The 123,166-nt window shown below is 37.6% G+C and overlaps 3 protein-coding genes and 9 long non-coding RNA genes across 14 annotated transcripts; 11 read left to right on the forward strand and 1 right to left on the reverse strand.

The window, feature by feature from the left end:
- Positions 1–38,719: 38,719 nt before the first annotated feature.
- Positions 38,720–42,005, forward strand: LOC118563626. The gene is made up of 5 exons (XR_004931308.1): positions 38,720–38,742; positions 39,314–39,361; positions 41,155–41,202; positions 41,401–41,448; positions 41,961–42,005. It is a non-coding gene; the product is annotated as an uncharacterized LOC118563626 (long non-coding RNA).
- Positions 42,006–45,400: 3,395 nt separating this feature from the next.
- On the forward strand, positions 45,401–45,998 carry LOC118563628. The gene is made up of 3 exons (XR_004931310.1): positions 45,401–45,447; positions 45,579–45,626; positions 45,951–45,998. It is a non-coding gene; the product is annotated as an uncharacterized LOC118563628 (long non-coding RNA).
- Positions 45,999–46,755: 757 nt separating this feature from the next.
- On the forward strand, positions 46,756–47,338 carry LOC110368243. The gene is made up of 3 exons (XR_004931451.1): positions 46,756–46,802; positions 46,934–46,981; positions 47,304–47,338. It is a non-coding gene; the product is annotated as an uncharacterized LOC110368243 (long non-coding RNA).
- A 217-nt stretch (positions 47,339–47,555) lies between these two features.
- On the forward strand, positions 47,556–51,412 carry LOC118563565 (transcription activator MSS11-like). Its single transcript, XM_036138659.1, has 8 exons — positions 47,556–47,597; positions 49,462–49,506; positions 49,638–49,685; positions 50,008–50,055; positions 50,254–50,301; positions 50,815–50,859; positions 50,991–51,038; positions 51,361–51,412. The coding sequence occupies exons 2-8, from the start codon at positions 49,472–49,474 to the stop codon at positions 51,410–51,412; spliced, it is 324 nt and encodes a 107-aa protein (XP_035994552.1). The 5' UTR covers positions 47,556–47,597; positions 49,462–49,471.
- Positions 51,413–55,606: 4,194 nt separating this feature from the next.
- LOC118563627 lies at positions 55,607–56,202 on the forward strand. Its single transcript, XR_004931309.1, has 3 exons — positions 55,607–55,653; positions 55,785–55,832; positions 56,155–56,202. It is a non-coding gene; the product is annotated as an uncharacterized LOC118563627 (long non-coding RNA).
- Positions 56,203–61,643: 5,441 nt separating this feature from the next.
- LOC105923633 lies at positions 61,644–63,799 on the forward strand. Its single transcript, XR_004931426.1, has 4 exons — positions 61,644–61,680; positions 63,236–63,283; positions 63,426–63,603; positions 63,716–63,799. It is a non-coding gene; the product is annotated as an uncharacterized LOC105923633 (long non-coding RNA).
- A 9,420-nt stretch (positions 63,800–73,219) lies between these two features.
- LOC118563566 (heat shock 70 kDa protein 12A-like) lies at positions 73,220–87,232 on the reverse strand. Its single transcript, XM_036138660.1, has 5 exons — positions 86,954–87,232; positions 86,124–86,348; positions 85,877–86,048; positions 81,424–82,167; positions 73,220–73,341 (listed from the first exon to the last, which is right to left on the reverse strand). Exons 1-5 carry the CDS (start codon positions 87,230–87,232, stop codon positions 73,220–73,222), a joined length of 1,542 nt encoding a protein of 513 aa, XP_035994553.1.
- A 162-nt stretch (positions 87,233–87,394) lies between these two features.
- On the forward strand, positions 87,395–88,857 carry LOC118563777. The gene is made up of 3 exons (XR_004931428.1): positions 87,395–87,444; positions 88,451–88,498; positions 88,827–88,857. It is a non-coding gene; the product is annotated as an uncharacterized LOC118563777 (long non-coding RNA).
- Positions 88,858–94,320: 5,463 nt separating this feature from the next.
- LOC118563778 lies at positions 94,321–99,201 on the forward strand. 3 transcript variants are annotated; one of them, XR_004931429.1, is made up of 5 exons: positions 94,321–94,363; positions 97,106–97,150; positions 98,220–98,273; positions 98,937–98,981; positions 99,172–99,201. It is a non-coding gene; the product is annotated as an uncharacterized LOC118563778 (long non-coding RNA). The 3 variants fall into 3 exon arrangements; XR_004931430.1 differs by lacking the exon at positions 94,321–94,363 and adding an exon at positions 96,882–96,905; XR_004931431.1 differs by lacking the exons at positions 98,937–98,981; positions 99,172–99,201 and adding an exon at positions 98,471–98,481.
- A 229-nt stretch (positions 99,202–99,430) lies between these two features.
- On the forward strand, positions 99,431–115,383 carry LOC118563567 (SUN domain-containing protein 2-like). The gene is made up of 18 exons (XM_036138661.1): positions 99,431–99,457; positions 105,918–105,962; positions 106,153–106,194; positions 106,394–106,438; positions 107,748–107,792; positions 107,983–108,024; positions 108,224–108,268; positions 109,332–109,385; positions 109,583–109,627; positions 109,818–109,859; positions 110,059–110,103; positions 111,171–111,224; positions 113,261–113,305; positions 113,496–113,537; positions 113,738–113,782; positions 114,852–114,905; positions 115,103–115,147; positions 115,338–115,383. Exons 2-18 carry the CDS (start codon positions 105,928–105,930, stop codon positions 115,381–115,383), a joined length of 771 nt encoding a protein of 256 aa, XP_035994554.1. The 5' UTR covers positions 99,431–99,457; positions 105,918–105,927.
- Positions 115,384–116,922: 1,539 nt separating this feature from the next.
- On the forward strand, positions 116,923–117,447 carry LOC118563776. The gene is made up of 3 exons (XR_004931427.1): positions 116,923–116,970; positions 117,161–117,202; positions 117,403–117,447. It is a non-coding gene; the product is annotated as an uncharacterized LOC118563776 (long non-coding RNA).
- A 1,314-nt stretch (positions 117,448–118,761) lies between these two features.
- LOC118563779 lies at positions 118,762–120,390 on the forward strand. Its single transcript, XR_004931432.1, has 4 exons — positions 118,762–118,806; positions 118,997–119,038; positions 119,239–119,283; positions 120,344–120,390. It is a non-coding gene; the product is annotated as an uncharacterized LOC118563779 (long non-coding RNA).
- The last annotated feature ends 2,776 nt before the right edge of the window (positions 120,391–123,166 follow it).

A 123,166-nucleotide genomic window follows, 5' to 3' on the forward strand; every position in this document is an offset into this window, starting at 1 on the left:
AACCGGGACATCATTTCACATTCCGACCCTTCTTCGTCTTCTTCAAAAAAGTGCGTCATGCTAAATTAGCTGAGCTAGAGCGTTACTCTTTCAGTTTTAAATAAAACATAACAGTGAATCATGAGGAGATCCCTGGTTAGTCGCTGCGTTTATCACCTAAGTTACTTGAAGCGAGGGAATAAACACTGACAGATGACATCATAGACATTATATATGTATACGCCCCGTCGACGGGTGAGAGGCGTGCCGACCAAGTGGCCATCTTAGGTCAGACCAAGCTGCGCTCAGAGAGAATAAACGTCAAGTCAGGAAAGTGGTACTTTATGTTTTTAGATACTCTGAATCCAGTGAATTCTCAATCGATTTCCAGATAAATTAGCTGATTGAAAATGTCACCCTTTTAGGGGCTACATGGGACCAATTGATTGAATTAAATGATTGATAGTCCAACTTAATACATAATTTCGTTTCTGTATTGACAGTTAGCAACTTCCAGTGTTACTTCCCAGGATGCCCGACTTTTACTCCGCTTATGGGTGCGCAAATAAAAGAACACTACGAACCATATATATATATATATATATATATAAATAAACAAAACAAACAAAATGGTCCTAAATTACTGGACAGAGTATTTTTCTTTTTGCTATGACTTTGTAATCTCTTTGATTCTAAGATGCATTATTTCGTTTTTTGTTGATTTTTTTCTTTTCTTCCACATTGCGGTTTGTATTATATCATTTTTAAATAATGCTATTGGCACATCTGCTCTCACTTGTCTGTATATAGTTTTGCTCCTATGTAGATCAGTGATGCTGTCAACACATACTCTTAAAAAGTGGCAGATGGTCACTGATGAGTATCTCTTTTTTGTACAGTTTAAAGTGCCATTTGTAAATGTACATGAAGTAGGAAGCTACCCTGTTGGAGCCAATTTATGATAAAAGGCATTGCGATGAATAGTCTATGAAAATATATATATATAAAAAAATAAAATAAAAATCTCTCTCTCTCTCTCTCTCTCTCTCTCTCTCTCTCTATTAGGGCTGTCAATCGATTAAAACAATTAATCTAATTAATTACATACTCTGTAATTAATAATATAAATTAATCGCATATAATTTTTGCTGTGAAAGTATTTCAAAAATATTTAAATTCAAATGATTCAATGAATAATCAGCATTAGATACATTAAAGTATCAGTTGTATCTAATGCATTATCTGTTGAATACGGATAATGCATTTGGCCACCGGGACGGACTAAATCGTTTGGCCAGCATTCACAGACTCGCTATCTGGACGCTATCTGGATGGTATCTGGCAATCTGATACCATCAACTTACTCTTAAAAGGATCTCGTGATACATTATCTAAAGAAGAAAAATACGTCGAGAACTCATCGTTTGCTCTGTTTGCGTCTGCCACTGTGCTCGCCTTCTGCCTTCCAGTCCGGCGCACAGGCGCGAAAAACCCGGATGACAACAATAGCAGTGAACTACCCTATACCAGGGCTTTTCAAATTCATTGAATGTGAGCCTCCCCTTGGAATAGGTAAAGATAACCACGCCCCCCCCCCCCCCCCCAACCACAAACCTACCCCACACAGGTCCCTGCAGTAAATGCATCTTTCTTTTGTGTCCCTAGAATGCTGTGTTTCAAAAACAACTGATAGCCCAACGCATGTTTTTTATTGTATTTCTTTTAACAAAGTACATTCATAAAAAAGGCCTATTCATAAAATATCCATCCAAATATTCCCATCTTACAGGTTACTTTTACTGAAACATCACGGACAGAGGGCTTAGCTTTAAAATTGAGCTGTCTTTAGAGCAAATTCATAAACAATTGTTTTCAACAGCAGACAAACTGAACTAAATAGATGCCAATGTCAAACTGAACTCACGTCAACAGGAGACATTAACTGAAATAATAATAAAAAAAGATAACCTGAATTTAACAGACGTCAACATATTCCATATTTCAATCTACTTTTTAGGCTAATTATACACAATTTAGACCTATTGCTATTTTATTAGTTGTTATCTCTTATCTGATGTATTTCTGATGTTTGGCACTTTGTTTTACCTCGTGTTAAAGTGCTCTTTAAATAATGATGACATTCATGATGATTATGATCAGAATAAACTTTTCCATCACCTCCCAGAAGCTGGAAAGAAAAGAGACAAAAACATTTTGTCTCCTTTTCACACCTCACTTAATAACTCTAATATTTTAGTGTAAATACTTTAGCCTAAATATTTTAGGCTAACATATTACACATTTTATTTGTTTTTCTTCAATCCCTCGGTGATGTTTAGTAATTTCTGCCCAAGGCTGCAGCATTTTGATTTAATTCATCTGAATGCAGTATTTGCAAGCCATACTCTGTATGGATGGAAAAAAAAACAGTCTGTGATTGGCTTTAACAGCCGAGTGAGCGCACAGCTGGTGTTGAGCTTGGAACGAGCAGGTGCACGCGAGCAAAGTAGCGCGCGAGCAGAGATGGAACTTACCGCGAGGACAGTGGGTTGAGAAGAGTTTTTCAGACCGTGCCAGACCGGTTTTAAGCATTGAGAGTTGTTTCACCGTGCGCTTGGATTGGTTCCTGCGCGCTCAAACAGAAGGCACGAATATCGCTACACTGTTTCACAGAGTTGAGCGGCAGCGCTGTCTTCTTCTCTGTCTTCTCGCGCCTCCCCTGTGACTCTTTGGCGCCCCCCAGGGGAGGCGCGCCTCACCGATTAATCTGGGTTATTTTTTTTAATCCGTCATTTTTTTTTAAATTAATTAATCGAAATTAACGCGTTATTTTAACAGCCCATATATATATATATATATATATATATATATATATATATATATATATATATATATATATATATATATATATATATATATATGTGAGATATAACTATATATATATGTATAACTGCGTGTATATATCTCATCCAGTTTGACTTCAGTTTAAATTGTTTTGATTCTGAATAAATATGAGTAATCTAACTGAAAGGTCACGAGCATTGTGAACATACGATAAAAATTAGATCTGAGCTGCCTCCTATTCATTCTGACAGCAGCTGTCTGATCTGTGGTCTGACCCAAGATGGCCGCCCTATAGGCACGTCGGCCTAGCGGCCGGCAGCATCCAATGAGGCGTCTACGTATAAATTGTATTTTGTCTCATAATGGATGATAACGGAATTAAACAGCAGACATTTTGAAGTCAATTTTTTGCAATTTAATTTTATTTATATAACACCAACTCATGATACATGTCATCTCATGGCACTTTCCAAAGTAAAATTCAGATTATACAGATTGGATCAAATTATACAGACTGGTCAAAAGAAAAATAGTCGATCATTGGAAAACAAGCAGATTGCATTAAGTCTTGAAAAGCAGCATTCACTCCTTCTGAAAGGGCCTAGGACAACAGGAACAGCCGTCTGCATTGTCCATGGCTTTGCAGCAATCTCTCCTACAGAGCAACCATGAAGCGTCAGAGGAGAGGAAAAATCCCCCCAGCAGACATTGTGATTGGGTGATCTGTCTTCCCTGGATGATGTCACAGCTAACAGAACGACATACCAGGTGTACTTACTGTGAAAAAAAACAAATGACAGAGAACAAAGAGGTAAAAGATGAAATAACAATCAAGCAATGTAATTTTGAGAGCAAATGACGAACTCAGCAGAGTGAGAGAACCTGATGTCCTCCAGCAGTCTATGTCTATAGCACCATAACTATAGAGGTAGCTCAGGGTAACCTAAGCCACTCTACCTATAAGCTTAGTCAAAAATGAACGTTTTAAGCCTAGTCTTAAAAGTACACTCTCCTGTGGAGTTGGTTATACAGGAGAGGAGCCTGATAGCTAAAGGATCTGCCTCCCATCCTACTTTTAGAGACTCTAGGAACCACCAGCAGACCTGCAGTCTGAGTGCTCTGTTAGGAACTCTGTTAGGAACATATGGGGTAATCAGAGAAGGAGAATTTTAAATTATATTCTTAATTTAACAGGAAGCCAATAATGGGAAGCTAAAATTGGAGAAATATGATCCCTTTTGTTTATTTTCATCAGAACTCTTGCTGCAGCATTTTGAATCAGCTGAAGACTTTGAACTGCATTTTGTGGACTTCCTGATAGTAAAGAATTACAATAGTCCAGCCTTGAAGTAACAAATGCATGGAATAGTTTTTCAGCATCAACCCTGGACAGAATATTTATAATTTTGGCAATATTCCTGAGGTTAAAAAAGGAAACTCTGGAAAACTGTTAAATATGGGAGTTAAATGGCATGTATTGGGCAAAAATAACACCAAGATTTTTTATGTTATTACCAGACGCCAAATTAATGCCATCTAGATTAAATAACTCAGAGGTTTATTTGAGGACTCTGGTCCTCAAATAAACTTTAAAGTCTTCCATCTTTTGATTACATCAAGACATGCCTGTAGTCAAAGTAAGTAACAGTTGGTGCTGGCGAACCCAAAATTCTGCCGGACAAAGAGTTACGTTAAAGGCATACTATGCAACATTTTTCAGTTAATTAATGTGTTCCATACCGTTTTGGATGATTAAATGGGTCATTTCAGGTCGAAAAAAGGTTTTCTCTGCCGCCCTGGGGGTCTGTGGGGGAAATACCGTACTTGCAATTGCAAGAGCTCACGGCCCGCACACACAGAAGTCTCGCTTTACGGCGAGAACTCCATGTGTTTTTGCCCCGCGAGACGCTACCGCGGTGGCCGCGGCGAGGCGGCGCGGCGGCTGCGGCTTGGCGAAGCGGTGGCGGTAGCGTCTCGCCAACATAAAAAAAAAAAAAAAAAAAAAAAAAAAAATAATAATAATAATAATAATAATAATAATAATAAAACTGGCGAGGCGGCGGCGGCCGTGGCCGCAGCTTGGCGAGGCGGCCGCCGCCTCGCCAAGATAGCGCTGCGGGAAGCTTGATGTTCATACCTTCACTGTGTTAGTCATTGTTTGTACTGCCGTTTTTTTCCACTTTTCGTTGCGTTCGCCTGTCTGCTAAACTCAAAACAACCGCGCCTGGCTTTACGGAGAAACCAGAACAGCTGAGCATCTTTACGACAGTGCACTTTTACAGCGCCTCGCTGGAAAATCAACCCCGGTTGCATAGTATACCTTTAAAGGTGTTTAATGAAAGAAGGCAAAAACAAAGCAGGAAATGCAGGTGTCACTGGTTGCAGGTGGCACCCCATCCCCGAAGGGCTCCGAAGAGCAGACTGGAAGCGGGTCCACCTGGACCGCCACCTCACAGACACTGGCGAGAAGATGGGAAGCAGATCCCCATGGACCGCCACCTCACAGGAAACTGGAGAGCACACTGGGAGCGGGTGCACTGGAGCATCAATCCCGACGAGGGCGGGCACTGAAGCAATCCCAACAACATGGACCGGTTCAGTGACTTGAAGACTGAGTTAGACTGAGCCTTGATCGTTGACTCCAGAACCGCTGGATAAGCTGGATGGTGGTAATAATTTTTTGTTGCAGGTCTATACTCCTCCTCCAGCTTCCCCTTCCTCTAAAGCAGGAGAATAGTTGAGTTGTCGGTCGAGGCAGCTTAGTAGGAATGTCGCTGCTGGGGAGATGTCTGGGACTGATGGCAGAAGGGCAGATCACCAGCCTGTATCCCTTAAACGACGCGCCTAACACAACCTCGGGTGAGCGCCTGACATCCTTCTCTGTCCCTGAACACACGCCAAGTGTCCATCAAAATAGCCAGTCCGGAGTGTAATCTCTGTGTCAGCATCGGGTTCATGTTAGCCATATCGTACTGTAACAGTTGGTGCTGGCAAACCCAAAATTCAGCTGGACACAAAGTTATGTTAAAGGTGTTCAATGAAAAAAGGCAAAAACAAACCAGCAGATGCAGATGTCACAGATTTTGAGTCCAAGCTGGTGGAGCACTGAGACAGACAGAAAAACCACGGCGGCAGTTCACGAGTGACGACAAGTGAGATGAGCTGTATCAAATGCAGCACTGAGATCTAATAGGATAAGTACATACACAAGCCCATTATCTGAGGCCATGAGAATATCGTTAGTGACCTTCACCAGAGCTGTTTCGGTGCTATGATGAGCTTTGAGCCCGACTGAAACGCTTCAAATAGATCATTACTTTGTACATGTTCACATAGTTAATTAGCAAGCTACTTTTTGAAGAATTTTAGATAGAAGAAAGAAGATTAGATATGGGTCTGTATTTTATCTTGATTAAGAGAGGGTTCTTTAAGTAAAGGTTTAATAACAGCTACTTTAAAAGCCTGTGGTACATATCCATTTACTAAGGATAGATCAATCATGTCTGAAAGAGGGGCACTGATCAAAGGGAATACCTCCTTAAATAACTTGGTTGGAATTGGGTCTTACATACAAGTAGATCGTTCACGATCACTCACGAGGAACGACTGACTTTTAAACATGTTTGATTTTCAACTGACCGTCAGATTCCTGATCGGAAGGTGGTCGTGAGAGGCGAATCGCCCCTCGTTTCCCCCTGTATACTACACGACGCAGGACGCACGATCAAGCTGAAACTCGGCCCAATCCAAAAAATTCGTACAGTGTATTCCCAGGGAATGGATGGAATCGTGCAGCTATGACTCTGGTCAAGTTTAGCAACTGTACTAAAGAGAAATCTATAATTATTTTATTCTCCTCTCTTAATGATGTAAAATATGCTGCTCTAACTGTGTTATTATACAACCAAAGGCTGTTTTTTCCAGATTAGGTAGGCTACGTCATTGTGTATAGAGCGTATTTTCTTTCCAGTTCCCTAACATTGTGCTTCAAAGAATGCAGCTGAATAATCACCTTCATTTTCAAGGGAACTACATTGTCTAATGCAAAATGCAACAAGGAAGTGACATTGTCAACAAAAGCACCTATAGACCCCTTGCATCTGACGTCACAGTCACGTGATCGGGGGTGCGCGCCTCCATCTTGGTGGGCAGGCTAGCCTGACAGCCCGTCTACTACATGACAAAACGGGTGATTTAGAGCGTACTTTTAGTTCGTTTATTTTTGGAATCTAAGCAATGCCTACGACTTGTTGTGCTCCCGGTTGCACACAGAGGCATTCCAAATCGTTGGATGTACGTTTCTGTCGTTTACCGAAGGAGAAAGGACGAAGAAAGAAATGGATATTTTCAATGAAAAGAGCGCAGGCAGACACTCCCAATGGACTGGGGGAGCCATCATATTACGAGAGAATTTGCAGTCTACACTTCATCTCCGGTAAATACAACTTAATTCTGCTCTAGTCATTGTTCTACTTAAATAGCGGCGGAGGGGAGGTAGCGATCGCTACACAGGCCGGAGAAGCGGCCCGTGTAGCGATAGCTACCTCCCCTCCGCCGCTGTCTGAAGCAGCAACAGCGGCTTCTCCGGCCCGTGTAGCTGTTGCTGTCTGAAGCAGCAGACAGCGGCGGCTCTCCGGAGGCGGAGGCAGCGGCGGCTCTCCGGCGGCGGAGACAGCGGCGGCGGAGGCAGCGGCCGCGGCGGCTCTCCGGCGGCGGAGGCAGCGGCCGCAGCCGCGGCGGCTCTCCGGCGGCGGAGGCAGCAGCCGCGGCGGCGGAGGCAGCAGCCGCGGCGGCTCTCCGGCGGCGGAGGCAGCAGCCGCGGCGGCGGAGGCGGCTCTCCGGCCCGTGTAGAGCCGCCGCTGTCTGCTGTCTGGAGCAGCAGACAGCGGCGGCTCTCCGGCCCGTGTAGCGGGCCGGAGCGCTGTTGCTGCACCCGCTTCCTGCTGCTCCAGACAGCGGCGGTTCTCCGGCCAGTGTAACGATCGCCACCTCCCCTCCGCCCGTTCACGGGCGCTAGTACGTCTGTGTTTACGCTGCAATGTCGCCGACACCTCCACCCATTTTAACAAGACAAAAACACCAAAATAATCCGTAGTGAGTGATGTTTTTTTAACCTACCGGGCGGGTCTTCCTCTCTGCTTTGTGCTGTTACACAAACATGTCTGAACATCCATCCATCCATTTTCTGACCGCTTAATCCCACATGGCGTCGCGGGCGTTGCTGGAGCCTTTTTCCTGATATAAAATAATTGCAGCCGTCCAGTGGTCTCAGGGGCTTTCGTGCTCTCTTGTCCATACTGGCCTGCGTGTTTATAAAGCAGCTGTGTCGCGGTACGAAACCCTTGGCCAGCATTTCACAGACTCGCTCCGTCCCTTCAGGCTTTTGCTGTGTGGATCTGGCAATCTGATACCATCAACCATCAACTTACTCTTAAAACGATCTTGTGATACGTTATCTAAAGAAGAAAAATACGTGGAGAACTCGTCATTTCGTCAAATGGCCTGCCAACCAATATGGCCGCCACGCAAGGGGTTCTGGGTAACGGAGTCACGTGGTTGCAAGGGGTCTATTGGTGAATGGGAAGAAACAACATTGCTGCCATCTGGTGGGCATTTCTGTGATACTGAAGATATTAACAGAGGGACAGAGTCTTTAAAGTTTTATACAGCATTATCTGCTAAAGACCTACTATAATGAAACCTTTTTTTGAGGTTGGAGAACTCTTAAATTGAACTAAAAAATTATTAAAAAATGGGCAGATACGACAGGGTTGTCACTATCAATGCCATATGTCAGCACAAGGTCTAAAGTATGAAGGCAAGAGTGCATCAGTTTATCCACATTTTGAGCAAAACCAATTGAATTCAAGATAGTATTAAAGGCTACACTAAGGTCATCACATTCAGTGTCAACATGGATGTTTGGTTTAAGATAAGTCATGGATTTTTATGAAATCTTTGTTATTTGCTGCTTTGAGATCAGTTTTTAATCTATTTAAATTAGCTGTTGAGTGACATAGATGACTACATGCCTTGTATTTGTTTTCTGATGTATTTATATCAAGGTTTAGTTTCGGTAGCCAAGGGTAACCAACCCATTGATAGATTAGCTGTGTTTGACAAAACCAAATCCCATAAACTGCACAAATAATATGAACATCTCAACTATCCAACACAAATGCAAATGTTCTATAATAAATTTAGGAGAATTATAAAGGTGATGCATCATTTGAATAGACTAAGACTGGTGTATGTTCAGCCTTGCATTAATTCAGTATGACCTGTTTAACATGTTGTGTATTTTACTTTACAGAGCTGTTCTAGAAGACAACAAAAAGGAAACTGAATCCCTCAAGCAAAGGTACTTCACATTCAATAATGACAAAATTAAAAAAATCTTAGTTAAATTTAGTAAAATGTTGGAGATTGAAGAGCCACGAAACAGTCTCTTTCAAAATAGAGACTGTTTCAAAATAGTTTTTGAAATTATGTTTAAACCTCTTTGACAACCAACCCATTTCTATATTGCCATGCCCTGTTTCAAAATAGTTTTTGAAATTATGTTTAAACCTCTTTGACAACCAACCCATTTCTATATTGCCATGCCCTGACAAAACCTGAGTGAAGCTGCCCCACCACCTTCTTCAAATTAAACAAACCGGTGTTAAATTTGTATTTGTGCTGCCATTATTTTGAAGATATTGCCAAAAGTTACCAAAAGTCAACCTGATATCAAAGAAAATCGATTTGGCTGCATTTGTACTTTTGTTTGAAAGTTATTCATAAATGTGTAAAGGTCTACAAGCCCTACCCTCCACACACATGATCACCAAAGATCACCAAAGATGCCTGTATGTGTTTAAGAGAAAGCAACGTTCAGCTGTTTGCCTAGGTGCAGGCCCTTCTTTTGTTTATCAGCAGGACAGAAATCAAAGGCAAACAAAGAAGTATTACTCTGAGATAATAGTTAAGTAAAACTGTCCCAAACGACCTTTAGCCAATCCCATCTTCGCTGACTTGACGGTAATAGTCCAAAGTGACTTTAGACTGAAATCACAAGTGACTTTTCAGTCAAGATTTGTTATTCTCCTGATGAGGAAAGTATTAAAATATGAATGAGAACAGCTATTTTGGAAATTCAGCAATTGTAACAAACAGCATAAAAGACAACATGATTGCATGCTAAATAATGGCATAATTGCTAATTTAAGAAATATTCAATGACCATCTAATTTCAAGCTTAATTTCAGACAAACTTTGATAAATTAACAAAAAATGGTTTATGTTTGAACAAAAAATTTAGAACTGATTCTGAATGTTTAAACTTTGCCCTGCATTGACACCCTTTGTCTCCAATATTTTGACTGCAGTCTGCAATTTATATATGAACACTAGATGGCACTCGCCGTCTTACTTTCCTAGACCTAAATAAGGAAGTCGCATGGAAGCAGGCCAGGACTGGTGCAGCTTGCATTTTGTCGGCCTTGTTTTTGAACGTAAAGTTGCTTTTTTGGCCACACTAGTGATGGTGAGATGAAGCCTCATGAGGCATTGAACCACTTGAGCCAACTGGTTCAAGAAAGGGTTCATTTCTTGAAGCTTCATGTGCACACGACACCACCTACTGGCCAGGTGTATAATCACAGCCAGCTGTATCTTAACACGTGTGATGCATTGATTTTTTGTCTATTATGGCTCTTGGGAATGACTTCACAAAAGGTGTAGGACGAAATCATTTGTCTACATAAATTATGTATACACATATGTGTATAATAAAACATTGTTTGAATGTATTCTCTGTGTAATTATTCCCAAAATAGTAGTGTCATGTGATATGGCATGGTGTGTAATGATCAGACCTCTCAACTTTGATCAAAAGTTAAGAGTGATATGCTAATTATGGGGGCGGGGGCGGGGGGGGGGGGGGGGGGATTATGGTCAACAATTTCCCCCTCAGGAGCAACACTGAAGCACACAGAGGTTCACGCTGCGTCTTTATGCACGATCCACCTGGTGATGTCTCCCTCTTTTCAGCTCAATGCACTTCTAGACTGTTACAGTTCATAACCATTATCATCACCTTTCACAGCAACAGGTTTCTCAGTCAGTCGCCGCGCTGACCAGACAAATTTCTATTGCTTTCGTCAGTGAGGTGGGCGGATTTTACCCTCGTCGGTGCGCTGCGTGCGACGGATAAACAGTGGGGAAAATGCATAACTAAATACTGTAAAGGGCTCCTATAAACGGAACAAGGGTACTGACAGATCTCAGATGAAGCCCCTGATGTTACAAGTTCTTTAAAAAGATCCTTAAAAGTGCGCACCTGAATTAAAGCGCCACTGATTCTGCGTTGTTAAAAACGAAAGAGCATTAAACACAGCTAGTAACGCTCCTATTGACTTTAACTGGCACACGTTGCTATCGATGTGAGGACATTAAACGTAGTGATGTACATTTTGATTGGTGAACGGTGATAAAAGCGCCTGCTCCGAGGGAAAGGGGGGGGGGGAGCAAGCGCTGAGGCACAGAAATATAGTGCATGTAGTTAAAAATGCAGAATTAATAAAAACGAAACTTATAAACAGACTAAGTGGCATTTTAAACTGCATCTGGTTAGCAGAACTGTTTTGCGTGCAGCCATGGCTGGTTCTGAATGAACCGGTCATCTGGCAAAATCTGACCCACTTCCCGAAGCAGTCACGTGGTACAGCCGGGCAGCGAGGCTTCGGGCGTCATCGTTTTCGGCTCCTCCCCTAAATGAAGCAAGCTTCGATACGCGCTTTACGGAAACGAACCCTCTATTACTCGACACACGCCTCGAAGCCTCGGCACATCACGTAACATCACTACCATACACCCCCTTTTTGGGGGGTGTATGGTAGTGTCTTTATAATTCTTTAAACAGCAGTTAAACATTGTAGTGTGTAAATGGACGGTACAAAAATAACCCAACCCTGTTTTCACGGTGTAATCAGAGACGGTACAACAGCACCGCAGCCTGAGCTCAGGGCAGCAAATCCAGATATTACACATACAAACCCTATTAAACGCTTTTGCGAATGTGTCACAGCAGAAGTGTAGCAAAAATCACAAGTGTTAAGAGAACCAACCGAGAAACCGCTTGGCTTGTAACCAATGATTTTTCTGTATTTCTGGGTCTTGAAGTGAAAATATTTTTCAGATTGCAGTGTCTCTGTGTTTGTTTACAGATTTATCTACACATTTGCAAATCTTAGTACACATTTGCAGATCTTAGCACACATTTGTAGATCTAAATACAGATGCATTTTCCACAGCTTCTACGGAACCCATCAGTTACTGGAAATGTAACGAAATAGACAAACTGTGTTATTTTTTTCTAACACCCGAGAAAGAATTTGACATGGGACACCTGAGCTTTAGATACGCAAAAATATATATTTTTTTTATCTTGTCTATGGACTTGTCTTTATCTTGTGTTATTTTGTGTTTTCCCTGTGGTAGATTGCAGAAATCTTTTCCTGTGCTACTGTCACCAAATGAAAACAAAAGAAGAGCAAAAAATACAAGGAAAGACTAAATAATTTTAGCTTTTCTGCCTTAGATTGTGATTATAATTGGTTACAGGTGTACAGAGTAAAATGAAAAACAACCTTTCCAAATGAAATTACAGATTTGACAAATTCTGTTTTTTTTATCTGATGGTTATATATGATGATAAATATTTCTTTGGTGCTTTAAAACAGAATAAACGAGATGTATGGACTACTCCAGAAGACAAGGTAACTTTTTTTATATGACTTTCTTTAATTAATTCATTCAAAAGTTTTAGAGAAAACTCCCTCCCCATTGCAACAAATTAAATCAGTGATCTGAAACTCCAGTCCTCAAAGGTGGATGTCCTGCTACTTTTAGATGTGTCTCTACTTCAACACACCTAACTGCAATATGAGCTCATTAGCTAAACTCTGCAGAGCTTGGGTCCGTCCAAATACCCTTGTTGGGTAAGGACTCATTCATGTTTAATCGTTTTCAATTCCTTGCCACATTCATTATGCAATCAGCCTTATTTGGTCTTATTCACCTTCTCAAGCCCATAAATCGCCACGTTTTCACCTGTGTTTAGCAATACTTTGTAGATCTCTGCACTTTGCTAAAGAAAGCTGTTTTCTCATGGCATGCCTGTTTCTGATTACCTTTATACCTGAATGTAAATTTTCTTTTCATTAAATGTATTAACTCACCATGCTGCTTAAGTCTGCCTGTCTGCCTTTGGGTCAACACCAAGAACCACTTCCTGACAACAACGTAGGAATTTGTTTCTCCTAAAAGGAAATAAGTAGCATTTATTTGGTCAGTACTGTCTTCAGTATTACATTATAGAAAGTGCTTTCTCATTTTAGAAATTAAGGAAGCAATCATTTTTGATCCTTCACTATTTGAATTAATAAAACACTGATCACACCAGACAGTAAGATGAATTTAGAAAAACTACCCAAAATATGAATCAATAATCTAGAAAGGGGGCATTATAGCAGTCTGAGCTGTAAAGTACCCGTTTAATTATGTGATGTTATAGAATCTTATAGCTATTGGGGGGAAAGGGTGGGTTAGCATCTTAACCTTTAGTCCATAAAATATCTAACTTTAAATGTACCTTTCCAATGTTAGCTCTCTAAACTGAGAAATGTCCATTGATATCAAAAGTATTGTCTCCCTATATATATGGATATGGTTCAGTTTTACACCTAATCCTAAAGTCTTAATCCTGAGTTTACATGTAGCAATATGTTTTACCACATTTATGCAGATTCCATTCAATTTTGCATCCTAATATGAATACGTATAACTTGAAACATAAGATTAAATAGTTGAATATTTCCTGTAGCAATAGTTTCCAAATATCTGAACAAAATCATCTATCATATATAGATTAACATGCCCAACAAAGTCTTAGAAATCTGATGTTTCTTTATAATCGTTAGACAAGACATGGAAATGTCAGAGAATTGTTCTAAACCTAAAACATATTTCTAGTTTAATAACTCTATTGTGAGTTGAAAAACCTTACATGGTTATGGAGGCTTTTATCAATCATCACTTAAAGTGTTTTTCTAAAACGTTTCCCTATTTGGATTGTCTCTAGATCATGTTTTTGTACTTTTAATGTTTTATGTTCTGATTGTGAAAATTCAATGCAGCAGAAGACTAATGTAGAAAAAAAAATATTTTTTAAAACTGTAACGCTAAAATTACTCTAAAATTATTAATTTGCATTAGTTATTCTATGAGTACTTATGTTCTCTTAAACTATTACATCTTTCCCCTCACAGGACTACTTCTGTTTATAAGGAGACTCTGAGAAAGCTTAATAAAAGGTAATGCTCATAAAGTGAATTTGATGAAAATGCTTCAGATCACTATGTAAAATATGTTTATAATTTAAATTTCATCCTTTCTAAAATCACAATTGAAAACTAAAACACTCAAACACATTAACACAGGTTTTTATGAATATAACTGTCTTTTTGGTGGGAATGAATTTGTATTGTGTTTATTCTGCTACATTTTTTATGTTTTTTATTTTTATTTTTTTTTACTTTGTTTTAGACTGTTCTCAATGTGTTGAATTACGGGGGGGGGGGGGGGGGGGGGGGAGGGGGGAGACAAAATCATTGCTTGTAGTGGCTCAATATTTAATCTTTGCTAGAATTAAAATTACCTGTTGTGTACATTTCACTTGTTATAATATTGATTATTTGATTATTTGATATGAAAATAACCATTGAAAATAATTTTTCTATGTTTTAATTAAGACTCAGCGGTATTGAGGAATATCAACAACAGCTAAGGTACTTGTTTATTTTATTCCAAATTTAATACATTTTGAAAAAAGTATGTTAAACTAATGTGTGCTGATGTTATTTATTCAATAAACAATATATATTCTGTAGTAAACTCAGCAGGAATAATCCAACTGGTCTGTTGCTTTATCCGACTGAGGCCAGTAAATGTTCAGTCATGTCATGTAAAAATTCAGTATGAAAACTTTTTTTTGTCTAACTTCACAGATCTGATTTGGATCAAGAAAAGAAAAATCTAACATCAGTAAAGAGAAAGTACTGGAGATTTATTCCTCTTAAATACTAAGCTATACTTTTTAATGCTTGAAGCTTAAACATAAGAGATGTTATCAGTATACAGTTAAGCAAAAGTATTGGTTCACATTTCACTAAAACCTTTGTTATCCTTGTCAAAAGTTTTAAACAGATTGAAGACATTCAACAGGAAGAACATTCTTCCATAAGGTAAACTTTTCACTGTCTTTTTTTTTTAAACTTACTTTGACAGATTTCAAAACACTGTGAATCGTAATAAAAATGGCTGAAATATTGCATACTAAATTAGATCAAATTTAGCCAGGCCTCTCCTTTTTCTGATTGTTAGTTCAGCATCATGAGTATCTTTGTCAACACTGTGTATTTTACTCCTAAGATCTAATCTGCAAGAAGAGGAAGAGCAACTATCATCAAGGTATGAGCTAATGTCCAAAAATGTAGCATTTTTATGAGTAAAATAAAAGTACATTTAGAAAAACGAATTGATTTAATCCAAAACTGTAAGACCAGCAATTGATTGGGAAACTGGTATTTGAAGAAAATCCTACTTTCTACAATATAACAACTTTTAATAATAAATGCTTAATCAGAAAGCATAAGTTAATGCTAAATCGTCTTAGGTCATTTTTGGGAGTCTACCTAAACTTCTAAGAGTAATAAGAAAATATTTGGGCTTTCTAGTTGTTGTCATCTCTCTATCACCATCCCGATGCCATTGAGGAGGCTGTTTAACTTCATCACTAATAACTGGACTGAATATCCGAATAACAGGTGATGTATTGTTCCCTTTGTTGCATTTTATAATAATTATATTTCATTTGAACTTATTTATTTCTCATTATTGATATTATAAATAAATCAACTGGCAGTATTTGACTGAAAAAGGAGCTAGAATAACAATTTGTTCAATGTTATCACTAAAAACTGCTGAACAAATTAAAAGCGCCAATATCTGCTTTTAATTAATTGATTAAAGTACATTTTTGTGATGTCTTTCAACCAGTATAATTGAATGTCAAGATCAACATCATCAGATAAGGTAAATGTGTTTATTCTTTTTTTTTACCCAGAATAAATATGCAAAGCATGACTATATTACCCAACACAGGATTGTCCAAAGTTTGGCCTAGGGCCATTTTTGGGTGCTGGACTAATATTGTCCGGCCCCCAACTGCAATTTAAGATAGGTTTGGTAAGTAGCACATGTGGTTAATGCAGATGGAGGCTTTTAATCGGTAATTGGGGTGAAATTGCTACAGACAAGGAAAAATCTTCATTTAAAAAAAACAAAACACAAAATGTTAGGTAGAATTTAATAACCTCAGTCATTATATTCTCCTTAATTTCATAATAAATAGGGCCACATTTATCTAATGATTTCCATAAATGCAGAGTTTGATGCGCCAAAATCTGTTTTTAATTAATTGACTCAATAATCTTGGCTCAAGTGACAAAGTTTGGACACCCATGACCTAATCCATATAATGTAAAGCTATACACTAAATTTAACTAAAAGATCTACTGACTACTTAGGCTGTTGTATGTCTTTGTTTGTTACACTAATGTGTAAAGGTTATTTTTTTTGTCTAGTTTTTTTGTCTATTTTTTTGTCTATTTTTGTAATTTATCTATTTTAACAGATCTTCTTTGGACCAGGAAAAGGCGACTCTTAATTCACTTGAACAATGGTATAAGTTTTACAATTCATATCCCTGTATCAAGTCATACATTTCCTTTCTTGAAGCCGGATGGACAGATTGGGGAATAGAGAAGAAGAGTTCTGGTGTGCAGAGCTTTAGTAAAGACCGATGGATGCAGTTGGGAAACCTTACATTATAAACTAGAAAGGGTTGTTGAAACTAGATTAAACAGAAGAAGACAGGAGACAGGATCAAAAATTGGTAGAAAATAAATGTTAGGGAGTCATGACTGCAGTAGTTTGGACATGTGCAGAGGAGAGACACTAGATAAATTTGTCAAATGATTGTGAATATGGAACTGCTGAAAGGAGACAGATGATAAAGATGGTTGATGAAGATAGAGAAGGAAGACATGTAGAAGCTCAGTATGATAGATGTGGGTTGCGGGGAGCAGTGGAGACAGATGATCTAATGTGGTGAACTCTGATTTAAGCAGGTGAAAATTAAGGATTTTAAATTCAAGTATAGTTTATTCAAGGCACATTTAAAACCCAACGTTAACCAAAGCACTGCACAAAGAAACACCTGTAAACATGATTGAAAAGGGTTAAAAGATTCCCTCCATTTCTCAACAACACAAGCATTATTTTTTTTTTTATTTGAGACAACTAACCCTTGGTTTTTATTAAAAGTTTTACACAGATCGAAGAAATTCAGCATCAGGAACATCTTCACTTAAGGTATGCATCTGTCTTATTGTAACATTGAAACCATAAATAAGAGTTTTGACCTAATTTTAGACAAACAAATGACTCATTAATAATAAAATATATTCAGATGTAATTCATTTTCACTGTTTTTGTGAATGTGAGGTTTATTGGTAGTACCTGTTAAATAGTTCAAAGTATTTTTTATGCTCTGTTTCATCCCACAGATCTTTTCTTGAGTCAGATGGAAAACAACCAAAGTTATTCTACCGAAGGTAAAGTTGGTAAATGTGCATATGAACAAAACTATACAGCTCACTTTTCATGTTATCAAAGTGTTTAGAGATTTCCAGATTTAACTTCATAAAATAAATAAATATTTCCCTTCATATTCCCAGAGAGGGGAAATTTGTTTCTGCGTTAAACCCATCCCTTAGGCAGCAGTGTGCCTACACTGAGTGGCACCCAGGGAGCAATCTGGGCTAAGGGTGTTGCTCATGGACACATGGTTGCATTCTGAGATGTTCAAACCAGGTTATTGTAGCCTTCTCAGCACACATGCGCACTGCTCTAACCACTGGGCTCTAATCCACTACCTTAGAATTTTGTAAATCTTAAATCCTTCTAATTGTCCATCTATATTGGTGATTGTACTTTAAGATTGTGTCCTATCAGATGTTAAGTAGATTAGGAGCTTTTAAAGCTTCACTAGTTCGTCTTTGCTGTGTTAGTGTCTATATTTGCTGAATTATGATGTTTGCAGAACATCATGTCAGGTGGTCCTGCTTAATATCCACGAAGAAGGATCTGACTTGAAAGCCCCAGTTGATATTGACGTGTCTTGACACAGCAACATATTCAATTCAATTCAATTCAATTTTATTTATATAGCGCCAAATCATGAAACATGTCATCTCAAGGCACTTTACAAAGTCAAGTTCAATCATATTATACAGATTGGGTCAGATTATACAGATTGGTCAAAAATTTCCTATATAAGGAAACCAGTTGATTGCATCAAAGTCCCGACAAGCAGCATTCACTCCTGAGGAACCGTAGAGCCACAGGAAGAGTCATCTGCATTGTACATGGCTTTGCTGCAATCCCTCATACTGAGCAAGCATGAAGCGACAGTGGGAAGAAAAACCACCCATTAACGGGAAAAAAAAAACTCCGGCAGAACCGGGCTCAGTATGAACGGTCATCTGCCTCGACCGACTGGGGTTACAGAAGACAGAACAGAGACACAACAAGAGAAACAAAAAAGCACAGAAGCACACATTGATCTAGTAATCTGTTCTACATTAGATGGTAGTAGCAGGTGAGCCGTCTTCTCTGGATGATGTCACAGTTAACAGAACGCCAGACCAGGTGTACCTACTATGAAGAGAAAAGAGAGAGAACAGAAAGTTAAAGCAGAAATGACAACACATAATGCATAATTGAAGAACAGTAGAACTCAATATAGTGAGAAAATTAGATCCTGATATACTCCAGTAACCTAAGCCTATAGCAGTAAAACTATAAAGGTAGCTCAGAGTAACATGAGTCACTAGTTATAATTTTTGTCAAAAAGAAAAGTTTTAAGCCTAGTCTTAAAAGTAGACAGGGTGTCTGCCTCACGGACCAAAACTGGGAGTTGGTTCCACAGGAGAGGAGCCTGATAGCTAAAGGATCTGCCTCCCATTCTACTTTTAGAGACTCTAGGAACCACCAGCAGACCTGCAGTCTGAGAGCGAAGTGCTCTGTTAGGAACATACGGGGTAATCAGAGCTCTGATATATGATGGAGCTTGATTATTAAGGGCTTTATACGTTAGAAGAAGAATTTTAAATTCTATTCTTGATTTAACAGGAAGCCAATGAAGGGTAGCTAAAATTGGAGAAATATGATCCCTCTTGTTGATTTTCATCAGAACTCTTGCTGCAGCATTTTGGATCAGCTGAAGGCTTTGAACTGCATTTTGTGGACTTCCTGATAGTAAAGAATTACAATAGTCCAGCCTTGAAGTAACAAATGCATGGACCAGTTTTTCAGCATCACTCCTGGACAGAATGTTTCTAATTTTGGCGATATTCCGGAGGTGAAAAAAGGAAACTCTGGAAACCTGTTTAATATGGGATTTAAATGACATGTCTTGGTCAAAAATAACACCAAGATTTTTTACTTTATTACCAGAAGCCAGGTTAATGCCACCCAGATTAAGTGATTGGTTAAGAAGTTTATTTTTTGAGGACTCTGGCCCAAAGATTAAAACTTCGGTCTTGTCAGAATTTAGATGCAGGAAATTTAAAGTCATCCAGCTTTTGATGTCATCAAGACATGACTGCAGTCGAAGTAATTGATTGGATTCATCAGGATTTAATTGGATTCATCAGGATTTATTTATATGTTTGATACATAAACAATACATAAGAGCAAAAACTGGTAAGACAGGATACATGAATCAGGATATATGATTAAGTCTTGCAGTTACACTGTTATGTATGCAATCAGTTTTACCAAAGGTACCATTAGTTAAAATCCAAAAGGATACCTGCCCAGCTGAACAACCAGAACTTAAAAAGAAAACAGTGTCTTTAAAGTTATAGTAAACTATTTTTCTGGAAATGTAGCTCAGATAAAGTCCCTTTTTGAAAAACTGTGCATGCGCAAAACCTTCTTACCAGTGTGGGAGATAATTTCACTTATTGAACCTTAAAAAAAAAAACCTCAGGAGACGAAAAATTGCAGTACTTCTGCTTGCCAACAGGAGGATTTTCTCTTTAATGCACATTCCACAAAATACATCCACAGAAGTCCCAACTGCGCTCATCTTACTCCGTCAGCTGAATGTGTGTGTGTGAAACAGTAGATGTTTGTGTATAAACCATTGGTGTGTGTGTGTGTACGACTTTTTGCAAAAGTATTCCTCCATTTCTGGGAACTCTTATCTCAACACTCTTATAAACAGACTGATTACACCAGTAAATAAGGTGATAACCCTGGAACTGGAAACCAGAAATAAATCGTCCAGTTACCCTTAGGTCTCCAACAAAAAATCTTGTTTCTTTTGGGAAGATTTGTAGAGGAGAGAGTCTAACCATGTAATGTGCGGGAACAGGACTCTGATTTCAACCGACACAGGTCAGTGGCGTTTTCAATGTTTTTATTTACAAGCAGGAAGTGGACTCGCCCTCTCCACGCGCAGCAGCTTGCGCTTAGTGTGGTTAACCCCTGAGGCAGAGACAACAGGTTAGTGAACAGTGGTCAGTTCACGGTAGCAATGTGTAGGACTAGTCCACTAACCTAAAGTCGGGGTAGCTGAGTCTGGAGAACCGGCAGAAAACCAAGCGGACTGATCCGGGAGCGGAGGTCCGTTAGCGGGCAAACTGGCAGGGGATCCAGTGGGGGCTTTTCCAGGGGCGTAGCCCAGGGGAGTCCGGGTCCAAAACACAGGAGGGCAATTATCCGGCGGTGGTACAGAAAGGGAGGTCCGACAGAGAAAGTCCAGGTCCAGTCCATGTTCGTTCACGGGAAGGCTCAGAAGCATTGCAGGGGTCAGAAAACAGGCAGGCAGGGGAGAGAACGCTGGAATGCTCATTCGATTTGCTTGAGACAATCTGGCACTGGCATCTGATCTGCACAGGGATTATAAGGAGATGAAAACAGATGGAACCAATGAGGGCTAATTGCAGACACAGTGGAGATGAGCAGGTGTACTGATAGGACAGATCAGTGCCAGTGCCGAGATCATCACAAACCTATGGGGCAGTTAGCAATCTTATGAAAATGTATTTTAAAACACATGTGAAACTGTATACAGTGAGAACAAAACAATATTAAGTCATTCTGGTTAAGTAAAGAAAAAAAGACAAATGTTTTGTTCACATCCCTTGGGGCTCGTCAACACCCTGTTGCAAGAACTATAAAAAAGAGTGTAGCAAAACAGATGTATTTCTCTCCAATAGAGTCCAGCTTCTCAAATTTAGAATCAGAATTTAATTTCTAAGTTTTTGGTACAAACAAGGAATAGGACTTCATATTCTGGTGCTTGCATTGTATAAAAAAAAACACAGGCAGAGCAGAACAGCAACTACAGTCTATAACAAAAAAGATAATATTCAGGGAAAAAGGGTAAAAACAGGGGCATTAGTTACAGAAGAGTAAGGTGTAAAGTGTCTTTCAGTCACTGCCTGGGGATAAAAACTGCTCTGTGTAAGTTTGTTTTAGTCATCTGCGTTCCATAGAGCCGATCTGAAGGTAAGAGTGTGAATATCTGGTGGCCGTGTGTGAACATATGTTGAGTTGACTAAGGGCCAAGAAATGGGCAGCTATGTCAGCTGCCCATTTCTTGGCCCTGGATCTGTACTGGTCATGAATTGATGGGAGGTCAGTCCTGATGATTCTCTATGCAGCTCAAATTGTTCATTGCAGTTTGGACCTGTCAAGTTTTGTGGATGACCTGATCCACACAGAGATGAATTAGCACAAGATGGACTAAATGATGGCAGTATAGAAGATGATCAACAGCACCCTAATGAAGATTGTAGTTCTTCAGTTGCTGAAGGGAGTACAGTCACTGCTGGACCTTCTTGCAGATTGTGTCAGTGTGGGCGGATCATCTTGGGTCCTGAGGCTGGTTCCTAAGAACCAGAAGTTATCCGCAGTTGACAGGGTTGTGCATGTGTGTGTGTGTGTGTGTGTGTGTGTGTGTGTACTGAGAAAAGGGGAGAGGGTACACACTGCTGTGGAAACCCGTTGTTGAGTGTTGTAGAGCGGTAGAAGTTGCTCCACAGCATCATCTGTTATTGGAAGTCAGTCAGGAAGCTGCTTATCCACTGACAGGTGGAGGGTTGATTGCATTAAAGGCTGAGCTGAGTTCTATAAAAAGGATCCTGCCGTATGTCCCTGGATGGTCGGTTTCGCGAAGGATGAAATGTAGACGTAGGTTGGGAGTGTTGTGCCAGTTCAGACGTGACAAAAACTGCATTAATTCGGGACTTGACGGACTGCGTTAACCATGATGCAATGTGGTCAAAATGGCCGCCAACTCCCATCATGCAACGCAGCCCAAAAATGGCCGCCGCCCTAACAACGGAGCAGAGAGATAACGTTACTAGGGAAAATTTATTTATTGCGGCCACACACGAAAATCTGCCTTCTTCCCTGGCGTGCTGCCAACCCGAGAAGACAAACAGCTGTTTCACTCCCACGCCACGTGCTCGAGTTTCTCGCTGGACCGAGATTTCTCGGAGCAACGTTATTCCCTGCTTGCTTAGCAGGAGGTCGACTCAAAAAGGTACCCTTTTTAATTCCCTCTGATCAAAATACTGGAAGCCGCCTTATCTCCCAGTGATCGAAGAGGACTACGCTTCTGCTTGGCCGAGCAAAGCGCCGTGAGCCCGTTCCTGCTGCCTGCTGCCCGCTCTGGTGCGTTCAGGACGCCGCGTGATCCAGAGCTCTTCTTTTATTTCCACCTATATTTTGCATGCTTAGTTTTTAGTAATGAGTAAGAATTCCAAAGTTGTTGAATCAGAGAATTACTGTAACAGGGAATTTCTTTTGGTTTAATAAACAACCACTGCGGAATAGACATTGTTTTGTGTTCAATCCAATTCACAGTTGCCTGGGTATTCAGAATTCAGAGCTAACCTCCTTTGGAGTTAACATCTGATATTAATACAGAGACAATATCATTGGATGGTGATAAGGAATAAGGATTTAAACTCTAATTGCAGTTACATTGGAGTTCTCACAGCCTGCCGGATAAACCTCGTCGGTTAACAGTCCGACCTGATCATTTATTCCAGCATAAATGAGTTCATAACAGCAAATTAACTAATGCATTAGTGGTATAAATACTTACAAGCTTATAGCTAACATCACCACCATTTGAACTATATTTGTTATAGCGGAATTTTGAGTTGAATGACTTATTACTTAAATTATAAAACCAAATTATAATTAATAATGATAATAAGCATATTCAACCAGCTTCTGGCATAACAGGAGTCTCTACTGCCTCTCTGTTTGCATGGTAAGAAAACTGCAGGGGGTCTGTGATGTATTTGAATGCTTCCCGACAGTCTGTAAGTGATCAAAAGCAATAACTACACATTTCCTCATTCTATGCATATACAACCCTGCAATGTTCTTGATTAATCTACAAAACTGTTTCTAGCGGTCCAATTTTTCCTTTTTTAGAAGTGCAGTTAAACATATTTCAAAGCTTGATTTCAGTTTTTATGTTCTTTGAGTTAATCTATTTGTCTCTGTGTTATTGGGGTGTTCTGTTTTTATAATCAGTCATACTTCCCAGAACTTCCTCCCAACTCCAAGATGTTTTCTCTAGCAGAGCAGATAGGATAATATGTTTACAGACCCTTTCAATATATTGAAAAATTATTGATAAGTTCATTAATTTTAGTAACTCCATCGCTAAGCACATTAACACATTAAACAGGTTAATTACGCACAAAGTTTTTAAGCTTTTTCCTGATGATTATGATTATTTTCCATTTACAGTTATTGAAAAAACCCCTTTAGCACAGATTATGGACTTATTTTAAAGTATGTTTAATACCTGCTTAAAGGTTATTTTCAAAAATTACCTTTAATTTGATTAAAGAGCCACATTGGAATATGTATTATAATTTACTGAATGTGACCATATTAGCATACATTCAGTGTGGTGTGTTGGCAACAGATGCATAAACCCCTGAGTGACGACCCCCTCATCTACATGTTATCAAGACTGTAGAAATTCTCACACAAAATTAGAAAGTCCCCTTAGGTTGTTTTACTCATCAAAACACTTAAAAAAGTAAAAAAATAACAGCTCTGATTGTAATTATATAGCATTTTTAAATATTTTCAAGAATGAAATGCATTAGTATATGGATATTCTGTTAGTGAGAAAACATCTAGTCAACTGTTTTATGAACAGCTCATGTATAGAAACCATTTGGCAACATATTATGGATTTTATTTTACAGACAAGATCTAAATACAGAAGATTTGGGATTGCTCCAACAAAGGTACTGTCTGATTAATGGACTGATATGTTAAAACATTCTTTAAAATTTCCATTGAAGAAAATAATAGATTAGATAAACGTGGAAATATCTAAGTGTTTCATTCATAAATATTTTGATTAGCAATAAAGCATATAACAATGTCTGTTATTTTCAGAACTTGTTTGCTATATTGGTTCAATGGTAAAATTTGATTTGTGAAAACTAATATTTTGTGATATTTTCATTAGAATCCAAAAGATTGAAGACTTTCTAAAACAACTTAAGCTCAGGTAAATATCTTGTTTCAAATTTTAAGCCACTTAAATTTTAAATCACCAAGACTTAAGCAGTACATAAGGGTTATTTGACAAATTCAGCGGGATTGGGCCTGCTGATCCATTATGAGTTACAGAGGCTAGTGAATGTTGGGTCTGTTGCATTACTTAAGTGTAAAACAGTTTTTATGCTGTGTTTATGACTTCACAGATCTTATCTGAAAGACAAAGAAGAAAAACTTAAACTTTTTGTTGCAAGGTAGGTACAGTATGTTACACAATTAATTTTACATCTCACATGAAAAAAGCAAATAAATATGAACACAACATACCTCCATATTTACCTGGAAGCATGGAAACTCCATACAGCGTCTAACATAAAAGGGGACAGGATCAGTGCTGCTGTGGAAAATTCCTGATTTTTTGTTTCTGTGACGTCCCCACTATTCCTCATATGATAATCAAACTTTACTTGTTATTGCCAATCGTCCTGTGAACATTAGAAACCACATAGATAAACAAACAAACCTAAATGTTTACAAACTTTGACGTTCATATCACTCATTTTGAAACTACACAGAAAGGCAGATATGAGCCAAAAGCTCAAAGAAACAAACACTGTTCTCACCCACCCTTAAATGAGGGCATATGCATGTTTTTTGGGGAAGTCTGCACAGCATAAATAAGTGGTATGTTTTCAGACTACAGCTATTTGTGCCAATAACAATATAATAGAAAACACCCTACAGATGGCTGTTGCTATATTGGATATAGTAAATAAAATGTCAAAGTAATGCATAAAATCATGTAGCTGTTTTGAAATTCAGATTAAAAACCTATTGGGGCGCGCTCATAGCGTGGTGGGTAGCGCAACCCATGTTTGGAAGCCATTAGTCCTCGGCGCGGACGACCCGGGTTCTACTCCAACCCACGGCCATTTGCTGAATGTCTCTCCCCTTCTTCCGCCCCTTTCCTGTCAGTCTACTGTCAATAAAAATGAGCCACTAGATGCCTCAAAAAAAAAAAAGAAAAAAAACGTATTATTACAGACTTTCCAAAAGATTATTAACATGTTGGAGGTTAATTAACAGAACTCAAACTCTGCTCCTCTCGGCTCTTGTACTAAATCTAAGACAACGGGTGAAGGTCAAGCCAAACGAGGAGGAAGGGGTGGTCAGGAAGTCCCCAGGCAGCACACTGCAACAGAAAACAGAGCCTTAACTTTTTTATTTAGTGAAACAAAAATGTAGGTGGTTCTTTTTTATTCTGATATAATTAAAAGTTAATAAAGTATGTTTGTATTGGCAGGTTATAATAATTTTGTCTTGACAAAATTTTTACTTATGTTAATATTGTGAGAGGCACCGAGCTGGGGTGGGCATACTTGTCGCCCCTCATCTCGGTGCCTGTACGTTGGGGTTCACCCCGGTGAACGAGAGGGTGGCCTCCCTCCGCATACGTGTGGGGTAACAGACTCTGACCTTTGTTTGTGCTTACGCACCAAATGGCAGCTCAGACTACCCACCCCTTTTGGAGTCTTTGGAAGGTGTACTGGAGAGTGCCCCTCCTGGGGACTCCTTCTTTCTTCTGGGGGACTTCAACACTCATGTGGGCATTGACAGTAAGACCTGGAGAGGCGTGGTTGGAGGAATGGCCCACCTGATCTGAACTCGAGTGGTGTTCTGTTGTTGGACTTCTGTGCCCGTCATGAATTGTCCATCACAAACACCATGTTAAAGCAAAAGGGTGTCCATATGTGCTCTTGGCACCAAGACACCCTAGGCCGCGGTTCAATGATCTAATTTGTTGTCATTTCATCTGACCTGCGGCCGCATGTCTTGGACACTCGGGTAAAGAGAGGGGCGGAGCTCTCCACTGACCACTACCTGGTGGTCAGCTGGCTCCGATGGTGGGGGAGGAAGCTGGTCAGACCTGACAGGCCCAAACGTATTGTAAGGGGTTTGCTGGGAACGTCTGGCAGAGAGTCTCCCGTAAGACGGAGCTTTAACTCCCACCTCCGGGAGAGCTTTGAACACGTCCCGAGGGAGGCGGGGGGACATTGATTCTGAGTGGACTATGTTCCGCGCCTCTATTGTTGAGGCGGCTAGCTGGAGCTGTGGCCGCAAGGCTGTCGGTACATGTTGCGGCGGCAACCTTCGAACACGCTGGTGGACACCAGTGGTGAGGGAAGCTGTCAAGTTGAAGAAGGAGTCCCATCGAGCCTTACTGGCCTGTGGGACTCTGGAAGCAGCTGATATGTACCGGCAGTCAAAGCGGCAGGCGGCTCGGCTGGTCGTCGAGGCAAAAACACGGGCAAGGGAAGAGTTCGGAGAGGCCATGGAGAAAGCCTTCTGTATGGCTTCGAAGTGATTCTAGTCCACTATCCGGCGTCTCAGGAGGAGGAAGCAGTGCAGTACCAACACTGTTTATAGTGGGGGTGGTGTGCTGCTGACCTCGACTCGGGACGTTGTGAGTCGGTGGGCGGAATACTTCGAAGACCTCCTTAATCCCACCAACACGTCTTCCATTGCGGAAGCAGAGTCTGTGGACTCTGGGTCGGGTTCTCCCATCTCTGGTGCTGAGATCGCCGAGGTTGTTAAACAGCTCCTCGGTGACAAGGCCCGGGGGTGGATGAGATACGCCCTGAGTACCTTAAGACTCTGGATGTTGTGGGGCTGTGTTGGTTAATGCGGCTCTGCAGCATTGCCTGGACATTGGGGGCAGTTCCCCTGGATTGGCAGACTGGGGTGGTGGTCCACCTATTTAAAAAGGGGGACCGGAGGGTGTGTTCCAACTACAGAGAATTCACACTCTTAAGCCTCCCTGGTAAGGTCTATTCTGGGGTTCTGGAAAGGAGGGTCCATCGGATAGTCAAATCTCAGATTCAGGAAGAGCAATGTGGTTTTCGTCCTGGCTGTGTAACACTTTATCAGCTCTACACCCTCAGCAGGATCTTGGAGGGGGCATGGGAGTTTGCCCAACCAGTCTACATGTGCTTTGTGGATCCGGAGAAGGCATTCAAACGTGTCCCTGGACGGGTCCTGTGGGGGGTACTCTGGGAATATGGAGTACCGGGCCCTTTAATAAGGGCTGTCAGGTCTCTGTACGACCGGTGTCAGAGTCTGGTCCGCATTGCCGGCAGTAAGTCAGACTCGTTTCCAGTGAGAATTGGACTCCGCCAAGGTTGCCCTTTTATGGACAGAATTTCTAGGCGCAGCCAAGGTGTTGAGGGGATCCATTTTGGTGGCCTTAGGATTGCTTCTCTGCTATTTGCGGATGATGTGGTCCCATTGGCTTCATCAGTGCGTGATCTACAGCTCTCACTAGAGCGGTTTGCAGCCTGTGTGAAGCGGCCAGAATGAGAATTAGTGCCTCCAAATCTGAGACCATGGTCTTGTGTCGGAAAAGGGTAGCGTGCCTCCTTCGGGTTGGGGAGGATGTGCTGCCCCCTAGTGGAGGAGTTCAAGTATCTTGGGGTCTTGTTCATGAATGAGGGGAAGATGGAGCGGGAGATTGACAAGCGGATTGGTGCGGCGTCTTCTGTGAAGCGGGCGCTGTACCGGTCCGTTGTGGTGAAGAGAGAGCTGAGCCAAAAGGTGAAGCTCTCGGTTTACCGGTCGATCTACGTTTCTACCCTCATCTATGGTCACGAGCTTTGGGTTGTAACCGAAAGAACGAGATCCCGGATACAAGCGGCCGAAATGAGTTTTCTCCATAGTGTGTCTGGTCTCTCCCTTAGAGATAGGGTGAGGAGCGCAGTCATCCGGGGAGGACTCAGAGTAGAGCCGCTGCTCCTCCACGTCGAGAGGAGCCAGTTGAGGTGCTATTGGGCATCTGGTTAGGATGCCTCCTGCACGCCTGCCTGCTGAGGTGTTCCAGGCACGTCCTACCGGGGGAGACCCAGGGGAAGACCCAGGACATGCTGGAGGGACTATGTTTCTCGGCTGGCCTGGGAATGCCTTGGGATTCCCCCGGAGGAGCTAGCCCAAGTGGCTGGGGAGAGGGACGTCTGGGCCTCCCTACTGAAGCTGCTACCCGCGACCCGACCCCGGATAAGCGGAAGACGATGGATGGATGGATGGATGGATGGATGGATGGATGGATGGATGGATGGATGGATGGATGGATGGATGGATGGATGTTAATATTTTCTTCACAGGAATTAGTTGGAGGAAAGCATAATGCTGTTTTGTACAACAGCAGCAGTAAATTAAAAGTATTATCTAGAATTACAATAAATAAGTGATATAATATTCTTTTTTCCATTTAATTTTCCTTCTAAAGGCTCGAAGAGATTAAAGCCTCATACCAACTGCAGAATGAAGATGCTAGGTAAGCATTTCTCTGATTTAACATTTTCTCACTGACCTTTAACCCATTATTTATTAGTTAGATCTTTTTTGAAGGTCACAATATAGCTATGTTGGTATTTTTATTCCTTTTGAAATAAAGTGAAGTTGAAAAATGCATTGCCCGTTTATGCATCATATTTAGCACTGTGTAATAAAACATAAACCATTTCCTTTAGCAGGGTACTAGTTTGAATTCAGTCTGGAAATTATTGTCTTACAGTGGCCCTGAAGTGCAAACCACACCAACAAATTTCTAAACACAACTACAAATTTAAAATCACAACATGTTGAGATACACAATAACATAATGAAAACACAAGAATATATTTAAAAAACAGGACAACAAATTAAAAGCACAAGAACATATACAAATTAAATTTTCAAACCCACAACATCCTATAAATTGAAATGAAATTAACTATTGTAAGAGGTACATACCAGTAAGAAACATGAGACATTGATGATTGGACGATCGTATCATTTGTCTTTTGAACCGGAAGTTACGATAAATGTGCGTTTACACAGAACGCAAATGTGGCAGCCCAAGCAACAGATTTACACGATGCCCCTATGTACAGTGATGTGATGTAAAGTGAGGCAACAGGCATGTTTCTAGTGAAGCAAAAGGCACAATTTTGGTAAAGCCAGAGCGACACGTCACCTGCGATGGATGCAAGGCAACAGTGGCTGGAGTTGAAAAACTGAACTTTTGTGTCATAACAATCAATCAGGAACTGGATGTGGCTGTGACATGGGGTGAAGGACTGCAGCACAGACAAAGCAGTTTTCATTTAACATGGAAGAAAAGCTGATTTGAACTACTGTATTTCTGGCCTGCCGCCCGCTGAGTGAATTGCTGGTCACAAGTGGCGACATTATGGTGGAATTTGCCTTCGGTGTGAACGCACCTTTACAGTCATGTTTTGAAAAGCCCGCTACAGGCAGAATAACTTCCGGTTCAGAAGCCAAACAGCGCTGTTGTCCACTCACCACTGTTTCCCACTGGTAAAATAATAACTTTTTTCCAACACAAGGAGCTGTAAAAGTGGACTACAATTCACTTTACAGACTTTTCAAAGGTTTAGTTCTGATATTTTCAAGACAGAAAAAGCTTTCAATGGACAATTCAAAATGAAGACATGTAACACATTATTTTGACCTTCTTAGTTTTATAACAGAGTATTTTTTATAAAAAATATTTTATTTCAACAATAATCAGATTTTATCCCCTTGAAACAACAACACAAATGATTTTTTCCTGTGATTGGCTACTAGTATGAAATAAGTAATGTAAATGAATAATCTTTTAGAGTAAAAGCAAAAGCTTAATCTTCACATTTGTCTAAAAGAATTCTTGATTGAAATCTTAAGTTATTTGAAGGATCCAAGAAATTAAAACTAACAAACAAAAGCAACATCACTTAGGGTACATATTTCCTTGTAGTAAGCTGACCAGGAATAGTCAATAAGATCCATTGTTTTATCTAAGACCAGTGTTTATTTAGTAAGTTTAGCTTTAATTGAAAGAGAATTAAAGAGAAAGATTGTCAGCTTCAAGTGACGAAGTGAACACTTCTATAGCACTGATTAATTATATTCATTTAATCACTATTTCATGGTTTTATGTGTTTGGCCCACATGCAGATCACAGTCGGGAGGCAGAGAGCAGTTTAAAGCATTTATTGTGATACACAGTAGTACAGGGGTGGATGTGTGGAAGAACCACAACGGGGAAACGGCAGACAGAGTCACGAGACCAGGGCAGGTTCATTCCCCGAGTACGGGAACCTAGTCGGGGGGAGTGGAGCAGAAAGGCGGACTCAGCTGTAGACACCCTGTGATGGCAGCAGGTGACTGAGTGGCTGGTGGACAGGCAGGAGGAGTTGAAGCGGGGTCCGACCAGAACCGATGCTGGGAGCAGTGGTCCGTGGACAGCTGGAGGAACCAGTTGAGATCTGGTGAGGTCCTCAGCCTGGCTTGGTAACACCAAGGAAGCCTCGGAGTGGTATCCAAGCAGAGAGAGAAAGGTGACTTGACTTGAGCACGGTGGAGCGACCGGAACGGGATTCAGAGCGATGAGAGCCAGGAAGCTTGACTTGGGTTGTCTAGAGCACGAGGGAGCGCTTGGAGCGAAATCCAAAGTGTGAGGCGACCTGAGAGACAGGAGACAAAGAATTAATACAGAGAATGAGAGAGCTGTCAAGAGACAGTGGCTAAGGTGTACCACACTAGGTTAACACTCTGGCTTCTCCTGCTGTCAGACCGTCACCTAAATGCTCCCAAAGCACGGTGCACCACGCCCACCTGCCAACTACAATCACTTGTGGAGAAGGGAGAGAGAAAAAAAGGCAGGGCAGAATTCTGCTCGGTGATGCCTGCTGAGTTCTGACACACTATAAATTGGTTTTCATTCTGTTTATTTCACTTCATAGATGTTGCCTAAAAGAAGAGGACAGGGAAATTTAAGCACTTCAGCAAATATACATTCATTCATTGCTTATATATTTTATATATTTAAACAGTCTGAAAATTTTAGTAGATGTACTGAGACAACTATATAATGCTATCTTGAAGGCTCTCCTAATTAAATCCCATCCCAGTGTGTCTAAAACTAAACTCATGCTGTGTAAGTATGTAAGTATAAGTACATGTTTTAAAACTTAAACTACTTAAAGTCCTCCCCTGCAGTTATTGATATTTCTAACAACTTTGTAAAAGTACCTTCTTCTTCCTGCTCTCGGCAAAGGCAGACGCTTTTTTGCACCTCTCCCTATGGGACCTCCCCTGCTTGCGTCTCTTTCTGCATGCTGTGAAAGTCTCACAGAGCCCATTTCTACATATCCAAATCGAAAACTATGGATCTGATCAGCTGGTCGCTCAACACAATTGATCACATTTTCTCAACGGAAGGACCAGGCTATCCAGTGGCGACCCATGCTGCCCAATACATCAGGGATTCCTGGGGAACGTGGAAGATGGTGCTTCTTTCTATTTTGTCCATCAAGGAGGTGGAAGATGCATACATAAGTGTTATGTATGTTAATTTATTATAACCGGATTTCTGTTTATTGGAGCTGGAGGTTACATGTATATCAGCAAATTCTGAAGAATTTGACTATAGTTTTGGCCTTGCAAAGCCTCCCGGGACTTTTGTAAGGAGTTGAATCCAGTCCGTGATCACCCAGACTAAGACGCATAGTGAACAACAACGCAAGCTGGATGCCATACTGGCACAGTATTGCATGCTGGCTGTAGTTTGAACTGTATGGTGGGATGGAAAGGCCTCGGAAGTTCCAGCTCGATTTGAGGCAGAAAGTCCAACAAATCCGACTGTTTAGGACTTCCCATTAAGACGCACCTGCAGAGACTTGAAGACTGACTCAAATTCCACACTCAGCCTGGCACAAAAACAATCTCCTTGTTATTGAATCCGGCAGCCTGATGGCTAACCTTGGAGCTGGCTATCTCAAATTCTCCGGGATGTTTTTCAAAAGAGACGCTTTAACCCCACCCTGACCGGCTCATGACACCTGTAGACTTGAAAAGCCCTCATTTTGAACTGCACACACACATACATGAACATAGTGATAAATACACCCCCCAGTGACTCAAAAGCAAAAGCTTAATCTTCACTCGCTGTATGTGCACGCATACATGCTGCTCACTTGGAGCACTGGAGTTGGATATTCTCACCAATACTCACTGTTAATTACATCTCATGAGGGCCCTCTGAAGAGAAACCCTAGAAAATTTCAGAATTCTTTTGCCTTAAATCATTAGAAAACTTATGATTATTAACTGTTGCCAGCATTTTAAACTAAACAACTAATGTCTTTAAAACTGTGTATAACAGACTGTGCAAGAACTGTTAAAATAAGAGTTTTACACGTTTCCAATACTCCCTGATTTGGTTAAAGGTTCGGTTTTCTCCTTAAAACACATTCAGATAAATATTTATATGTTTCTTTTACACAGGATAAATGAGATGGAGGTACAACTTCAAAGAACAAGGTAATAGTGATACACTGTGATGTCATTTGTCTGTTGGTTAATAAAATGGTCAGCCTATAAAACTGATCAGTGACCACTGAACAAACGTAAGCAAATAGCAAGTACAGTAAATTTGTGATATACTTCTTGCAACATGGTCTATATAACTGACATGAGTCCAGAAGTCTTTTTAAAGTTTTAAAGTTCATTAAACAATTTTAATGAACTTCAGGTAAATTATCGCCTGAATTTAGTTTAAACCCGTATAATAAGTAAATGTTCAGCAAGTAAAATCCATGAGACCCAATGGTTGCATTAATTCAGAGTGAGTTGCTCTGTTTACTCCACAGATCTGCTTTAAAAGACAAGGAAAAGGAAACTGAAATACTCCAGCAAAGGTATGTGTCATATAATAATTTAAAACTGAAATTAAAATGTTTTTTTAACTTGGTGAGTCAGAAGAATTTCATTTATGGCACTGTAAAAAAATCTGATCACCAACTTATTGATATACTGTCATATCCAACAATATATAAATGTATATAATAAATAATTTTAATGAAGTCATCGTTCAAGAAAACGACGTGGGCTACATTGATAACTGGAGAACTTTCTGGGGAAAACCTGGTCTGATCCGGAGAGACGGCATCCATCCTACTTTGGATGGTGCTGCTCTTCTTTCTAGGAATCTGGCCGGATTTATTAGTTCTCCTAAATGCTGACAACCCAGGGTCCAGACCAGGAAGCAGAGCCGTAGTTTAACACACCTCTCTGCAGCTTCTGTACTGTTACCCACCCATTATCCTATTGAGACGGTGTCTTTCCCACGGCCAAAACTTAACAGATCAAAAACTTATCTAAAAGGAACAAATCATAAAAACCTAATAAAAATCAATACGGTTCACCTTGAACCTAAAAATAAAACAATTAAATGTGGTCTATTAAATATAAGGTCTCTCCCTCCAAAGACTTTGTTAGTTAATGAATTGATTTCTGATAAACAGATTGATTTGTTTTGTCTCACAGAAACCTGGCTACAAGCGGACTACGTTAGTATAAATGAGTCAACTCCCTCCAATTATTCAAATTTCCACATTCCCAGATCTGTGGGAAGAGGAGGAGGAGTGGCAACCATCTTTCAGTCTGATTTATTAAGTCTGATTTATTAATTAGTCCCAGGCCAATTAATAACTACAGTTCTTTTGAACATTTAACCCTCAGTTTCCCTCATCCAAACTGCAAAGCAATAAAACCTCTTCTGTTTGTAGTTTTATACCGTCCACCAGGCCCTTATACTCAGTTTTTGGATGAGTTGTCAGATTTCTTATCTGATTTGGTGTTAAATACTGATAAGGTTATTATAGTGGGTGATTTTAACATCCATGTTGACACAGAATGTGATAACCTTAGTGTAGCCTTTAAAACTATCCTAGATTCAATTGGTTTTGCTCAAAATGTGCATAAACCGACGCACTCTTGGCTCCATACTTTAGACCTTGTGCTGACATATGGCATTGATTGTGAAGAATTAACAGTATTTCCTCACAACCCTGTCCTATCTGATCATTTTTTGATAACATTTGAGTTTAATCTAACGGAGTTCTCCACCCCCAAAAGAGGGTTCCATTATAGTAGATCTTTATCGGATAATGCTGTATCAAAACTTAAAGAGTCTGTCCCCTTTTTAATATCCTCCGTATTGCAGAAATGCCCTGTAGATGGCAGCAATGTTGTTTCTTCCAATTCACAAATAGATGTCTTTGTAAACGGTATGACTTCGTCATTGCGTTCTGCATTAGACAATGTAGCTCCCTTGAAAAAGAAGGTGATTATTCACAGGAAGCTGGCTCCTTGGTTTAATTCAGAGCTGCATTCCTTGAAGCACAATATTAGGAAATTGGAGAGAAAATGGCGCTCTACACACCAAGAGGAATCCTACCTAATCTGGAGGGACAGTCTATTGTTGTATAACAAGACCCTTCGCAGAGTTAGAGCAGCATATTTTTCATCATTAATTGAGGAGAATAAGAATAATCCTAGATTTCTCTTCAATACAGTTGCCAAACTTACCCAGAGCCACAGCTCTGTTGATCCAGCCATCCCCTTAGCTCTTAGCAGTAATGATTTTATGGGATTCTTCATAAATAAAATTGATTCCATTGAAAATAAAATAATTGGCATCCTCCCAAACATGATTACCTCGTCCTCAGTAAGTGAGGCAGCATTGGAGGAATCCTTAGAACCTGCGCAGTGTCTGAACTGTTTAAAAGCAGTAGAGCTTTCTGAGCTATCTAAAATTTTAGCTTCATCTAAACCTTCTACCTGTATGTTAGACCCAATCCCAACCAAGTTGTTTAAGGAGGTATTCCCTCTGATCAGTGGTCCTATTTTAGACATGATTAATCTATCCTTGGTAAATGGATATGTACCACAGGCTTTTAAAGTAGCTGTTATTAAACCTTTACTTAAGAAACCATCTCTTGATCAAGATGAGTTAGTAAATTACAGACCTATATCCAAGCTTCTTTTCTTATCTAAAATTCTTGAGAAAGTAGTTGCTAATCAACTATCTGAACATTTACAAAGTAATGACCTACTTGAGGAGTTTCAGTCAGGCTTTAGAGCTCATCATAGCACTGAAACAGCTCTGGTGAAGGTCACCAATGATATTCTCATGGCCTCAGATAATGGACTTGTGTCTATACTTGTCCTGTTAGATCTCAGTGCTGCATTTGATACAGTTGATCACAATATTCTCCTACAAAGACTTGAGCATACTGTAGGGATTAAGGGAAAAGCATTAGGCTGGTTTAAAGCTTATCTGTCAGACAGATTCCAGTTTGTTCATGTTAATAATAAATCTTCTTCAAACTCTAGGGTCACCTGTGGAGTACCACAGGGTTCAGTCCTTGGACCAATTCTATTTACTATATATATGCTTCCGATTGGCAAAATTATCAGACAGCATGGGATTAATTTCCACTGTTATGCTGATGACACTCAGCTATATTTATCCATAAATCCTGATGAATCCAATCAGTTACTTCGACTGCAGTCATGTCTTGATGACATCAAAAGCTGGATGACTTTAAATTTCCTGCATTTAAATTCTGACAAGACAGAAGTTGTAATCTTTGGGCCAGAGTCTTCAAAAAATAAAGTTCTTAATCAATCACTTAATCTGGATGGCATTAACTTGGCCTCTGGTAATAAAGTAAAAAATCTTGGTGTTGTTTTTGACCAAGACATGTCATTTAAATCCCATATTAAACAGGTTTCCAGAGTTTCCTTTTTTCACCTCAGGAATATCGCCAAAATTAGAAACATTCTGTCCAGGGGTGATGCTGAAAAACTAGTCCATGCATTTGTTACTTCAAGGCTGGACTATTGTAATTCTTTACTATCAGGAAGTCCACAAAATGCAGTTCGAAGTCTTCAGCTGATCCAAAATGCTGCAGCATTTTTCTGATGAAAATCAACCAGAGGGATCATATTTCTCCAATTTTAGCTTCCCTTCATTGGCTTCCTGTTAAATCAAGAATAGAATATAAAATTCTCCTTCTAACGTATAAAGCCCTTAATAATCAAGCTCCATCATATATCAGAGCTCTGATTACCCCGAATGTTCCTAACAGAGCACTTCGCTCTCAGACTGAAGGTCTGCTGGTGGTTCCTAGAGTCTCTAAAAGTAGAATGGGAGGCAGATGCTTTAGCTATCAGGCTCCTCTCCTGTGGAACCAACTCCCAGTTTTGGTCTGTGAGGCAGACACCCTATCTATTTTTAAGACTAATCTTAAAACTTTCCTTTTTGACAAAGCTTATAGTTAGAGTGGCTCATGTTACCCTGAGCTATCTCTATAGTTGTGCTGTGATAGGCCTAGGCTGCTGGAGGACATCAGGGTCTAATTTTCTCACTCTACTGATTTCTACTGTTCTTCATTCTACGGTTCTCCAGTTTTGCATTGTATTACATTGACATGACTGTCGTCATTTCAGCTTTTAACTTTTTGCTCTCTCTCTCTTTCTTCATAGTAGGTACACCTGGTCTGGCGTTCTGTTAACTGTGACATCATCCAGAGAAGACGGCTCACCCGCTATTAGCATCTAATGTAGAACAGATTACTAGATCAATGTGTGCTTCTGTGCTTTTTTTGTCTCTCTTGTTGTGTCTCTGCTCTGTCTTCTGTAACCCCAGTCGGTCGAGGCAGATGACCGTTCATACTGAGCCCGGTTCTGCCGGAGGTTTTTCTTTCCCGTTAATGGGTGGTTTTTCTTCCCATTGTCGCTTCATGCTTGCTCAGTATGAGGGATTGCAGCAAAGCCATGTACAATGCAGACGACTCTCCCTGTGGCTCTACGGTTCCCCAGGAGTGAATGCTGCTTGTCGGGACATTGATGCAATCAACTGGTTTCCTTATATAGGACATTTTGACCAATCTGTATAATCTGACCCAATCTGTATAATATGATTGAACTTGATTTTGTAAAGTGCCTTGAGATGACATGTTTCATGATTTGGCACTATATAAATAAAATTGAATTGAATTGAATTGAATTGAGTTAAACAAAAAAAGCTTAAAGCAACACATAGACACTAACTCCAGACACATGTAACTTCATATTCTTGCCAATAGCATGTTTTCTACACATTTCCAAGAGGTAAACCTAATGACCATGACTAGATTAATCTGATATTCCTGTTGGGTTTGTGTTTGTTCTCTGGTTTAATTTGCTTGTCAGTCTTTATAACTTTTAGGCTGCAGTTACCTGGGTCTCACTCACAGTTAACTTAATGACGAAGATAACGGAAATGCTTTCACAGAACCACTAGTGATGCAAAACATAGTTAATCTGATTTAATTTGTCAAAACTGTTTAATTAGAAGCTAATTCTTTTCAGGATCCAAGAGACGCAAACCAATGAACAGCAGCAACAACACTTAAGGTAAATTATTAGCTGACTTTATTTTAAAACCATATTAAATACGTAAATGTTAAGCAAGAATAATTCATGGGACCTTTTTAGTCTCAAATGGTTGCATTAATTCAGAGTGAGCTGCTCTTTTTACTCCACAGATCTGCTTTAAAAGACAAGCAAAAGGAAACTGAAAAACTCCAGCAAAGGTATGTGTCATATAATAATTTAAAACTGAAATTAAAATGTTTTTAACTTGGTGAGTCAGAAGAATTTCATTTGTGGCACTGTAAAAAAAATCTGATCACCAATTTATTGATATACTGTCATATCCAACAATATATGAATGTATATAATTAGTAAGTTTAATCAAGTTATTGTTAAACAACAAAAGCTTAAAGCAACACATAGACACTAACTCCAGACACATATAACTTCTTATTCTTGCCAGTAGCATGTTTTCTACACATTTCCAAGAGGTAAACCTAATGACCATGACTAGATTAATCTGATATTCCTGTTGGGTTTGTGTTTGTTCTCTGGTTTAATTTGCTTGTCAGTCTTTATAACTTTTAGGCTGCAGTTACCTGGGTCTCACTCACAGTTAACTTAATGACGAAGATAACGGAAATGCTTTTACAGAACCACTAGTGAAAGCATAACATAGTTAATCTGATTTAATTTGTCAAAACTGTTTAATTAGAAGCAAATTATTTACAGGATCCAAGAGATGGAAACCAATGAACAGCAGCAACAACACTTAAGGTAAATTATTGGCTGACTTTAGTTTTAAAACTATGTTAAATATATAAATGTTAAGCAAGAATAATTCATGGGACCTATTTAATTTCAAATAGTTCCATTAATTCAGAGTGAGCTGCTCTTTTTACTCCACAGATCTGCTTTAAAAGACAAGGAAAAGGAAACTGAAAAACTCCAGCAAAGGTATGTTACATTTTATGAAACATGAAATGGAAATATTTATAATAAGGGGAGTCAGAAAACTTTACTTGCTGTAGCGTTGTGTGAAAAATTATTTGAAAACAAAGCTATTCAGATATTGTAATTTACAAAAAATATATGAATAAATGAACAAAGTTTATGAACTCAAAACACTGTTTTTCTCCTGGTGTTTCCATGTCATTGTCAACAAGTAGAAGTTGAATGTTGCAGCTTTAACAAACAGCAACAAACAAATATACTTAATGTAATCAAATAAATGATTTAAAGCAAAGTTCCAAACTAATGCAGTTATTTCTTTTCTTAAAGAATTCAACAGATTGAAGCCTCTTACCAACAGCTGCAATATAATGCAGAGTAAGCATTCATATTTGTACATTTTAGAACAATTTATAACTGATTCTTTACATCCAAATGCGGGGGGAATATATGCAGTTTGAATGACCAGTAATTATATATTCATTCATTGACCTTTCTAACTAAAGGTGGTGTTGGTTCTAAGTCTTGTGTTGATTTAATGTGCGCTGCTTTTCATGCTGTGTATTTTACTCTACAGACATTCTGTAACACAAAAGGAAAAGGAAACTGAGGCACTCAAGCAAAGGTATGTTACATATAATAATTTAAAAACTCAAATTAAAATGTTCTTAATTTGGTGAGTCAGAAGTTTAGTTGTTGTGGCATTGTAAAAAACTATTTGATGACCAACTTATTCATATACTGTCACGTTCAACAATGTATGAAACACAGAATAAACAATTTTAATGAAGTTGTTGTTAAACAAAAGAAGCTTAAAGCAACACATAGACACTAACTCCAGACACATATAACTTCATATTCTTGCCAGTAGCATGTTTTCTACACATTTCCAAGAGGTAAACCTAATGACCATGACTAGATTAATCTGATATTCCTGTTGGGTTTGTGTTTGTTCTCTGGTTTAATTTGCTTGTCAGTCTTTATAACTTTTAGGCTGCAGTTACCTGGGTCTCACTCACAGTTAACTTAATGACGAAGATAACGGAAATGCTTTCACAGAACCACTAGTGATGCAAAACATAGTTAATCTGATTTAATTTGTCAAAACTGTTTAATTAGAAGCTAATTCTTTTCAGGATCCAAGAGACGCAAACCAATGAACAGCAGCAACAACACTTAAGGTAAATTATTAGCTGACTTTATTTTAAAACCATATTAAATACGTAAATGTTAAGCAAGAATAATTCATGGGACCTTTTTAGTCTCAAATGGTTGCATTAATTCAGAGTGAGCTGCTCTTTTTACTCCACAGATCTGCTTTAAAAGACAAGCAAAAGGAAACTGAAAAACTCCAGCAAAGGTATGTGTCATATAATAATTTAAAACTGAAATTAAATGTTTTTAACTTGGTGAGTCAGAAGAATTTCATTTGTGGCACTGTAAAAAAAATCTGATCACCAATTTATTGATATACTGTCATATCCAACAATATATGAATGTATATAATTAGTAAGTTTAATCAAGTTATTGTTAAACAACAAAAGCTTAAAGCAACACATAGACACTAACTCCAGACACATATAACTTCTTATTCTTGCCAGTAGCATGTTTTCTACACATTTCCAAGAGGTAAACCTAATGACCATGACTAGATTAATCTGATATTCCTGTTGGGTTTGTGTTTGTTCTCTGGTTTAATTTGCTTGTCAGTCTTTATAACTTTTAGGCTGCAGTTACCTGGGTCTCACTCACAGTTAACTTAATGACGAAGATAACGGAAATGCTTTTACAGAACCACTAGTGAAAGCATAACATAGTTAATCTGATTTAATTTGTCAAAACTGTTTAATTAGAAGCAAATTATTTACAGGATCCAAGAGATGGAAACCAATGAACAGCAGCAACAACACTTAAGGTAAATTATTGGCTGACTTTAGTTTAAAACTATGTTAAATATATAAATGTTAAGCAAGAATAATTCATGGGACCTATTTAATTTCAAATAGTTCCATTAATTCAGAGTGAGCTGCTCTTTTTACTCCACAGATCTGCTTTAAAAGACAAGGAAAAGGAAACTGAAAAACTCCAGCAAAGGTATGTTACATTTTATGAAACATGAAATGGAAATATTTATAATAAGGGGAGTCAGAAAACTTTACTTGCTGTAGCGTTGTGTGAAAAATTATTTGAAAACAAAGCTATTCAGATATTGTAATTTACAAAAAATATATGAATAAATGAACAAAGTTTATGAACTCAAAACACTGTTTTTCTCCTGGTGTTTCCATGTCATTGTCAACAAGTAGAAGTTGAATGTTGCAGCTTTAACAAACAGCAACAAACAAATATACTTAATGTAATCAAATAAATGATTTAAAGCAAAGTTCCAAACTAATGCAGTTATTTCTTTTCTTAAAGAATTCAACAGATTGAAGCCTCTTACCAACAGCTGCAATATAATGCAGAGTAAGCATTCATATTTGTACATTTTAGAACAATTTATAACTGATTCTTTACATCCAAATGCGGGGGAATATATGCAGTTTGAATGACCAGTAATTATATATTCATTCATTGACCTTTCTAACTAAAGGTGGTGTTGGTTCTAAGTCTTGTGTTGATTTAATGTGCGCTGCTTTTCATGCTGTGTATTTTACTCTACAGACATTCTGTAACACAAAAGGAAAAGGAAACTGAGGCACTCAAGCAAAGGTATGTTACATATAATAATTTAAAAACTCAAATTAAAATGTTCTTAATTTGGTGAGTCAGAAGTTTAGTTGTTGTGGCATTGTAAAAAACTATTTGATGACCAACTTATTCATATACTGTCACGTTCAACAATGTATGAAACACAGAATAAACAATTTTAATGAAGTTGTTGTTAAACAAAAGAAGCTTAAAGCAACACATAGACACTAACTCCAGACACATATAACTTCATATTCTTGCCAGTAGCATGTTTTCTACACATTTCCAAGAGGTAAACCTAATGACCATGACTAGATTAATCTGATGTTGTTGTTGGGTTTGTGTTTGTTCTCTGGTTTAATTTGCTTGCCAGTCTTTATAACTTTTAGGCTGCAGTTACCTGGGTCTCACTCACAGTTAACTTAATGACGAAGATAACTGAAATGCTTTTACAGAACCACTAGTGAAAGCAAAACATAGTTAATCTGATTTCATTTGTCAAAACTGTTTAATTAGAAGCAAATTATTTTCAGGATCCAAGAGATGGAAACCAATGAACAGCAGCAACAACACTTAAGGTAAATTATTGGCTGACTTTAGTTTAAAACCATGTTAAATACGTAAATGTTAAGCAAGAATAATTCATGGGACCTATTTAGTTTCAAATGGTTGCATTAATTCAGAATGAGCTGCTCTTTTTACTCCACAGATCTGCTTTAAAAGACAAGGACAAGGAAACTGAAAAACTCCAGCAAAAGTATGTGTCATATTATAATTTTAAAACTGAAATTAAAATGTTTTTAACTTGGTGAGTAAGAAGAATTTCATTTGTGGCATTGTAAAAAAAATCTGATCACCAATTTAGTGATATACTGTCGTATCCAACAATATATGAATGTATATAATAAATAAGTTTAATGAAGATATTGTTAAACAAAAGAAGCTTAAAGCAACACATAGACACTAACTCCAGACACATGTAACTTCTTATTCTTGCCAGTAGCATGTTTTCTACACATTTCCAAGAGGTAAACCTAATGACCATGACTAGATTAATCTGATGTTGTTGTTGGGTTTGTGTTTGTTCTCTGGTTTAATTTGCTTGTCAGTCTTTATAACTTTTAGGCTGCAGTTACCTGGGTCTCACTCACAGTTAACTTAATGACGAAGATAACGGAAATGCTTTTACAGAACGACTAGTGAAAGCATAACATAGTTAATCTGATTTAATTTGTCAAAACTGTTTAATTAGAAGCTAATTATTTTCAGGATCCAAGAGATGGAAACCAATGAACAGCAGCAACAACACTTAAGGTAAATTATTGGCTGACTTTAGTTTAAAACCATGTTAAATACGTAAATATTAAGCAAGAATAATTCATGGGACCTATTTAGTTTCAATTATTTCCATTAATTCAGAGTGAGCTGCTCTTTTTACTCCACAGATCTGCTTTAAAAGACAAGGAAAAGGAAACTGAAAAACTCCAGCAAAGGTATGTTACATTTTATGAAACAATAAATGGAAATATTTATAATAAGGGGAGTCAGAAAACTTTACTTGCTGTAGCGTTGTGTGAAAAATTATTTGAAAACAAAGCTATTTAGATATTGTAATTTACAAAAATATATAAATAAATAAACAAAGTTTATGAACTCAAAACACTGTTTTTCGCCTGGTGTTTCCATGTCATTGTCAACAAGTACAGTCGAATGTTGCAGCTTTAACAAAGAGCAACAAACAAATATACTTAATGTAATCAAATAAATGATTTAAAGCAAAGTTCCAAACTAATGCAGTTATTTCTTTTCTTAAAGAATTCAACAGATTGAAGCCTCTTACCAACAGCTGCAGTATAATGCAAAGTAAGTAATCATATTTGTAAATTTTAGAACAATTTATAACTGATTCTTTACATCCAAATGCGGGGGAATATATGCAGTTTGAATGACCAGTAATTATATATTCATTCATTGACCTTTCTAACTAAAGGTGGTGTTGGTTCTAAGTCTTGTGTTGATTTAATGTGCGCTGCTTTTCATGCTGTGTATTTTACTCTACAGACATTCTGTAACACAAAAGGAAAAGGAAACTGAGGCACTCAAGCAAAGGTATGTTACATATAATAATTTAAAAACTCAAATTAAAATGTTCTTAATTTGGTGAGTCAGAAGTTTAGTTTTTGTGGCATTGTAAAAAAACTATTTGATGACCAACTTATTCATATACTGTCACGTTCAACAATGTATGATACACAGAATAAACAATTTTAATGAAGTTGTTGTTAAACAAAAGAAGCTTAAAGCAACACATAGACACTAACTCCAGACACATATAACTTCTTATTCTTGCCAGTAGCATGTTTTCTACACATTTCCAAGAGGTAAACCTAATGACCATGACTAGATTAATCTGATGTTGTTGTTGGGTTTGTGTTTGTTCTCTGGTTTAATTTGCTTGCCAGTGTTTATAACTTTTAGGCTGCAGTTACCTGGGTCTCCCTCACAGTTAACTTAATGACGAAGATAACGGAAATGCTTTTACAGAACCACTAGTGAAAGCAAAAAATAGTTAATCTGATTTCATTTGTCAAAACTGTTTAATTAGAAGCTAATTATTTTCAGGATCCAAGAGATGGAAACCAATGAACAGCAGCAACAACACTTAAGGTAAATTATTGGCTGACTTTAGTTTAAAACCATGTTAAATACGTAAATGTTAAGCAAGAATAATTCATGGGACCTATTTAATTTCAAATAGTTCCATTAATTCAGAGTGAGCTGCTCTTTTCACTCCACAGATCTGCTTTAAAAGACAAGGAAAAGGAAACTGAAAAACTCCAGCAAAGGTATGTTACATTTTATGAAACATGAAATGGAAATATTGATAATAAGGGGAGTCAGAAAACTTTACTTGCTGTAGCGTTGTGAACAATTATTTGAAAACAAAGCTATTTAGATATTGTAATTTACAAAAAATATATGAATAAATGAACAAAGTTTATGAACTCAAAACACTGTTTTTCTCCTGGTGTTTCCATGTCATTGTCAACAAGTAGAAGTTGAATGTTGCAGTTTTAACAAACAGCAACAAACAAATATACTTAATGTAATCAAATAAATGATTTAAAGCAAAGTTCCAAACTAATGCAGTTATTTCTTTTCTTAAAGAATTCAACAGATTGAAGCCTCTTACCAACAGCTGCAATATAATGCAGAGTAAGCATTCATATTTGTACATTTTAGAACAATTTATAACTGATTCTTTACATCCAAATGCGGGGGAATATATGCAGTTTGAATGACCAGTAATTATATATTCATTCATTGACCTTTCTAACTAAAGGTGGTGTTGGTTCTAAGTCTTGTGTTGATTTAATGTGCGCTGGTTTTCTTGCTGTGTATTTTACTCTACAGACATTCTGTAACACAAAAGGAAAAGGAAACTAAGGCACTCAAGCAAAGGTATGTTACATATAATAATTTAAAAACTCAAATTAAAATGTTCTTAATTTGGTGAGTCAGAAGTTTAGTTGTTGTGGCATTGTAAAAAAACTATTTGATGACCAACTTATTCATATACTGTCACGTTCAACAATGTATGATACACAGAATAAACAATTTTAATGAAGTTGTTGTTAAACAAAAGAAGCTTAAAGCAACACATAGACACTAACTCCAGACACATGTAACTTCTTATTCTTGCCAGTAGCATGTTTTCTACACATTTCCAAGAGGTAAACCTAATGACCATGACTAGATTAATCTGATATTCCTGTTGGGTTTGTGTTTGTTCTCTGGTTTAATTTGCTTGCCAGTGTTTATAACTTTTAGGCTGCAGTTACCTGGGTCTCCCTCACAGTTAACTTAATGACGAAGATAACGGAAATGCTTTTACAGAACCACTAGTGAAAGCATAACATAGTTAATCTGATTTAATTTGTCAAAACTGTTTAATTAGAAGCGAATTATTTTCAGGATCCAAGAGATGCAAACCAATGAACAGCAGCAACAACACTTAAGGTAAATTATTGGCTGACTTTAGTTTAAAACCATGTTAAATACGTAAATGTTAAGCAAGAATAATTCATGGGACCTATTTAATTTCAAATAGTTCCATTAATTCAGAGTGAGCTGCTCTTTTCACTCCACAGATCTGCTTTAAAAGACAAGGAAAAGGAAACTGAAAAACTCCAGCAAAGGTATGTTACATTTTATGAAACATGAAATGGAAATATTGATAATAAGGGGAGTCAGAAAACTTTACTTGCTGTAGCGTTGTGTGAACAATTATTTGAAAACAAAGCTATTTAGATATTGTAATTTACAAAAAATATATGAATAAATGAACAAAGTTTATGAACTCAAAACACTGTTTTTCTCCTGGTGTTTCCATGTCATTGTCAACAAGTAGAAGTTGAATGTTGCAGCTTTAACAAACAGCAACAAACAAATATACTTAATGTAATCAAATAAATGATTTAAAGCAAAGTTCCAAACTAATGCAGTTATTTCTTTTCTTAAAGAATTCAACAGATTGAAGCCTCTTACCAACAGCTGCACTATAATGCAGAGTAAGTAATTATATTTGTACATTTTAGAACAATTTATAACTGATTCTTTACATCCAACTGTGGGGGAATATATGCAGTTTGAATGACCAGTAATTATATATTCATTCATTGACCTTTCTAACTAAAGGTGGTGTTGGTTCTAAGTCTTGTGTTGATTTAATGTGCGCTGCTTTTCATGCTGTGTATTTTACGCTACAGACATTCTGTAACACAAAAGGAAAAGGAAACTAAGGCACTCAAGCAAAGGTATGTTACATATAATAATTTAAAAACTCAAATTAAAATGTTCTTAATTTGGTGAGTCAGAAGTTTAGTTTTTGTGGCATTGTAAAAAACTATTTGATGACCAACTTATTCATATACTGTCACGTTCAACATTATATGAATGTATATAATAAATAAGTTTAATGAAGATATTGTTAAACAAAAGAAGCTTAAAGCAACACATAGACACTAACTCCAGACACATGTAACTTCATATTCTTGCCAGTAGCATGTTTTCTACACATTTCCAAGAGGTAAACCTAATGACCATGACTAGATTAATCTGATATTCCTGTTGGGTTTGTGTTTGTTCTCTGGTTTAATTTGCTTGCCAGTGTTTATAACTTTTGGGCTGCAGTTACCTGGGTCTCACTCACAATTAACTTAATGACGAAGATAACGGAAATGCTTTTACAGAACCACTAGTGAAAGCATAACATAGTTAATCTGATTTAATTTGTCAAAACTGTTTAATTAGAAGCGAATTATTTTCAGGATCCAAGAGATGCAAACCAATGAACAGCAGCAACAACACTTAAGGTAAATTATTGGCTGACTTTAGTTTAAAACCATGTTAAATACGTAAATATTAAGCAAGAATAATTCATGGGACCTGTTTAATTTCAAATGGTTGCATTAATTCAGAGTGAGCTGCTCATTTTACTCCACAGATCTGCTTTAAAAGACAAGGAAAAGGAAACTGAAAAACTCCAGCAAAGGTATGTTAATTTTATGAAACATGAAATGGAAATATTTATAATAAGGGGAGTCAGAAAACTTTACTTGCTGTAGCGTTGTGTGAAGAATTATTTGAAAACAAAGTTATTTAGATATTGTAATTTACAAAAATATATAAATAAATAAACAAAGTTTATGAACTTAAAACACTGTTTTTCTCCTGGTGTTTCCATGTCATTGTCAACAAGTAGAAGTTGAATGTTGCAGCTTTAACAAACAGCAACAAACAAATATACTTAATGTAATCAAATAAATGATTTAAAGCAAAGTTCCAAACTAATGCAGTTATTTCTTTTCTTAAAGAATTCAACAGATTGAAGCCTCTTACCAACAGCTGCAATATAATGCAAAGTAAGTAATTATATTTGTACATTTTAGAACAATTTATAACTGATTCTTTACATCCAAATGCGGGGGAATATATGCAGTTTGAATGACCAGTAATTATATATTCATTCATTGACCTTTCTAACTAAAGGTGGTGTTGGTTCTAAGTCTTGTGTTGATTTAATGTGCGCTGCTTTTCATGCTGTGTATTTTACTCTACAGACATTCTGTAACACAAAAGGAAAAGGAAACTGAGGCACTCAAGCAAAGGTATGTTACATATAATAATATAAAAACTCAAATTAAAATGTTCTTAATTTGGTGAGTCAGAAGTTTAGTTGTTGTGGCATTGTAAAAAACTATTTGATGACCAACTTATTCATATACTGTCACGTTCAACAATGTATGATACACAGAATAAACAATTTTAATGAAGTTGTTGTTAAACAAAAGAAGCTTAAAGCAACACATAGACACTAACTCCAGACACATGTAACTTCATATTCTTGCCAGTAGCATGTTTTCTACACATTTCCAAGAGGTAAACCTAATGACCATGACTAGATTAATCTGATATTCCTGTTGGGTTTGTGTTTGTTCTCTGGTTTAATTTGCTTGCCAGTGTTTATAACTTTTAGGCTGCAGTTACCTGGGTCTCACTCACAGTTAACTTAATGACGAAGATAACTGAAATGCTTTTACAGAACCACTAGTGATGCAAAACATAGTTAATCTGATTTCATTTGCCAAAACTGTTTAATTAAAAGCTAATTATTTTCAGGATCCAAGAGATGCAAACCAGTCAACAGCAGCAACAACACTTAAGGTAAATTATTGGCTGACTTTAGTTTAAAACCATGTTAAATACGTAAATGTTAAGCAAGAATAATTCATGGGACCTATTTAATTTCAAATAGTTCCATTAATTCAGAGTGAGCTGCTCTTTTCACTCCACAGATCTGCTTTAAAAGACAAGGAAAAGGAAACTGAAAAACTCCAGCAAAGGTATGTTACATTTTATGAAACATGAAATGGAAATATTGATAATAAGGGGAGTCAGAAAACTTTACTTGCTGTAGCGTTGTGAACAATTATTTGAAAACAAAGCTATTTAGATATTGTAATTTACAAAAAATATATGAATAAATGAACAAAGTTTATGAACTCAAAACACTGTTTTTCTCCTGGTGTTTCCATGTCATTGTCAACAAGTAGAAGTTGAATGTTGCAGTTTTAACAAACAGCAACAAACAAATATACTTAATGTAATCAAATAAATGATTTAAAGCAAAGTTCCAAACTAATGCAGTTATTTCTTTTCTTAAAGAATTCAACAGATTGAAGCCTCTTACCAACAGCTGCAATATAATGCAGAGTAAGCATTCATATTTGTACATTTTAGAACAATTTATAACTGATTCTTTACATCCAAATGCGGGGGAATATATGCAGTTTGAATGACCAGTAATTATATATTCATTCATTGACCTTTCTAACTAAAGGTGGTGTTGGTTCTAAGTCTTGTGTTGATTTAATGTGCGCTGCTTTTCATGCTGTGTATTTTACTCTACAGACATTCTGTAACACAAAAGGAAAAGGAAACTAAGGCACTCAAGCAAAGGTATGTTACATATAATAATTTAAAAACTCAAATTAAAATGTTCTTAATTTGGTGAGTCAGAAGTTTAGTTGTTGTGGCATTGTAAAAAAACTATTTGATGACCAACTTATTCATATACTGTCACGTTCAACAATGTATGATACACAGAATAAACAATTTTAATGAAGTTGTTGTTAAACAAAAGAAGCTTAAAGCAACACATAGACACTAACTCCAGACACATGTAACTTCTTATTCTTGCCAGTAGCATGTTTTCTACACATTTCCAAGAGGTAAACCTAATGACCATGACTAGATTAATCTGATATTCCTGTTGGGTTTGTGTTTGTTCTCTGGTTTAATTTGCTTGCCAGTGTTTATAACTTTTAGGCTGCAGTTACCTGGGTCTCACTCACAATTAACTTAATGACGAAGATAACGGAAATGCTTTTACAGAACCACTAGTGAAAGCATAACATAGTTAATCTGATTTAATTTGTCAAAACTGTTTAATTAGAAGCGAATTATTTTCAGGATCCAAGAGATGCAAACCAATGAACAGCAGCAACAACACTTAAGGTAAATTATTGGCTGACTTTAGTTTAAAACCATGTTAAATACGTGAATGTTAAGCAAGAATAATTCATGGGACCTATTTAATTTCAAATAGTTCCATTAATTCAGAGTGAGCTGCTCTTTTCACTCCACAGATCTGCTTTAAAAGACAAGGAAAAGGAAACTGAAAAACTCCAGCAAAGGTATGTTACATTTTATGAAACATGAAATGGAAATATTGATAATAAGGGGAGTCAGAAAACTTTACTTGCTGTAGCGTTGTGAACAATTATTTGAAAACAAAGCTATTTAGATATTGTAATTTACAAAAAATATATGAATAAATGAACAAAGTTTATGAACTCAAAACACTGTTTTTCTCCTGGTGTTTCCATGTCATTGTCAACAAGTAGAAGTTGAATGTTGCAGCTTTAACAAACAGCAACAAACAAATATACTTAATGTAATCAAATAAATGATTTAAAGCAAAGTTCCAAACTAATGCAGTTATTTCTTTTCTTAAAGAATTCAACAGATTGAAGCCTCTTACCAACAGCTGCACTATAATGCAGAGTAAGTAATTATATTTGTACATTTTAGAACAATTTATAACTGATTCTTTACATCCAACTGTGGGGGAATATATGCAGTTTGAATGACCAGTAATTATATATTCATTCATTGACCTTTCTAACTAAAGGTGGTGTTGGTTCTAAGTCTTGTGTTGATTTAATGTGCGCTGCTTTTCATGCTGTGTATTTTACGCTACAGACATTCTGTAACACAAAAGGAAAAGGAAACTGAGGCACTCAAGCAAAGGTATGTTACATATAATAATTTAAAAACTCAAATTAAAATGTTCTTAATTTGGTGAGTCAGAAGTTTAGTTTTTGTGGCATTGTAAAAAACTATTTGATGACCAACTTATTCATATACTGTCACGTTCAACATTATATGAATGTATATAATAAATAAGTTTAATGAAGATATTGTTAAACAAAAGAAGCTTAAAGCAACACATAGACACTAACTCCAGACACATGTAACTTCATATTCTTGCCAGTAGCATGTTTTCTACACATTTCCAAGAGGTAAACCTAATGACCATGACTAGATTAATCTGATATTCCTGTTGGGTTTGTGTTTGTTCTCTGGTTTAATTTGCTTGCCAGTGTTTATAACTTTTGGGCTGCAGTTACCTGGGTCTCACTCACAATTAACTTAATGACGAAGATAACGGAAATGCTTTTACAGAACCACTAGTGAAAGCATAACATAGTTAATCTGATTTAATTTGTCAAAACTGTTTAATTAGAAGCGAATTATTTTCAGGATCCAAGAGATGCAAACCAATGAACAGCAGCAACAACACTTAAGGTAAATTATTGGCTGACTTTAGTTTAAAACCATGTTAAATACGTAAATATTAAGCAAGAATAATTCATGGGACCTGTTTAATTTCAAATGGTTGCATTAATTCAGAGTGAGCTGCTCATTTTACTCCACAGATCTGCTTTAAAAGACAAGGAAAAGGAAACTGAAAAACTCCAGCAAAGGTATGTTAATTTTATGAAACATGAAATGGAAATATTTATAATAAGGGGAGTCAGAAAACTTTACTTGCTGTAGCGTTGTGTGAAGAATTATTTGAAAACAAAGTTATTTAGATATTGTAATTTACAAAAATATATAAATAAATAAACAAAGTTTATGAACTTAAAACACTGTTTTTCTCCTGGTGTTTCCATGTCATTGTCAACAAGTAGAAGTTGAATGTTGCAGCTTTAACAAACAGCAACAAACAAATATACTTAATGTAATCAAATAAATGATTTAAAGCAAAGTTCCAAACTAATGCAGTTATTTCTTTTCTTAAAGAATTCAACAGATTGAAGCCTCTTACCAACAGCTGCAATATAATGCAAAGTAAGTAATTATATTTGTACATTTTAGAACAATTTATAACTGATTCTTTACATCCAAATGCGGGGGAATATATGCAGTTTGAATGACCAGTAATTATATATTCATTCATTGACCTTTCTAACTAAAGGTGGTGTTGGTTCTAAGTCTTGTGTTGATTTAATGTGCGCTGCTTTTCATGCTGTGTATTTTACTCTACAGACATTCTGTAACACAAAAGGAAAAGGAAACTGAGGCACTCAAGCAAAGGTATGTTACATATAATAATATAAAAACTCAAATTAAAATGTTCTTAATTTGGTGAGTCAGAAGTTTAGTTGTTGTGGCATTGTAAAAAACTATTTGATGACCAACTTATTCATATACTGTCACGTTCAACAATGTATGATACACAGAATAAACAATTTTAATGAAGTTGTTGTTAAACAAAAGAAGCTTAAAGCAACACATAGACACTAACTCCAGACACATGTAACTTCATATTCTTGCCAGTAGCATGTTTTCTACACATTTCCAAGAGGTAAACCTAATGACCATGACTAGATTAATCTGATATTCCTGTTGGGTTTGTGTTTGTTCTCTGGTTTAATTTGCTTGCCAGTGTTTATAACTTTTAGGCTGCAGTTACCTGGGTCTCACTCACAGTTAACTTAATGACGAAGATAACTGAAATGCTTTTACAGAACCACTAGTGATGCAAAACATAGTTAATCTGATTTCATTTGCCAAAACTGTTTAATTAAAAGCTAATTATTTTCAGGATCCAAGAGATGCAAACCAGTCAACAGCAGCAACAACACTTAAGGTAAATTATTGGCTGACTTTAGTTTAAAACCATGTTAAATACGTAAATATTAAGCAAGAATAATTCATGGGACCTATTTAGTCTCAAATGGTTGCATTAATTCAGAATGAGCTGCTCATTTTACTCCACAGATCTGCTTTAAAAGACAAGCAAAAGGAAACTGAAATACTCCAGCAAAGGTATGTGTCATATAATAATTTAAAACTGAAATTAAAATGTTTTTAACTTGGTGAGTCAGAAGAATTTCATTTGTGGCACTGTTTAAAAAATCTGATCACCAATTTATTGATATACTGTCATATCCAACAATATATGAATGTATATAATTAGTAATTTTAATGAAGTTATTGTTAAACAACAAAAGCTTAAAGCAACACATAGACACTAACGCCAGACACATATAACTTCTTATTCTTGCCAGTAGCATGTTTTCTACACATTTTCAAGAGGTAAACCTAATGACCATGACTAGATTAATCTGATGTTGTTGTTGGGTTTGTGTTTGTTCTCTGGTTTAATTTGCTTGTCAGTCTTTATAACTTTTAGGCTGCAGTTACCTGGGTCTCACTCACAGTTAACTTAATGACGAAGATAACGGAAATGCTTTTACAGAACCACTAGTGAAAGCAAAACATAGTTAATCTGATTTAATTTGTCAAAACTGTTTAATTAGAAGCTAATCATTTTCAGGATCCAAGAGATGGAAACCAATGAACAGCAGCAACAACACTTAAGGTAAATTATTGGCTGACTTTAGTTTAAAACTATGTTAAATACGTAAATATTCAGCAAGAATTATTCATGGGACCTATTTAATTTCAAATTGTTGCATTAATTCAGAGTGAGCTGCTCATTTTACTCGATAGATCTGCTTTAAAAGACAAGGAAAAGGAAACTGAAAAACTCCAGCAAAGGTATGTTACATTTTATGAAACATGAAATGGAAATCTTGATAATAAGGGGAGTCAGAAAACTTTACTTGCTGTAGCGTTGTGTGAAAAATTATTTGAAAACAAAGCTATTTAGATATTGTAATTTACAAAAATATATAAATAAATAAACAAAGTTTATGAACTCAAAACTCTGTTTTTCTCCTGGTGTTTCCATGTCATTGTCAACAAGTAGAAGTTGAATGTTGCAGCTTTAACAAACAGCAACAAACAAATATACTTAATGTAATCAAATAAATGATTTAAAGCAAAGTTCCAAACTAATGCAGTTATTTTTTTTCTTAAAGAATTCAACAGATTGAAGCCTCTTACCAACAGCTGCAATATAATGCAAAGTAAGTAATTATATTTGTACATTTTAGAACAATTTATAACTGATTCTTTACATCCAAATGCGGGGGAATATATGCAGTTTGAATGACCAGTAATTATATATTCATTCATTGACCTTTCTAACTAAAGGTGGTGTTGGTTCTAAGTCTTGTGTTGATTTAATGAGCGCTGGTTTTCATGCTGTGTATTTTACTCTACAGACATTCTGTGACACAAAAGGAAAAGGAAACTGAGGCACTCAAGCAAAGGTATGTTACATATAATAATTTAAAAACTCAAATTAAAATGTTCTTAATTTGGTGAGTCAGAAGTTTAGTTGTTGTGGCATTGTAAAAAACTATTTGACGACCAACTTATTCATATACTGTCACGTTCAACATTATATGAATGTATATAATAAATAAGTTTAATGAAGATATTGTTAAACAAAAGAAGCTTAAAGCAACACATAGACACTAACTCCAGACACATGTAACTTCATATTCTTGCCAGTAGCATGTTTTCTACACATTTCCAAGAGGTAAACCTAATGACCATGACTAGATTAATCTGATATTCCTGTTGGGTTTGTGTTTGTTCTCTGGTTTAATTTGCTTGCCAGTGTTTATAACTTTTAGGCTGCAGTTACCTGGGTCTCACTCACAATTAACTTAATGACGAAGATAACGGAAATGCTTTTACAGAACCACTAGTGAAAGCATAACATAGTTAATCTGATTTAATTTGTCAAAACTGTTTAATTAGAAGTAAATTATTTTCAGGATCCAAGAGATGGAAACCAATGAACAGCAGCAACAACACTTAAGGTAAATTATTGGCTGACTTTAGTTTAAAACCATGTTAAATACGTAAATGTTAAGCAAGAATAATTCATGGGACCTATTTAATTTCAAATAGTTCCATTAATTCAGAGTGAGCTGCTCTTTTCACTCCACAGATCTGCTTTAAAAGACAAGGAAAAGGAAACTGAAAAACTCCAGCAAAGGTATGTTACATTTTATGAAACATGAAATGGAAATATTGATAATAAGGGGAGTCAGAAAACTTTACTTGCTGTAGCGTTGTGAAAAATTATTTGAAAACAAAGCTATTCAGATATTGTAAATTACAAAAAATATATGAATAAATGAACAAAGTTTATGAACTCAAAACACTGTTTTTCTCCTGGTGTTTCCATGTCATTGTCAACAAGTAGAAGTTGAATGTTGCAGCTTTAACAAACATCAACAAACAAATATACTTAATGTAATCAAATAAATGATTTAAAGCAAAGTTCCAAACTAATGCAGTTATTTCTTTTCTTAAAGAATTCAACAGATTGAAGCCTCTTACCAACAGCTGCAATATAATGCAGAGTAAGCATTCATATTTGTACATTTTAGAACAATTTATAACTGATTCTTTACATCCAAATGCGGGGGAATATATGCAGTTTGAATGACCAGTAATTATATATTCATTCATTGACCTTTCTAACTAAAGGTGGTGTTGGTTCTAAGTCTTGTGTTGATTTAATGTGCGCTGCTTTTCATGCTGTGTATTTTACTCTACAGACATTCTGTAACACAAAAGGAAAAGGAAACTAAGGCACTCAAGCAAAGGTATGTTACATATAATAATTTAAAAACTCAAATTAAAATGTTCTTAATTTGGTGAGTCAGAAGTTTAGTTGTTGTGGCATTGTAAAAAAACTATTTGATGACCAACTTATTCATATACTGTCACGTTCAACATTATATGAATGTATATAATAAATAAGTTTAATGAAGATATTGTTAAACAAAAGAAGCTTAAAGCAACACATAGACACTAACTCCAGACACATGTAACTTCATATTCTTGCCAGTAGCATGTTTTCTACACATTTCCAAGAGGTAAACCTAATGACCATGACTAGATTAATCTGATATTCCTGTTGGGTTTGTGTTTGTTCTCTGGTTTAATTTGCTTTCCAGTGTTTATAACTTTTAGGCTGCAGTTACCTGGGTCTCACTCACAGTTAACTTAATGACGAAGATAACGGAAATGCTTTTACAGAACCACTAGTGAAAGCATAACATAGTTAATCTGATTTAATTTGTCAAAACTGTTTAATTAGAAGTAAATTATTTTCAGGATCCAAGAGATGCAAACCAATGAACAGCAGCAACAACACTTAAGGTAAATTATTGGCTGACTTTAGTTTAAAACCATGTTAAATACGTAAATGTTAAGCAAGAATAATTCATGGGACCTATTTAATTTCAAATAGTTCCATTAATTCAGAGTGAGCTGCTCTTTTCACTCCACAGATCTGCTTTAAAAGACAAGGAAAAGGAAACTGAAAAACTCCAGCAAAGGTATGTTACATTTTATGAAACATGAAATGGAAATATTGATAATAAGGGGAGTCAGAAAACTTTACTTGCTGTAGCGTTGTGAAAAATTATTTGAAAACAAAGCTATTCAGATATTGTAAATTACAAAAAATATATGAATAAATGAACAAAGTTTATGAACTCAAAACACTGTTTTTCTCCTGGTGTTTCCATGTCATTGTCAACAAGTAGAAGTTGAATGTTGCAGCTTTAACAAACATCAATATACAAATATAATTAATGTGATCAAATAAATGATTTAAAGCAAAGTTCCAAACTAATGCAGTTATTTCTTTTCTTAAAGAATTCAACAGATTGAAGCCTCTTACCAACAGCTGCACTATAATGCAGAGTAAGTAATTATATTTGTACATTTTAGAACAATTTATAACTGATTCTTTACATCCAACTGTGGGGGAATATATGCAGTTTGAATGACCAGTAATTATATATTCATTCATTGACCTTTCTAACTAAAGGTGGTGTTGGTTCTAAGTCTTGTGTTGATTTAATGTGCGCTGCTTTTCATGCTGTGTATTTTACTCTACAGACATTCTGTAACACAAAAGGAAAAGGAAACTGAGGCACTCAAGCAAAGGTATGTTACATATAATAATTTAAAAACTCAAATTAAAATGTTCTTAATTTGGTGAGTCAGAAGTTTAGTTTTTGTGGCATTGTAAAAAACTATTTGATGACCAACTTATTCATATACTGTCACGTTCAACATTATATGAATGTATATAATAAATAAGTTTAATGAAGATATTGTTAAACAAAAGAAGCTTAAAGCAACACATAGACACTAACTCCAGACACATGTAACTTCATATTCTTGCTAGTAGCATGTTTTCTACACATTTCCAAGAGGTAAACCTAATGACCATGAATAGATTAATCTGATATTCCTGTTGGGTTTGTGTTTGTTCTCTGGTTTAATTTGCTTTCCAGTGTTTATAACTTTTAGGCTGCAGTTACCTGGGTCTCACTCACAGTTAACTTAATGACGAAGATAACGGAAATGCTTTTACAGAACCACTAGTGAAAGTAAAACCTAGTTAATCTGATTTAATTTGCCAAAACTGTATAATTAAAAGCTAATTATTTTCAGGATCCAAGAGATGCAAACCAATGAACAGCAGCAACAACACTTAAGGTAAATTATTGGCTGACTTTAGTTTAAAACCATGTTAAATACGTAAATGTTAAGCAAGAATAATTCATGGGACCTATTTAGTTTCAAATGGTTGCATTAATTCAGAGTGAGCTGCTCATTTTACTCCACAGATCTGCTTTAAAAGACAAGCAAAAGGAAACTGAAAAACTCCAGCAAAGGTATGTTAAAAAACTATTTGACGACCAACTTATTCATATACTGTCACTTCCAACAATGTATGAATGTATAGAATGTACAATTTTAATGAATGTGTTAAACAAAAGCTTAAAGCAACACAGACACTAACTCCATGCTGTGTATTTTACAGAATGTGTGTAAAATACACAGCATGAAAACCAGCGCACATTAAATCAACACAAGATTTAGAACCAACATCACCTTTAGTTAGAAAGGTCAATGAATGAATTTCTTTTTTTTTAATCTCATTGTTTTGTGAATGCATTTCTAATTTTTTTATACATCCATCAAAACCATTTCTCAAATAGTCTAAACACAGTTAGCCAAATTAAGTTTACTACAGTCCATACATGAGCTAAATGACAACTATACTCTTGGTAATCCTAACATTTTATCCTAACCCACATAACCTCGTAAGAAAAAAAAGAAATCCCTATCAATTACTTTCTTCAGTTCTTCCTTATTCATAGATATATCTACATATGTCCACTCCCATACAAACTTTGTGTTTCTCTTTTAACAAAAAGAGAGAAAAGGAACACCCAAAGGGGGGGGGGGGGGGGGGAATAAAAATAAAAGAAAGCTTTAAATATGTAGCACTAAGAGGTTCTCGAATGAAATTTTTTCACATGACAAAATCTGATCTCACTGGTCATATAAATTGCACCCAGTTTTCCAATATTTCTTAAACTTACCCAATTCTTATCTGAAGGAAAAAGTTAGCTATTCCATCATATAAATATTATGCATTACTTCAACCCAGTTGATGTTCGTTTGGGCCTCTGTGTTCAGCCAATTCCTAGTTATAGCTTTCTTACCAGCCACCAACATGATCCTTAAAATATATTTATCCTCTGAGGTTGTCAACCTTTCAATCCCTCTTCCCATGTATAAGGGTCAAATAATAGTTCAATCTGAAAAACTCACACAGAAAGAAAAGACAATTAGAAGAATTTTATTGATACAATATTTTAAGACTTCGGTGCTCAGACCTCGGCAGGAAACCTTAATGCTGAATTATACTTAATATGCATAAGCAGGTGTATGAGAACAGGGATGTTTTCCCCAGGCCTGAAACTGGTGGTGGAGTGGAGATAGACAAAGTTTGTTCAGTCCATAGAGGCTGGTTTGCGAGATGATCTGCTTGAGCTGAATTGGTGGGATCCAGTAAACTGCGTAAGCTGGTACCAGTACTTCACTAGATGTCCAGCTTGGATAAACACAGGTTTGAATGAACTGTCCATGATGAGCAAGCATGATGCGAGTGTGGAGTCAGTGTGCGTGGTCAGTGAGCAGCTGGAGGAACCAGGTGAATCTGGTGGAGTTCTCAGCCCGGCTTGGTAACACCAAGAGAGCACAAGGAAGGTTCCGGAACGGGATCCAGAACAGTGAGAGCACAGTGGCTTGACTTGAGATGTCAGAACACGAAGGGACGCTTGGAGAGGGATCCAGAGCGTGAGGCAACCTGAGAGAGACAGGAAACAGGAATTAGCGCTGGGAAAAGCGGTAAGCTGTCACGAGACAGTGGCCACTGAGGCGTACCACACAAGGTTAACACTCTGGCGTCCTCCAGCTGTCTGAGCGCTGCTTTTATGCACCACCACAGAGCCACTGAACGAGTCGCAGGTGTGCGCTCCGCCCACCTGTCAACTACAATCACCTGTGGGTAGAGGGAGAGAAAGGGAGCAGGCAGCGCTGGCAGAAATCTGCACAGCACTTCACTAATGTGGGGGCAATCATGTGGGGTTCTCGTTTTGACCCTTTTTAAGCTGCGATGGTAAGTCTGCTCAAAGGGATGCTCTTTTCCTTCCAAGGAAGAGGGCCCTCAAAGTTGTAGCAAATTTTGTTCATGCGCTTTGAACAGCTCAAAGTCAATACAAAATAACGTTGAACGGTCAGGAAAAAGAAAAGCAACCCAAATTGTGTTTGTCCTGGTTCATCCTTTTGACCTGAGGATCAATATTCCAACTCCCCGAAACCAAGAAACACATATTTTACCTTTCAGACGCTCATTCCCTATCCTGACCTCTCCTAAAATACTGTAACCGTTGTTTGTATTCAAAGTTTCTTTAGGCAAGGCAAGGCAAAGGCAAGGCAAATTTATTTATATAGCACAATTCAGTACAAAGACAATGCAAAGTGCTTTACATGATTAAAATATAGCAAAATAAAACAGAATAAAAGCAAGTAGGAATAAAATATAGATAGAAGATAGAACAAAAAAGTGGTGATTCAGTTAACTAGGACAGTTAAAGGCAATTTTAAACAAATGTGTTTAGTTGTTGATCCCTTCTGGACTCCACTGGTCAGCTGGTCACCGACACCGGGACCCCCTCTCTGCCATATCCTTAGTCGCCTCCTCTGCTGTGTAGTAGACCCTCGTTTCTACTTCATAGAATATATAGAATGCATTTTGGTCGGGAATGGTGTCTGCAACCTTATATTTTTCTCTCTCAAAACTCTTTTTGCCTCTGCATATTCCCTCCATTAATCATGGTCCAGAAATTCTTACACTTACATACAGAAAGCACTTCTTCTCCTACGCTTTCTTCACAATCTCTTTTTTACTTCTGAATCTTGTAAACTTTACCACGATGGACCTCGCCTGCGAGCCCAGAGAAGGACGCGCTGCTAGAGCTCGATGAGCTCTCTCTATCTGGATGAAAAGGGATAGCGGCAACTCCAGCTTTTCTCTCAAAAGGTTGTCAATAAAATATACCACTGACCTAGTGCCATCCTCCCTCATTTCTCCCTCAAATGTCCCTCCTGGTCCACGAGTCGTGCCTTGAAGCATTTCTGTAGCTCAATGAGCTCCATCGTAGCCTCTTCCACGAGTTGTAAACGTTCCTCCGCTTCCTGAATCTGGTTTTCGGTGTGGTCAGTCCTGTTGTTGCTGACTTTAATCTCGTTCTTAATTTCTTTGAGAGTCTCAGAATTTTCCTGGCAAAAGTCCCACAGCTCATTCAGAATTGTTTCCAAATTTGCCATATTTAGGGAAGACTCCTCAGGCTTGATTCAACACCCTCTGTTGTACGTTCGGATAATCTTGTTGGGTTTGTGTTTGTTCTTTTGTTTGATTTGCTTGTCAGTTTTTATAACCTTTAAGCTTCAATTGCCTTGGGGTAGGTGTTGCAATTGGGACACTACATCAAAGGTGCATTATAAGCAATGCTGTAAAAAGAAAAAAAAACAATTTTTCAAATTTTAAGGAGTGAAAAATATTTAGTTGATTAAATTTAAAAGTCAACAGTTTTTCTCCATTGACTCTTAAACTTCCCCTGAAACCTATTCATGTAGCATTGTGTTTAGAACTATTTAACTATTTGATAACAAGCCAAGTAAGTCTTCATTTGCTATCACCCCCCCCCCCTTCCTCATATTGAATTGAAATTACTAAAGGTTCTGTAACTGATGATATTTATAACATTGTAGAATTTGAATGCAACACAAAGACATGACTTAGAACATCAGTATTAGCTGAGGAAGACATTTTCGTCAACACAAAAAAGAGTTTCAGCTCAAAGAATATGGTTCTTTATGGATAAGTCCGGCCCTTCTCTGGACACGTTCTGCATAAATTGAGTTGAAATCCTGTAGATTGTATCCCACAATCCCCTGCACTGTCCTCAGCACTCTTGCTAAATCCTTCCTCTCCTGCACTGTGCAGCTCCCATACCTTAAAATTATGCTGAGACATAAAGCACTCTCCATGGTAGCTCTATAGGAATTCTTTAGCAGTTTAGTGGAGATGCTTTTCTGCACCTCTCCTACCTGTACCTATCCTGTTTATCTCTGAGTCTGCATGTTCTCTCAGAGCCCTTTTCTGCAAGAAAGATGTATACGGAAGATGTGTACATAATTGGATTTATGATGACAAGATTTCTGCTTACTAGAGCTGGTGGTTAACTGAAATATTGATAAATATGGAAGATCTCGACCATGGTTTTGGCCATGGTGAGGCTGCCGGGAGTTTGTGAGGGGTTAAACCAGGCTGTGATCGCTCAGACTCGGGTGCTCAGTGAACAAAACTGTAAGCTAGATGCCATACTTGCACGGCATTGCATGCTGGCTGAGGTTGAACTGAATGGTGGAATGGAAAGACTTCAGCGAAGTTTCTAACTTGATTTAGAGCAGGAATTCCAACAAATGTGATTGTTTGGGACTTGACATGAAGACAGCAGCTATGAGATGGCAACTATTGCCATCTCATAGTGAAGGTAGTGAAAAATGAATAACATCATCAAGAAAAATCTTATTTTACTGGAACATGCTCATAGCCTGTGATGTGTGTTTATAACTGCATAAATCAGATATACTTTAATAATCCCAGAGGGAAATTACTGTTAAAAAGGTAGAAAGTCTGTTTAACTAATTCTTAAATATGGTATAGCATGCACATGGCAACATCTAGATAAATATTTCTCTGTTGAATTTAAACAGAATACATGAGATGGATGAACAACTTCAAAGGACAAGGTAAATAAGTTTGTTATTCATTATTTTAAAAAGGTGACAAAATGGAAGATATCTATATTATGAATAATAATGTCCATATGAAATATTTTTACTTTTAGCCTCATTAGCCATATGTCTGATAATTTATATTTATTTGGGTGTGTTTTAACGATAAGTGACGAACAATAGAAAAATATAAACAATTTTCAGAATTGTGCTTCTCAAGGTTTCCGCAAGTTGGTCAACTACATCCCCAAATCCCAGATGAGTTTAAAAAGAGTTGCCAAAGTGCAGAGCAGGAGCAAGAACAGAGAGGAGGAAATTTAAGCCATTGATATTGTGTTGTTCCCAGCGCTACAAAATTTGATAATTTTAAATAAATAGATTAGTGAGATTTTTAGGTAAATTATTCTAGATTCAATATTTTAAAAAGGGTTTTGCTCATTTTTGTATTCATCCAGTTTGCTAATTATTTTTAATCATTTATTTGACTCTTTATAATAATAAACTGAACTCTTTTTGGTGTAGCAGTCAGTTATTCTTTGAAAACAGTTGCTGTAATAATATAATCTTAATAATATAATTCAAAGCAGATTCTAGTCTAAAAGTCTAAATTTGAGTAATTAAATATCATTGGATAGATGTTATTATGAAATTAAAGAGAATGTCAAATGTATTTATTAAAAGATGAATATTTTTGTTGTACTTAATATTTTCAATTGCAAAATTTTGCCCTCAGCCACCTGAGCAAGTGGAACAAATCCTTCTGAAAATGCAGTTGAGGGGGCGGGGGGGTCACCCAAAATCAGTACACTGGGCTGCACTCTGGACATGCCTGCTCCACAGGCTTCATTAGTCAGTTCATAAAAGACTGATCAGGGTTGTGTTCTCTATGACATGGTCCACTCTTGCTCCACCTTGTTGAGTCTCCATTGTCAATGATGCATTAGCAAGAGAACACAGCCTAACTACAATATTTAGAGATGTTTGAGATGGTCGGAGTGGGGGAACCGCAAATTGCAGGATGAACTTCCTAACTGCGCCACTGTCGTCCATCAAACACAAAAATACATCCAGATGGTTTTAGGCTTTTCTTGGACAAACAGCCTTCTCTCTGAGAGAGGTCAACATGTGAATTTTCAGCAGAAATAAAATTGAATTAGCTTCTAAAGAAAAAAAAACTGTTGCCATCAGTGATCAGCTTAAGGGCATAATTTTTGGTTTGATTGGTGTGTCTTGGTGTTAGATTTTCATGAGTGTTATTGTTTGCATGTTTGTGTTTTAAACAATTTTTAGATAATTTTTCTTTTTATTTAACTAAAAGTCCAAATATTATAAATGCTTCAATGTATGCAGTTGTCAGTGCTGAGATAAATATCTCTCTCTCTCTCGCTCTCTCTCTCTCTCTCTCTCTCTCTCTCTCTCTCTCTCTCTCTCTCTCTCTATATATATATATATATATATATATATATATATATATATATATATATATATATATACAACTCATGAGAATAGCTGTTTTTGTTCTGATCTTTAAAAAAACAAATGAAAAATAGTATTTTCTTTTACTGCACAGATCTGCTCTCCAAGAGAAAGATGAAAAACTGAAATCATTCAAAGACAGGTACTGTAAAAGTTTTTTCCTACTTTTTTCAAAGTTGGATCATCAGTTAAAATGATTTCCTTACCTGCAAAAAATGAAATGTAACTGTATAGCTTGGTCTGGTATTTATCATAGTTTTTATAATTAATGTGTGTTTTCACAGAGTGGCAGGGGATGTTGCTCTGTCAATCAAAACAGGGAAAACTGTGAGCCTTAACAACCCTGTTAATAAGAGCAGGTTGAAGGAACTGTATGACACCCTAAGATGTGACTGGCCAAAAATCAAAAACAACTTAAAGTCAAACCACATAAATCCAGACTCTGTCAAAGAACTGATCCAGGTACTGTAATGATGGCATGAAATTCAAACTGTTCTTCCTTCACATCACAACTGAAACAAGCTGTTTCTGCTCTCTCCTTGTTGCCCATTTCAATTTTATGTCATAATACCAGACAAAGTTCAGGGAGGCAAAAACTGAAATGAAAGACAGGAAAATGTTGATTGATAAAGTGTTTGGATCAAATGGTGGAGCTGCAACACAAAAGGTAGTGAAGTGTAACACTTTAAATTCGCTTTTTGTGTTCCTGCTGTGTGTCTGAACTGAGCTTTGTTCCTTCAGGCAGAACAGTACCGAAAGTTAACAATCCAGAACCTGCAGCTGACTCTGTACAATGAGAAAAATGATGCTGGTTCAAAGGTGAGTTTAATATAAAACTGATTTTTAGGTTCATGGGTTAGTTTCTTTTAATTCAAAACACCCTTGATGAAATTAAAAAAAAAAACTTTTGTTATTACTTGTTATCCACAGAAGCCCTTTCTTGGAAATAAAGCAGAAAATCCTCAGGATTTGATGGCATATTTGGACACTGAATGTTATTGGCTGGGTTGCCTGATGGCTTTGAACAACCCCCCTCTTCAACCTGACTGGGAGAATCACCCCCAGTCCATGGACAAATGGGACTTTTTCCCACAACACATCAGAGCTGCTTCTGAAAATGAGTGAAAAAAGTCAAGATCCAATGTCACTTTGACCATTTATAAACCTATTAAAATCCATGAGTATTTTCTTGGTGTTTTCCTCCGGGTTTCCTGTTCACATATAAACTGTGCAGGTCCACCATGGCAACTAGAGCATTAACTCATAGATTCACCAATTTTTTTATTCTGCTGCATTAAAGAGCTGATCCCATGTTTATATACTTCAGTTTAATTTATTTATTAGAAAACATTGTATAACATATATATAACAATATTCTGAATGCATAATAAAAGTAAATAATAAAAATTAAAAAGGACAAATTAATTTGGGCCGAAAGCCTTATATACAAGATTGAATTAGGTGACGCAATGCCTACAAACAGCGCTTCTCATGCTGCTTGTACTCTGAACCGCTAGATAAGTAAAGAGGTAACCACACTTTCTCTGTCATTGCGCAAAACTCTGGATTCAAGTAGCGTTACATATCAGGGAGGCCATTTCACTTTTTGTGTTTAATGTTTTCTTGAAACCGATCATTTTATTGGCCTTTAACGGTCAGTGTATCTTTTGGTCATTGGATTTTCGTTTCAGAAACAGGAATTGAAAAAACAAAAACAAATGGCCATTTGATTTTTGTTTTAAAATACAAAAAAGAAAATCGAAATACAAAGCGTTTGTCTTTTTCATTGTCCATAAGCGAAAAGTGAAATTTGAAAAATTATTTGAAATTCATTTTCCATTTCGGGTAAGAAAAAACAAAAATGGTTTAAAACGTAAACGAAAAAGAGGCTCGTTTGTTCATATTCCGAGACCGGAAGTGGTCACTTCTGCATTGCAAAAGCACCACATTTTTCAGGATAAAATGTCTTAAGAACCTTACGCAGATTTGATTTTAGACACGACAAAACAAGGCTTGTCATCCATACAAATCTCAGCGCAGATATCCCAGGTGAGAGGGGGAGTAAGACGATATTTTCTAAGAAAAGTGAGGCGATTTTCCAATGAACATGGTTGAGTTTACTGCGGTCAAGCCAGCCGCCACTGTGGACACGGCAGTCATGCCAGCCCTCCCTTCATTTTGAAGGTCATGCGAACACCATGCATTACGGTAGCAATGCCTGAGACTACTTTCCAAAATAAAAGCAATGTGTTTGACGTGTATCAACCTATTCTATTCTTTGTTTTGTTACACATGTGGACTTCAGTTAGTTGAAATAATTTCTCACAGCTTTATGTAATACTTCTTTATTATTCAAGCCTGCTGGTGAATATGGAAATATATATTTTGGTCATAGTCACTGTTTAGCCTGAATAATTACTAAAAAAAAAATAGCCAACAGCCTTAAACAGGCTTGCTGTTGCAATGACTCAGATAAGTGAAAATTTGCACAGGGATATTAAAACAATTGATTTTTCTAAGTGACTACTTTCACTTACAGATAACAGATTAGGATCTTGACATGTTACTCATCAAAATCCATATACATGATGTGGAATTTCTAAATTAAACCCTCCAAAATCTCTACATTAAGTCAATTTCACATAAGTTTCTGGCAATGTTGTTACTAAACGGTACATTTTCAGGGAATACTGTCACTTCAGCCTGACAGAAGAACACCTCCAGATGTTGCGCAACAAATTTCATCCACATCTGATGTGGAATTTCAAAGTGAAAGCCCTTCAAAATCTCGCTATATATTCACTTTGACCTAAGTTACTGATAATGTTGCTACTAACCCTTATATTTTAAGTTAAAGTTTTTGATTCAGAGTGACAGTAGAACATCTCCAGAGGCTGCTCAACAAAGCTCATTAAGATTTGATATGATGTTCCAACATGACTATATACACTATATTGCAAAAGTATTCGCTCCGCCATCCAAATTATTAGAATCAGGTGTTCCAATCACTTCCATGGTCACAGGTGTATAAAAACTACGCATGCAGACTGTTTTCACAAACATTTGTGAAAGAATGGGTTGCTCTCAGGAGCTCAGTGAATTCCAGCATGAAGCTGTGATAGGATGCCAGCAGGCAAAAAATCCAGTTGTCAACTTTCCTCGCTCCTAAATATTCTTGAGTCAACTGCTGTATCATGAGAAAATGGAAATGTTTGGGAACGACAGCAACTCAGCCACGAAGTGTTAGTCCACGTAAACTGTCGGAGCGGTTTCAGTGGATACTGAAGTGCATAGAGCGTAGAGGTTGCCAACTTTCTGCAAAGTCAATCACTACATGATTCCAAACTTCATGTGGCGTTAAGATTAGCTCAAGAACAGTGCAGAGAGCTTCATGGAATGGGTTTCCATGGCTGATCAGCTGCATCCAAGCCATACATCACCAAGTGCAATACAAGGCATTGGAGACACGTTCTTCTGAGTGACAAATCACGCTTCTTCATCTGCAAATCTGATGGACGAGTCTGGGTTTGGCGGTTGCCAGGAGAATGGTGATTGTCTGACTTCATTGTGCCAAGTGTAAAGTTTGGCAGAGGGGGGATTATGGTGTGGGTTTGTTTTTCAGGAGCTGGGCTTGGCCCCTTAGTTCCAGTGAACGGAGCTCTGAGTGTTTCCACAGACTAGACATCTTGGACAATTCCATTTTCTCAACTTTGTGGGAACAGTTTGGAGCTGGCCCCTGCCTCCTCCAACATGACTGAGCACCAGAGCACAAAGCAAGGTCCATAAGGACATGGATGGAAGAGTTTGATGTGGATGAACTTCACTGGCCTATACAGAGCCCTGACCTCAACCCAATAGAACACCTTTGAGATTAAATATAGTGGAGACTGAGAGCCATGTCTTGTTGTACACCATCAGTATGTGACCTCACAAATGCATTTCTGTAAGAATGGTCAAAAATTCCCATAAACACACTCCTAAACCTTGTGGACAGCCTTCCCAGAAGAGTCAAAGGCAGGTGAGTGAATACTTATACAATACAATATAGTGTATATTAGGTTTCTCAATGTATTGGAAACTAAATATTTTTTTGTCATACACAGATAAAAATAATCATTAATATGAATTAAAAAAATTACTAGCCAGTCTAAGAAGAAAGCACACAGAACATTTTTGTTGTGATCTTTCTATAATTTAGACAAAAGAGACTCTCAGTGGAACTTTGTCTTATTTGTTATTGGCTGAATGAATGTATCGCATAAAGCCTTGTTTTTCCGGGAAAGAAGGATGTCCAAGAATGAGCGAGAGTAAGTAGGCCTATGACTCTAAGATACAACAGTTAGATTCTGTCTCTTATTTTCAATATGAGAAGCCATATCACAAAGGATGACCAAAGTTTTATGAATATCGGGCTTGTTGAACTACAACATAAGAGCATCGTCCAGCTTTTTTGGACACACACACACACACACATAATTTTGATAAACTTTACGGTTGTTTTATGTTTTTAATCCACTTTCACATTTTTAAAAGTAACAAATCTGTTATCAAAAGAAAAGTATTAATTGAACCTGAATGTTAAGGTGTGTTTTACATTGATCACATTCTTGTTCAACAATAGCTGCATGCTACCCTTTCAGAATATGAACAGTGACAACATCAGATATGGATGCAATTTGTTGAGCAACATCTGGAGGTGTTCTACTGTCATGTTGAAGTGGCAGTATACACTAAAAACCATTCAATATTGACAGCAACTTAGGTCAAACTGACTTAACATAGAGATTTTGGAGGGCTTTTATTTTGAAATTTCACATCATGTAGATGGATTTCAATGAGTAACATCTTGAGATCTTAATCTGTCATCTGTAAGTGAAAGTAGTTACTTGGGCAAACCAATTGTTTTAATATCCCTGTGCAAATTTTCAGTTATCTGAGTCATTGCAACAGCAAGCCTGTTTAAGCTTGTATGCTATTGTTTTAGTAGTTATTTAGGCTAAACAGTGACTATGACCAGAACATATATTTCCATATTCATCAGCAGACCTCAATAATAAGGAATATTACACAAAACTGAAATAAATTATGTAAACTAACTGTAGTCGACATGTGTAAAAAAATAATAATAATAAAATACCCTGATGCACGTCAAACATATTGCTTTTATTTTGGAAAGTAGTCTCAGGCAGTAGGAACCACATCCGGTTTCCGGAGTATGAACAAACGAGCCGTTTTTCTGTTTCTGTTTAAAAGCTTTTTTGTTTTTTGTTACCCAAAATAGAAAATTAAATTCAAATAATTTTTCAAATTTTACTTTTCCCCTTTTGACAGTGAAAAAGATAAACGCTTTGTATTTCGATTTTCTTTTTTGTATTTTACAACAAAAATCAAATGGCCATTTGTTTTTGTTTTTTCAATTCCTGTTTCTGAAACGAAAATCCAATGACCAAAAGATACACGGACCTTTAACCCAGTTTAAGATATTAGGTTTCAAGTTTTTATTGTTTGTTTTTGTGGTTCTGCATTTTATTTTACATTTTGCTGACCAAGGTACTTTTTATCAGTTTGATTAAACGGTATAATTCAACATAGAAAAAACAGAAAAACGGCCGTTTTCCCGTTTTGTGGTTTCTGCACATAAAACCAAAATCCATTAAACGGCTTGATTTTGTTTTTTTTTTGTTTTCGCCCCCAAACGGAAATACCATTCAGTTTCAGAAGTGGGCGTGGCTTTCAAGCCCGCCGGTCCGGTGCCCTTCAAAATAAAGGCATGGCATGGCGAAACTTTCGTTGTATTTTCTGCCCTCATCGAAACTTCTGTTTTAAATTAAAGCAGGTCTAATACATATATAAATATATACATATATTTAGATGTAATATATATTTATAATTTTTATAGCTACAGGGTTTACTCGGAATAAAGTCATCTATTGAGTGTCAGAGAGATTTAACTGTGACAGGACAGACATGGCAAATTTGACACTCAGGACAGGTATTTTAAATGACCAGCAGATGTCGCTGTTCATTAATGTCACAGTTAATCACCATATCCAGTGTATTTTAACACCTCATTGTCAATAAATGGAACATTTATGAAACGTTGTGTTGTGTGTGGAACTTTATTTTTGTGGGGGAGAATTTGTTTAGATATATATCTGGGAAAACAGCCAATATAAACAGGAGTGAGGTAGAAAAAATAATAGATCTCTCTCTCTCTCTCTCTCTCTCTCTCTCTATATATATATATATATATATATATATATATATATATATATATACATAGCTCTCAACTCTCACGCATTGACCGTGTGACACACGCATTTCACTGACTTCACACGCTCACACGCAACACATGGCATTTCACACGCAAACATGGAATTTCTCACGCATAAAATCACAAAGCCCATCTGGGCTGCGGACGACAAAACTCCGCCTTCTGCTGAGCTGTTTCGGCTTCTTTCACAGGTTGTGGCCATCAGTAATTCCTGCTGCAGTTCGTGTTAACAGAGCAGCAGGAAGAGTGATCAGAGTTATGAATAATTTTAGTCTTAACAGTGGTGAAAGTAAGCCGGTAAGGTCCTGTACCGCGTACACAGGAGGGGAGGGGGCGAGCTGCTGCGAGATGACCGGTCCATTCAGAACCAGTCATGGCTGCACGCTGGATAATAAAACAGTTCTGCTAACCAGATCCAGTTTAAAACGCCACTTGGTCAGTTTATAAGTTTCGTTTTTATTAATTCTGTATTTTTTAACTACATGCACCGTATTTCTGTGCCTCAGCGCTTGCTCCTCTCCCCCCTCCTTTCCCTCGGAGCAGGTGCTTTCTGGGCGTCAGTGCGCCCAGAGCGCGCTGACGAGAGCAATAGAAATTTGTCTGGTCAGCGCGGCGACTGACTGACAAACCTGTCGCTGTGAAAGGTGATAATGTTATAAACTGTAACAGTCTAGAAGTGCATTGAGCTGAAAGGAGGGAGACATCAGCAGCTGGATCGTGCGTAATGACGCAGCGGGAACCTCTGTGTGCTTCAGTGTTGCTGCTGAGGGGATCATAAAGGCTTGATGAAACTCAGCCTTATTCACCAATCAGGTTATAGATCTACAATGATAAACAACCCATAGATGAATGTGTAACAGTATAATAATTCGGTCAATAATTAAAATCTACTTAATTTTATTCAGTATTATTTGAACAATTGTGTATTTTTTATGTTTTAATCCATTAACTGAACAATAAAGTATTAATACGTCTCTTTCTCTTTTTAACACAAGTAATACATGTCTACTTCATTGTCTGGTGGGATAAAAATGAGATGGAGTTGACTCCACCGGCTCTTCCAGGGTCTGGTTAGCCCCGCCCCCAAACAAGCCCCGCCCCCAAATTAGCATAATCTCACTCCTAACTTTTGATAAAAGTTGAGAGGTCTGAATATATATATATATATATATATATTCACTTTGAATGTTGAATTCACTGTGCTTTAACACATGTGGAATTATATAATGATCAAAAAAGTGTGAAACTGCAAATATATCTTATATTCTAGCTTCTTCAAAGTAGCCACCTTTTGCTCTGATTACTGCTTTGAAAGCCACGCCCACTTCTGAAACCGAAAATTGAATGGTATTTCCGTTTTGGGGGCGAAAACGAAAAAAACAAAATCAAGCCGTTTAATGGATTTTGGTTTTATGTGCAGAAACCACAAAACGGGAAAACGTCCGTTTTTTTTTTTTTTTTCTATGTTGAATTATACCGTTTAATCAAACTGATAAAAAGTACCTTGGTCTTTGCTAACTTTACAATCTGAATTATCAGATTCACATCCAGGCAATGAACACATCATCTAGTATCATTAATCTTGTAGGTCCATATCCTCATTGATGAATGAGGCTGAATTTCATCAAGCCTATATGGTCCGACAATTTCCCCTCGGCTGCAACACTTGAAGCACACAGGGGATCATGCTGCGACTTTATGGATAATCCAGCTGCTGATTTTTTTCTTCTTTTCAGCTCCTTGCACTTCTAGCCTGTTACAGTTTACGCAAGCCGAAGGCCAATTTTGAAGTTGTTCTCCAAACATGTTTTATCGGTGGTCAGAGTAGACAGAATGATTACTTTCTGCTTCGTTTTGAGCCCACTAGTAGTTTTAAAGGCAGAATCCTATAGAAAAAAAAATCACTTTTTATGCATTGCAACCCCAGATGTGATAAGTATATGTGCAGACTGGAGCGTTGCACTTGAGGAATAAGGAGGAATGAGGGTGTCTGAGCTAAAGCCCCAGATTTACAAGTTTCCAAAAATGACCCTTAAAAGTGCGTACCTAAATTAAATGTAACCTAATTTTGTGCACCTGAATTCAAGCGCAAGGCAAAGCAGCAACCCTAGTTCTATGTCTTTAAAACAGCATGACAGACAAATACGAACTCTCCTATTGAGGATAAATGGGACATTTAGCTACGGGTGGAACGACATTAGACATAGTGGTTCACATATTGAAGGCTGGCCACGGATAAAGGCCCCTGGCTCTGAAGTAAAGGGAGGGGAGAGGAGCACCGAAACACAGTACATGTAGTTATAAAATGCAGAATTAATAAAAACAAAACTTATAAACAGACTAAGTGGCGTTTAGCAGATCTGTTTTTTGATCTAGTGTAGGGCCATGACTGGTTCTGAATAAATGATTTACCTGGGAACTGCTCTTCCCCCTTGCCTCCTACTACACTGTTTCGGACCGTACTGACTTACTTTCACTACTGGTAAAGACCAAAAATTAACGTTCGTCTCGACGCCGCGATCAGGGCTTTTTGTACTTGACGCCATTTCGACTTACGGTTGGAACAAAATTCGCAAAAAAACACAGAAAAATGGTCATTTTCAACCCTCTACTTTGTCGTCATGCTTTCACCTACGAACATCGTTTAACTTCCAGTTTGTAGATATATCTTTGAACTATTCAGAAGTGAAAACGGAATGTGCATATCTTTTATCGTTTTCTCATCACGCCATTTTCAGTTACCATGGTGACAAAATTCTCCAAAAAACACAGAACAACTTTAGCCTACTTGCTCAATTTTCACTCTACGTGCACAAATTATACATCAACACGTAGGTATTTCTGTCTGGATTCAGGAAATGTAAACCTCATTGGTGTAGGTCTTTTAGATTTCTTGCAAATCACCTCAGACCGGCAACAACCCCAAAGTCAAACTTATGCGAAAAAGACTGAACAACTTCAGCCTACTCGCTCAATTTTCACTCTACGTAGACAAATTATACATCAAAACGTAGGATTTTTTGTCTGGATTCAGAAAATGTAAACCTCATTGGTGTAGGACTTACAGATTTTTTTCATCACACCATTTTCACCTACCCTGGTGACAAAATTGTCTAAAAAAACAACAAACAACTTTAGCCTACTCGCTCAATTTTCACTCTACATGCACAAATTATACATCAAAACGTAGGTATTTCTGTCTGGATTCATGAAATGTATCCCTCATTGCTGTAGGTCTTATAGATTTTTCGCAAATCACCTCAGACCGGCAACAACCCCAAAGTCCAAATTATGTAAAAAAGACCGAACAACTTCAGCCTACTCGCTTTTTTTTTTTTTTTTTTTACAAGTAACAATTCAATAACCTCAGTTATACGCACCACCAGGCGGGCGCCTTCTTCAACTTCTTCTACATCGCTCTAGTCTAGGGCCTGTCTTGTGTGTGATTTCTCCTTCTCCTTGGCTCCTGGGTTTGTGAAGATATTATCTGCTCTGTGATGTAGAATCCTGATGACTCGGAAATTGTGCTCCATTGATTGATGGGACTCAAACTGCAACTACTGATCTGTGTGGTGTTATGCCATAATAACGCCATGATGAATAATTGATCTCGGATTGAATTCTGAACAGTAGTATGGAGAAGGTAACAGACAAATTCTGTTCTGCTGCAGACATGGGGGGACATGAACGGAAGAGACGGCCCCTCCTCTCTCTCAGCAGGATGTCAGCTGTGACCACTCCCCAGAGATAGTCACAGCACACTTCTGTAGCTCCCACACTCTTCAGACACTTTTCAGGAGACTTCTACTTCTGGCTGGAGCCCTTAGGGGGGCTCCCACCCCAACTCTTCAGCAGATCTCTCAGACCACCTCTCCCTGAACCAGACCAGGAGAAGGCTATCTCGAACCATGGTCCCTGGCACGGGCCTGACCGACACACAACCAGCACCTGGGGGAACTTCTCGTCGCCCGCAGAACATGTCAGAGCAAATCAAAGTTAAGTCTGCTGTCTCAACCTCAGCATGAGGAGCAGGAGGAAGGGATCCTGCTTGCCAAAAACAGCTTTGCTTATTCTTTTCAGCCCTTACAGGGAAGCGAACCCCAGATGGAGCTGAAAAGCCAGCAGCAGAACCCACTTTGGAGTGCTCAGGAGGACCAGCTCAAATCGTGACTGCAACCAGGTCAGAGAACGTGGCAGAGACCAGGCCTCCGACCCCGACCACATGGTGCTGCAGAGCTAAGCGCTAGCCTGCCAGGTAGAAACCAAAGATTCTCCCTGCTTTTACGTCCTGGAATGGCCAAATTGGACAAAACTCACACGAGGCAAAAGACAGGTTTCGGCAGAAAGATCTGTGGGAGAAGTTAAAAGGTTTATTGGGAAATGTCTTGTAAACCGTTGTACACATGGTCTTTAGAACAAAGGGCTAATGAAGGTAGCTCACGGTAGCCTTAATGCTATTAGCTCCTGCTAACATCCGGTTCCAGACATTTCAAAAGGAGCTTGTTTTTAAAGCATAAGGTTTCGCCTTTCTGCTCCGCCGTCCTTCGATGGTGTTATGAGCCTTATTAATATGGAATATTAATGCTGGTTTTAAAGGCAATTTTGATAACTATAGGCTTTAATCAGGGTAGCAACGGACCGCTACAGCGACCCCTAGCGCCCGGAGGTAGAATCGCTTTAATAAGATCGGCTGTCATAAGGTTAAATGATTTTACTGTACAAATCAGTCTTCAGAATAGTATTTACTCACTAAATGTTCTGGCTAACTTGGGCTTTGCATTGTGAATGGATTGAAACCAAATGTTGTTGTTTTGTTACTCCATTCCATGCTTTTTGGAATGGAGTAACAAGGATTCACTGAATTATTCTGATTATGATCAACCACTTTTGTTTTGTCTTTGTTTGTTTTGCATGTAAATAGTTCCTTCGCTTAGCTTCTTTTTTATCTTCATTTTGCTTAGTAGTTTAGTTAAGTTTCACTAGCCTAGTAGAGAGGATTTATTGATAGAAAAATTGTGTTAATTCAGATAAACAACATTGCATAGTGATGTTCTCTGGATGTTTATTTTATTTCTGTTATTAAATTCTTGAACTTGAAAAGAAGTTGTCACTCCTTTATTCTATGTGTGTACATGTTTTGCTGTTAAAAGATCGCTAGTGCTCGAATTCATCCCTTTCAACCATTGTCTTGATATCAGCTTAAGAGCTGATCATGACAAGACAATACTTAACAGACAGAGAGTTATTTAATAACATTAAATAATTTAAACAGTGTATAATTGCACAACAGTGGGTTAGTCTGAGACAGAAACGTCACAGTCCAGAAAAGCCAACCTGTTGTTTTTTACATCCTCATGTGCAATGTACCCCCTATCTTTTCATGTGTCTGAGCAAACACACATACTCCCTGAGCGATCACTTGACCTCTGTGAGCACCATCACACACTGAGGCTACATTACGCCTGTCCAAAACCTGAGATTATAACAAGCTACATGGCTTACTAAAACAATCAAGTTACAGCAATGATTTATTTTAGATTATTTAGTTTAGATAAAACTGATTTAGCCTGATTAGATGAAAAAGACAACAGTCTTGGGCTTTTTTAGAGCTGTGATATTCTGCCACGTCCTTTCAATGCCTTTCGTAATCAATGCCCACCCCCGCCCCTCCTCTATTTTTGTTGGAGGAGTGAAATGTGAGAATAACAGCTTGAGTCTCTGTCAAATAACTCTCATATAAATCATGCATTGACTTTTTCAGCTATTCTCTGCTGCCAACACTCTTTTCTGCAGCAAAAGCATTGTTTGTTATGTTTTAATATTCTCCATATGTCTTCTTTAAAGATTTCTAATTCCACCCGCGGGAAACTGATAAGGGTTTCTTTCTAGCTTGTGCTCGCGTTCAATTCAGGGTTGATCAGACGCTGTGTTTGATTTCTTGACTGAAATCGCCTGTTCTGAAACTGGAAACCCTGAGGATGACAGAGTGAGGTAGAACTGCTAAGTGCAGCAGCTTTCTGCTCAGGGTAGTTTGGCCATTCTTTCTGAAACAAGGCCCGGAACAAAGACGCACACTGCAATCTGCCCTACCATAAAGGCGTCTGCCCTACCCATCAATCAATGGTGCGCTCCAATCAGCACCTGGCGCTCACACAGCAGACAGTGGAACACAATCTCACCACAGTTGCAAAATGGTATAAAATAACTTTGTTTTAACATTGTTTTGTAAACAGTTCAGCTTGGATTATATTTACATCCAGATTCCATACGTGATTGCTCACCCACGCAGTTTAGAGGGAACACTGGTCTTGTGTGAACTTTATATATTTATACAGAGGTCATGTGATCAGTGAAATTGTGGACTTCCTGAGATATACTTTTAATCCAGGTGTCATCAACATACCTGAACCAGTGGCTAGATGGTGTCCCTGAAAAGAACGCTAAAGTTCTCTTTTTTACCTTCTACCTCAGCAGGTTTGCAACAATAGGAGAAACTGGGGATCCTTTACAACACCCATGTTTCTGCCTATAATACTGCTCCACATATGTGACATAGGTTGACTGTAGGCACATTTTCAGGAGTTGGCGCAGTTGCTCTGTAGAAAGAGTGCTTCTGCAGCTAAGGGTGGTGTCTGATTCTAACCTTGCACAGACCATATCCACCACCTCATCAACAGGAATGCATGTAAAGAGTGATATAACATCAAAGGAGACCATAGTTTCATCTGTCTTCATGATGACATCCCTCACCTTGTGCAAAAAGTCCATGGTGTTCTATATATGGTGTTCTGGGCAGCCAACTAAAGGACTGAGTTAAGACGGCAGATATTTACAATCATTGTAGGAATTAATCATGCTAACAACTGGTCTTACCAGTACATCTTATTTGTGAATTTTGAGAAAACCACACCCGGGTACAGCCTAGTGTAGAATACAGTCAATGCCTTGTCACACCCCAAAATGTTTTAGGCAAGCCAAGGCAAGTTAATTTCTTTAGCACATTACAGTAAAAAAACAATTCAAAGTCCTGGCATGTTTTGTAACCACTTCCTGGATCTCTTTTTACAAGCTCATATCTGGTTAAGTCGCTCAGGAGTCTCATAACTTTCTCATGATAGTCTTTCTGTTTCAGAATCACTGTGAAGAAGAACATCATCATCTTCCCAGCAGACAGAGGAAGGTGGACAGTGATTTTGAACCAGAAAGACTATCATGAGAAAGTTGTGATAGTCATACATTTGAACTGAAGCTGCAATGTAAAAAAGATCTGGTCAAAGTTCTTAAATTAACTTAAAAATATTGAGAAACCATGGATAAATTAAGCATTTTCCTTAACATGTTTACCAGAAGGAAAAGTCTTAACAAAAGACTTTTGATGAGTCACAGTGTTTCACGTAATCAACTCCCTAATTAAAGACAGTTCTGACATTATTCTGGAAAGCAGCCAACTTTAAAGGTATAAAAAAATGTTTAACCACATAAGGGGAATACATGGAAAGTGTTTCGTTTTGCTGTGAGCTTTTTCTTGGTTACCTCTCTTTGTACTGTACAGTTTTACAGCATGAACTAGGAGAGGGGGATAAATTCATCTTTATAATAAAAAGTCTGGGGTCCCTGAGGGTGTTCCCTTACTCTTGTTCAAAGTAGTGTTTTCTATAATAATCTTAATCAAAGTAAATTAAACTACAAATAATTTTACTCCCAAGCTAATCATATAATTACTGGTAGATCAACTTTTAAAATTTCCTGGCAACAAGTAAGCCCTTTAATGACGGGAACAGGACACCTCCTACTGGAAGTTAAGAACTGATGACTGGTTTTACTGGCCAGGTTAAGCTGGTTCCTGTCACATCAGTCATCACAAAAATGTATTTAAGATAAAATATTACAGACTTAGTTGATGAAAACAACTTATTTAGAAACCCTCTATGAACAACAACAAAAAAGATAATTTCCTACTTTCAAATGCAGAGGTCCAGCCATTATCCTACACGCTTATTCTTTTTGAGGTCACAAGGGGTGCTGGTGCCTATCTCCAGCTGTCAAAGAGCAAGAGGCAGAGTACACCCTGGACTGGACACCAGTCTGTCAGAGGGCAACACAGAGACAGACAGGACATACAACCAAAGTCAGGACCCATGCAGCAAGACCCAGGTTTGGACTCCAACCCAGGATCTTCTTTACCTGACTCCGCCAGATAGATTTGCTTCGCATATCCATCTGGAAACCTTCCGTTGAAGTAATTTTGGGAAGGGGCGAAAATACTGGTTAGCTGATTGGCCTATGTTGGTGATAGACGGGCCAAATGAACCAATCAGATTCGTTGTTGCTCGTAACAGAGCGACGACGAAAACACAACCACAAGCCAAGCTACTCTTGCTGCTGCAGGTAAAGGCTCGTTAGCTCAGCAAAGAAATACTCTGTAATTCCGATAAAACTTGCTCGATAGCCGCGCTAACGCTAGTTTCATCGGCTGAAGCCGCCATGTTCTTTAGACTGAACTGTCGCGCTTCCCGTTGCGTCACACCTCAACCCGCCTCAAAGCCAACGCTGATTGGACGTTCGTTTGGTGAACGGCTCCAAATTTTCTTTAACGGAGAGTAGCCAGACTGATCTGCGAGTGAAACCTTGAAAGCTCGCGAGATCAGGATGGTCTCACGAGGCTAGGACCTTCTTACTGCAAGACAAGAGCATTGCCCACTGCCCCACTGTTGTCTGTAAAATACACATGTGTAAGTTAACTCCATCCTTACATTGACCTAGTCAGGGCTTTTCATACAGGCTTGAGGGCCTTTTCTGCTCAGACATATGGATTGATTTTAATTGATGAAACATATTATTTATGCACGTACAGAGTAACATTGCTCATAGGCTTCCTTTGATGTTCTGTATGCCCCTAACACATCTAAAAACACAAACACGCTGTAGACCTATGCCAAGTCTGGTACGGGATGATAGAGCCATGTAGACAGTGCCTGCTTACATGTGGAAGCCCTGCTGCTGAGTCTACTGTAGTCATTGACCCCTCCACCACGGAGAATATCAATCAACTTGGTGCATTTGGCTGCATCCTGCAGCAACTTTTACTTCTTTTTCTCCCTAAGTTTTTCTGGCCCACCAATTTCTTTCTGCTTTCTTTTTGGAATATTGGCTAATTTACCCCACTATCTGCTCCAATGTCTTCCCTTCTTTTCTTTTTCATGTTGGGAGGGGGCACTCATATCGTTAGCATGCAAAATAGTAGACCGACACAGTATGGCGTATCACTATGCACCTGCAGCTGTGAGAGTAGCAATGTGGCAGTGCTCCTGTGCTCTAAGTAATAAAAAAAAAAAAAAATCTGAATTTATTAAATATGGTGGTATCTCTATAAAACTTGTTTATCAGATTAAAAGCACCTTTTATAAAAATAAAGAAACAGCCTTTAAGGCAGTATTAAACATACTTTTATTACTCCTTAAAACATAATAATTATCTGTTAATCCTTAAAAATGGATTTCCATTAGTTTATTGAGTTACTGAAATCAGTGAACTTTTAAATAATATTCAAATTTATTGAATTTGACTGTAAAATAGCCTCTGCCAGGTCTTTAACATACACCACTTTCTTGAATAATCCTATATTTTCTTCCTGTGTGGAGTTGGACACAAACATAGGAAAGAGGATAGCGGAATTATTTTGTGTAAAATATCTATTTAAAACAAGCAGACCCGTAAAAGACTTGAATGCAAAAGAGAACTGGCATTGTAACAAAGGATCTGACAAGAGAGTGACTGAACATGACGGCAAGCTTGACCTGACGTTTATGGGGAGTTAAATGAATCAACCAAAATACAATTCCAAGGAACACTGAGATATAATAGAACAACATAAAGATATAAAATGAGACCAAAAAGGAAAGCTACAACAGAACTCATTGGATCATGAACATGAACGTCTCCTTGTGGTTTTTAAACATTCATAGTCAGTAATTCCAACACTGATGAGAAGGTATATACATTTAGGTTATTATATTTAATTGAAATTAAAAATAGATCAATGCAACGTGACAGTTAGAATTATTTATATATATATATATATATATATATATATATATATATATATATATATATATATATATATATATATATATATATATATATGCACAGAGAGAGAGAGAGACAAGGAAAGTATCACAGAGAATAACTATAATAATTATTAAGGCTGCTTACTATTTAGGTCATAAAATTATTTCATGGCAATGTTTTTTTTCCAAAGCACAAAGACAACATGGTATCCTTATATTATTTGTATAACTTTTCAATTTCTATCTTCTGTTGAAGCCGTCTTGCTTCTCCGGGTTCGTTGATTCGTTGTGCAGGACTTACTCAAAAGTGCAACAATAACTCAGCCATGGACACAGAATTCAGTTTCACCTTCGCGAAGGGAGAGATGCACCTGCCAGCCTCTGAGGGCAGCAACTCTGGCTCTCTCTGCCGCTCAGGCTATTTTTATTTAACTTCAAAGGATGATTTCACAGAGTCACACAAGCAAATGACGTACACATTATCGGTTTCTACTCCCTAACAGCTACCTTTACCTTTTATGGATTTGTATTTTCCTTCCGTTGAAACCTTTTGTTCTTGAGACTCTCTCTTCTGCTACCTTGCAACAGTAAACGGTGCAACAGTGCATCTTACCCTTATTCACATTCTACTTTGAAGCATATAAAAGCATATAACAGCATATTGAACCTTCATAAAAGTGTATAAAAACGGATTAAAGTTAATACATTCCACAATTCATAAGTCTCTTCTTACAGTATCCCTGTAATAATTGTTTTAATATGCTGATGGTACTCAACTATATTCATAAAGCCTGGCAAATCCAGTAAATACAGATAGGATAAAAGTACAGAGCATTCTGCCTTGTGACAGTCACACCCTTCATAAACTATTACCAAAAAGTGCACATGGACATTAAATTGCATAAAACAAAATTAAATACTGAAAATATATAACAAAAAAGAGAAAAGAAAAAACAAGGAGCTGGGCATGTATAGTTATTCAAATCACTGTTGCATCACTTTTACCAATATTTCTGTATCAGTTTATAAAAGCAAGGAGGATGGCAGGTTATAAAGTCGTGTATCTGGTATCAGGATAATATGTTCAACTAGAAACTATACAATTATACAGTATTTTGTATTCTTTTTTATTCTGTTTTACTTTTTATTTTAAAATATTGAAATTTTTACTGTATTTTGTGTTCAAATGGACAATAATTATCCTATTGGAATCAATAAAGTGATCTTAAACTTGAATACTTGATGTCTTGATGCCATAAAGACCTGGATTACTTTTCATTTTATTACTTCAAAATTAAGAAGAGACAGGGTGGCCATGTTTTAAAGTAGAGAAAAACATATTAAATATCCAATTATGAATCACATTTATTTGGCCAGATCACTTTTCAGTTTTCTGTGTCTCCTAATAGGACAAAGTCACTTTTATAATGCTATTTAGGAATATTATCAAGTATACTTGTAAACTGTTTCCGTTTTCTTTTTTAGGATGAAGTACACTGGGGTTATTATTTGAAACAAGATTTTTTTAATTATTTGGTATTGTATGTTGAACATATTTTCCTGTATTATATTATAAAAGGGCCTGTCTTTATTTGTTATTTTTTTGCACTATGCATCTTATTTGTTTCATGTTCTGTTTTTTTTTTGTACAACATATTTATTTTGTCATGAAGTCTAGTTTCACTGTGTATACTGAGCTTGACTTTCTGTCAGTGGCTGATGCTGTCATTTCTGTGAACCCAAACTTTATTTTTAGGTCGATCACACGCTTAATTCCAAGTGTTGTGTCAGGCGACTGAACAACAACTGAGCCAACTTTTTCCACTTCTGGCTCATCCACATACATTACGTTTTTCTTCTTTGTGCGGTAAAATGCAAGAGTTATTTGTTTTTGATGTCTTTCTGCAGGACATGCGTGTACCTTTCTTGTTTTATTCCAACCAACATCCTCATCAATTTCAACCAGTTTGCTAAAAACATCGGTACACCAGTAACCCTCATTGGTTGTGTATTTCTTGTCTGCCCTGTGCTTTGACTCACTAAAGGGCTCTGAGACACATAATCCATAGGTATAGGCACTTTTCCTTGATGCCACTACACCTTGGTTTCTTCCAAACTCTACAGCACCCTTCATAATAATTTCTTGGGGTCTAAATGGACACAGAACTTTGCAGTTATCAATAAACTCATCATGAATGTGTTTCTGTAGAATCTGACTTTCAGCAAAACCTCCCACTAATAGAATGTAGTCAATTTTGAATCCTTTGTTCAAGATCTCTGTAAGACTCAGAGTGATGCTCTTTAGACTCTCTTCAAAGAAAGTTCTCAATTTCTGCTTTGATATGTTGATCGACCCCTCATCCCAAGATGCTCCTTGCACATGTTTAAAGAACTCCTCCATGTTTTGTTTTTTCTGAGCCATCATTCCCAGATTCAGTGGACAGATGATTTCTATATCCTCATCATTTTTTTTGAAAAGTGTGAAGTCATACATTATACTTGCAACCTCATGAGGGCACTTTTCTTCATATTCATCCCAGACTTCAGCAGAGAATGTGTCTCTGAGGAACTCTTTGAATTTTCTGTCCACTCTTTGTCCAGCTATATCATTCCCAGAGGCCTTGTGAAGCTCCTTTAGAACTCCTCCTTTAAGGACTTCATGAACAGTGATGTCAATGGTTCCTCCTGAAACACACAGAGGTAATGAATAACGAATTGTTTTGCTCTAAATAGTTCTGCACACTTTTTTTCAACATATTAATCAAGAAAACCCAAACAAACAAATTTATGAGTCAGTGATTCAGTGATTGTGTTTGTACAATTTTAGGTGTATGTTTTAATGGCTGGATAGATACAAATACTTGGTAAAACAAATCCTGATTCATGATTTGCAATTATAGCTTTCTTTTCTCAATGGCATGCTCTCACCCAGTCTTTCCCTCATTGGTGGGTTTATCTGATCCGCACCTCGTTAAATGGGTGTTTGGTGTGTTGTTTTTAGGAATTTTGTATCGTGATACAGGGAAGAAACTAATTACAAACCTAGTGAGTCTTGTTGGACAGTTTCCTCATTATTTTTACAAATACATTTTTTATATTATGGCTTTAAGACAATATTATTATTTAAAATAATAAACATACTGCAAAGGATGCTGCTGCATGTCATGATATTAACTGTAAAACCTCAAAACGTGTAAAGCTTTGCTCGTTGTGTGAAAGTATTATAGAGTGGTTCCTTGTCGCTGTTACAGCATTGTATTAGACTAAGTTGAACATAGCTAAATGAATTTCATGGTGAGGAACCTGGTCTTCTCTTTCAGTATAGTAATGTGAATTTTACCTACATTTTATTAAAGGAATGAAGACACAAAGTCATATTTGCTTGCAAGGAAAATGCAAAGTAACTGCATGCATGATTTCTGGAAGGAAATAACGAAAATGTATTATTCTGAAACATATCAGCCAGCAAAAGTGGAAGATGTAAATGATACAGAAGAGATTACTCAGATGTGGCAGGAGCACTAATATAAAGTATTGAAGTGTGTTAAAAGGTATTATCTGATGCAGCAGATCATTCTATTTGCCATTTTCTGTTGATATGAAGGACCATCCTTACTCTTTGACCAGCAAGAGGGAAGAAAAAGTAATCAAGAATATAAAAATAAGTAATAACCTGGAGAACATGAGAGGCTACATCGGCATGCCAATTACCAGGTGGAGTGGAGAAAATGGAGGGAGGGAGTATGTGTGTATGTGGCGGGACGGAGGGATATTTCATACAGTTCATGGTGCTTGCAGCACAGCAGCAAGAGCTGTTCTATTTATAATGCATGTTCATAGTCACTTGTTTTAGAGCCCAAATAATTAAAATCCAATTTCCTTTATCCTTTGTTGTTATTTTAATTTTGTAATTTTTGTTCTCTGTTTTTTTTCTCTTCATCTTAGGCTCACCTGGTCTGAGGTTCTGTTAGCTGTGATATCATTCAGGGAGGCAGATCAACTGCAGTTACTATACAATATAGACAAAAATTCCTGAATCAATGTGTGCTTTTGTGTCTCTGCTCTGTCTTCTCTAACCCCCAGTCGGCTGAGGCCGATGGCCATTCACACTGAGCCTGGTTCTGGTTCTGCTGGAGTTTTCCTTTCCACTGTCGCTTCATGCATGCTCAGTATGAGGGATTGCTGTAAAACCATCAACAATGCAGAGAACTGGGTTTCCAGTTTTAAATTGAGCTTTTCCATATTAATTAATCTTGTTTGTAAGTCTTCTGTCTATTTGTTTATGTCACTGCCAGGGGCGGTTCTAGACAGGGGCCAAGAGGGGCCCATGCCCCTGTAGAAATGGCCCTGCCCCCTGTTATGGCCCCTGTACTAAAAGCATGATGTTAAATAAACTTCTCATAATTATTTGCATTGGCAAAGAAACCATAACTGATTGGTCACTTTGACCAATATTATTTTTTTACCTATACAGCTTTACTCTAAAAAGAATTTAAAACTTAAGATGTTTTAGTATAGCTTTAGCCATATTGAGCAGGGGGCAAAGTTTTCAACTGCTAGGTCAGGGGTCTAAAACGTGCGGTTCCAGAGCCACAAGTGGCTCACTTAATATTATTACACAGTTAAATATTGCCATTTTTTTTTATTTTTTTTATTTTTTTGTTCTGTGCCCCTGTGAAAAAACACTGGCCCCACCTTGGCCCCCCTGGTAAATTTGGTCTAGAACAGCCCCTGCCACACCTGAATGTCCCGTTGTGGAACAATTAATGTAGTTCTATTTTATTCTATTCTATTTATTTCATATCATTTCCTCCTTACCTATGACAACCCGATTGGGTTTAAATCTAAACCACAGAGCTGTGTTTTTGCTTTGAATGATATTTTAGATTTGTATAACAGACACAATTCCACATTTTGTTTGTGTTTTATTGATGCCTCAAAAGCCTTTGATTGCATAATTTTATAAGTTATATAATAGAACATATAACATGTTTTTTTTTCTTTTTCATACACCCATTGGTTAATGTATTTTAGATGGGGTAGCTGTGTGTCATCCTCTTTCAGAATAAGAAATGGTGTCCCACAGGGAAGCATTTTGTCTCCTATTCTTTTAATGTTTACATGAATGACTTATAAAGATTGTGAGACAAGGTGTGTTGCTGGTGGGACCATAAATAACCACCTGATGTATGCAGATCATTTGGTTATTTTTAATGCGTGTCGTGCTGGTCTTCAACAGTTATTAAGGGTCTGCTCACAATATGGCTAGGAGTTTGACATCATGTACAACACACAGAAGAGTAACATCATGATTATAAGATGCAGGAAGAATTCAAAACTGGTATTTCCTGAATTCTCTTTATCTGTTGCTATTTTTAAAGTGTGTGCTGCTGTTAAGTAATTGTGTCATTATATAACTGACCTGGATGATGACCTGGAAATTCATAGACAATGTTGTTTAATATATGAACACAATGATATGCTTGTATGCAAGTGCAGGATATGTTCTGTCTCAATGAAATTGGCACTTTGTATACTGCCCATTTGTGTAAGGGTTACAAGCAAAGTAGTACGCATAAACTGAAAGTGCTTATAATGACAGATTGAAGATGTTTTTTAGGAGGCCAATATGAACTATTACAAGTCAGTTATTTGCTGGTGTGGTATTTCCACTTTTTTGCCCTATTACATAACCTTATGTGCTGTTGCATGTGTAGATTAACTGACTCTAAAAATAACAGAATTTTATAACTGACTGAACCCTCCGCAAAAGTCAATCTGGTTAAAAGGGGCTATATTGTGCTTTTAACCTCTTCCTTTTCACATTTAAATCTTTCAGTTGCTGCCTATATGAAGTGGACAATTGAAGCAAAAACATGTTTGAAATGGTGCCTTTGTGAAATTAGCTAACTGGACGCCCACGAAGTTGTTTAGCAATTCTGCAGCATACACTGAGACGTAATTGTTAATAGAAAAGAAAAAATACAAACAAAAAAAGAATATATTGGAGAATGGAGAAAACTGGAGATTCCAAGAACACAATAAAATGTGTTCAAAGGCTAAAAAAATTGGATTTTGCATTATGTTTTACCTTTAAATCTAAAATGTGAAACCACCAACGTTTTGGCCTATTTGTAATTTTGTGACTATTTTAATTTAGATTATTATTTTTATTTCTTTACAAATGTTACTATTATATTTCTATATAGACCGAGTTATGTTTTGAATAAAGTTATAATAACAATGATGACTTCCACTCTTGACTCATTTTCAAGAAAAAAAATACTCACAAATATACATAACTACAAATATTTACATTTAATTACATCTCTTTCAGTATTTCTTATAATGCCATCTTATTAATTGAAAACAGCCACCATTGAAAATCCCATACCTCCACAATCAACAACGATGTAACGAGTTCCTGGAGATTGGTCAAGTTTGTTTCCTCCCTGTTTTTCTGCTATGAAACCCTCAGGTGGCAGTTTTTTACAATGGACTGAAGCTGCTTCTGGTTCAAGAGCAAACACCAGATTGTTTCCAGTTCCATTTCTCACAATACCTGCCTGCAGACAACGAGAAAATAAATACATTTTTCAAGAAGTAGGACATGTTAACACTGTAGTGTCTAAACAGATTACCTTAGTTGCAGCTTCTCTCATGAACTGCTTAGCTGAATTATCCCAGATGGTAGGAATAGTCAGCACCCAGGTGAAGTCAGATTCTGTGAATTTCTTTCCTCCAGTGTTTTGTTCAATGGTTTTTAGAGCATCTTCCTTCAGGAATCTCAGAGCCTCTGCAAAAACCTTCAGAGCTTTCATTTCCTTCCCATTGGGTGCTTTAATTGTCAGGTCGGTAGTGATTGTCTGAACAAGGTTGATAATTATATTAGATCACTCATGTTAAAGTCTCAAAACCAATTAAAGTTGTTTTCTTACAAATTTTGTAGAACTCGGCCAAATACAGATGAATTCAAGATTACTTTTTTTATTATGGCACCAAGGGGAGATTGACCGACAAGACAGAAACAATTTGACAAAGGAAGGAACTTATATAGCAATTTTCCAGGAATACTGACCACCCAAAGCACTGCACACTAGAGCCACATTCACTAACACAAACACACATTCATACACCGAGACACAGCTCGGTTGGCAACATGGGGTTAAGTGCCTTGCCCAGGGGCACATCGACAAGGGGAAGCTGGAATCAAGCCCACAACTTTCCAATTTCAAGATTACTCAACCTATTAAGTCACAGCTGCCCTAATGCTTTTCATCATTGATTTACAGTAGCATACAAGAAACTGTAACATAAACATAAAATAAAACTGCAAGTAAGGCTTATAACCCAAAAAACACCTCAAAAAATATAAATGATAAGAAAACCAGTGTCAGAATTTTGTTGCACGGACCCAAGATTTTAACTTAAAATCCCAGAGATATAATTGTTGAGAAGTGTTTTTACTTACTTTGTCGTATAGCAACATCTTAAAACAATTGAAGAAGAACTGTCTTTTGGATTCTTCGCTTTTTTTTAAATATGTCTGCATTGCTTTATATCCAAAACTGACAAATTCTTCATTTTCATCAAACAGAATGCAGGTAGGTGTCTTTGGAGTTTCTCGTCCAACTTCTTCACCCCAGAATTTCACATGGAGATCTACTTCTTCTTGTCTCGATGTCAAACTGAAAGCGTAACCACTGTATGCTGTTCCAAAGTCTATCGCAATGATATAAGATTCCCCCATTTTAGGAACAGATCATGCACGTTGCGTTGAAGAAAAGGACTGAGAAGTAAATGTTTCAGTTAAACATATTTATCTAACTGGGACGCACTGACTGAAAGTCCAACCCACAAAAGTTGAATCTTAATGATCAGGAATGTCATCTGGCTTACGCATTCACTTTGCACAAGACAAGTCAAAGGAACAGAAGCTCAGATTGCTGTTGGTAACTTCAGGTAAATACTTTAAATTAAAGTTTCAGAGTGAATTTTTTGGATGAAATAAGTTAAAAAATAATTGCAATTATGTTTGCAATTTATTATAAAGACATTTTGACAACATATTGAAACAGTGGGAGTGGTAGCCTGTTATCTATGTACATGGGAGGTAAAATAAAGGGGAATTCTGGAAAATCTTTTGTTTGGTTGGTATTTTTATGAGGCGGATCTCATCACTGCAATTTATTAAAAAAACATTTCATATACTGCTGGATTACAGCCAGGGGACACATTATTATCAATCACATTTCTGTGAATAAGCAGAGCACTGTTGAAGAAAAGTCTTTTATATCTAAGTGTGTACTTAATCCAGCAACTCCATGCTGATTCTATTATTGCTAGTTTAAAGGTGCATTGCTCAAGTTTAACGGTTAAATATTCTAAATTTTCTTTCTAGCATGCCTTTACAATTGCCCAACAAGTTGAAGGAGTTTTCCACTATTTATTGCAGATGCCTCCAGGCTCCATTAGTCAGTTCGTGAGAGAGTGATTCAGGCTAAATCCTCTGGGCATGGGTGTGACACGCTCCACGCTCTTGTTCACTTGCATACTTTGTTGAATTTCAACTGCCACTGATGCATTAGCAAGAAAACATGGGCTAACATCTATATTTATAACTTTCTTATCTCAGCAAACATTACGCCACCAAACAAAAACCTGTGCAGTCACAGCGGCATATGCTGTTCCAGTTCTCCCACACATGTGCACAACACTGTTGTCATTTCAACTCTTTACCAGAGGGGGCATATGTCTACAACTTGTGCAATGCTTCTTTAATTAAAGAATATGTGATCTCATGGGTGGTATCAAAAGTCATTTTGAAGAGTTGAACAAATGGATGGCACTTTAATCCACACCATGCAATAATGTAAATATATGATCTTTTATTTCAAAACACTAAATAGTTTAAAATCCTCTTTAGATAAATCAAGAAGCTTCATTATTCTATGTATTTTATCAACAGATCTAAATTAAAAACTAGAGAAGAAATACTGAAGTCCGTCAACAAAAGGTACTGTAACAATGTTATAAGAATACGTATTTTACCGTTTACTTCCAATAGTTCATCTGCCTCCATCTCAAATAATGAGTAAAACATTCTGTTTTATAACTGAAGTTAAAGCTTTCTGATCCATTTTGAAGCAAAATGTTCTTGGGAGAGAGTTTATTGAGCTGACAGATTCCATTTTCTTTTGAACAGAGTAAAAAAAAACTAGAAATATCCTTTATTGTCACTCAGTGAGGAAAACCAGGTTTACATGAATTTTCTCACAAATGTTATATGTTGTATGTTCTGATTTACATTAGGCTAACATGTAGTTTTTCTTGTTTGCATGAAGCATTGAAGACATTGAAGAAAAACAACAACAGCATCATGAGAATATAGGGTAACTGCTTGTTTAAAATAAAATATTTTTTTCTAAAACTGAAAAAGCAAGAACTCTTTTTAAAATCTGCCAGCAACAGATCCAAAGTAATAGGCGAGAGCAGAGGAGTAACATATTAAGTAATTTATGGTACAAAGGTTTGTCAACAAGCACTACATAACTTTTCCGTGTTCCCGAGATTGGTTTAATGTCCTCTGGGATAGATGGGTAAAGATGGATATTTAACGTTTGTAGTCAATGGATGTGTACCAGCACTGCCAATGGATAGACCTATCTTTTCTTTTTTTCTTCTGGGTAGACATCAACATCTTTGTAGATGTCAAGTGTGCAAGGTTCTTGTAATCAATGAGGATAACAATCGCATGCAATGATCCGTCCAACCAGTGATACCATTCTTCAAGGATTAAATTTGTCGACAGGTGGCTGCCCACAGAGGGGGAAGGCACAAACCTTTTCTGGTAAGTGACGAGCTGAAAGCATGAAAAATAAAACAAGAACAACCAGTCTGTGCATTTGAAAGCAAAACTGATATTGTAAGAAAAGTCTCTGACAAAAGAGGGACTGAACAAGAAGGCATGTATGACCTAATCATCATGGGAGCTGACATAGAATGACTCAACCAGAAAACAATTCATGGGGCTCTGGGAAATATCAGATCATGACTAAAGATAAAAACCAGTCAGGCGCTGTACCGGAAAAGCCAACCCAGCTTTTCAGGTGTTCTAACAGAATAACAGATGATTTTAAAGAGGGGTGAAAGATGCCATCTTGGTCAAAAGAGATAAGCCATTACCAAACAGATGGAGAGGATTGGGCTTTTGACTCCCCAGTGTCTACAGTCCGGTCCTCCAACACATTCCAAAGAGATTACGTCAGCAGTCTCATCATGATTAAGGTGACCAAGTACTCCACTCACACCAAGCTTCTAATTACCCAGGACAGATCAGGTCTTTGATTTTTATCTAAATGTGAATGAGCCTAATAGGATGGGCCTCCATGTCCTTAAAAATAACAGGGCTCCAACTACAGGTTGCTCAAATGCAAGCCACCAAAATTGACAAGAACTGCTGGATAGCTGTTGAAACGTTTACGTTGCTGAAAAAGTAAAAGCATGAGTGAGCTGCATTTTATTTGACAGAGAACTAAAGATGCATTCTTGCAATCGTTTAACACCCAGAAAAAGAGAGTGGGGTCACATTTATTACATTTCTAGATGTCACCTGAGAGGCATTAAAAGGACATGACAGCAAATCAAGATGAAATACTTTAATCAGGTATGGTTAACTTTTTCTCATGTTTAACCGCATTCAACTAAAGTATCGATTGGCTATTATCAACATTTGCAATTAATGATTGGATGGTGTGAGTTATTAAACAGCCTGCATGATTATTCATCTTTTTTGCAGTATTTGGCTTCATCCATCCTTCTACAAATAAGTTGACACTGATGTTCTTGAAGGTGTATTGTGCCAACCTTACTTCATATTAATCATATAGACTATATTTATAAATTAAGTTGGAGTAAAGGTAGCATCATTTAAGTGAAGAAATGTGCCGTAGTCCTAACAGTGTTGGGGGGAAATCTGTGAATGGAAAATTGGAGCTGGAAGTCTTAAAATTTGACACAGAATAAATTATTGCTTTTACTATTTGTAATGTAACAGATTATGAGATAACAGAGGCACTAGACACTGTGTCTCCAAGTTCTATTTGTTCTCAAAACAAGGAGTATATTCTCTCAAGGTTTTCATTCAGTATGGCTGATTTAGTACCCAACTTGTTCTATCAGGGGTCAACCTAGCGGAAAACAATAACGCTTGAAAATATATTAATCCAGAAATGATAAAACATTTATTTGTTGTCTGATCAGCCTCTCCCAACAAAGATTTCTATAGTGTATTTGCGCTCCAGCATACTGGCTCCTTCAGAAAAGGATATGCCTTTTCCAACACTTCCTTATGCAGATCTCAGCTGAAAAGGAGGAATAACTCAGAGTAAGCCCGAACAACTCTGCTCGGTAACAGGATTGTTTCATGGATTAATTTGTTGTCACAATTTGACTCAGGGTAAAGCTTTTAAGATTTCTAAAATGGAAAAGCCAGGGTATGCAGGAATTTACCCCAGAAATGATTGAATATCCACTAACCCAGCTTTCTGAAACTGGGCCCTGATCTTCAGTAATTTTGTCCAACTTTCTAAAGCTACAACTAGAACAACTTCTTTTGTTTCATTGTTTCACTGGAATGAGCTTCATCACTAAAACTTTAAAGCTTATTTGTTTCTATTCATACCTTACTCAAAGCTACAACTTAAGGTCTCTGATCTGACATTTCTAAACCACAGGTAAAAATGGGGGAATTATTTCTATTCATAATTAAGTTGAATTATAACAAGCTTTGACACTAAAAATCCTAAGCTTAATGTTTTTATTCATAAAGCTACAGCTTGAGGTCTCTGATCTGACCTTTCTGACACAACAGCTAAAAAAGTGTAAGGCTTAGTGCTGGTGAACTCGATATTCAGCCGAACACAGAGTTACATATTTTTAAAATGTTTATTGAGAGGATGAATAACGGCACACAGGATCTGGTAGAGACAGTGTGCATCAAACTGGGCAAGCTGTTACAAGAAGTTAAGTTCTGGCAACCAAGAGTTGGCTGAGGCAGGTATATGTAGGCTGGTGAACAGGTGAGCTGAGTAGACTAATTAGTGGCAACAGGTGGAGATGATCTACAGTAGGGTGGAGGCTGGAGGGAGACTGATTGGACATTTCTGAACTGAAAAGTCCAGAAATGTCCAAAGTAAAACAAACAAAAACCTAAAACATGACAAAAAGAAAGCATCAGAATAAGGAAAGAAACCACAGCAGAAGTGGTGTGTGTGTGTGTGTGTGCGTGTGTGCGTGCGTGTGTGTGTGTGTGTGTGTGTGTGTGTGTGTGTGTGTGTGTGTGTGTGTGTGTGTGTGTGTGTGTTGTAGTGTAGTCAGATGTGTGTGTACTTGTGTGTGTTAGTCTGTGAACTCTCACAGCCAGAGTCTGACTAGTGACTCTGGCTGTGGGAGTGATGACTAGTGATGACTTTATCAGGTAATTCACTAAGGTTACGTTCACACTGCAGCCTGAAGTGACCCAATTCCAATTTTTTTGCCCATATGTGACCTGTATCTGATCTTTTCATGACATTCTGAACAACACAGATCGGATTTTTTCAAATGCAACCCAGGTCGCTTGTATATGTGGTCCTGATTCTGATACGAATCTGATCTTTTCAAATGCGACCTGTGTCTGTACGACCAGGTCACATTAATCCAACTTGTACGTCACCGGTACTGGACAAAAATCACTAACTGTGGACCTGGCTATGCCAAAGATGTTGGCTAAAAAAAGAAAAAAAAAAGAGGTTGGCTATTGGGCGGTAACAAGCACCTGTTGCAAGTCAATACAGCCCCACGGCAAGGTGTTTCAATAAAACAGTTAACTATAACAATCCTAAAAAAATGTGTTTTTAATCTTGATTTAAAAGATTAAATCAAGACATAAGCTGTCAGCATTTTTGCAGTTTCTGGAAGTTTGTTCCAGATAAGCGGAGCATAGGAACTAAATGCTGCTTCTCCATGTCCGGTTCTGGTTCTGGTTCTGCAGAGCAGGCTGGAGCCAGAAGACCTGAGTGGTCTGGAGGGTTGATGCACTGATAACATGTCTGTGTTCAGCTTCAGGCTTAAAGATGAACATAGAAAAATGTGAAATCTTAGCAATTAAAAATAATCAACCCACTTTAATTGATAAAAACTAGGTAAAATATTTAGGTTTAATGATTAACAAGGACCACACTGAAAATAACAGAACAAATATTTAAGCCATTTTACAAAAAAATCAACAAATATTTGACAGTTGGCTCAATTTTTAGAAGAATATTGTTAACAAAGACAGAAGGGATAGCCAGATTAATTTATCTAGCACATATCTTAAATATACCAAATACTGCAATAAAAATGTATCAAATTCATCACAATTTCATCCGGAATAATAAAAACAATGTGATCAGAAAGAATGACATAGTAATATCAGTAGAAAAAGGAGGAATAAAGATTATTGATTTTAATGTGATGAATGTCGTGATAAAATGGCTGCAGACTTTTGTTAAAAATGAAAAGAGTTTATTTAAGAGTATTTAAGAGTTGTTTCCCTTCACAACTTTTTTTTTAAATTGGAGGAAGGAAATTTCTCTTTAAATGTAACTTTGTTTCTGCAAAATTACCGAATAAATTGTCAGACTACCACAGAAGCATTCCAAAAAGATGTTAAAAGTTTTCATGCCTCAATTAAGTTACTGGAAAATAACCGTAAATTAACAAAATAAAATTAATTTGTAACAAATGGAGGGTGTAATGTAGTTTGTTTGAGTGGAGTTGCCATATAATAATGTCATCGGGAAGCGCAAGGCCCCCGAGTCGATCTGACCACCCGAGCAGATCTGGTACCTACACCGGGAAACCACCAGAACGGGTTTAGCGAGCAGCTGGGATTCACAGGGAAACAGATTGTTATTGTCAATATTACCCCCAATGACTGCAGGGAGGTTTCACCCAACAGAAGTTGGAGAAGCTCTGCTCAGCTGGAACATTTGACATGACCCCTGTCACATGACCCTAGTTTAAGAGCAGAAATTCTCCATTCATTAAAAATGCTTTTGTGTGTCCTAGGTTTCTGGGTGATCATGTGATTTTTCTTGACAATAGCTCCCAAACTGCCAGCAGTAGACACAATTTACTTATTGTGAGGGAAACCAAATGTGTTTTGCATTTCTTATCCACTGTGAACACAATCTTTGATGATCAAGTGCAACATGCGTACTTTTTGCTCCCACAATTTTCTGTCTGTCTGTCAACACAATTTAGTGGTCATTGCTTGGAGTCTTTGAAAATCAGGTTCTTAATCTTAGAAGAAGTTACCAGAAATATGAATCAGACAGCTGGTTGTTTTACTCCACAGACCTGCTCTAAAGGAAACGGAAACTGAAGCTGAAGCTAAAGCCTTGCAGCAAAGGTGGTTCCTCTTCCAAGATGTTGAATATTAAAAGAAAGTTTTCTAAATTTTAGGAATCAGATAAGTTACAATTGTGTAACGCGCTAACTTCTTTAAGTCTGCTTTGATTTATTGTCTTTAGTGTCGTTTTGTGTTTTTATTCAATTCAACTAATTAGTTACAACAAAATCCCCTTGTACAAAAGCAACATGGTTTAAGGTAAATATTTTCATGGTTTTACAATTAAACCCATGTTTGATCAAGTTAACATCAACTCTAAATCAGTGCCGAAAGTGTGCAGATGTCAGATAACAAAACATTTAAATGTTCAGCAGTAAATTCAACAGAAAGGGTTATTAAGATCGATTCAGTTTTTAAGTGTTGCATTAACTCAGTGAGAACTGCTCATTTTCAACTCCAAGGACCTGCTTTAAAAGAGAAGGAAACTGAAGCCTTGCAGCAAAGGTGATTTCTGTTCCAAGATATTGAATATTAATAGGTTTTCCAAAATTTTAGGAGTCAAAAAAGTTACTAAAGAGCAATGTGCTAAACTTTTGCTGGGATATCTTTAGAGTCAATTTTGTGTTTTTAATCAATTCAATTTTATTCAATTCAACTAATTAGTTACAGAAATATTCTCCTTCTGTTTTTTTAATTATCTATAGGACTCAAGAGAGGGACACAAATGAAAAAAGGAACCTGACTTAAGGTAAATGTTTCCATGGTTTCAGAAAAGAATAGAATTCAACTTTATCATCATTTCACGTCACAAGTACAAGCAACAAAACTTGCCTTGTACTTGTCTGTGGGCTTATTTTAGTTAATTGGACTCACCTGTGTTCCCTGATTACCACCTGTATTCAAGTTCCCCTGGCTTGTTTCCCTGTTGTCGGGTCATTCTGCATTGCTCTGTGTCCTCCCGAGTTCGCTTCTGTGTTCTCCTCCGTGTTCCCCTGCTGGCCGATGTCCTAGGTTTTGTGCCAAGCCTGAGTTCCTGTAAGTTTTGCTTTCATTAGACCTTGTGAACATCATGAGCTGCCCACTGCCTCATTGCCACCTAGGTCCTCGCCACCACCAAACCACTCCTGAAAAAAACATCCTTGATCCAGGTAGACATACAAAGTACAGGCCCCTGGTCCATGCCTTTGTCTCCTCCAAGCTGGGATCCCTAAAAATAATCTGCAGAAACTACAATATGTTCAGAACACTGCTGCAAAGATCCTAATGAATGTGTGAAAGTACTGCCTTATAACACAATTTCTCCATTCACTTCACTGGCTTCCCGTTTCCACTAGAATTGAATACAAGGTCTCAATTCTCCCCCACCAATGCATCTATGGAAATTCTCCACCATACCTAAAAGAACTACTCACCACTCTCACTACAACACGATCCCTCCGCTCAGAAAATTCAAACTGCCTCTGATTCCCCAGAACTAAGTTGAGCACCATGGGTAATCGTACCTTTTGCTCGATCGCTCCCCGGTCATGGCATGCCGTCCCTGAAGTTCTGAGAGAACCACAGACTATTGAGACTTTTAAAAAAGGACTAAAAACATATTTTTTTTTTTAGCAGAATATATGACTTTTAACCTTACACAATAATCTTGTTGTACTATTTATGGGTATCACAATTTTCAAATTAAAAGGTTTTTATCATACTGAAGGTTACCAAGAAACCTTTGTCATATATTTTTTCAGTCAAATCAACAACTCAACAATCTTCCAGAGTTTTCGTGAGCAACTGTTCTGGCTCTATTTTCCTGTAAACAGGGACAGAATGGGAAACAAGAATACCAGGTAAAGTATGCTTGCATGAGTTGCATTTTAAAAACAATTATTGTTTTTGATTGTTACATTTTACTATCAATGGTTGGTATAATTAAAATAATTGAAACTGGCTTCATATTTATGGGGGACCAACTCTGATATAATTAAATAAATATAGAATTTGTCAGGAAAGGATCTCGTGAACCCAAATTCAGCCACACATAGACCCATGTTTGAGTGAGTTTATTGAGAGACATTGAGCTGTAGAATGAGGGACAGGAAACTGCAGCAGACTGGAACAGGCAGGAGACGATGGCAGGAGCAGGCAGACGTGAAGGTGCAGAAGCACCATGGGAGCTTTGCTGCGGAGCCATGCAGGTGCAGGGTGCCAGGAAGCCTCCTGGGCAGACGAGTGAGTGCTGGGGTGGAGGAAGAACCGTCAGCTTGGCAGCGGGAGCTCTTGGGCGCTGAGTGGGTAGCAGGCAGGCACAAAGAGGGAGAGTGAGGCAGCTTTGAGACGAAGGAGACAGTGAGGAATGAAGGAAGGCAGAAGGACGAAGGCAGAAAGCTGGTGGAAGGAAGACGATCTGGCGGGGAAGAGTTGGCTGAGAGAGTTTATATAGGGACTCTGACTTGATTGGAGGTGGCAGGTGGCAGTGATCAGGCGTGGAGTGGAGACTGCAGATACCTGGTCTGGATGAGAGATGGAAAGATCTAGAAACGGTCCAAAGAGGGAACCCTGACAGAATTAAGTACATGCCTTGCAGCAAAGGTGGTTTCTCTTCCAAGATGTTGAATATTAAAAGAAAGTTTTTGGGAATCAGATAAGTTACAATTATGTAATGCGCTAACTTCTTTAAGTCTGCTTTGATTTATTGTCTTTAGTGTCGTTTTGTGTTTTTATTCAATTTAACTAATTAGTTACAACAAAATCCTCTTGTATTTCTTTAATTATCTGAAGGACCCTAGAGATGGATACACATGAACAAAAGGAACATGACTTAAGGTAAATATGTTCATGGTTTTACCTTTAAACCCATGTTTAAACCAGTTAACATCAACTCTAGATCAGTGCCAAAAGTGTGCAGATGTCAGAAAACAAAAAATGTTCAGCAGTAAATTCAACAGAAAGGATGAATAAGAACCATTTAGTCTATAATTGTTGCATTAATTGCTGCTCATTTTTAACTCCACAGACCTGCTTTAATGGAGAAGGAAACTGAAGCCTTGCAACAAAGGTGATTTCTGATCCAAGATGTTGAATATTAAAAGAAAGTTTTCCAAAATTTAAGGAGTCAGAAAGGTTACCAAAGAGCAATGTGCTGAATTTTTTCTGATATTGCTGTGATTATTTGTCTTTAGAGTCAATTTTGTTCTTTTATTCAATTCAACTAATTAGTCACAAAGAAATTCCCTTCTATTTATTCCTTATCTGAAGGACTCAAGAGATGGACACACATGAACAAAAGCAACATGATTTAAGGTAAATATTTCCATGGTTTTAGAATAGAATAGAATTCAACTTTATCGTCATTTCACATGTCAGAAGTACAAACATTAAACTCAGTTTTCATCCATCCAGAAGTGCTTCAGTAGTCCACAGTAACATTCCTATGATTGTGCTATAGTTGTAAATATAAATGAATCTAAGTATATGTGGGCTATGAGTGTTTTATAACTGTAAGTATATGTATATACAGGCTATAAATGTGTAAATGCTGATCCAGAACGCTGCTGGCTGCGTCCTCACTAATACTAAGAAAGTAGAGAACATCGACCCGGTTCTAAAGTCCATCCTCTGGCTCCCTGGTTCTCAGAGAATAGACTTTAAATATTCTGTTAGTCTATAAATCCCTGAATGGCTTTGCACCTAAATACATCATAGACTTCTTATCAGGGCATCAACCCTCCAGACCACTCAGGTCTTCTGGCTCCAGCCTGCTCTGCAGAACCAGAACCAGAACTAGAACCAGACATGGAGAAGCAGCATTTAGTTCCTATGCTTCACTGATGTGGAACAAACTCCCAAATTACTGTAAAAGTTCTGAAAACCTGAGTTCCATTAAATCAAGGTTAAAAACCTATTTGTTTAGAACTGTCTTTCACTGTTAATGTTGAAGTTTGTGGTCCAACTGAAGATTACATCACAGACCTGAAGGAAAATATCTTAAAATTCAGAACTGATATGTTTTGATAAAATCATAAATTAGAATGCAGGAATAAAATTCATTCTCTTTGTCAGATCTAATATTTTATAATATTTACAGGATCCAAGCATGGAATCTGTTGAACAAAAGCAACTTTACTCCAGTTAAATATTCACCCGATTTTAGTTTGAAAACAATGTATAATAGCATTGAGATCTCCTTTAAATAATGATTTATGTATGCATATATTAAAAAAACAGTACAATGAAAATAATATGCAGTAAATTCAACAGGAACAATTTGAGTGAGCTATTGTCTTGTCTTACTGAGATTGTTATTCAGTCAATAAGTCCTGAAGTTTATTCAGTGTAAGCTGGTTTACATGCTGGTTGTTTTACTCCACAGACCTGCTCTAAAAGAAACGGAAACTGAGGCTGAAGCTGAAGCCTTGCAGCAAAGGTGGTTTCTCTTCCAAGATGTTGAATATTAAAAGAAAGTTTTCTAAATTTTGGGAATCAGATAGGTTACAATTGTGTAACGCGCTAACTTCTTTAAGTCTGCTTTGATTTATTGTCTTTAGTGTCGTTTTGTGTTTTTATTCAATTTAACTAATTAGTTACAACAAAATCCTCTTGTATTTCTTTAATTATCTGCAGGACCCTAGAGATGGATACACATACACACTTAAGGTAAATATTTTCATAGTTTTATCTTTAAACCCATGTTTAAACCTGTTAACATCAACTCTAGATCAGTGCCAAAAGTGTGCAGATGTCAGAAAACAAAAAATGTTCAGCAGTAAATTCAACAGAAAGGATGAATAAGAACCATTCAGTCTGTAATTGTTGCATTAATTGCTGCTCATTTTTAACTCCACAGACCTGCTCTAAAAGAAAGGGAAAATGAAGTTGAAGCTGAAGCCTTGCAGCAAAGGTGGTTTTTCTTCCAAGATGTTGAATATTAAAAGAAAGTTTTAGGGAATCACATAAGTTACAATTTTGTAACGCACTAACTTCTTTAAGTCTGCTTTGATTTATTGTCTTTAGTGTTGTTTTGTGTTTTTATTCAGTTTAACTAATTAGTTACAACAAAATCCTCTTGTATTTCTTTAATTATCTGAAGGACCCTAGAGATGGATACACATGAACAAAAGGAACATGACTTAAGGTAAATATGTTCATGGTTTTACCTTTAAACCCATGTTTAAACCAGTTAACATCAACTCTAGATCATTGCCAAAAGTGTGCAGATGTCAGAAAACAAAAAATGTTCAGCAGTAAATTCAACAGAAAGGATGAATAAGAACCATTCAGTCTATAATTGTTGCATTAATTGCTGCTCATTTGTAACTCCACAGATCTGCTTTAAAAGAGAAGGAAACTGAAGCATTGCAGCAAAGGTGATTTCTGTTCCAAGATATTGTATATTAAAAGAAAGTTTTCCAAAATTTTAGGAGTCAGAAAAGTTACCAAAGAGCAATGTGCTGAAATTTTTCTGAGTTTGCTGTGATTAATTGTCTTTAGAGTCAATTTTGTTCTTTTATTCAATTCAACTAATTAGTCACAAAAAATCACTTTCTATTTTTTACTTATTTGAAGGACCCAAGAGATGGACACAAATGAACAAAAGCAAAATGATTTAAGGTAAATATTTCCATGGTTTTAGAATAGAATAGAATTCAACTTTATGGTCATTTCACATGTCAGAAGTACAAACATTAAACTTGGTTTTTATCCATCCAGAAGTGCTTCAGTAGTCTACAGTAACATTCATATGATTGTGCTATAGTTGTAAATATAAATTAATCTAAGTATATATGGGCTATGAGTGTTTTATAACTGTAAGTATATGTATATACAGGCTATAAATGTGTAAATGCTGATCCAGAACGCTGCTGGCTGCGTCCTCACTAACACTAAGAAAGTAGAGAACATCGACCCGGTTCTAAAGTCCTTACACTGGCTCCCTGGTTCTCAGAGAAAAGACTTTAAATATTCTGTTAGTCTATAAATCCCTGAATGGCTTAGCACCTAAATACATCACAGACTTCTTGTCAGTGTATCACCCCTCAAGACCACTCAGGTCTTCTGGCTCTAGCCTGCTCTGCAGAACCAGAACCAGAACCAGACATGGAGAAGCAGCATTTAGTTCCTATGCTTCACTGATGTGGAACAAACTCCCAAATTACTGTAAAAGTTCTGAAAACCTGAGTTCCTTTAAATCAAGGTTAAAAACCTATTTGTTTAGAACTGTCTTTCACTGTTAATGTTGAAGTTTGTGGTCCAACTGAAGATTACATCACAGACCTGAAGGAAAATATCTTAAAATTCAGAACTGATATGTTTGGATAAAATCATAAATTAGAATGCAGGAACAAAATTCATTCTCTTTGTCAGATCTAATATTTTATAATATTTACAGGATCCAAGAATGGAAACTATTGAACAAAAGCAACTTTAATCCAGTTAAATATTCACCCGATTTTAGTTTAAAAACAATTTATAATAGCATTGAGATCTCCTTTAAATAATGATGAATGTAGCATATATTAAAGAATAGTACAATGAAAATAATATGCAGTAAATTCAACAGGAACAATTTGAGTGAGCTATGGTCTTGTCTTACTGAGATTGTTATTCAGTCAATAAGTCCTGAAGTTTATTCAGTGTAAGCTGGTTTTCATGCTGGTTGTTTTACAACCACAGACCTGCTCTAAAAGAAACGGAAACTGAAGTTGAAGCCTTGCAGCAAAGGTGGTTTCTCTTCCAAGATGTTGAATATTAAAAGAAACGTTTTTTAAATTTTGGGAATCAGATAAGTTACAATTGTGTAATGCGCTAACTTCTTTAAGTCTGCTTTGATTTATTGTCTTTTGTAATGATTTGATGTGGTGAATCCAAAGTTAAGCCAAACACGGAGCTTATGCTAAAAAAGGGTTTTTATTGAAAAAGATGACGGATCCTCCAGGGTAAAAAAAAGGCTGGGACAGACTCAAAAAACAGGACAGATAATTCGGGGTAAACAACATATAACATAAACAGAGGCTGCAAAGCTCTTACCATGAGGTAACGGACAGGGACGAGACGAGATAATCCAGCAACTGAGCAGAAACGAAGGTGGGCTTAAATAGACGAACGGAACAGAAGAGCAGGGCGGGACTAATTAACCAAAACAGGTGGAAATAATAAAGGGAGCAACAGACTGATAGACAAAAACTTAAGGTAAGAAATAAGGCTAAACAGGCAAGGGCTGAAATAAACTAATAACAAAGGCCAGATAACAAAAACAGGCTAAGCATAACTCTAACACAAGAAACAGAAATAATGCTAAATCAAAACCACAACAGAACGTTACAGAGCCCCTCCCTCAAGGGCGGATCCTAGACGCCCTCAACCGTCTCGAAAAGTACAAACAAAACAAAAGGAAAGTCCAACCGGGCGGGTGGAGGGGGGTTACAGGCTGGAGGGTCAGAATCTGAAAAAGAAAAACAATATCGAAAATACAAGTCCCTCAACAGAAAACAACCCTCAAAGGGCAGGTCATAACAGACAGTCATTCAGAAAAAAACAAGAGTCTGATGGACCTCCCGGAGGACGGCCCCGGCGTGACAGGTTCTCCGGTGGACGTCCCGGCGGACGGCCCAGACGTGACAGGTTCTCCGGCGGTCGTCCCGGCGGACGGCCCAGACGTGACAGGTTCTCCGGCGGTCGTCCCGGCGGACGGCCCAGACGTGACAGGTTCTCCGGCGGTCGTCCCGGCGGACGGCCCAGACGTGACAGGTTCTCCGGCGGTCGTCCCGGCGGACGGCCCAGACGTGACAGGTTCTCCGGCGGTCGTCCCGGCGGACGGCCCCGGCGTGACAGGCTCTCCGGCGGACGGCCCCGGCGCGACAGGCTCTCCGGCGGACGGCCCCGGCGCGACAGGCTCTCCGGCGGACGGCCCCGGCGCGACAGGCTCTCCGGCGGACGGCCCCGGCGCGACAGGCTCTCCGGCGGACGGCCCCGGCGTGACAGGCTCTCCGGCGGACGGCCCCGGCGTGACAGGCTCTCCGGCGGACGGCCCCGGCGTGACAGGCTCTTCGGCGGTCGTCCCGTCGGACGGCCCCGGCGTGACAGGCTCTCCGGCGGAAGTCCAGGAGGCCGTCGGCGGATCAAGGTGACAGACGGCCGTCGACGGACCAGAAACCTCGGAGGTCTTCGGCGGACCAGAAACCTCGGAGGCCGTCGGCGGGGTCTGGAGAGGAAGAAAATAGAACCTGGCGCCGGACTACAGGCTGAGGAAGGCGCCGGACTACAGGCTAAAGGAGGCGCCGGTCTACAGGCTAAAGGAGGCGCCTGGTTAGTGGCTACAAGCGGCGGCGCCTGGTTAACGGCTACAGGCAGCGGCGCCTGGTTAACGGCTACAGGCGGCGGCGCCTGGTCACTGGTTCCCAGTGCGGGAGCCTGGCTACAGGCGACTGAAAAAGGAGCCTGGCTACAGGCGACTGACGAAGGAGCCTGGCTACAGGCGACTGACGAAGGAGCCTGGCTACAGGCGACTGACGAAGGAGCCTGGTTACAGGCGACTGACGAAGGAGCCTGGTTACAGGCGACTGACGAAGAAGCCTGGTTACAGGCGACTGACAAAGGAGCCTGGCTACAGGCGACGGACGAAGGAGCCTGGTTACAGGCGACCGAAGGAGAAGCCTGACTACAGGCGACCGAAGGGGGAGCCTGACTACAGGCGACCGAAGGGGGAGCCTGACTACAGGCGACCGAAGGGGGAGCCTGACTACAGGCGACCGAAGGGGGAGCCTGACTACAGGCGACCGAAGGGGGAGCCTGACTACAGGCGACCGAAGGAGGAGCCTGACTACAGGCGACCGAAGGGGGAGCCTGACTACAGGCGACCGACGAAGGAGCCTGACTACAGGCGACAGACGAAGGAGCCTGACTACAGGCGACAGACGAAGGAGCCTGACTACAGGCGACAGACGAAGGAGCCTGACTACAGGCGACAGACGAAGGAGCCTGACTACAGGCGACAGACGAAGGAGCCTGACTACAGGCGACAGACGAAGGAGCCTGACTACAGGCGACAGACGAAGGAGCCTGACTACAGGCGACAGACGAAGGAGCCTGACTACAGGCGACAGACGAAGGGGCCTGACTACAGGCGACAGACGAAGGAGCCTGACTACAGGCGACCGAAGGGGATGCCTGGCTACAGGCGACTGAGGGGGATGCCTGGCTATAGGCGACTGAAAAAGGAGCCTGGTTACAGGTGACTAACAAAGGAGCCTGACTACAGGCGATGGAGGAAAGAGCCTGGCTACAGGCGACTGAAGGGGAAGCCTGGCTACAGGCGACTAAAGGGGAAGCCTGGCTACAGGCGACTGAAGGGGAAGCCTGGCTACAGGCGACTGAAGGGGAAGCCTGGCTACAGGCGACTGAAGGGGAAGCCTGGCTACAGGCGACTGAAGGGGAAGCCTGGCTACAGGCGACTGAAGGGGAAGCCTGGCTACAGGCGACTGAAGGGGAAGCCTGGCTACAGGCAGCTAACGTGGGAGCCTGGCTACAGGCTGCTAACGTGGGAGCCTGGCTACAGGCTGCTAACGTGGGAGCCTGGCTACAGGCTGTTAAGGTGGGAGCCTGGCTACAGGCTGCTAAGGTGAGAGCCTGGCTACAGGCTGCTAAGGTGAGAGCCTGGCTACAGGCTACAGAGGCCACAGGGCTACAGGCTACAGAGGCCACAGGGCTACAGGCTACAGAGGCCACAGGGCTACAGGCTACAGAGGCCACAGGGCTACAGAAGACCCCGGGCTGCAGGCTTCAGGAGACCCCGGGCTGCAGGCTTCAGGAGACCCCGGGCTGCAGGCTTCAGGAGACCCCGGGCTGCAGGCTTCAGGAGACCCCGGGCTGCAGGCTTCAGGGGACCCCGGGCTGCAGGCTTCAGGAGACCCCGGGCTGCAGGCTTCAGGAGACCCCGGGCTGCAGGCTTCAGGAGACCCCGGGCTACAGGTTTCAGGAGACCCCGGGCTACAGGTTTCAGGAGGCCCCGGGCTGCAGGCTTCAGGAGGCCCCGGGCTGCAGGCTTCAGGAGGCCCCGGGCTGCAGGCTTCAGGAGGCCCCGGGCTGCAGGCTTCAGGAGGCCCCGGGCTACAGGCTTCAGGCACCAAAGTCAGACCCTTAGCCACCAGGAGTCTCAGGATCAGCTCCTGAAGGGTCTCAGAAAGGGACATCCAATAAAGTCTCTCCCAGAGTTGGCTGTCCATGAGGGTAATAAGGAGTCTTGGCTTAAACACAATACTATGAGGCTCTAAGTCTTCAGGAGGCCACAGTTGCTGCTTCCTCTTCGGCGGCCCTGGGTGCCCGAAGAACGAAGGATCCCCCTGGGTCCCCACGTCGGACGTCTGCGACGGACCCCCCTGGGTTCCCACGTCGGACGTCTGCGACGGACCCCTCTGGGTTCCCACGTCGGACGTCTGCGACGGACCCCTCTGGGTTCCCACGTCGGACGTCTGCGACGGACCCCCCTGGGTACCTACGTCGCACGTCAGTGACGGACCCCTCTGGGTTCCTACGTCGCACGTCCGTGGCGGGCCCCTCTGGGTTCCCACGTCGCAGGTCAGAAGAGGCAGGTCCTCCTGGACCACCTCTCTGGACTTGGGCAGAGGCAGATCCTCCTGGACCCCCTCGTTGGGCTTCACGAGAGCCGAGGCGCCTTCCAGATCCTCGGGGACAGACTCAGGGGCCGAGGCGTCTTCCAGACCCTCGGGGACAGACTCAGGGGCCGAGGCATCTTCCAGATCCTCGGGGACAGACTCAGGGGCCGAGGCGTCTTCCAGACCCTCGGGGACAGGTTTAGGTCGGCTGTAGAAGGCCTGAAGGGCTGATCTATAATGTCCCTCAACCTCCTTTAATTTTCCCTCCAGCTCCTCTGAATAATGACTGAGAAGAGCCTCCCTGAGGCGTTTAATTATGGGTGCAAACGTCCTTATTTTGTCCTCCAACTCCTTGTGAACAGCTTCTGCATCACCACTAGGAGGAGCTGTGGGCGGGGTCGGACAGGGAAGTGGAGGACCCCGGTCTGCTGAACAGGAAGCAGCGGAAGGAGATGACGGGGCAACCGGCAAGGGCTGAGCAGCACCGACCGTTTGAGGCTGACCAGGCTCAACTGACGGCTGCTTAGAACGGCTGGCGGAGTGGTCAACAAGCCGTCGTCTCTTCCTCCGGCGGCGGGATGATGGGCTTGGCGGAGATACTGATTCCTCCTGACGGAAGGGGACCGCCGACGCCAACGGCGATTCATGCGCCTCATCGCCAGGAGAAGGAAATGGGACCGACTCCAAAAAAAGGTCCGGACGGAGCTCCTGGATCACCTCCGCGTCAACCTCCAGAAAAAAGTCCGGATCTGGCTTGAACGGCGGTGAAGGGGACTGACAGAAGAAATCCGGTGAGTGGTTGCTAGAGGTGAATGGAGCGCAGGCCGGGACAAGCATAGCTCCTCCGGTACGGAGAGGATGTGTTGGCTTTGGATTCATGGTGGCTGGATTATACTGTAATGAATTGCTGTGGTGAATCCAAAGTTAAGCCAAACACGGAGCTTATGCTAAAAAAGGGTTTTTATTGAAAAAGATGACGGATCCTCCAGGGTAAAAAAAAGGCTGGGACAGACTCAAAAAACAGGACAGATAATTCGGGGTAAACAACATATAACATAAACAGAGGCTGCAAAGCTCTTACCATGAGGTAACGGACAGGGACGAGACGAGATAATCCAGCAACTGAGCAGAAACGAAGGTGGGCTTAAATAGACGAACGGAACAGAAGAGCAGGGCGGGACTAATTAACCAAAACAGGTGGAAATAATAAAGGGAGCAACAGACTGATAGACAAAAACTTAAGGTAAGAAATAAGGCTAAACAGGCAAGGGCTGAAATAAACTAATAACAAAGGCCAGATAACAAAAACAGGCTAAGCATAACTCTAACACAAGAAACAGAAATAATGCTAAATCAAAACCACAACAGAACGTTACATCTTTGGTGTCGTTTTGTGTTTTTATTCAATTTAACTAATTAGTTACAACAAAATCCTCTTATATTTCTTTAATTATCTGAAGGACCCTAGAGATGGATACACATGAACAAAAGGAACATGACTTAAGGTAAATATTTTCATGGTTTTACCTTTAAACCCATGTTTAAACCAGTTAACATCAACTCTAGATCATTGCCAAAAGTGTACAGATGTCAGAAAACAAAAAATGTTCAGCAGCAAATTCAACAGAAAGGATGAATAAGAACCATTCAGTCTATAATTGTTGCATTAATTGCTGCTCATTTGTAACTCCACAGATCTGCTTTAAAAGAGAAGGAAACTGAAGCCTTGCAGCAAAGGTGATTTCTGATCCAAGATATGTAATATTAAAGGAAAGTTTTGCAAAATTTTAGGAGTCAGAAAAGTTACCAAAGAGCAATGTGCTGAATTTTTTCTGATTTTGCTGTGATTAATTGTCTTTAGAGTCAATTTTGTTATTTTATTCAATTCAACTAATTAGTCACAAAAAATCACTTTCTATTTATTACTTATCTGAAGGACCCAAGAGATGGACACAGATGAACAAAAGCAACATGATTTAAGGTAAATATTTCCATGGTTTTAGAATAGAATAGAATTCAACTTTATGGTCATTTCACATGTCAGAAGTACAAACATTAAACTTGGTTTTTATCCATCCAGAAGTGCTTCAGTAGTCTACAGTAACATTCATATGATTGTGCTATAGTTGTAAATATAAATTAATCTAAGTATATATGGGCTATGAGTGTTTTATAACTGTAAGTATATGTATATACAGGCTATAAATGTGTAAATGCTGATCTAGAACACTGCTGGCTGCGTCCTCACTAACACTAAGAAAGTAGAGAACATCGACCCGGTTCTAAAGTCCTTCCACTGGCTCCCTGATTCTCAGAGAATAGACTTTAAATATTCTGTTAGTCTATAAATCCCTGAATGGCTTAGCACCTAAATACATCACAGACTTCTTATCAGGGCATCAACCCTCCAGACCACTAAGGTCTTCTGGCTCCAGCCTGCTCTGCAGAACCAGAACCAGAACCAGACATGGAGAAGCAGCATTTAGTTCCTATGCTCCACTGATGTGGAACAAACTCCCAGTTTACTGTAAAAGTTCTGAAAACCTGAGTTCCTTTAAATCAAGGTTAAAAACTTATTTGTTTAGAACTGTCTTTCACTGTTAATGTTGAAGTTTGTGGTCCAACTGAAGATTACATCACAGACCTGAAGGAAAATTTGTTAAAATTCAGAACTGATATGTTTTGATAAAATCATGAATTAGAATGCAGGAACAAAATTCATTCTCTTTGTCAGATCTAATGTTTTATAATATTTACAGGATCCAAGAATGGAATCTGTTGAACAAAAGCAACTTTACTCCAGTTAAATATATTCACCCGATTTTAGTTTAAAAACAATTTATAATAGCATTGAGATCTCCTTTAAATAATGATGAATGTAGCATATATTAAAGAATAGTACAATGAAAATAATATGCAGTAAATTCAACAGGAACAATTTGAGTGAGCTATGGTCTTGTCTTACTGAGATTGTTATTCAGTCAATAAGTCCTGAAGTTTATTCAGTGTAAGCTGGTTTTCATGCTGGTTGTTTTACAACCACAGACCTGCTCTAAAAGAAACGGAAACTGAAGTTGAAGCCTTGCAGCAAAGGTGGTTTCTCTTCCAAGATGTTGAATATTAAAAGAAACTTTTTTAAATTTTGGGAATCAGATAAGTTACAATTGTGTAATGCGCTAACTTCTTTAAGTCTGCTTTGATTTATTGTCTTTGGTGTCGTTTTGTGTTTTTATTCAATTTAACTAATTAGTTACAACAAAATCCTCTTGTACTTCTTTAATTATCTGAAGGACCCTAGAGATGGATACACATGAACAAAAGGAACATGACTTAAGGTAAATATTTTCATGGTTTTACCTTTAAACCCATGTTTAAACCAGTTAACATCAACTCTAGATCATTGCCAAAAGTGTACAGATGTCAGAAAACAAAAAATGTTCAGCAGCAAATTCAACAGAAAGGATGAATAAGAACCATTCAGTCTATAATTGTTGCATTAATTGCTGCTCATTTGTAACTCCACAGATCTGCTTTAAAAGAGAAGGAAACTGAAGCCTTGCAGCAAAGGTGATTTCTGATCCAAGATATGTAATATTAAAGGAAAGTTTTGCAAAATTTTAGGAGTCAGAAAAGTTACCAAAGAGCAATGTGCTGAATTTTTTCTGATTTTGCTGTGATTAATTGTCTTTAGAGTCAATTTTGTTATTTTATTCAATTCAACTAATTAGTCACAAAAAATCACTTTCTATTTATTACTTATCTGAAGGACCCAAGAGATGGACACAGATGAACAAAAGCAACATGATTTAAGGTAAATATTTCCATGGTTTTAGAATAGAATAGAATTCAACTTTATGGTCATTTCACATGTCAGAAGTACAAACATTAAACTTGGTTTTTATCCATCCAGAAGTGCTTCAGTAGTCTACAGTAACATTCATATGATTGTGCTATAGTTGTAAATATAAATTAATCTAAGTATATATGGGCTATGAGTGTTTTATAACTGTAAGTATATGTATATACAGGCTATAAATGTGTAAATGCTGATCTAGAACACTGCTGGCTGCGTCCTCACTAACACTAAGAAAGTAGAGAATATCGACCCGGTTCTAAAGTCCTTCCACTGGCTCCCTGATTCTCAGAGAATAGACTTTAAATATTCTGTTAGTCTATAAATCCCTGAATGGCTTAGCACCTAAATACATCACAGACTTCTTATCAGGGCATCAACCCTCCAGACCACTAAGGTCTTCTGGCTCCAGCCTGCTCTGCAGAACCAGAACCAGAACCAGACATGGAGAAGCAGCATTTAGTTCCTATGCTTTACTGATGTGGAACAAACTCCCAAATTACTGTAAAAGTTCTGAAAACCTGAGTTCCATTAAATCAAGGTTAAAAACCTATTTGTTTAGAACTGTCTTTCACTGTTAATGTTGAAGTTTGTGGTCCAACTGAAGATTACATCACAGACCTGAAGGAAAATATCTTAAAATTCAGAACTGATATGTTTTGATAAAATCATAAATTAGAATGCAGGAACAAAATTCATTCTCTTTGTCAGATCTAATATTTTATAATATTTACAGGATCCAAGAATGGAAACTGTTGAACAAAAGCAACTTTACTCCAGTTAAATATTCAACCGATTTTAGTTTAAAAACAATGTATAATAGCATTGAGATCTCCTTTAAATAATGATTTATGTATGCATATATTAAAAAAACAGTACAATGAAAATAATATGCAGTAAATTCAACAGGAACAATTTGAGTGAGCTATTGTCTTGTCTTACTGAGATTGTTATTCAGTCAATAAGTCCTGAAGTTTATTCAGTGTAAGCTGGTTTACATGCTGGTTGTTTTACTCCACAGACCTGCTCTAAAAGAAACAGAAACTGAGGCTGAAGCTGAAGCCTTGCAGCAAAGGTGGTTTATCTTCCAAGATGTTGAATATTAAAAGAAAGTTTTCTAAATTTTGGGAATCAGATAGGTTACAATTGTGTAACGCGCTAACTTCTTTAAGTCTGCTTTGATTTATTGTCTTTAGTGTCGTTTTGTGTTTTTATTCAATTTAACTAATTAGTTACAACATAATCCTCTTGTATTTCTTTAATTATCTAAAGGACCCTAGAGATGGATACAGATGAACAAAAGGAACATGACTTAAGGTAAATATTTTCATAGTTTTACCTTTAAACCCATGTTTAATCCAGTTGACATCAACTCTAGATCAGTGCCAAAAGTGTGCAGATGTCAGAAAACAAAAAATGTTCAGCAGTAAATTCAACAGAAAGGATGAATAAGAACCATTCAGTCTATAATTGTTGCATTAATTGCTGCTCATTTTTAACTCCACAGATCTGCTTTAAAGGAGAAGGAAACTGAAGCCTTGCAACAAAGGTGATTTCTGTTCCAAGATATTGAATATTAAAAGAAAGTTTTCCAAAATTTTAGGAGTCAGAAAAGTTACCAAAGAGCAATGTGCTGAAATTTTTCTGAGTTTGCTGTGATTAATTGTCTTTAGAGTCAATTTTGTTCTTTTATTCAAGTCAACTAATTAGTCACAAAAAATTACTTTCTATTTATTACCTTTTTGAAGGACCCAAGAGATGGACACACATGAACAAAAGCAACATGATTTAAGGTAAATATTTCCATGGTTTTAGAATAGAATAGAATTTAAGTTTATCGTCCTTTCATATGTCAGAAGTACAAACATTAAACTCAGTTTTCATCCATCCAGAAGTGCTTCAGTAGTCCACAGTAACATTCTTATGATTGTGCTATAGTTGTAAATATAAATGAATCTAAGTATATATGGGCTATGAGTGTTTTATAACTGTAAGTATATGTATATACAGGCTATAAATGTGTAAATGCTGATCCAGAACGCTGCTGGCTGCGTCCTCACTAACACTAAGAAAGTAGAGAACATCGACCAGGTTCTAAAGTCCTTCCACTGGCTCCCTGGATCTCAGAGAATAGACTTTAAATATTCTGTTAGTCTATAAATCCCTGAATGGCTTAGCACCTAAATACATCACAGACTTCTTATCAGGGCCTCAACCCTCCAGACCACTCAGGTCTTCTGGCTCCAGCCTGCTCTGCAGAACCAGAACCAGAATCAGAACCAGACATGGAGAAGCAGCATTTAGTTCCTATGCTCCACTGATGTGGAACAAACTCCCAGTTCACTGTAAAAGTTCTGAAAACCTGAGTTCCTTTAAATCAAGGTTAAAAACCTATTTGTTTAGAACTGTCTTTCACTGTTAATGTTGAAGTTTGTGGTCCAACTGAAGATTACATCACAGACCTGAAGGAAAATATGTTAAAATTCAGAACTGATATGTTTGGATAAAATCATAAATTAGAATGCAGGAATAAAATTCATTCTCTTTGTCAGATCTAATGTTTTATAATATTTACAGGATCCAAGAATGGAATCTGTTGAACAAAAGTAACTTTACTCCAGTTAAATATTCACCCGATTTTAGTTTGAAAACAATGTATAATAGCATTGAGATCTCCTTTAAATAATGATTTATGTATGCATATATTAAAAACAGTACAATGAAAATAATATGCAGTAAATTCAACAGGAACAATTTGAGTGAGCTATTGTCTTGTCTTACTGAGATTGTTATTCAGTCAATAAGTCCTGAAGTTTATTCAGTGTAAGCTGGTTTACATGCTGGTTGTTTTACTCCACAGACCTGCTCTAAAAGAAACGGAAACTGAAGCTGAAGCTGAAGCCTTGCAGCAAAGGTGGTTTCTCTTCCAAGATGTTGAATATTAAAAGAAAGTTTTCTAAATTTTGGGAATCAGATAAGTTACAATTGTGTAATGCGCTAACTTCTTTAAGTCTGCTTTGATTTATTGTCTTTAGTGTCGTTTTGTGTTTTTATTCAATTTAACTAATTAGTTACAACAAAATCCTCTTGTATTTCTTTAATTATCTGAAGGATCCCAGAGATGGATACACATGAACAAAAGGAACATGACTTAAGGTAAATATTTTCATAGTTTTACCTTTAAACCCATGTTTAAACCAGTTAACATCAACTCTAGATCAGTGCCAAAAGTGTGCAGATGTCAGAAAACAAAAAATGTTCAGCAGTAAATTCAACAGAAAGGATGAATAAGAACCATTCAGTCTATAACTGTTCCATTAATTGCTGCTCATTTTTAACTCCACAGATCTGCTTTAAAAGAGAAGGAAACTGAAGCCTTGCAACAAAGGTGATTTCTGTTCCAAGATATGTAATATTAAAGGAAAGTTTTGCAAAATGTTAGGAGTCAGAAAAGTTACCAAAGAGCAATGTGCTGAATTTTTTCTGATTTTGCTGTGATTAATTGTCTTTAGTCAATTTTGTTATTTTATTCAATTCAACTAATTAGTCACAAAAAATCACTTTCTATTTATTACTTATCTGAAGGACCCAAGAGATGGACACAGATGAACAAAAGCAACATGATTTAAGGTAAATATTTCCATGGTTTTAGAATAGAATAGAATTCAACTTTATCGTCATTTCACATGTCAGAAGTACAAACATTAAACTCAGTTTTCATCCATCCAGAAGTGCTTCAGTAGTCTACAGTAACATTCCTATGATTGTGCTATAGTTGTAAATATAAATTAATCTAAGTATATATGGGCTATGAGTGTTTTATAACTGTAAGTATATGTATATACAGGCTATAAATGTGTAAATGCTGATCCAGAACGCTGCTGGCTGCGTCCTCACTAACACTAAGAAAGTAGAGAACATCGACCCGGTTCTAAAGTCCTTCCACTGGCTCCCTGGATCTCAGAGAATAGACTTTAAATATTCTGTTAGTCTATAAATCCCTGAATGGCTTTGCACCTAAATACATCACAGACTTCTTATCAGTGTATCACCCCTCAAGACCACTCAGGTCTTCTGGCTCCAGCCTGCTCTGCAGAACCAGAACCAGAACCAGAACCAGACATGGAGAAGCAGCATTTAGTTCCTATGCTTCACTGATGTGGAACAAACTCCCAGTTTACTGTAAAAGTTCTGAAAACCTGAGTTCCTTTAAATCAAGGTTAAAAACCTATTTGTTTAGAACTGTCTTTCACTGTTATTGTTGAAGTTTGTGGTCCAACTGAAGATTACATCACAGACCTGAAGGAAAATTTGTTAAAATTCAGAACTGATATGTTTTGATAAAATCATGAATTAGAATGCAGGAACAAAATTCATTCTCTTTGTCAGATCTAATGTTTTATAATATTTACAGGATCCAAGAATGGAATCTGTTGAACAAAAGCAACTTTACTCCAGTTAAATATATTTACCCGATTTTAGTTTAAAAACAATTTATAATAGCATTGAGATCTCCTTTAAATAATGATGAATGTAGCACATATTAAAGAACAGTACAATGAAAATAATATGCAGTAAATTCAACAGGAACAATTTGAGTGAGCTATTGTCTTGTCTTACTGAGATTGTTATTCAGTCACTAAGTCCTGAAGTTTATTCAGTGTAAGCTGGTTTACATGCTGGTTGTTTTACTCCACAGACCTGCTCTAAAAGAAACAGAAACTGAAGCTGAAGCTAAAGCCTTGCAGCAAAGGTGGTTTCTCTTTCAAGATGTTGAATATTAAAAGAAAGTTTTCTAAATTTTGGGAATCAGATAAGTTACAATTGTGTAACGCACTAACTTCTTTAAGTCTGCTTTGATTTATTGTCTTTAGTGTCATTTTGTGTTTTTATTCAATTTAACTAATTAGTTACAACAAAATCCTCTTGTACTTGTTTAATTATCTGAAGGACCCCAGAGATGGATACAGATGAACAAAAGGAACATGACTTAAGGTAAATATTTTCATAGTTTTACCTTTAAACCCATGTTTAATCCAGTTGACATCAACTCTAGATCAGTGCCAAAAGTGTGCAGATGTCAGAAAACAAAAAATGTTCAGCAGTAAATTCAACAGAAAGGATGAATAAGAACCATTCAGTCTATAATTGTTGCAATTATTGCTGCTAATTTTTAACTCCACAGATCTGCTTTAAAGGAGAAGGAAACTGAAGCCTTGCAACAAAGGTGATTTCTGTTCCAAGATATTGAATATTAAAAGAAAGTTTTCCAAAATTTTAGGAGTCAGAAAAGTTACCAAAGAGCAATGTGCTGAAATTTTTCTGATTTTGCTGTGATTAATTGTCTTTAGAGTCAATTTTGTTCTTTTATTCAATTCAACTAATTAGTCACAAAGAAATTCCCTTCTATTTATTACTTTTCTGAAGGACTCAAGAGATGGACACACATGAACAAAAGCAACATGATTTAAGGTAAATATTTCCATGGTTTTAGAATAGAATAGAATTCAACTTTATCGTCATTTCACATGTCAGAGGTACAAACATTAAACTCAGTTTTCATCCATCCAGAAGTGCTTCAGTAGTCTACAGTAACATTCCTATGATTGTGCTATAGTTGTAAACATAAATGAATCTAAGTATATATGGGCTATGAGTGTTTTATAACAGTAAGTATATGTATATACAGGCTATAAATGTGTAAATGCTGATCCAGAACGCTGCTGGCTGCGTCCTCACTAACACTAAGAAAGTAGAGAACATCGACCCGGTTCTAAAGTCCTTTCACTGGCTCCCTGGATCTCAGAGAATAGACTTTAAATATTCTGTTAGTCTATAAATCCCTGAATGGCTTAGCACCTAAATACATCACAGACTTCGTATCAGTGCATCAACCCTCCAGACCACTAAGGTCATCTGGCTACAGCCTGCTCTGCAGAACCAGAACCAGAACCAGAACCAGACATGGAGAAGCAGCATTTAGTTCCTATGCTTCACTGATGTGGAACAAACTCCCAAATTACTGTAAAAGTTCTGAAAACCTGAGTTCCTTTAAATCAAGGTTAAAAACCTATTTGTTTAGAACTGTCTTTCACTGTTAATGTTGAAGTTTGTGGTCCAACTGAAGATTACATCACAGACCTGAAGGAAAATATCTTAAAATTCAGAACTGATATGTTTTGATAAAATCATAAATTATAATGCAGGAAAAAAATTCATTCTCTTTGTCAGATCTAATATTTTATAATATTTACAGGATCCAAGAATGGAAACTGTTGAACAAAAGCAACTTTACTCCAGTTAAATATTCACCCGATTTTAGTTTAAAAACAATGTATAATAGCATTGAGATCTCCTTTAAATAATGATTTATGTATGCATATATTAAAAAAACAGTACAATGAAAATAATATGCAGTAAATTCAACAGGAACTATTCCAGTGAGCTATTGTCTTGTCTTACTGAGATTGTTATTCAGTCAATAAGTCCTGAAGTTTATTCAGTGTAAGCTGGTTTACATGCTGGTTGTTTTACTCCACAGACCTGCTCTAAAAGAAACGGAATCTGAAGCTGAAGCTGAATCCTTGCAGCAAAGGTGGTTTCTCTTCCAAGATGTTGAATATTAAAAGAAAGTTTTCTAAATTTTGGGAATCAGATAAGTTACAATTGTGTAATGCGCTAACTTCTTTAAGTCTGCTTTGATTTATTGTCTTTAGTGTCATTTTGTGTTTTTATTCAATTTAACTAGTTAGTTACAACAAAATCCTCTTGTATTTCTTTAATTATCTGAAGGACCCTAGAGATGGATACACATGAACAAAAGGAACATGACTTAAGGTAAATATTTTCATGGTTTTACCTTTAAACCCATGTTTAAACCAGTTAACATCAACTCTAGATCAATGCCAAAAGTGTGCAGATGTCAGAAAACAAAAAATGTTCAGCAGTAAATTCAACAGAAAGGATGAATAAGAACCATTCAGTCTATAATTGTTGCATTAATTGCTGCTCATTTTTAACTCCACAGACCTGCTTTAAAAGGGAAGGAAACTGAAGCCTTGCAGCAAAGGTGATTTCTGTTCCAAGATATTTAATATTAAAGGAAAGTTTTCCAAAATTTTAGGAGTCAGAAAAGTTACCAAAGAGCAATGTGCTGAAATTTTTCTGCTTTTTCTGTGATTATTTGTCTTTAGAGTCAATTTTGTTCTTTTATTCAATTCAACTATTTAGTCACAAAGAAATTCCCTTCTATCTATTACTTTTCTGAAGGACTCAAGAGATGGACACAGATGAACAAAAGCAACATGATTTAAGGTAAATATTTCCATGGTTTTAGAATAGAATAGAATTTATGGTCATTTCACATGTCAGAAGTACAAACATTAAACTCAGTTTTCATCCATCCAGAAGTGCTTCAGTAGTCCACAGTAACATTCCTATGATTGTGCTATAGTTGTAAATATAAATTAATCTAAATATGTATGGGCTATGAGTGTTTTATAACTGTAAGTATATGTATATACAGGCTATAAATGTGTAAATGCTGATCCAGAACGCTGCGGGCTGCGTCCTCACTAACACTAAGAAAGTAGAGAACATCGACCCGGTTCTAAAGTCCTTCCACTGGCTCCCTGGATCTCAGAGAATGGACTTTAAATATTCTGTTAGTCTATAAATCCCTGAATGGCTTAGCACCTAAATACATCACAGACTTCGTATCAGGGCATCAACCCTCCAGACCACTCAGGTCATCTGGCTCCAGCCTGCTCTGCAGAACCAGAACCAGAACCAGACATGGAGAAGCAGAATTTAGTTCCTATGCTTCACTGATGTGGAACAAACTCCCAAATTACTGTAAAAGTTCTGAAAACCTGAGTTCCTTTAAATCAAGGTTAAAAACCTATTTGTTTAGAACTGTCTTTCACTGTTAATGTTGAAGTTTGTGGTCCAACTAAAGATTACATCACAGACCTGAAGGAAAATATCTTAAAATTCAGAACTGATATGTTTGGATAAAATCATAAATTAGAATGCAGGAACAAAATTCATTCTCTTTGTCAGATCTAATATTTTATAATATTTACAGGATCCAATAATGGAACCTGTTGAACAAAAGCAACTTTACTCCAGTTAAATATTAACCCGATTTTAGTTTAAAAACAATTTATAATAGCACTGAGATCTCCTTTAAATAATGATGAATGTAGCATATATTAAAGAATAGTACAATGAAAATAATATGCAGTAAATTCAACAGGAACAATTTGAGTGAGCTATTGTCTTGTCTTACTGAGATTGTTATTGAGTCAATAAGTCCTGAAGTTTATTCAGTGTAAGCTGGTTTTCATGCTGGTTGTTTTACAACCACAGACCTGTTCTAAAAGAAACGGAAACTGAAACTGAAGCCTTGCAGCAAAGGTGGTTTCTCTTCCAAGATGTTGAATATTAAAAGAAAGTTTTCTAAATTTTGGGAATCAGATAAGTTACAATTGTGTAATGCGCTAACTTCTTTAAGTCTGCTTTGATTTATTGTCTTTAGTGTCGTTTTGTGTTTTTATTCAATTTAACTAATTAGTTACAACAAAATCCTCTTGTATTTCTTTAATTATCTGAAGGACCCTAGAGATGGATACACATGAACAAAAGGAACATGACTTAAGGTAAATATGTTCATGGTTTTACCTTTAAACCCATGTTTAAACCAGTTAACATCAACTCTAGATCAATGCCAAAAGTGTGCAGATGTCAGAAAACAAAAAATGTTCAGCAGCAAATTCAACAGAAAGGATGAATAAGAACCATTCAGTCTATAATTGTTGCATTAATTGCTGCTCATTTGTAACTCCACAGATCTGCTTTAAAAGAGAAGGAAACTGAAGCCTTGCAGCAAAGGTGATTTCTGTTCCAAGATATTTAATATTAAAGGAAAGTTTTGCAAAATTTTAGGAGTCAGAAAAGTTACCAAAGAGCAATGTGCTGAATTTTTTCTGATTTTGCTGTGATTAATTGTCTTTAGAGTCAATTTTGTTATTTTATTCAATTCAACTAATTAGTCACAAAAAAATCACTTTCTATTTATTACTTATCTGAAGGACCCAAGAGATGGACACAGATGAACAAAAGCAACATGATTTAAGGTAAATATTTCCATGGTTTTAGAATAGAATAGAATTCAACTTTATCGTCATTTCACATGTCAGAAGTACAAACATTAAACTCAGTTTTCATCCATCCAGAAGTGCTTCAGTAGTCTACAGTAACATTCTTATGATTGTGCTATAGTTGTAAATATAAATTAATCTAAGTATATATGGGCTATGAGTGTTTTATAACTGTAAGTATATGTATATACAGGCTATAAATGTGTAAATGCTGATCCAGAACGCTGCTGGCTGCGTCCTCACTAACACTAAGAAAGTAGAGAACATCGACCCGGTTCTAAAGTCCTTCCTCTGGCTCCCTGGATCTCAGAGAATGGACTTTAAATATTATGTTAGTCTATAAATCCCTGAATGGCTTAGCACCTAAATACATCACAGACTTCTTATCAGGGCATCAACCATCCAGACCACTAAGGTCATCTGGCTCCAGCCTGCTCTGCAGAACCAGAACCAGAACCAGACATGGAGAAGCAGCATTTAGTTCCTATGCTCCACTGATGTGGAACAAACTCCCAGTTTACTGTAAAAGTTCTGAAAACCTGAGTTCCTTTAAATCAAGGTTAAAAACCTATTTGTTTAGAACTGTCTTTCACTGTTATTGTTGAAGTTTGTGGTCCAACTGAAGATTACATCACAGACCTGAAGGAAAATTTGTTAAAATTCAGAACTGATATGTTTTGATAAAATCATGAATTAGAATGCAGGAACAAAATTCATTCTCTTTGTCAGATCTAATGTTTTATAATATTTACAGGATCCAAGAATGGAATCTGTTGAACAAAAGCAACTTTACTCCAGTTAAATATATTCACCCGATTTTAGTTTAAAAACAATTTATAATAGCATTGAGATCTCCTTTAAATAATGATGAATGTAGCACATATTAAAGAACAGTACAATGAAAATAACATGCAGTAAATTCAACAGGAACAATTCGAGTGAGCTATTTTCTTGTCTTACTGAGATTGTTATTCAGTCACTAAGTCCTGAAGTTTATTCAGTGTAAGCTGGTTTTCATGCTGGTTGTTTTACTCCACAGACATGCTCTAAAAGAAACAGAAACTGAAGCTGAAGCTAAAGCCTTGCAGCAAAGGTGGTTTCTCTTCCAAGATGTTGAATATTAAAAGAAAGTTTTCTAAATTTTGGGAATCAGATAAGTTACAATTGTGTAACGCACTAACTTCTTTAAGTCTGCTTTGATTTATTGTCTTTAGTGTCATTTTGTGTTTTTATTCAATTTAACTAATTAGTTACAACAAAATCCTCTTGTACTTGTTTAATTATCTGAAGGACCCCAGAGATGGATACAGATGAACAAAAGGAACATGACTTAAGGTAAATATTTTCATAGTTTTACCTTTAAACCCATGTTTAATCCAGTTGACATCAACTCTAGATCAGTGCCAAAAGTGTGCAGATGTCAGAAAACAAAAAATGTTCAGCAGTAAATTCAACAGAAAGGATGAATAAGAACCATTCAGTCTATAATTGTTGCATTAATTGCTGCTCATTTTTAACTCCACAGATCTGCTTTAAAGGAGAAGGAAACTGAAGCCTTGCAACAAAGGTGATTTCTGTTCCAAGATATTGAATATTAAAAGAAAGTTTTCCAAAATTTTAGGAGTCAGAAAAGTTACCAAAGAGCAATGTGCTGAAATTTTTCTGAGTTTGCTGTGATTAATTGTCTTTAGAGTCAATTTTGTTCTTTTATTCAATTCAACTAATTAGTCACAAAGAAATTCCCTTCTATTTATTCCTTATCTGAAGGACTCAAGAGATGGACACACATGAACAAAAGCAACATGATTTAAGGTAAATATTTCCATGGTTTTAGAATAGAATAGAATTCAACTTTATCGTCATTTCACATGTCAGAAGTACAAACATTAAACTCAGTTTTCATCCATCCTGAAGTGCTTCAGTAGTCCACAGTAACATTCCTATGATTGTGCTATAGTTGTAAATATAAATTAATCTAAGTATGAATGGGCTATGAGTGTTTTATAACTGTAAGTATATGTATATACAGGCTATAAATGTGTAAATGCTGATCCAGAACGCTGCTGGCTGCGTCCTCACTAACACTAAGAAAGTAGAGAACATCGACCCGGTTCTAAAGTCCTTCCACTGGCTCCTTGGATCTCACAGAATAGACTTTAAATTTTCTGTTAGTCTATAAATCCCTGAATGGCTTAGCACCTAAATACATGACAGACTTCTTATCAGGGCATCAACCCTCCAGACCACTCAGGTCTTCTGGCTCCAGGCTGCTCTGCAGAACCAGAACCAGAACCAGACATGGAGAAGCAGCATTTAGTTACTATGCTTCACTGATGTGGAACAAACTCCCAAATTACTGTAAAAGTTCTGAAAACCTGAGTTCCTTTAAATCAAGGTTCAAAACCTATTTGTTTAGAACTGTCTTTCACTGTTAATGTTGAAGTTTGTGGTCCAACTGAAGACTACACACAGACCTGAAGGAAAATTTGTTAAAATTCAGAACTGATATGTTTTGATAAAATCATAAATTACAATGGAGGAACAAAATTCATTCTCTTTGTCAGATCTAATATTTTATAATATTTACAGGATCCAAGAATGGAATCTGTTGAACAAAAGCAACTTTACTCCAGTTAAATATTCACCCGATTTTAGTTTAAAAAACAATGTATAATAGCATTGAGATCTCCTTTAAATATTGATGAATGTAGCATATATAAAAACCAGTACAATGAAAATAATATGCAGTAAATTCAACAGGAACAATTCCAGTGAGCTATTGTCTTGTCTTACTGAGATTGTTATTCAGTCAATAAGTCCTGAAGTTTATTCAGTGTAAGCTGGTTTTCATGCTGGTTGTTTTACTCCACAGACCTGCTCTAAAAGAAACGGAAACTGAGGCTGAAGCTGAAGCCTTGCAGCAAAGGTGGTTTCTCTTCCAAGATGTTGAATATTAAAAGAAAGTTTTCTAAATTTTGGGAATCAGATAGGTTACAATTGTGTAACGCGCTAACTTCTTTAAGTCTGCTTTGATTTATTGTCTTTAGTGTCGTTTTGTGTTTTTTATTCAATTTAACTAATTAGTTACACAACAAAATCCTCTTGTACTTGTTTAATTATCTGAAGGACCCCAGAGATGGATACAGATGAACAAAAGGAACGTGACTTAAGGTAAATATTTTCATGGTTTTACCTTTAAACCCATGTTTAATCTAGTTAACATCAACTCTAGATCAGTGCCAAAAGTGTGCAGATGTCAGAAAACAAAAAATGTTCAGCAGTAAATTCAACAGAAAGGATGAATAAGAACCATTCAGTCTATAATTGTTGCATTAATTGCTGCTCATTTTTAACTCCACAGACCTGCTGTAAAGGAGAAGGAAACTGAAGCCTTGCAACAAAGGTGATTTCTGTTCCAAGATATTGAATATTAAAAGAAAGTTTTCCAAAATTTTAGGAGTAGAAAAGTTACCAAAGAGCAATGTGCTAAAAATTTTTCTGATTTTGCTGTGATTAATTGTCTTTAGAGTCAACTTTGTTCTTTTATTCAATTCAACTAATTAGTCACAAATAAATTCCCTTCTATTTATTACTTACTCTGAAGGACTCAAGAGTATGGACACACATGAACAAAAGCAACATGATTTAAGGTAATATTTCCAGGTTTTAGAATAGAATAGAATTAAACTTATCGTCCTTTCACATGTCAGAAGTACAACATTAAACTCGGTTTTCATTCCATCAGAAGTGCTTCAGCAGTCCACAGTAAATTCTTATGATTGTGCTATAGTTCTAAATATAATGAATCTAAGTATATATGGGCTATGAGTGTTTTATAACTGTAAGTATATGTATATACAGGCTATAAATGTGTAAATGCTGATCTAGAACACTGCTGGCTTGCGTCCTCACTAACACTAAGAAAGTAGAGAACATCGACCCGGTTCTAAAGTCCTTCCACTGGCTCCCTGATTCTCAGAGAATAGACTTTAAATATTCTGTTAGTCTATAAATCCCTGAATGGCTTAGCACTAAATACATCACAGACTTCTATCAGGGCATCAACCCTCCAGACCACTCAGGTCTTCTGGGCTCCAGCCTGCTCTGCAGAACCAGAACCAGAACTAAACAAGGAGAAGCAGCATGAGTTTCCTATGCTCCACTAATGTGGAACAAACTCCCAGTTTACTGTAAAAGTTTGAAAACCTGAGCTCCTTTAAATCAAGGTTCAAAACCTATTTGTTAGAACTGGCTCTTTCACTGTTAATGTTGAAGTTTGTGGTCCAACTGAAGATTACATAACAGACCTGAAGGAAAATATTTAAAATTCAGAACTGATATGTTTTGATAAAATCATAAATTACAATGGAGGAACAAAATTCATTCTCTTTGTCAGATCTAATATTTTATAATATTTACAGGATCCAAGAATGGAATCTGTTGAACAAAAGCAACTTTACTCCAGTTAAAATTCCACCGATTTTAGTTTAAAAAACATGTATAATAGCATTGAGATCTCCTTAAATATTGATGAATGTAGCATATATAAAAACCAGTACAATGAAAATAATATGCAGTAAATTAACAGGAACAATTCCAGTGAGCTATTGTCTTGTCTTACTGAGATTGTTATTCAGTCAATAAGTCCTGAAGTTTATTCAGTGTAAGCTGGTTTTCATGCTGGTTGTTTTACTCCACAGACCTGCTCTAAAAGAAACGGAACTGAAAGCTGAAGCTGAAGCCTTGCAGCAAAGGTGGTTCTCTTCCAAGAGTTGAATATTAAAAGAAAGTTTTGGGAATCAGATAAGTTACAATTGTGTGTAACGGCTAAACTTCTTTTAAGTCTGCTTTGATTTATGTCTTTAGTGTCGTTTTGTGTTTTTATTCAATTAAACTAATTAGTTACAACAAAATCCCCTTGTACTTGTTTATTATCTGAAGGACCCCAGGATGGATACAGATGAACAAAAGGAACGTGACTTAAGGTAAATATTTTCATGTTTTACCTTTAAACCCATGTTTAAACCAGTTAACATCAACTCTAGATCAGTGCCAAAGTGTGCAGATGTCAGAAAACAAAAAATGTTCAGCCGTAAATTCAACAGAAAGGATGAAAAAGAACCATTCAGTCTATAATTGTTGCATTAATTGCTGCTCATTTTTAACTCCACAGACCTGCTTTAAAGGAGAAGGAAACTGAAGCCTTGCAGCAAAGGTGATTTCTGTTCCAAGATATTGAATATTAAAAGAAAGTTTCCAAAATTTAGGAGTCAGAAAAGTTACCACAGAGCAATGTGCTATAATTTTTCTGATTTTTGCTTGTGATTAATTGTCTTAGAGTCAATTTTGTTCTTTTATTCAATTCAACTAATTGTCACAAATAAATTCCCTTCTATTTATTACTTATCTGAAGGACTCAAGAGATGGACACACATGAACAAAAGCAACATGATTAAGGTAAATATTTCATGGTTTTAGACTAGATAGAATTCAATTTATCGTCATTTCACATGTCAGAAGTACAAACATTAAACTCAGTTTTCATCATCCAGAAGTGCTTCAGTGTCACAGTAACATTCTATGATTGTGCTATAGTTGTAAATATAAATGAATCTAAGTATATATGGGCTATGAGTGTTTTAAATGTAAGTATATGTAGTATACAGGCTATAAATGTGTAAATGCTGATCCAGAA

This window comes from Fundulus heteroclitus, chromosome 7 (assembly GCF_011125445.2).
Source record: "Fundulus heteroclitus isolate FHET01 chromosome 7, MU-UCD_Fhet_4.1, whole genome shotgun sequence".
NCBI classification, from domain to species: domain Eukaryota; kingdom Metazoa; phylum Chordata; class Actinopteri; order Cyprinodontiformes; family Fundulidae; genus Fundulus; species Fundulus heteroclitus.

Excerpts from the sequence above, each read along its gene's own strand:
- LOC118563565 (XM_036138659.1), top strand. The coding sequence starts at position 49,472 with ATGCAAACCAATGAACAGCAGCAACAACACTTAAG. Across the intron at positions 50,302-50,814 it reads ACTGAGGCACTCAAGCAAAG|GATCCAAGAGATGCAAACCA; the intron begins GTATGTTACATA and ends AATTATTTTCAG. Across the intron at positions 50,860-50,990 it reads CAGCAGCAACAACACTTAAG|ATCTGCTTTAAAAGACAAGG; the intron begins GTAAATTATTGG and ends TTTACTCCACAG.
- LOC118563566 (XM_036138660.1), bottom strand. The coding sequence starts at position 87,232 with ATGGGGGAATCTTATATCATTGCGATAGACTTTGGAACAGCATACAGT. Across the intron at positions 86,049-86,123 it reads TGAGAGAAGCTGCAACTAAG|GCAGGTATTGTGAGAAATGG; the intron begins GTAATCTGTTTA and ends CGTTGTCTGCAG. Across the intron at positions 82,168-85,876 it reads CATCGTTGTTGATTGTGGAG|GAGGAACCATTGACATCACT; the intron begins GTATGGGATTTT and ends TGTGTGTTTCAG.
- LOC118563567 (XM_036138661.1), top strand. The coding sequence starts at position 105,928 with ATGGATACACATGAACAAAAGGAACATGACTTAAG. Across the intron at positions 109,860-110,058 it reads ACTGAAGCCTTGCAACAAAG|GACCCAAGAGATGGACACAC; the intron begins GTGATTTCTGTT and ends ACCTTTTTGAAG. Across the intron at positions 113,306-113,495 it reads CAAAAGGAACATGACTTAAG|ATCTGCTTTAAAGGAGAAGG; the intron begins GTAAATATTTTC and ends TTAACTCCACAG.